We start from the raw sequence: 105,567 nt of genomic DNA, 5'->3' as shown, positions 1-105,567 counted from the left end.
TACGTCAAAATGATTGATGAATAACAAATCAATATTGAGATGCATATGAATTTTAAATGATAAATGGTTTGCTTGAATGTAAAAGGATTGAAAAGTTACATTAATGATATACAATTTTATTATGATGATCTTAAAACCACGCATGTTAAAACAGTTTAGAGACGTTGATCCCATGAGAACTTGTCTTACATTCATTTTAAGCACATTTTCTGTATATGGTTTGTAAAAAACAACTATCCTTGTTCTTTTGGTGTTTCTAGATCCCAAATTTTACTTAGAGACCTTAAAGTAGATTAATCTTTAAAAAGATGTCATTTTACTTTTCTATATACATTTATAGCTTTTTTTAATTTATTAATATTTATTATAAAAGAAAAATAGTTGCATTTTATTTTTCTTTCCATCAAAGGGTGTGAGGAGCTTAATACTTATCAGAAATAACTTTTAAGCTGTATATTTATTGATTATGATGCTATTTTGTTTCTCACATATTTTTTTACCTTTTAAACCAAAGACCGAATTATATTTATTTTTCAAACCTAAAAAATTTCTTTAGAATAATATTTTTCTACATTGTCTTAATCCTAACATATAATATTGTTTTAAGATCTGTGTTTTCTATATTTTTTTAATATTTAAAAATATCCTTTACTTTTTCATAAAGTTAAAGATAAAAGTACAATTGCGATCTTTCATATCATTTGCCTCTTCGTCACATTGGTTAAGTATTAAACTCAAAAGTGTAAAGAAAAAAAAAAGTGACTAAACTAGCTAAATGTTAGGATTTTTGGGATTTTGGAAGTATAGATATATGCTACATAGAAGAGCTCCGTATTTTATTTTCTTGATCTATTTTATATAGAGAGCAAATATTGTAACATATTAAATATTTATAATATTGTAATGATTTTTTAAATCTAAACAATAATTAAGTATATTTTAATTTTTATATAAAAAATATTTTTAAAATGAAAAGATTTTTTGAAAAACTAATTTAAATAAAAAAAAGATATTAAGTAATTTATCATATCGTTATTCAATTTGACATTCTTGATTTTATTTATTCTTTTATTATAATTGTCTTATTTGTCTAATGTGGATTTCATGATATTAACATTGGACTTTTGAGGATGCTAGAATAATGTTTTTCATCTATTTGCTTTTGTATTGGATATCATACTTTTTCAAGAGATATTGTCTTATTTTGTATTTTGATCTTTTTTTTTTTTGCATCATTTTCATTTGTAGTGAATTTCTCATTCATCAAATATGAAAAAAAAAAATTGTCTTTCAAATAAACTTTGAATACTTCTTGTTTGTATTTCTAACCACACAAAGTTTGTTTTCAAATATGACACTTTATAACCCTTTTATAAGGTTGCGAACTTTTTTTAAAATTAAACAACACTTTGAGTAATTTGAAGAAACATATTAGACATTAAAAATTAATTTATACTTAAATGAGTTTTAATGGTAAGTATTATTATGTCTTCTACAGCAAATTGTTCTTCATTTTTAATTTTTATTTTAAAAATATTTAATTTATTGAGTTCTATGAGAAATTCTCGACTATGAATTATATAATTTGTATAATCACTATTTACAATTCAATCTATTGTAAATGTATCGGTTGTAACATATTATATTGTAAGAAATAACATATCTTAGTTGACTTTTACATCTTCCTCGGTAATCTTGGAGTGATGCTTCCTCCACCACCTCATCTTCTTCCTACACCTCTCCAATTTTTTTTTAATTCTAAATTTACCTTTTTTACTTTTTACTTTTATCGATTTTACTTTTTATTTTTTAAAACTGTAATCTTAATTTTCTCTCACTTTCACTTTCCCTTTCACTCTCAGCAGCATGCCCCCACCCCCACCACTGTCACTTTCTCTCTTCCATTTCAGTTAACATGTTGGAAGTCTCACATCGACTAAAGATAAGATCAATTCATAGTTTATAAGTAGGTGCAAACCTTACCCTATAAGCTGGTTTTGTGGGGTTGAGTTAAACTATAAAATAAATATCCTCTTAGTTGAGTTTTCATTAAGGTTTTAAAAAATAAAAGGTAAAATTATTAAAAGTAAAAATAAAAAAGATAAATTTGGAATTTAAAAAAAATTAAGAAGGTGGAGGGAGAAGATGAGGGTGGTGGAGGGAGCATCACTGGTCTTATCTTTTTATGGATGATTTTAAAGTCATGATCTTCGTGAGGAAATGAAACTGGATACCATTGTCATGGGAAAAAGAAAATAGAAGTAGCAAATGTTTCATCTGTCATTACAGAAAACTGTTTTGGTGGTTTCTCATTGTTTTTCATTTTGAGGTGCTTAGATAAAAGCTGCAAAATCAGGGAGAAGATGTACGTCTGCTTCACAACTTAAAGTTATAATCTTATTTTTTTTGTTTTATTTTGCCGGGCCAAGGGAACCTTTTATGATCTCTCCTGCATTACTTAATTACCACAAAATCTGTACTACCAGCGTATTCATTCGTACCATTTCACCACCAGTATATTTTTGTAACACATTTTAATAATTCAAATTTATTAAAATTATAAAATTAAAAGGTAATTATCAAATAAGAATTGAAACTCGTTGGAATTTTTAACTAACAAGAAATATTGTATTAAAAATGCTGAAAAGCATTAAAAAATCCTGAATAAATATATGTTGCTAGCATTTTTTTCTTTTAACGAAATTTTTGGTTCGTTTTGTAACATACTAATATTGTGGCTATTTTTTCCTGTTATCTCATATTTATGACTAAGCCGACTGGATAGTAATGGGCTTGGCAGAAATCAATTTGGACCAATTATTGATTGGATATCTCTTTCTTCACTCCTTTAATTTCAACCTACAAACCCTAAGTTTGAAATTTTCAAATTTATTATCTGACAGTTTCGGTTCCAGATTGTGTAGCACATCAATATTCTTTCTAAGATGAATATGTGCTCAAAGTCTCCAACTTAGATTAAGAGCATGATTCCTCTACTTATACTTGAGGTGCTAACTCTTCCTACTTGCATGCTTCTAATTCTTAAGGAAAGCAATGATGTAAGCTTCATAGATTAGATTTTTTTTTAGCAAACCCCATTCATTAGTTTAATGGGTGAATAACGCAATAGTTATATAATAATGAATATAAAATAAATTTTAATACCATTTTAATATTCAGAATTAAACATTATTAGGAGTTCAAGTTAGAAATGTCAATTACATAAAAATGAATAAGATGATGAATAGAAAGTAAAAGTATACATAAACTGACTTTTAATGTTTTGAGATGAAATTAATGTTCTGTTTTTTACATGAACTTGTTCATAACTTATTGATACTCAATCTCTTGATATCTCTTATAAAAAAAATCTCACAAATTTTAAAGTCAATTATTCATCTTAATAATACTTGAAAGAGAACTTATGAGTTAAAATTATATAGAAGTGACTCAGATAATGGACTCATAAATTATTTAAAAAAATTAGACTAAATATTATTGTACCGTAGAGATCGAACGGCTCTGGAGGATAAGGAACGGCTAAACAACTTAAAGACGAATAGACACCTAGACTTCGACATATAAGACCGGATGACTCCATTAGTACCAATTAGGCTCAACTCAATAAATAGTTTTCTCAGCAAAGATTAAGGTAAGTAGTGTTTAAGAATAATGTGAGATAAGATTGGCCAAGATTAAAGTTTCACTAATCTCAACCTCATTTGTAGACGATCACATTTATTATGTATTTAAGACTATTGCTCTGATCCGTACGAACTATTTGCTAACTTAAACATAGGAGAACCGTTGACAGGTACCACTCTGGATGCTTAAAGCAAAAACAAAAACAGAATAAAGATTTGACTCCCTGAACAGTTTTAAAGAAAAAATTATAAAAATATTTGAAATTAATTGACCTTATACCGGAAATAATTATCATGACTTTTATATGAATTTATTCACAATTTATTATTCATTCATTCATTGATATGGAATCTCTTCATGTCAGTATAACGAATACAAATTATTCTTACTTATATATATTATTGTGATTGTTTTGTCTTATATAGTCATCCCAAAATGTAGGAAATTTCCATGTACGAGTAACTTGTCCTGTTGTCCACAATAATTAAATGAGATTGAATTTTAATTTGTGTGTGAATTTAGAAGTCTTTGATGGTTTGGTGATTAGCAGTGTTCCAGAAATAGTACAAGGGAAAAGTCAAGGAGTGACTACAGCAATTAGAAAAAGATGAAAGAAATGATAATCATGTAATTGGATTAGTTAGAATTTGGAGGATGCCTTGTTTCTGTCTGTCTTTCCTTAGCATAGACTCAACACCTAACGTTTATCACTCTTTTTTTTCTTTGCATGGAAGGTCATGGAGGTCGTGCCTCTATATTATATTTGAAGAACGAAACCCAGAAACCAAAGCAATTCAAGTTCCTTCTCTCATGCACTTTGGATAAGCTTTTTATTCAGCTATTCATTAACACTAAACAACAATGTCACTTCTTACCTCGTGACAGATATCACCTAGCAGAATTTGAATTAAAATACTACGGCAAGATTATACTATATATGCATAGTGCAAATTAGAAATTCTTTTGAATAGTACCATTCATAAAGAGTATTAGATAAAAAGGTAAATTATCAAAAGTCTTGCAGCATAAAATGTATTTGATACTTACCAACTAACATGTATAACCAAAAGAAGTACGGTAGGAAAATTTTAAATTATTAAATAAAATGGTTAGTTATGATATTTTAACACACTTTAATGGCTAGTTAGAATTTCTTATAATTATAAATTGTATGAGTAGAATTTATTATTTAATTATGATTTTGTAGTTTTTAATATATTTTAACCAATAAAAAGTACATTAGAAAAAATATTGTATTCCTGGTAATTTAAAAAATATTGTGCGAAAATATTTATGAATTATAAACTTTTCGTTTTTTTCATTTATTATTTTAAGAGGTGCATTTACAGCACATTCCGTTGTTTGATAAAATTATTAATAAATTATTACGAGGGAGGATATTAATAAAAAAAGTTGAAGAATTGGATAGTTCTATCTTTAAAATAAATTTCAATAAACTACATATATTAATAAAAAAATGAATTTAAGTTTAATTAATATTCACAGAATTAGTTTATAAAAAAACTATTTTAAGACGGGAGATATTTTCACTTTAAATTAAATATTTATGAATGGTTTAATAATAATTTGACAACATATAATATAATATGGTAGGTTAAAAAAAATATTGAGATAAACTTAATATTATACTAGGAAGGAAGTTTAAATCTAACATATTATCACAATACTAAATTTCGAGGAGAAGAATACCTACTTATTTATATATATATATATATATATATATATATATATATATATATATATATATATATATATATATATATATATATATATATATATTAAGTTAAAGTGTACCGGATTTTAATAGACAGAAATACTTTTATATATTATGGATTCTAAGTTTTAAGGTCAAGGGTATTTAAATAATTTTCATTCTCAAAACTAAAAAAAATATATAAGAAACCTTCTAATGCTTACTCAGCCTTCTCTCATCACTCATTCCTCTCAACCTTTTTTCTTTCATTTCTCTCACCTTAACCTTCTCTATGTTATCTCTACAATAGCCTTAACTGAAAAAGTCATAAACACTCACTTAATCCTAATTCACCTTCCTCAGTTATCCAATTTGTTTCTCTCTTATCTCCATTCTCTTTGTCACCAATGCATAGTAACCCGCGACACCACAATTTATTGGTATATTCGTTCATTTGTTTTCCACTTTAATAACAAAATAATTGACGATGTTGATGTTGATTTTTTATTGGAGGGTTGCGTTATATATTTTTAATATATGTGAAATTTTTAAAATATATTTTTTTAAAAATTGGGCATATCATGCATGTAATATGTTTTAAGCATATTGAAGAGTTTTATAATTTGGTTTTCTTTTACCCTTTATCTATTTTTTTTTGGTAATCTTTTTATTCATGGATGGATGGATAAGTTGTGTTTATATGCTTAGCTAAACAATTATAATCAATATAAACGTGATTTAACAATTTATATATAGTATCATTTTTGTATATCTATCTTTTTGTTGTTTAAATGCGTAATAAAAAGAAGCTTATTATATGTTGTATGAATTCTTGATGATATAATATTTTTCTTTACAATATAACTTATAATTGTCAATTAATAGAGCATAATTTTATTGGGTTATTTATTTTTTTCCTAATCTTTTATGAAAAAATATGTTTAATTTCTAAATTAAATTATAAAGCATTTTATTCATACATTTTATAAAAGTTACATAAAACATAATGATCAACTACATATAAAAGTTATATTTTAATTCATTAACAAACTATATATATGAAAATTATATTTTCATTTATTATAGAACTTTGTTTGTTAAATGAAAATCCATTTACATCTCATTTGTTTGAAAGAATATTTTATATTAATTTTCATAAAGTATAAGATAAAATACTCTATAATTTAACTTAAAACAAAATGCAACTATTTATAGTAATTTAGAAACAAAAATATATTTAACTCTTTTTATTTTAATGTTGGATTTGTTTTTTTAAACTTATAATGAATCATATTGTTTTTAGAAAATGCTTTTCTTGATTAAGGTGAAGTTTTGACATTGACATAGCTTAGGTTGGGAAGGTTTGCATACTCCATGAATTTAATTTTGAATAATTGTTTCAAAAAATATTATTATTTTCAAATTTAACTGTTTTAAATAAAGGAAGATGAAACTTTATAGATGCGTTAATGATAAATTAAAGGTTGAAATTGGAATTAATTTAATATATAATATCACAACTTTAAACAATTCACATTCTAACAGTGATAGTGCATGCATTTTGTTTTCTAAATTTATTTATTTGTGTATAATTGAGAAATAATAATTAAAATCATTTGAAATTTTAAAACAGTATACCAAACAATAACACATTTTTTCTAATAGAAAATGGACTGACCCATGTGAGGGTTGCTTCTTCCGTAGAAGACACGACCTAAAATAAACATTTTATTTAAAGTAAACGCCATCTATGGAAAACCAGGATTTCAAATTTTGGGAAGAAATTGATCAAGTTGGAACACAAAACAAGTTAACTTATGATTCTGACTGTAAATTAATAAGACAGCCATGAACACAAGAGTGTGGAGCAGAGCACAAGTGGCACGTGCCAGACCCGCAACTCACGATTGACCGGGTCATTCATCAAAGGCCCAGACCAAAACACAGGTCTTAGGTTTTAAGTTCTAGAATTAGGCATGTTGCATGCGTTTAATCACACGCGCCATTTCTTCAACTTATTGACTTATTATGATTACATTATTCTTTCCTTCTCCATCTACTCTCTACCGCTTGTGATAAATACCGTAACCACGCCATCACTTCCTTCAAACTTCCACCATATACAAAACAATTCCAACATACTTTTCTTCTCTTTTCTCCATTCGTTCTTCTTAAAAGTCTCTGCTTTTTTTTCTCTCCTTTCATTCGCAACTTCACTTCTCTTACATACTCTGATATGAAGCTCACAGCGCTCCTACTATTCACTTTTGCTTTGGTGTTAACCACCACCACCGCATCAGATCCTGATCCTCTTCAAGACCTCTGTGTCGCTGATCTTGCCTCAGGTACTCTTTTTCTATCAAAGATGCCAACTTTCATGCACACCTTCACTTTCCACTTAATAATTATATTTCATCCTTTTTTCTTAATCAATTCATTCTCCCAGACCTATCAACTCCTTTGGTTTTGCTTTTTGATCAAAAGTTCCTCACTTGATTAACTTTTCCCTTCCCCTCACCCGTTTCTACAATTCAACATTAAAATAAACTTCTCACCAACTCCCATTAATCATTTCGCATTTCTGTAGCATGATTGGTGCACTGAACTTTTGATTCGTGTATAATTTGATAGTGAGGTTTTTCTATTTTGTATAATAGACAGACAGAATTTGACTACACGAGAATTGTGATCTGCATAACATTTTTTTGTGTGTGTGTGTGCAATTGTGATTGTTACAGCTGTTAAAGTGAATGGATTCACCTGCAAAGATGCTGCGAAGGTAAATGCGACTGATTTCTTCTCAAACATATTAGCGAAAGCAGGTGCGACAAACAACACCTATGGGTCCTTGGTGACTGCAGCCAATGTTCAGAAAATCCCAGGACTGAACACCCTTGGTGTATCTATGTCACGAATTGACTATGCTCCAGGTGGGATCAACCCTCCTCACACGCACCCACGTGCCACCGAGATTGTGTTTGTGATGGAAGGAACACTCGATGTGGGATTCATAACCACAGCCAATGTGCTCATATCAAAGACCATCACCAAGGGTGAGACTTTTGTGTTCCCAAAAGGCTTAGTTCATTTCCAAAAGAACAATGCGAAGGAACCTGCTTCGGTCATTGCAGCCTTCAACAGTCAATTGCCTGGCACACAGTCCATTGCTCTCACCCTCTTTACAGCCACACCACCTGTTCCAGACAATGTCTTGACCAATGCCTTCCAGATTGGTACCAAGGAGGTTGAGAAAATCAAGACCAGGCTTGCACCATAGAAATAATTTATGTTTGAATCTGCTTCTGTTATCTCTGTCATTGCTCTTCCACGCTTCTTCTGTCTTCTCCTTGTTGCTTTACGATTCATGTTTGATGGAAAATCATAAAGGATTTAGAATGTGAGTGAATGGGGTATATTCATTTCTTTGATAATTGCAATTTGAAATATCATCGCACGCTTCTTATTTTCTTAATAAAATCTTTCATTAGTGGTAATGTTTCTGCCGTTGACTTCGTAATAGTTATGTTATGAATATGTGCTCCACAACCTTGCCTACTGTTCTCCCGTGAAAGTGTGAAATCTGAATTTATTCATATTTTCCTCTCACTTCGTTTCTTCACTACGAACCAAAGTAAAAGTAAAAGAATAAAATACGAAAGGGACAAAAACTTAATAAAAAGTAAACAGATTAAACTAATAAGTTCAAATGTGTTTTTTTTATGTAAGACAAAATTGAAATTTTGTTCATAAACTTGATATAATTTTCTTATTAAACTTATAAAATTTATGGATATTATATTATTCTAGTAATTCAATTGTGTTAAACTTTTCACATTAAAAATATTAATTTTTTTTTAAAGTTTAAAAATGAAACTATATCAAATTTTGGAACTAAATTTTAATTTTAAGTAAAAAATTAAAAACTAAAAATATATTTAAACCAAACTAATAATAAAAAGGAAAACTTATAATTAACCTATATGATTTGAAATCACATAGACTTCTTGTTCTTACCAATTTTTTTATACTAGTACTGCAATAATTTTATACTACAACACTTAATGACACATTCATTCTTTCTTCACACCTTTTTGTCTTTATTATGTAAAAAATTGTGCAAGCATAAGCGATGTCATTTTAGTACAGATACTGTTAATTTAAGTTACTATATTGTCACCAATCCAAATGCGATATTCAAATTGATGAGTGTCTTTTTTTTTTTTGGAAAATAAAATGTGATATACTGTTAAAGAACCGTTACATAATATGTTTGAAAAAACAGCAAAAGCTGGTCACTAAGTATGGGAGAAGTTTAATTATATACTTTAACAAGGTCATCGGCATACATATGGAAGGTGCAAATTACAAAATCAATTAACTAATGTTGCACTATCAACCCATATTCATTTCGCAGATTACCTCGTGCAACCAATTTAACCTATCTCCAAATATAATATCAAATTTCTGAAAAAATGGTCTTGTTGCTCAAGAGCCATATTCTAGTGTAAGGACCACTCTTAATATTTTTTATAACAAAAAGATGCAACTTTTAATAATATACGAAAAATTTTGAATCTCTAAAATGAAACTCAGTTTAGTATTTTTACCTGCTATCTTCGGATTTGGTAAATGACCAAACTCGTATTTAATTTGAATTCAAAATTTAAAGTCCACGAAACAAGTAACTTGTTATTTATTAATTTGGTCAATCTATTAATAAACTTTATCAATTCTATAACTGGACATTTTCTATAAAATGCTCAATATATAAATATTGATAATTTTAATCTATATATATATAATGATAACTTTTGAAACAAATGACACAAATTCAACGGATAATAAAAAGATTTTACTATTGCATGAACTTGAGGGGACCTTACAGTGATTTGTGTTTCAATTAATAATAAGACTATATGAAATGAAATAAATAAATAATAAAACTGAAAAAGGAAACTTATTTTTTCACCATAACATTTCCTCCTAACTCTTAAAATAAGAACTTCTTTTGTTCTCGTAAATATGAATAAGCTGAGTGGGATTCAAACTCAAATATCTGAATAATTTGGAATAAATTCTCTTAATGATGCGGAATGTTCCTAGTTAGCTTTTATTTATGTTTCATTCTGTTGAAAATGAGGCATAATTGCTGTAATGAGAGCACTTGAGGAGAGAGCGTGAATCGTTAGTTATACATATCTACATTATCACCTTACAAGAAGGTAGGTACATAAAAACAAGAGTTAAATATTGAACAAGGAATGCAAATTTCTTGCACCCTTCACTTTCGGATGTACAAAAAATATGGTTTGATTTAATTATTTCCAAAATTTTAAGTGTTGGATTTATAAGCTGCGGCAAGTTCAACAGATAAGATGAAAGATGAATTGCCTGCTTCCCTTATATAACGTACTTCTCCATTCATCAGCTTTAGCAGCTTTCTGCTAATCAGCATGCTGATACCTTCCTCAGATTCATCACCATCACGTCCAAACATTTGGTTCAGCAGTGTTTCTGGAACCCCAAAACCATCATGTGTTATGCTGCAAAAAATAACAAAACCAAACACAGGGATTAACAAATTACATATCTATATAATCTCAATATAGCATAACAAGTTTATTTTCCTTGAGAAGTCCTGTTACATGAATCCAATTCAGGGTGAGCGTGACCTGAGTTGGACCTGTATGAACATAGAAGTGTAGGGATAATCTAAGTGTGAGTCTAAGTTTCACATTGGATATAAACATAGAAGTGTTGAGAATAATCTAAGTATGAGTTTAAGTTTCATATTGGATAGAAATGACAAAGTTAAATATCATATAAAAAAAATCCATAAACTTAATGTGTTGAGATTTTGGATTAAAAGTGGTGTTAATCTTTTATGTGAGTTGGACTCAAGTCACTATAATCTCTTCCTAATAATTACCTTAAAAAAACAAAACAAAACCATAAGTGGTTAATTACCTGAGCTCCAAATTAGCAAGATGAACTAGTTTCCCTAACTGCTGTTTTGCTAATGAGGCTGCCACAACAACCTGACCTCCAGTTGGTGTGAAATTGATGGAAACCAATAAAAAGTCGGCTAAGACCTGCTGGAGCCTGAGACCATCACCGTATAAGGTTTCTGTTGTGATCTGCTCTTCAACATCATTGACCACTCGGACACCTTTTGCATTACCTTTTGTCATGGCTTGACTTAAGGAGGCAACTAACACTTCATGCAGAGTAAATTCAAGCATCTCCAAATCCAGATACCTGTTGAAGAAGCAGGAAACAAATGAGCATAAAATAAACTGAGTCAAACTTATGCAGGACAGAAGGGATGACTAGTAAGACTGAAGTCTATGCTTCTACTGTAAAAGCACAATATTTAGCAATATCATACCCATCAATGATGCTGTCAAGATCTGAGTCATCCAGGACTTTGCTAAGTTGGCGTTGACACCGAGTACCCGTTTGCAGAAATTGTATTTGTTCAGGTCCCAACTGAGTACCTTCTAACAATTTCCGGGTGAAAACAATCCCGTATAAAGGACTCCGAATTTGCCTTTTCAAATAAGTTAAAGCTTTCAGTCTTTTGGATGCAGTTTGTTCAGATAGGTGCTGAATGTGTAATGCTTGTTGAAGCTCTGGACTAGCTAGTTGCAAGAAGCAGAAGACTCCAGTAACTACACCCTCTGCATCCAACTTCTTACTCACAGAAAGCAGACATTCTACGTGTTTCCCATCACGAGTAATGAAACTAAAAGGAATCTTCTCCGTTTCCAAACCAGCCATGGCTTTGTTAAGTACAATGCTGAAGTTAACAACAGCTTCCTGATTCCTTAGACGACAACAAGCTATATGTGTACCAAAAACCTCCCCTAAAAGCATTTTATCCATCACCTCCTCTCGCTTCCATCCAGTTAACTTTGTCATAGCTGAATTCCATTCAGAACACCACCCAAATTCATCTGTGCCAAATATTGGAGGGATCAATGGGTTTGGGTTCTGCACAATTGCCTTGTAGTCGCCTTCAATTCGGGTGAATTTGTCCATCACTGTCTTCTGAGCAGTTATATCTTGGGCCACAAAACAAACCCCCACAACATTATCTTGAAGATCCCTGCTTGCACAAGCATTGACCACCAAGCTGATAGGACCAGAATCAATCTTCAAATCGTGTGTTTTTATCTCAAATTGCACACTTTTCTCTTCCTCACCTGATCACGTTGTAACATGTTAAATTATAGGAAGTTCAGATCAAAATTACGTTTAACTTCGTAGCCAAGACTAATTAATAATTCTTCCATAATGCAATATTCATGAATGACTTTAGGGAACATGGCAACCTAACATGTAAATACTCACTCTTTCAAAATGCTAAGACCTAAAACAAATAGGAGAACTTGTATGATAATAAGACGAGAAAAGAAAAAGACATACCCTGCAGTGCCATGTCCAACATCTTCTTGACTCTATCTACTGAAAAATCTTCAACAAGAGTGAGTAAATGCTTCCCAATAGCTTGTTCAACTGGAAGACATGTCAACTCAGCAATTTTTGTATTCCACCCGTTGACCATTCCATTGACATCAACAGCCAAAATTGGTACTGTTGCTGTTTCAATTAACCTTACCATCTCACTAGTCACTGCTTCCAGTTCTTGCATCCCTTCAATTTTCAAATCGCCTAATGTTGTATTGATAGCATATGTGCTTATCTCCATACTCTCGTTGTCTTTGAATGCATTTCTCAGTATTAGTTGCAATGAATGAATGACGTCCATTTCATAATCCTTCCAGGGCAAACTCCTTGTCCTCACAACTTCAAGGAAAGCCTTGAATGAAGATCTTGGATGCATCCTGCTACCATCATCCCTTTCACCAGGCTCATGCTTTGCACCACCCCATCGAATTTCTGCGGCTGTGTGAGATCGGAACCAGAAAACTATGTCTTTGGAAGATATTCTGACAGCTGCCATTCCACAAGTTATATCACCAAGAGTAGCAGCCCCTGGGAAGCCTGCATCAGACAAGCTATCTGTACTCAAACCTGTGGAATCCCTGTGACATTCAGAGAGCCACAAAGCTATCTCTCTTATCTGGGATTCACTTGGTGTTACCCCTAATCTCCATACCTTGTTTTTATACAACAGTGCTGCACCATCGCACTTAACAAGGTCCATAATGTTAGGACTCTGTGATACAATACCTAGGGGTGCATCTCGCATCAGCATATCACACAAGAGTGTTTGAGTCCTCAGGATATTCTTCTCAATAATCTGATACTCTATCTCAAGTTCTTTGTTCACATGGATGGCAAATACCTGAGCCAGGAATTCGCAAGCATACCTGAGAGGGAAAGGAACAAACCTGGGAGTGGAGTGATGGCAAACTACTAAACCCCATAATCTCTTTCTCTTCTGTGGCTGAACAGCATCAGAACTATCCCCATCTTCATCATTGTCATTGACCACAACGGCCATAACCAAGGAAGCACTAGAATTCATATTTTGCATGTATTGCAAGTGACAACTGTGAGCAGCCCTCAAGGTTGATCCACACAGAGTTAATTCAAATGGAATTTTTTTGTCTTGAAGCACCTTCACATGCTTTGCACGACAATCAACTATCATACGCACCTTGTTCTTCATAAACAAAAAACGTGTAGCCTGAGGAATATCAGTTGCTGGGTAGTGCAATCCCAGATACGGCTCTAGGTCTGGCCTTTTCACTTCAGCAATCACTTCCCCGTGATCATCCTCATGAAATTTATAAGCCATCACTCTATCATAACCTGTTAGTTCAAAAACCTCTCGAACCATTGTGTCACACAGAGTGTCCATGTTCCCACTAGGCAACGATTGCAATCTAGTTATTGCTTTTGCTGCAAATTTATAGGACTGCAGGGCACCTGCTGCAGTCATGGGAACTTCATGAGGCTTGACTGGCTCAAAATCAATGATCACACTGCCGGTAACACGATGGATAATTGCATAAAAGGGCTTCCCAGAGGACTTGCAATGAACTAGAATGGGGTTAAGAAGTGAAACCTCCCCAAATCCCAGTGCCTTCTGAATAGAAGTAGAACTCGGGGAAGTGAAAATAGTTCTGATGTCAGTGCCAATTCCCAGAGCAGGGTGGTCACCAACACTGGGGACAGCCTGGCTAACCATGGTGAGCATTTCAGGTGCATTCTCACTGTAAGCAATGACCCTAAATGTTTTCTCATCTAACGCTAGCAAGCACCCAAATGGTTGGATAAGCTTGCTTTTCTGTAACTGATGGAGGTAAGCAGTTGTTACTTCATCAGACCTTGGTTGATGATCACCACTGGCAGTGCCTGTGCCAGGGGACAATCTCACTGAATTGGAGTAGTTAAAAGAACTACCGGATTCCTCGAAAGTTGCATGCAGTTTTGCGTCTAAAGTTGTCTGAGCAAGAACCCTAGCACTGCGTCTTGATGATCTTGATCTGCCAGAATTATTGCTGGACGATTGACTAGGCCTTGAGGAGGACATTGTCACTTCAACTGCACTTGAAATAAACCACAAGCACAGAATCACTAAGTTAATATCTCGCAAGGAAGAATGGAATCTGCTTGATTGCTCTAAAAGAGATGCAAAGCTACTATGGACCTTGTCAAATGACATCATCCTTACTCACTATCACAATTCAAGAAGAGAAAGTGAATTTTTAGAAACTATAACATTGACAAACTTTGAAAGGCATATCATATTGCTTAACTACTATATATCCAAAGTTCAAATAATAACAGTATTATTTGTTTTTATCCTTAGCACTCTTCCGCTGCTATCTGATGCTCACGGTAAGAGGCCATAAATTCTCCAAAGAATTTCACTGGTATAAACTCAACTAAACACACTCCACTCAGCAAAACATAACTTTATTTCATTTTTAGCAAATTTCTGTTTATTTTTTTCCACTTTAATTTGCAGGAACAGTGAATGGTACGGTGTCTTAATTGACCCGGAAACGACAGAAGAAACATCTAGAGTACGGTAAAAAAGAATTTTCCTTTCCAGGAAGGAGTACATACACCAGAAACGTTAAAAAAAAGGAAGAAGCAAATTTAGGAGAATAAGGAATAATAACCAACGTATCCAGAAGAAGCAACAATCATGAACTGAATAGAAAGAAAATGCAGAAGAAGAAACCCACCTTGCAAGGAAAAATCTGATTCCAACCAATGAGCAGAGAGAAGGTCTGAATAGAAGCAGAAAGCAACTGGGGAATATAAATCCCCGATAGCTACTTACTGTTTAGCTGCATCTGTAGATGAACAAGAAGAAGAAGAAGAAAATCTTAACCACCGACCTTTGGGACACAAGTGGAAAGTGGGAACCCCTCCAAGCTCACAGAACTCGGCAGTTAGAACTGAGACACAGTAGATAATGCCATGCCATAGTAAAAATAACAATTTAAGACTACTCTCTCTCTTTCTCTCTCTCTCTCTCTCTCTCTCTCTCTCTCTTTCTGGTGCTTACTTATATTTAATATTATCATGCAATCATATAGCTTATTATAATATTACTGCTATAAAATAAAATAATGGATTGGTTTCTAAGTAAGGGACGGGTGATGATGATTGCATCTATAAATAGAAATAAGCAACTTTTGCTGCTCTTATCACGATCTGCTTAATCACCTACAACTCTGACTTTCCTTTTTGTTTGATTGTTGGATACAAATTTATGAGAAGAAAATACCCAAAAACCTTATTTTGTTTGTATAACTAATTAAGCAAGCTTCCTTCTAATAAAGGTTAATTACGCTACTAGATGGAAACTATTTTCTGGGTCACTCATTTTTTTCATTGGATAGCGTAGCAACCCCATCCGTAGAAGAGGAAACATACATAGCGAATAGCAACAAGAAAAAGAGTTATGGGTGTCACGTGCAGCTCCCGAAGCTTATGCCTTTGAACAACTTTTAACTACAAAAAAGGTAAGAATACCACAAGCAGCCACATTTCCACTGCATCTGCTGACTCAGACCAACGATAATCAAATGATGGAAAGTACAGGCATGTGTAAGTTATTTACAACACCTTTATACTTGTTAAGGTTTGATTCTTTTTTACTTAATTGTTATTATTATGACGGCTGAGAAATGAAAGCGTACGTGTACCTTTCGAAACCAAGTCAACATAATAATAACAAGATACTATTTTAATTTTATTAAATGAATAATACTTTATAAGACAAAATTTGTATACATTCTCAAGAAATGATCATGCTTGAAACACACCTATTTTAGTAATATATATATATATATATATACTCAAATTAGGTTTATTAGAGGATTAACAAGAATTGATCTGTATTTTAGTGATATGATATGCTGAAATTAAGGATGGTAAATTGACAGAAGCATCTGTGTAGTGGAGGTTTGGCCTTATCAGTAAAGTGGATCTTTATTGGAAGATGGTTGATTCAATGATAGCGTAATGTGCACGTAGGGTTGCTGTCATGAGGTGGTACTTGCGATTTCCAAGCTACAGCGTTGGAAGTTAGAAAGGTTTCTAATCAACTACACACAACACGACCAATGGCTTTTCATTTGAACCCATCATGGATAAACTACAGTTTTTATTATGTCTATATTTAAAAGTAGGTCAATTGATATTTTATTTGTTACTTTTTTATAATATTCAAACTTATATCATTTTAAGATACTTTCATTAAAAAAAAGTTTATGATATATAATTTTAAAAATAATCCTTAAGAAAATTAGCTTAGTTCTTTAATAAAACTTTAAAATTGTAACCTAGTTTTTTTTTTTGAAAGAAACATCTGTTTGATAGCATACAGACATCTATTTAAAATTGTAACCTATTTAATTAGTTCTCTTTGCTTGCTATTCCCTACTCCACCATGGTCCTCACCCTACCCACATGCAAACTCAACATCTGCTTTATTGATTTATTAGTTCGTCTTTCAAATCATCCACTAATTCTTGAGCTTTCCCCACACCCCTCCAAGAGTTTATTTTCTCAGAAGCCCACAAGTGCAGTGCTGAGGAGATGAGTTATTGATGGTAGAGCTGTTGTTATATCTACTATGGTTGAAGCTTTAAAGCTCTTATTGTTCTAAGCTTCCTATATATGTTAATTACATAGCAACGTCGACATAAATGTTGGTGCCATTGACATTAATATATGACACATTGTTGGTTGCATCGACATTGTGAGGTCGGGAAAAACATCAATGCTAACAAATAATTAACTTCATCACGTTTATCAATTACAACTAGTTTTGGTGGTGCAGTATGTTATGTGGCTTATAATTTGAATCGAAAGAACATTATTCATATTCAGACCACCTTGTTCCGGTATCAATTTGGTTTCCATCACTATATTATTTAAGGAAAAGGTAAATAGCACAAAAACATTTCGCAGAAACAAACCAAACAGATAATCAAGTTAATTGCTCTTGCTGTTACGGTAGTGTGACCATTCACCACTGCAGTTATCTTCTCTTTGATAACAATGGTATTTGATTCAGAACATTTTGCCTCCCAGAATTCCAGATATTCTTTTTCTTTTCCAAAAAACATGTTCCTTTAACGAGGTGATGTGCTGAGCTCGGTTAATCTGTTTCCAGAATTGTGTTCCAGCCTTGCGACCATTTATTGGAATAACACGCTTTTGCTTTTGGGATTCCTCTGTTTGTAACCAAAAGCAAAAGCTTTAGGGATAAAAGAATCTCATAAGTAGAAATTCTCTATTGTTTGGATAAGGATACCATATTTCTTATCTATTAGTCAAAACCTGCAAGTTTGCCTGAGAATCAGAACTATGTGATATTACAGCATAACTGGTTTTCTTTGGCAGATGAACTCAACTTATGATAACATTTAACCTTACTTAGTACGAGAATATTTAAGCAAACTAACATTTCCCATTCAAAAATAGATTGTGCCAGAACTAAATTAACCAGATACCCCACAATAATCATGCAACATGAAACTATGCATGCATAATAGAGTAATCGTATGACACGGGATGTTGATATTTTTATTTTACCATTTGTTACAAAATTAGCAAATCATCAATCACAAGTCATTTTTTTCAGGTAAGACACCTTGTAGGCAGTTCACAACCTTTCTTTGTCCTTGTCAAATATTGTAAAGCATCAATTTCTCCTTCATCCATTGCACAACTGATTCTTTAAGAAAATAAAAATCTGAACAATAAAAGCTAGACAAACAAATTTCAATACGAGCGCAGTAGTGAGGCGAACATCCATCCCTCCTTCCCCAAATAAATAAATAACGAGTACATTACAGGGCATCAGCCTCTGAATTAGTGATGAGAATGAAATAGATTGCCAGAAAAAATAGTGATTAAATGCCACCAACAAACACAAGAAAGAGAGATCAACAAAGAAAACTAACTTTTTCTTCTTCTTTATCTTGGTTTTCTTGTTTTCTATCTCATGTAGAATGTTAAAAACTAAAATATAAGTCATATAAGGAATTTAGCCTTGCTATGGGTCAAAGATACAAGTCGCAGCCAAGACGAAGGTGTACCAACATGATTTCCACTACCAAGTTTGGGACCATAAGTAGACCTAGATCACACATCTAACACAATAACTCAACAGCTGGACCATAGCAAAATGTGTACCTCGAACTCAGGTTTCGTACAGAAGCCACTGGATCAAAACCACAACGCATTACCAACCCTCACTTTCAATTTCTTTAGTCAATATGGAAACAGCACGGTGCTACACAAACAAAACCACAAAAAGTAAAGGGTTTCCCTCCTGCATCATGAAAAATCCCATAGAGACTGCTATAACTTTGCTTTTGGCTGGGAATAAATTGAAGCAAAGAATTTTTCTGGCAAGAACGAAATTTTCTTGAGATGAAGTAACAAAATAAAATATTAAATATGATATGGAGATGTTGAAAAAACCTTCGTAACATTGAAAGTAATTTGAAACAACAATATAAATGTTAATTGAACCCATTAATTATAAATGTTCTGAACTCCCTTGAAATTGGACTTTAAGCATCCAAATGAAAAGAAGAGAGCATAAAATTGTCGAATGTAGAAAAGATCTTGAAGAGAAAGATTGAAATGCATACTGATTATGCATATTGCTTATCATGGAAATCAACCGATGCCAGCAGCCTAGCAAGAATAAGTGACAAACATATGAAGCCTATTAAAATACTTCATCATCGACAAACATATGCAGACCAATCTATTATCTTACAAAATTTTCCCGACTTCAAATACAAAATGACTTTTAAATTTGTTCTCCGAAATTTTCCAGATATATGCAGACTCAAGAATGGGAACCATTGTCATTTCCAAATCTCATCAAATACATATGAGGACATGAGTTATAAAAAAATCAGAACAAACTGATTTTCAAAACAATTTATCTCAGGTTGCAATGCCAAAAAAATTCCATAAATTGCAACCACTCAAGACCTCTAACAAGCTGAACCAAAAATTTGCACGCACGAGAAAACCAATCAAAAAGTGCTGACGGCTAGAAAGAGATTATGCACATAACAGCCTTCAAAAAATTTCAGTATTGATATGTACACCACTTCTCCAAATTGGGACAAGTAGAAACCCCCAGAATATCAAAGAATCCAAATTTCACCAACCTCTCCAACAGCAGCACTTGATCAAGCAACCATCCATTCTCCAATCCATATTAACCCGTTCCAACTCTTGAATCCATAAGCATTGAATTGCAGCAAGTTTCCTGTCTATAAGTTCTTACACCACATTTCTCTAAATGAACAAGAATGCAAATGAGGGTCTGACATTACACAGTTCCAGCCTCTCAAGTAACATCTCTACCACTTTTATTGATAATCCAATTACCTCCCTTACGAGCCATCATAATGTCACAATTTCATCATTTTACTTACACCACTTCATATTGAGCAGATTATCCTAAAACCCAATCGAACGCAAGGAATCTAAAATAGTAACTAATCCAAATGAGGGTTGCATTCTTTGGAATAGAAATCATTCTTATCCATCAAAGTTCTCAACATGGCCTGAGTGAAATTAGGGTCATTGGGATCACTCGTGGGAGACTCATTAGGTGATTCCAACACTTTGGGCCGCGAAAAACAAAACCCACACCCATTCCCTCTCCTTCTTCCTCCACTATCACCGTCGACGACAATCACCTTACCTTCTTCGTTCCCCTGACGCGATTTCGCAAGAAGACTCTTTCTGCTTCTGACTCTGCGTATTTGCTTCTTCGCTTTCGCGAATTGATGCACAACCACCTTCCCAAAATCACTAACCCTTCGTCTTCTGCGAAGTTGACTCTTCCCCATTTCGGAATCGTCGTCACTGCCTCCTTCGTAACCGCGACGATCGGCGTCCGAGAACGAAACCCCCTCCTCCTCGGAACAACCAGACATCAATTCCAACCGCGCTTGTTTCTGGGTGGCAGCGAATTAGGTCACGCAAATTAGGACTCTCAACTATCATCAAAGTTGAATTTGGGTAATAATAATATTGAATAATGAACAGTTAAGAGGAGAGAGAAATATGGTGCGAAATTGGGCAAAACAAACGAATGAATGCCTAATAGTAAGAAAGAAAAAAGTGGAAACTGGTTCATTTGATTTGGATTTTAATTTCAACCTTATGTGTATGCATATATACTATGTATGATGTTTGTCCTAAGCTGCCTCATTTGATTTGAGTGAGCGAACTCCTTCCTTAATCTTTACGACTCGAAGTCCTTGATCTTGATCTTGTAATCCAGAACAGAGTCCACGTGGGCGATGTTAGGTTTAGGTAATCCCAACAGTAGCAGCTTTGTCTTTGAGTTTAGTATCTTTGGCTTCATTTTTATAATGATACTCTGTTCTGTCTGTATCACATAATTGATTTTGGGACCAAATAACCCTTTTTTTCTCAACAGATTATCATCCACACAACACATCCATCTTGCTTTTTCATAAAACTATGACAAATCAATCAAAATGAAGTTGTGAAGTAAAATCTGTGGTGGCCATCTAACAAAGGGACGGCTTTATCCAGGGTTGTGCTCAGATCTTTTGAAACTCGTGAAAAATAAATTATATTTCAGTTATATCCTAACGTAATTTATTAACTTTCATTTTGTTTTTTATTTTATTCTAAAGAATTTAATTAAGTTTTTAAAATAGGCCTAGTTTATCATGCTTAGTCTTGAATCAATTTCAAATTAAATCTTTAATGTTATGTTTTAAAAGTTTATTTTAATGACTGTAAAATTTTAAATTTTTATGACCATAAATAATATCATGCCTGTCAAGTGTGACTCAATTTAAAAGCTTCAAAATTCAAACAGATGTAACTTATGGTTCACTGGAAGTCTTGTCAATAACTAACACCAAGAGAGTTGACCACATACAAAATACAATTCATTATATAATATAAAATTTAGCTAAACATACTCTTAAATCAAAATTCATTTTATATCAATGATCAATTCTTTAATATCAAATTAAACACGTAAAACTTATTTAAAATTGTGTTAATTATTACACAATTTCACATCAATCAACCATAGAAATAATAATATTTTTTTTTTATATTTTCGTCTAAAGAGGATATGGTGTGAAACTAAGATTTTTCAAAATTTACAATTTGAAATGTTTATTTTTATTTTTATATTTTATTTACTGGTTAAAAATAATAATTTAGAGAACATTATTTCTGTTTTTTATAAATTATTCTGATTGAGGAAAATTGGAATATATTTTCCTAAAGAGTGAATTTTTTTAATTTAATGCAGAAAACATGTCACGACATTCAATTATATATATATATATATATATATATATATATATATATATATATATATATATATATATATATATATATATATATATATATATATATATAGTTTTTATTAGTTTATATTATATAATTTTATAAATTTATGAAATATTGTTGTTCTCTTTAGGTATACATTTTTATATTTTTATTTATTAAATCTACAACCTGTAATTTGTAATTTGTAACCTGTAACTTATAACTTATAACCTGCAATTTATAACTTATAACTTTAACTTGAAACTTGTAACCTGTAACCTAAAACATGTAACCTGTAACCTCCAACACGCAACTTACAATCTGCAACATATAACCTATAACCTGTAGTCTACAACCTATAACCTGTAATTTGTAACGTGTAATCTGCAACATGTAACTTGTAACTCGTAACCTATAACTTGTAACATGTAACCTGCAACATACAACTTGCAACTTGTAATTAGTAACTTGTAACTCGTAACTTGTAACCTGCAACCTGCAACCTACAACCTCCAACCCGTAACCTGTAACTTGTAGCTTGCAATCTGTAACTTCCAACTTGCAACCTGTAACTTCCAACTTGCAACCTGCATCCTGCAACCATTAACCTACAACCTGTAACCTGCAACTTCTAACCTGCAACTTGTAACCTGCAATCCGCAACCTACAACCTGCAATCAGCAACCTACAACCTGCAATCAGCAACCTACAACCTGCAACCTGTAACCTGCAACTTGCAACCTCCAACATGTAACCTGCAACCTATAACCTGTAATCTGTAACATCCAACCTACAACTTGTAACCTGCAACTAGTAACTTGCAACCTGCAATATGCAACCTACAACCTACAACCTGGAACTTGTAACCTGGAACCTGGAACCTGTAACCTGCAACCTGCAACCTATAACATGTAACTTGTAACCTACAAAATGAAACCTGTAACAAATAACCTATAACGTTTAACTTGTAACCTGTAACATTTAACGTTTAACATTTAACTTGTAAGGTTTAACCTTAACGTTTAACATTTAACTTGTAAGGTTTAACCTTTAACGTTTAACATATAAATTCTAACCTTTAACCATTAACCTTTAACCTGTAACCTAAACTGTAACCTTTATCCTTTAACCTGTAACCTGCAACCTGCAATTTGCAACCTACAACATGCAACCTGCAGCCTATAACCTGCAGTCTGTAACCTGTAACCTATAACTTGTAACTATAACCTGTAACATGTAACTTGTAACTTGTAACTTGTAACTTGTAACTTGTAACTCGTAACCTGCTACTTGTAATTATAACTTGCAACTTGTAACTAGTAACCTGTAACCTGCAACCTATAATATGCAACCTATAAACCTGCAACCTACAATCTATTATCTGCAACCTGTTACCCCTAACCTGCAACTTGAAACCCGCAACCTTTAACCTGTAACTTTCAACCTGCAACCTAGAACTTGAAATCTGCAATCTATAACCTATAACATATAACCTATAACCTATAACTTGTAACGTTTAACTTCTAATGTTTAACCTTTAACGTTTAACGTTTAAATTGTAACCTTTAACATGTAACCTGTAACATGCAACCTTTAGCCTACAACTTGCAACTTGTAACTGCAACCTGCCACCTGCAAATTGCAACCTGCAACCTGTAGCCTGCAACCTGTAATCTGCAACCTATAACTTATAACCTACAACCTACAACCTACAACCCTTTAACTTATAACATGTAACTTGCAACATGCAACCTATAACTTGTAACATGTAACCTGCAACTTGCAACTTGCAACTTGTAATGTGTAACCTGCAACTTGTAACCTACAACCTAACATGCAACATGTAACTTATAACTTACAACTTATAACTTGTAACCTGCAACCTGTAACCTGCAACCTGCAGCCTACAACCTGTAACTTGCAATATGTAACTGTAACTTGCTTAACCTGTAACTTGCTTACAACCTGCAACCTACAACTTGTAATTTGTAACCTGTAACTCGCAACTTGTAACCTACAACCTACAACCTACAACTTGTAACTAGTAACTTGTAATTGGTAATCTATAACATGTAACCTGTAACATAATATGTAACCTGCAACCTGCAACCTGCAACCTACAACCTACAACTTGCAACCTGCAACATACAACCTGCAACCTGCAACCTGCAACTTGCAACATGCAACCTGCAACCTGTAAATTAATTATTTTAAATTATTTCTTTAAATACGACGTTTTAAATTCCTTCTTAACCTTTTTTACTTTGGTTTACTTTTTGTTTTCTTGATGTATTAGCTTTGGTGTTTGTATGGGTACATATTAGTTAATTAAATTTATTTTTAGACTTTTAGGATTCAATGTTCCTCGACATCTTTATATATGTGATTTACCACATTAATTACGTATGCCAAGTACGAATAATGTCTAATCGATATTCGTTCGATGTATGTCAAAAATTATATGTTAATATGATTTATTTTTCATCTCTATTTATATATATATATATATATATATATATATATATATATATATATATATATATATATATATATATATGCTTTTAAATTGATATACATATGTAAAATTAATATGATATAAGTTCTTGTACTTTTAATACCACTTTAGGTATTTAATTACATTTTAAATTGTTTATCTGTTATAAATTTTAATTGTATAGAATAAACATTTACCTTTTAGAATTCACAAGCTAAATTACCTTGTATATTAAAAATTATAAAAATTGAATCCTTTAACTAGAAATAACCTTACAGTTTAAAAACATTTAAAAATAAATTAATTAAAAAATTAAAATTGACGTAAATTGGATCCAATAATTACAAAAATTCATAATTTAATTTTTATAATTTTAAATGTAAATATTTATAATTAATAAATAAAAGAAAGCATAAAATTGTACACACATAAAAATATAAAATCCTACACCTCGGTAAATTTTCTCTGCACTTGTATATATAGAAAAAAATCATTTTAATCTTTTTGAACTGTGTAATTCAAAAGTTAAAAATGATTTTAGAATTACATAATTCAGAAATAAAAGATGAGTTTAAAATGTTGGAGAAAATTAAAACTAAATCAATTTTAAATTACATAATTTAAATTTTATTTTTTTAATCATCTAATTCGAAAGTCTTATTTTTAGAAAAAAATACTTCTAAATTACATAATATAAAACTTACTTTTAACTTTTAAATTTTTGAATTACATCATTCCAATGTCATTGAATTACATCATTCCAATGTCATTTATGGGAGTGAACAAAGTTGCCTTCATTCATAAATATAGACTCTTTTATAGCCAATTTATTATTTACTTGTCCAATTTATTCGTTTGAGTGTTGCTCCCTCACCACGACAAGCTCCTTGTTCCTCCTCAAATTCTTTTATTTTCAAAACTATGCTTATGTTAAAAGTTAAAACTTTTTTTTACTTTTACCATGAATTTTTAACTTATTTCTCAAAATCTAATTTTATCTTATTCATATTCCGTGAACGCAACAGCTACACCTCACTTCTATGTCAACTCAATCTTCTTCAACCTACTTGTATCCACGTCAAATATGAATTTTTAATTATCTTTTGTTGATGAAGTATAAAACTATCATGTATTCTATTATACCTAATACTTATTATTGAATTTTAGTTAATTAATCTTTTAAATTTGAATGATGAAAATCCATATCTGTCGCGGATACAAGTAGGTAGAAGAAGATTGAATTGACATGGGGGTGGGGGTGCAGCTGCTACGTTCGGAGAATATGAATAAGGTAAAATTAGGGTTTGGAAAATAAATTAAAAATTCGTGGTAAAAATAAAAAAGTTTTAACTTTTAACCTAACAATAGTTTTGAAAATAAAAGAATTTGAAGAGGTGCATGGAGCATGCTCTGGTGAGGAGGGAACAACACTCTATTCCTTTTTGTCAACTGCCCTAACCATAGGCCCATCCACTAAAACAACCATATCCCCTGATATTACCATAAAAGCTAAAAAAATATATGAAAATTATTCTTTATTATATACAAAAGAATTAATTAAGTATTTAATCCCTAAATTTTTATGTGAAATTAAAATTTGTTTTTATTAATAATTTTGATATATTTTAATTTTAAAATTTTAAAAATTAAGTAAATATCTTCTTTTTAATCTAATAATGATAAATCTTATTAATATATTAAACACTTTTTATATTAATATATGAATTGTTTAACCATTTTATATATTTTTATTTCAATATTTACTAAAACATACATAAAAAGAATTTTAATATAATTGAATTAAAAATATTATAATATTTATTTTTTAAATTTAAAAATAAAAATGTATTAAAGTTTCAATATAAAAAAGAATTTCAAATTTGCATCAACTAAAAACATACGTCATCCTAAAAATAACAATTTTGACAAAACTCGTAAAGTTTGTGGTGAGTACATGGTCACTTAACGTTAAAAAATGAGAAATTTCATTGGACAATTGTATATATTATTTAAATATTTATTAGAGATATGAAGATGTTTTCTTCATTTTTGAAATTATCATTACCTAATACTAGTACCCATATAAGCATATGCGTAATTTCTAAAAAACTTCAGAAAAAAGCATAAAAACCAAAAAAAAAATGAACAATTATTTAATGAAGTTAACAAATATACTTTCTTTTATTGGTTCCAATAATTCCCACGACGAAAATAAAAATATTTCTTTGAGCTTAAATGGTAAGCTGACGCATTCCTATTCAAGGAACTATGAGATGAAAATGGGTACATCTTATGGTCCAAAATCAGACTATTATACGTGCCAAGCACATGTCAAAAAAACCTAGTAGATTAGTCCTTTCAAATTGTGCCTCAAATCTAATTACATTTTCTTTTGGTACAACAAAGAATAATTACTCTAACTTCCATATGCGTTTTGCTGGCTGTGTGTAATGTCTCACAAAAATGGGTTTTGATGAATTCTGAAATAACTTGATCAACATTCAATTCGAACAGCACCACTCTCTGACTTAATGAACTTGGGCTTCCTTACAACTTGTTCTAAGCACTGAATAACATCTCCAACTTGGAAATCATACCAATTGCTAATTACTAGTCCACACTCACTTCCCTTTTTCACAGTATCCACATCCTGCTTCTCCCGCTTAAGAGACGTACAATGTCCTTCAAACACCACTTCTCCACTCCTCAGAAGCCTCATGGTTGCTGATCTTGTCACAAAACCATCAATAACACGACAACCAGCTATCTTCACATCAGGACCCTTCGACTTGCTCCCTTTGATTTCAAATATGTTAAGCACTTCTGCCTGTCCAGCCACCTGGGTTTCAGAAGTTCCAGGGGCCTTCTCTATTATCAAATTGCCTATGTCCTCCAAAAGGTGGTAAATTACACGGTGCAGGATTATCTATAACAACCATACAGAAGTCAACTTGAAGTCAAAGGTTTGTGTTAGAATCTCTAGCATGGCATAAGTTTACAAGTTAATAATACCTTGATACTGGCACGAGTTGCTGCCTGACTTAGAGCAGTAGGAGGACTTTTGACATTGAATCCAACTATGCAAGCACCGCAAGCTTGTGCTAAGTCCACATCAGATTGAGAAAGTGGCCCGACGCCAACATGGACAACATTCACCAAAACCTAGAAATTAAATTAGAGACTTTCAACAAGAAACTTAAAATTTCATGATAACTGCAGTATTTTGTTGGTTGATACAAAGCTGATTCAAGCATGAATGTCACAAAAAGAAATCAGCATGTATGCCAGACCTGGTAATAATTAAAAGCAAATCATTTCCAATTTCCAAACTATATTGTGAAGGATCAACTGGAACTAATTAACAGTTATTAAATATATTTTTAAAACTGATTACTCCACTGAATACCCTTTCATATGTCATTTTCATCATACCACCAAACAAACATTATTATATGGGTTAAATGATGGCATTCATATAACTAATATATCAAGAATCAATCATATTTTGTCGTAAACCAGGCATTTTCCCCAAAATTCCTTATCAGCTATAAACGTGTCCATGAACGATTTCACTTTGTCTCACACACCACTAGCCACTCAAGCAATTGTAGTTTCAAAAAAGGATAAAACATAAAGTCACATTACCTACTGACAAGCTTAAATTGTTAGGATTAAGAAAAACCAAACAGGAAGAAGGTCCAAACTAGTTAGTAAAGAAAAGGCTTTGATACTGTTGAATATAGTGAAAAACTATATTTAGATTAATCTCCCTTTGTGTAAAATACACACATAGGGTTCTCTATTTATAATAGAAGAAATATGGGCTAAGCCCAAAATACAAATGAGAAATAATAACAAACTAACTAAAAGATAAAAGATATAATATATCTAACACTCCCCCTCAAGCTGGAGCATACAAATTGTATGAACTAAGCTTGAAATAGATGAACTCAGTGTTGAACTAGATGATTTGTCTTCAAGAGTGTGAGGCAAACATAGATGGACTAACAGCAGCTTGTGAAACTTCAACTTCAAAAGTGGATGAAGGAGAGCCGTGTGGACAATGATAAACTGCAAGGACTGATTCCCAATCGATGATGGATGAGTGACGGGATCAACAGTAGTAGCTGAAAGCTAAGAGCTACAAAACTGCAGGGACTACACTAAATCCTCATCAATGATGGATGGGTGACGGGATCAACAGTAGTAGCTGAAATCTACAAAACTGCAGGGACTACACCCATATTTATGTGACTTGCAGTGTCTTGGAAACGTACACCCCCTTAGTGTGAAGGTGGAAATGTGAAAGATCACAGTTGCTGAACCACTAAAACAAAACAAAATATTAAGCTACAATGCTGAAACAAAGACATCAAGATATGTTGGAGGTCCAAGATTCTTTGCTGGACAACTCCCAAGTGGTGATACTCAGCCGTGTATCACAAGAAGATCGGGCTAAACTCTAGCATCGAACAACGGCAAACAGTGCTAACTCTAGCACCAAACAGCAGCAAACAGTGCTAACTCTAGCACTGAAAAGTGGCAAACAGTGTCGAACAGCGGCAAACTAAACGGCGCCGGACAGTAGAAACGGCACCTGGACAGCGATCAATAGTGGCTGGACAGTGGTCAAACGGCGCGGACAGCGGGAAACGGCGCCTGGACAGCGGGAAACGGCGCGTGGACAGCAGCAAACGGCGCGGGGACAGCGGCGATGGTCTGGTTGGCGAGACCGACTCCGATCATCAAGTTGGGCAGCCATGGAGAGGGAGAAACCCTAAAAAATTCAAAGTACTCCGATTGATGCAACGACCACAGATCCAGAAAGAGGGCGAAGAGGCGATCACGGCAGTGCTGATCGGCGGCGGAAAGCTCCGGCGACGCGCCGGCACGCGCGCCGGCAGCGGCGGCAGCGGTGACTCTTGCGGCGGCGCGTGAAGGCGCGTGAGAGGTCTGTTCGCCGCGATCTTCATACCACGGTGGTCGCCCGGTCGAGACGATTCCGATGGTGTGGTCGCCGGTCGATTCTGGAACTCCGGCGGCGGCGGCGGTGGCCGGAGGCGGCGACGGACTGGCCGGAAAGAAGCGGCGGCGACGGTGGAGAGATCTGACTGCACGGTGCTGACTGTGGCACAGATTTAAGAGAAAAAAGAAAGAGAGAAGGGTTGCCCACTGAAATTTTAGGGGCTGCCGGCGGCCATGGCGGCCAGCCGCCGGCAGACAGCAGAGACACCAGAAGAAGATCAGAGAACCTGCTCTGATACCATGTTGAATATAGTGAAAAACTATATTTAGATTAATCTCCCTTTGTGTAAAATACACACGTAGGGTTCTCTATTTATAATAGAAGAAATATGGGCTAAGCCCAAAATACAAATGAGAAATAATAACAAACTAACTAAAAGATAAAAGATATAATATATCTAACAGATACCAAAAGGGTCAAAGCTGAAACTCACATCTCTAGCACTAGCATGATAAAAACATAAACTGTTTTCTCTGCCCTCACTCTGCCTGTGGATAAAAGGTGAAAAGCTTGCATCTATAAACACTAGCATGTATGAGCAAAAGAAAAGTTTACTATAGGACTATAATCTTCACAAACCTGAGCACTGTTTAAAGTTTTCAAAGCATCAGTGACAGCTTGAACAGTTCCCTGAACATCTGCTTTTACTATCACTGGCATTTCAACCCTCACTGGAACCTCCATGGAATCATCTGAAGTAGTTGGTTTGTCCTGTATCATCTTATCCCTTAGCCTGTTCTCCTCATATTTCTTTTGCCTACCAGAACTAAGCATTCTAGCTCGCTCCTCAGAATGAACAACAATAACATCATCACCAGCCATTGGCAACCCTCTAAGCCCTTCAATCTCAACAGGCATAGCAGGCATTGCTCGTTGAGTTAACTTCCCTGCCATATCTTTAATAGCCCTTATTCTTCCCCATTGTGAGCCTACGACAACATGCTGACCACAAACTAGAGTCCCTGCCTTTACTATAGTAGTTACCAATGGACCACGTCCCTTGTCAAGTCTTGCTTCCACCACATATGCTTGAGCAGGCCCATCAATTCGTGCTTTAAGATCCATCATATCCGCCTGAAGTAGTAAGGCTTCCTCTAGGTTATCCAGTCCAATTTTTTCAGTTGCTGAAACTTCAACAACCTGAACATCCCCACCCATCTCCTCCAGCAGCAAGCCCTCTGAAGCAAGCTGTAGTTTAACTTTTTCAGGATTTGCACCTGGTTTATCACATTTATTAATTGCAACTACAATTGGTACATTAGCTGCCTTTGCATGGGACATAGCTTCAAGTGTTTGAGGCATGACACCATCATCTGCAGCAACAACCAGCACCACTATATCTGTAACTGCTGCACCCCTTGCCCGCATCGCACTAAATGCAGCATGACCAGGAGTATCAAGAAATGTGATTGATGCTCCTGATGGCATGACCACAACAAAAGCACCTAGATGTTGAGTTATGCCACCAGCCTCCCTGGCTGCCACTGATGTTTGACGCAAGGCATCAAGAAGAGATGTTTTACCATGATCAACATGACCCATCACAGTTACAACTGCAGAACGAGGTAAAATTTCAGTACCTTCAGCAGAATGTAGCCTCTTAACATTGATGCCAGCCTCCTGCAGCAGCAAGGAACTAATTAAGTGAATAGATTACACAAAAAGAGAAAAATGAATGTTCATCATGTGACAAATTGAGGCGGGGAAAGGAGGGTGAAGGCATGCAATACCCATAATGGATGTGAAAAAATAAAATATTGTATGAATACCTTAATATAATGGCTCAACCATGGTTTTAAGTAAATTTTTTGTTCAAATCTACCATATTTTAGGCCTGGTCTTTCCGGTTACTTTTCTTCCCTTTATTTTTCTATGCATGCCGAAACCTTTGGACGGAAGGGAAGGTGCACAAAACAGCCCAATACCAACTAATTTCAGGAAAAGCTTCATAAAGCTCCACTTAACTCCATCAAAACTTCACCAATGATATTTTAGATTTGATTCAAAATTCAAATCACTAAAACACTACAAAAGCTAACTCCAAATCTCATATACTTTGAGCTAAAACATAAGTCAAACAAGAGCTACTTTGAATTTATTCTAAATGAGTTATGACAGGGATAGACAAACAAGTATTGGGATCAAAAGAAGATAGTAGGTACTAGTTCCTAATATTCACTGGTTAAAAGTCATTTGCCACTAAGAAGGAGAAAATACCATTGCGGCAAGTTCAGCAACATCCATGCTGAGAAGCTCAAACTCTGATTCAACCTTTTCACCAACATTCGTGAGGATATCCTGCAAAGAAGATACTGATTTTCCAGTGCGCTTTGCCAGTTCAACAAGGGTCATGCCTTCAAATATTTCTATTGTTTTATCAGGATTTGATTTGTTAGCTGAGACATTAGGAAGGGCATAAGGAGCTTTAACAGGTGGATAGTTTCTACCATCCCTTTTCACATATTTCACCCTCTTCGGGGTCTTCACACCTAATGGTTCATCACTTCTTGCCCAGATAGGAGAACTAGCATGGAAGCACCTACAAATGTAATCAAAACACCTTATATCGGTGCCTTTTCCTTTTCATTTAAGAAACTTTTGCAGAAGAGTCAACTACTAAATCTCCAAACACTTCAGGATTTCAACTAATATCACTCCTTTATTTCAAGTAAAATGAAATAAGTTTTAGCCTAAGCATTTACATCTACAGGTGAAGATGATTGACAAAAATCTGGATTATTTTATGATACGATTGATAGCATATTACTAAAAATGCAATCAAAGCCCATCTAGATCCCTCTTAAAAGTCACCTGTTAATGCTAGTCACGTGATTTTCTTAAAAAAAAGGGATTGAGAACATAACAAGTAAAAGTTTTGCTCCAGAATTGACTAATCAAAGATCAACGAAGTATTTTTTTCCTCTACTGCTAATTATGTTACGTCAAATCTCACAACCCAATATAAGTAAGTAAATTTCACCCATCTATGTTCAATTTCAAAAACATCACAATTAATAAAATTATTTCCCATTGTTGAAACACCTATATAGGATGGTGGTAACACATTGGAATAAACCCATCTTATCACCAATGCAGTACTACCTATCTACTCGTACAATAGTTCTTATAAACTTAGGCTTCTTAAATGTTCCCTCACATAGTTGGCTTTCTGCTAGATCATATGTTCACATATTTGGAAGTTGAACTCACTGCTATTCCAATCACTATGCATAGGCCCGTTTTGTTATCATCCTCATATCACCTAACTGGTAACGCTATCAATGGTTTGCTTTGAAAAATGAAAATTGATTACTATTTTACCGTATTCCACATTCTTTAGTCTCACTGCCAAAACCAGCCACTCCCTGAGATTGGTTGATGAAATCTGCATCATGTAGGTAAGGGAATTAGTGATTAGCAGAGTATGTACAATATAAGAGCAAGAAAAATAATATTAAAAGGACACATCATGTCAATTACCTGTCACGCATTTTACTGATGCATAAACAGATTGTGCAGCAAAGGGGGATGCAAAACTTGATCCTGTCACGTGCCTAAATGCCGATGCAGTCAAAGCTCTAGTAAAATTCATATATATTTTCTGCATTCAGGTAACAAAAATGAACATTATCAGAAACTGAATGAGCTACATAGCATAGTAACTTGTACAGGAAAAGTTCAATCAGTTGTAAACTGGTTAATTATCACATTTAATACAAATTATCGATAAAAAAAGATATTGCATATGCAAATAAAAGTCGACCCACCTTCTTTCCAAGCTCGCGCCACGCCATTCATATGCATATAACTGCAAAAATAGGCCTAATGCAAATTATTTACAAAATAATGGACAGGGGAAGCTGTGGAAGTAATCAAAAGCACATCAATGGTGAATTTATTTGTCCAAATATAACCACAAAAATAAGAGCAGTTAAGAAAGATTGTACAAGACGTCTCTACGCCTCTCGCCTTCCAGCCCAAAAGAGTTAGGATAATGATTAGGGAAGACAAATAATATTAAAATAAATGCATAAACGGGTCAAAAACCACCATACATTATAGATTTTTTTAAGTAACTAAAAAACTCAGTTTCTATATAAGATTTAGCAAATCAATTTGACAATGGCATTCAAGGAAACCAAGATCACCACTACACTTTTCTAAATGACAAATAATGTTGACACAGGCAGCAGTCAAATTGCATTTAATCAATTTCACCGATATAATATTACCCTTTTGAGTGTCAATTTGTAATTTAACATATTTTACTACCCTCTTTGCAACACCACAGTTGTCAGACATGAGTAGAAGAATAAATGGGAAATCATTGCCACATTTATGTTCATCTGTTGTGACTTGTAAAGGGCAAACTCACTCGTCCCAGAAGAAGCTGGAGCTTGGGGTGAGAGCTCAACAGCTAAACAACAAATCCAAAACCAAGGGTAACAACCAAGTGGATGACCAGAATGCTTGTGGGATGGACCAAAATAAAAATTTGACCCATTAGGAAAAATATTTCAAACAAGGAAAAAAAAAATCCACCTTTGACGCATTTAATAATGGAGGGATTCAAGGATACCCAGTTAACCAATCAAACAATTTTACCAAAGGTAAATCCAATTAACCAATCCACCCATTACCTATCATGTCATTTTTCAACTTTTTCTTGTTCTTATTCTTGCTAAAGCTTGTGTGATCTAGTTTCAACTTAAATTGAGAAAATAGCACTTGGAGAAATATATATGGAGAAAAGTAGCCGTGATATAATGCAATATGACGGAAGCAAAGATAAAACAAATTAAGGGAGGGAACATGATTAAAGCATAGAGTGCAATAGCTAGGGTGAGAACGCGAGTGCAAACCTACAACAGCAACGTAAGGTTAATGAAATAAAGAGGGAAGATAAGAGTAGCGAAGAATTAGCTTATTGATAAGATGAAGAAAGAGAATTAGAACCTTTGAGAAAAGCGATTGGTATAATTAACAAAAACCACGATTCTCCAGTGAGGTGATGCTAAAGAACGACAACGGCCACTACCACCGCCATAGGCCACTCTTTCTGAAAAACCACTTACTTGAAAATTATGAATTTGATCAAGGGTGGCTGTAATACATTATAAGCCCGTACGGAAAATGGCACAAAGGCCCAACTAGCTTCGCCCCACCACGAAGCCCATATATGAAAAATTATGGCAAGCATCCCACAATTAGTAACTGGACTCTAATAATGACAGAAAAATACTAAAACACCCTTCATCGCTACACATTAGTACATCACTGCTATTGCTACCCACAACCGTAAAAAATTGTTTAAAATTTTTATTTTTTAATTTAATAGTTTAATTAATATTTCTTTAAATAAAATTATTAATGGTATAATACTTTTTAAAAGTTATTTAAATTCTTTTGTGGGATCAAGTTATAAGGTTTTAAAACTGGTGTTAATGTTCTTATTTTATTATTAATATACTTATTTTTGTCATGAAATAGATACAATCATATTTATTTACTTTTAGAAAAAAAATACTTGAACTATATCCATTTTTTTAATAAATATCCAACAACATTTTAGATTAATTTAAAAATAGTTTTTTAAAAACTTAACTTTTATATAGTTTCCTTATAATTAGAACATTTAAAATTAATATAGAATAAAAGAAACATCAATACGAGAGCAATGATTCTGTAAATAACACATATTAATAATTAACATAGTAAAAGCTCTTAAAAAGACAATGCATGGAATTTGGACTTAACAGTTGGTGTACAAGATTTGTGATGAATACTTTTTGGCAAAAAAATATAATTGGACCATTGTAAAGGAGTGTGTCAGTGAACACAGCAGCTAGCTCTTATTGTAGGTACTCTATGCCTTTTTTTGTACCATTCCAAACACAATTAATCATATCAATTATTTCTTAGCAGTCACAGAAAGAAATAACCTGATTTTACATTTGGCTAATTTCAAGTTATGGTGTAATCAACATGTTCTGTTACTGTACTTCCTTCCCGAAACATAGAACTTTCCACATTGTTATCGTTAGTTAAGATATACATGTATCAAAAAGCAGAAGGAAAACAAAATTTCTTCACTTCACGCTACTCAAAACAACATCAATATTTTAATTTCAAAAATGATGAAAAATACAACAAAAGAAGTTAGTCAATAATTGGTGATGGAATCTCATACTGGATAGTGCTAACATCTTACACATTTTAATATTCAGATGTTCTGTATTCTAACATCTTACACTTTTTTTTTTACTTAAATTTGATGTGTTATATAACGCTTCTCAGCTGACTTCATATAAATTTACTGTATAAAACAGAAACACATTCCTACGAGCCATTATAACATTATAGAAGTATGCTAGCAGAAAAGAATGATAACAGACAGAAAAATGTTGGTAATTAACAGAAAGAGAGTTTTCTGTGAAGAGGGATGGTCCTCCTTGATCTGCAAACGTGAGAGGGATGAGAGAGAACGGGAAGACCCCATTGAGTGGAGAGAACTATAGCGGGATATATGTTTTCCATGTTCATGCTGTCGACAACCTCAGTGTATAGTCTTACAATTCTGCTTGAAAACAATACCACTGCTAAGGAAAGCTTCCTACACCGTGACAACCTAAGACCACGCAATCTTCCATTCACAGACTTCACCCAACAACGTCTTCCATCCCTCATCATCTTTTCACTCGAACTTGTCAGCTTTTCATAGCCACATCTCGTGCGTTTGCTAGCCAAATATTGCCAACCCAACTTCACCATTGTGGCGTAATCAATCAACAGGAACAGATGATCGAGAGATAAAGATAACAGTTTTATATATATGAATCCTTGAACTCAAACATAAAGTGATGGAATGGCTTGAACTAGCCATACCTTATATAATACATGAATGTGGCTTCGTGATTCACCACACTTATTCTTTTCCATGAGGTTGAGGCAGATAGAGACAATGTTACCTCATTTTAAAACTTGTTCACACATGGCTACAAAAACGTTGCCACTTCAGAGTCTGAAAGTTGTTCTTCCGTGTTCCGAGTTAAATATATATTTGTAGCTAGTAATCCAAATTAGTTGGTGGTTGGAGGAATATTTGATGCATGTGCAATGATTGATGTGCCCGTTAAAAATATAACCTAAAACCTAATCATTTGCTTAACTGTGGAATGTATGTGGCTGTGATATTTAGTTGCTAACTATATATTTAATCATTTTTACCTTTTCTTGATAAATTTTCCCCAAGATCATGCTCTCATTTGTCCTTCTAAGAATATATGTTAGGGCCTGGCGAGTGTATGAGAGAAGGAGATATAGGAGGGAGAAGGGCGACGAACGTATTACCAGGGACGAACGTTCGGAGCAAGATGTGAGGACGAGCGTCCCAACTATGGGCGAGGACGAGCAGAGCATGGACGAACGTCCGGAGCAAGGAGCAAGGACGAGCGTCCCAACGAGGGGCGAGGACGAACGTCCGGAGCAAGGAGCAAGGAGCAAGGACGAGCGTCCCAACGAGGGGCGAGGACGAACGTTCTAACATGGACGAGCGTCCCAACGATGAGCAAGGACGGGCGTCCTAAATAATGACGTGCGTCCGCAGCGAAGAGGAGCGACAGCGCTCGCCTTAATGGCAAGCGGAAGATCAGGCGGGCATTCAAGAGGCAATCAGCGGAGTTAATTAGTAATAAATACAGTAAATAAAGACAGAATCAGAATGATTCTTTCCAAATAATTACTAGTTATTCCTTACCTTTTCTGGAAGGAGTAATTAATATTATTTATAGAGGGCACCTAGAGCTTAGGAGGGATATCTTGGAGTATTCTGAATATTGTAAGAGAGGTTATGCTCTCGTGTGACTGAAGGAGAACCTGCTCCCAGTCATTAGTTGTGTTCGTAATTTCCAGAGTTTCAATAATAAAGAGTTTTATTCACTTAAGTTTCATTCCGTTCACTGTGTGAGGCAAATTACGTGGTCAGGCACGTAACAATTGGTCCGACCTGCCGGATCTCAATTAAGGGAAACAAAGCATCATGGAAGGAAGGATGAACGCGGTGGAAGGGAGGATGGAGTCCATGGAAATATCCATGGGAGGGCTGGAAGCTGCAGTACAGGAACTGGTGAAGGTGATAGGGGAGCGAGGTCGACGGTACGATGGAAACCTTGATGGTAGCCAAGGATCAGTCAATGGAAGAAGAAATGATGAGGACGAGAGGGAAGGCGGAGGCTCGGAGGGGGGACCCCGAGAGGAGCAGCCGTTTTGGAGACGGAGGGTCGAGTTACCCATGTTCGAAGGCAATGATCCTATGAATTGGATCTATAGAGCCGAAAAATTTTTCGAACTACAAGGAGTACCCGAGGACGAAAAATTGCGGCTGGCATTCATCAGCATGGAAGGCATTGCAGGGCATTGGTTCCGGTTTTGGAGGGAGAAGGCCAGAAACCGTTCGTGGGCAGGCTTAAAAGAAGCATTGGTTGTACGGTTTGGAGGCAGAAACGGAGGGACAGTTTTTGAGAGGTTGGCATCCTGCAAACAGTCAGGGTCCGTGGGAGAGTATATTCAGGAATTCGAAGTACTGGTGGGCCAAGCGGAAAGGATACCCGAAGCTCAGCTGATGGGATATTTCATGGCTGGTCTGCAGGAGGGGATCCGCAACCAACTTCGGTTGCTCGAAGCGAAGGATTTAATGGACACCATGAGACTAGCAAGGGACGTGGAAGCTTTCCAAGCAGGCACGCGGATAGGCGGGGAAATCATCAGAAAAGGGCAGGCGTGGGGAAAACCGAGTGCGGCATTGATAAAAACGGACCCCAACCGTTACAATCAAACTCGGTCGGTACCTGTTGAGGGAGGACGTACGGGAGGCAAGGAAGGAGTCCCAAGGAGAGAAGGTGAACGCACGTTCACGAACACGCAAGGCAGGAACGTACGGGATTTGCCGTACGCCGAGTACGTCAAATGGAGGGAGGAAGGGAGGTGTTTCAGGTGTGGAGGACCTTTCGGCCCAGGGCATAGGTGCCCAGAAAGGAGTTTAAGAATGCTGATCTTAGCAGAGGACGAGGAACCAGGAGGAGAGGAGGAAGAGGAAGTCGAACTCGATCACATGGAGTTATCTGCCTTCTCGGCAGGCGGGCTCACCCAGCCCCAGACGATGAAGCTACATGGACAGCTCGGGACGAAGCAGGTTCTGATTCTGATTGACAGTGGCGCCAGTCACAATTTCATAAGCAAGAAGTTGGTGGAAGATTTAGCATTAACCGTAGTGAGTACACCACCCTATAAGGTGAGTTTGGGGGACGGACAAAGAAGGGAGACGAGTGGATGTTGTGAGGCAGTAACGATCCACATGGGGAAGGTTGTGATCAATGAACGATTCCACCTATTCGAGCTGGGTGGGGTGGATGTGATATTGGGAGTCGAATGGCTGGCCAAGTTGGGAGAAGTCACAATTAATTGGGGGCAGCTGACCATGGCGTTCGTTCAGGAGGGTCGCAAACTGACAATTAAAGGAGATCCAACTCTAACGCGGAGGCTAGTGGAACCTGCAGCGTTGCGCAAGATGGGAGAGGTAGAGGTCTGGTTGCTATTGTGGGAGCTTGGGGTAACAGGAAAGAATGAGGGTCAAAAACCGAACGATCAGACCGAAGAGACGTTCGGTCCAGAATTAACAAGAAAGCAAGCGAGCGACATGAGGCGAGTACTGGAACGACACAGGAACGTATTCCAGGAGCCAAACGGCCTACCACCAGATAGGGGGATGGTGCATCAAATTCCCTTAAAAGAAGGGACGGACCCAGTGAATGTAAGGCCTTACCGATATCCCCATGTGATGAAAGGCGAGATTGAGAAGCAGGTAGCAGAAATGTTGAAGGCGGGCGTTATAAGGTCGAGCAACAGCCCTTATTCGAGTCCGGTGATTTTGGTCAAGAAGAAGGATGGCAGCTGGAGATTCTGTGTGGATTACAGGGCCTTAAACCGAGCTACTGTCCCTGATAAATTTCCTATTCCCCTAATAGAAGAATTGTTAGACGAATTGAGAGGGGCCTGCTATTTTTCAAAGGTGGATTTGAAGTCCGGCTATCACCAGATACGGATGGGAGGAGGCGACATAGAGAAAACGGCTTTCCGGACACACCAAGGTCACTATGAGTTCATGGTGATGCCGTTCGGTCTAACCAACGCACCGGCCACTTTCCAGAGTGCCATGAACAGCCTGTTGCAACCGTATCTACGGAAGTTCGTCTTGGTATTTTTTGATGATATACTGGTATACAGCCGTTCATGGGAGGAGCACTTAGTGCACGTGGACACAGTGCTAGGTGAGCTGGTGACAAACCGCTGGGTAGCCAACAAGAAGAAATGTGAGTTCGGTAGAACTCAAATAGGGTATCTTGGGCACCGGATCTCAGCAAGAGGTGTAGAAATGGATGAGGACAAAATACGGGCCATACTGGAGTGGGAGCAACCAAAGACGGTGAAGGCCTTGAGGGGATTTTTGGGGCTGACAGGTTATTACAGAAGGTTTGTGAAGGATTATGGGAAGATCGCCAAACCCCTGACCGACCTTCTAAAAAAGGGGCAGTTCGCCTGGACGGAGCAGGCCGAGGAGGCCATGTCCAGATTAAAGAAGGTAATGACGTCCGCTCCGGTGCTGATCCTACCTGACTTTGAGCAGCCTTTTCACATTGAATGTGACGCTTCTGGACGTGGGATAGGGGCGGTCCTCATGCAAGGGAAGCAGCCCATAGCTTTCTTTAGCAAAGCATTATCCGAGGGATCCCTAAGGAAGTCAATATACGAGAAGGAATTAATGGCATTAGTGTTAGCCATACAACACTGGAGACCCTACCTTTTGGGACAGAAGTTTGTGGTGCACACGGACCAGAGAAGTCTGAAGTACCTGTTGGAACAGCGCATCACCACTCAGAATCAGCAGAATTGGCTGGCCAAGCTCCTGGGGTACGACTTTGAAATTGTGTACAAATCAGGGGTCACCAACAAGGTCGCGGACGCCCTATCAAGGAGGGAGGAGGAGAATCTGCCAGAGGAAAAGGAATTGAAAGTGCTTGCTCGTCCCTACTGGCAGGATTTCGAGGATGTCTTGAGGGAAGTCGAGGAGGATGAAGAGTTAAGGAAGGTGATCGAGGATTTGAGAAAAGACCCGAATTCCCACCCTTCGTTCACACTGGAAAACGAGCGTTTGCATTATAAAGGGAGGCTCGTACTGTCAGCACGTTCGGCCTGGGTGCCTAAGTTGATAGCGGAATTCCATACCACTCAAACCGGAGGCCATTCAGGGGTTTACCGAACGTACCGTAAGGTGGCACAATCCCTGTACTGGGTAGGAATGAAGAAAGCCGTGACCGAGTTCGTTGCCAGCTGCCTGGTATGTCAACAACATAAGTATTTGACATCATCTCCACAAGGGCTGCTACAACCGCTACCAATCCCCAACGCAGTTTGGGAGGAGATAAGTATGGATTTTATTGTCAAATTGCCCAAGTCCAAAGGGTACGATGCAGTATTAGTGGTAGTGGACCGTCTCAGCAAATACGGCCACTTCATCCCTTTAAAACACCCGTATTCTGCACGCACCATAGCCGAGGTCTTTGTGAAGGAAATCGTCAGGTTGCACGGGGTACCTTTATCTATAGTCAGTGACCGGGATCCACTGTTCCTGAGTAATTTCTGGAAGGAGCTGTTCAAATTGCAAGGCACTCAACTAAAGATGAGCACAGCATACCATCCTGAAACCGATGGGCAGACGGAGGTGGTCAACAGGGTCTTGGAGGGATATTTGAGGTGTTTTTGTTCCGAACAACCCAAGGGCTGGAGCGTCGTATTACCGTGGGCAGAATACTGGTCCAACACCAGCTATCAGGCGTCAGCCAAATGCACCCCTTTTGAAACAGTCTATGGAAGGCCGCCTCCTTCACTGCATCGGTTCGTTCCAGGGGAGACTTTAGTGGAAGCAGTCAATCAGGAATTACAGACCAGAGACGAAGCACTCCATCAACTCAAGTTTCATCTGGCCAGGGCACAAGAGGTAATGGTGCGACAGGCTGATAAGGCACGGAGGCCGTCCCAAGTTGGTGTGGGGGACTGGGTCTATCTGAAGATTCGTCCTCACAAGCAGACTTCGATGTCGCCCACCGTACACTCTAAGTTAGCCGCTCGTTATTTTGGACCATTCCTGGTCATCCAGCAGGTGGGGGCAGTCGCCTTTAAGCTACAATTACCCGAGTCTGCACGAATACACCCCGTGTTCCATGTGTCGCAGCTGAAGAAGGCAGTCGGGGATCATCCGGTCGAACCGGAGCTACCAAAAGACTTAGAGATGGAGGCACCATCTCCACGACCGGTCAGAGTGCTGGACAAGAGGCAAGTGCACCAGGGGGAGGACGACCGACAGGAAGTCCTGGTCGAATGGCAAGATGGAGGACCTGACGGGGCTACATGGGAAGATGCCCTCGCCATCCACGACCAATATCCTGACTTCAACCTTGGGGACAAGGTTGATCTTCATGGGGTGGGTAATGTTAGGGCCTGGCGAGTGTATGAGAGAAGGAGATATAGGAGGGAGAAGGGCGACGAACGTATTACCAGGGACGAACGTTCGGAGCAAGATGTGAGGACGAGCGTCCCAACTATGGGCGAGGACGAGCAGAGCATGGACGAACGTCCGGAGCAAGGAGCAAGGACGAGCGTCCCAACGAGGGGCGAGGACGAACGTCCGGAGCAAGGAGCAAGGACGAGCGTCCCAACGAGGGGCGAGGACGAACGTTCTAACATGGACGAGCGTCCCAACGATGAGCAAGGACGGGCGTCCTAAATAATGACGTGCGTCCGCAGCGAAGAGGAGCGACAGCGCTCGCCTTAATGGCAAGCGGAAGATCAGGCGGGCATTCAAGAGGCAATCAGCGGAGTTAATTAGTAATAAATACAGTAAATAAAGACAGAATCAGAATGATTCTTTCCAAATAATTACTAGTTATTCCTTACCTTTTCTGGAAGGAGTAATTAATATTATTTATAGAGGGCACCTAGAGCTTAGGAGGGATATCTTGGAGTATTCTGAATATTGTAAGAGAGGTTATGCTCTCGTGTGACTGAAGGAGAACCTGCTCCCAGTCATTAGTTGTGTTCGTAATTTCCAGAGTTTCAATAATAAAGAGTTTTATTCACTTAAGTTTCATTCCGTTCACTGTGTGAGGCAAATTACGTGGTCAGGCACGTAACAATATATCTACCAGTTTAGTCCAAGTTCCAAATCTTGTTCTTTGACTAACTTAACCACCCTTCTTCTTCTTAATTATTTCTTTTCCAGAACTTTGGAAGGGTTAAGCTGTACCCCGCCACCATTCTGCGAACCTAATACCTAGCTATTCTTTTTTAGACATGCAACCAAATATATTTTTAATACCCAGTCGTTGTACCAATTAAAGCATTCGTTGAAATGTTTTATTTATAAATTTTTTATACGTCCCTATTATTATATATTTTAAAATTAAATAATTTTTTACAGCGTAAAGATAACAGAACAAAGCAATATTTTTAGTCAGTATTCAAATTTCTGTGATTTCTTACTAGCCTTTCTACCCACACAACATATTTTCCATTTTGATGCATTTAAACAATGCAATATTTTCATATTTTTATCCTGAGATTTATATATTTTTTTATCGTATGATTATCCGATAGCAGGGTTGAGTCACCAATAAAATCAATCGATCATTAAATAAATTGCTCGGTCATGCGTCACAATACATTAATCTTAATATTCACCAATTTATAATAATAAAATATGATTATCCACAGGTTGTATTAGATCAATATTAAGAAACAATATATTTTAAAAACTATAAAATTTGAAATAATGAGATAAATTATGTACAATTACTATTATATTAATTACCAACAATTAAATATTGAACTAACTTTAATATTAAGTATCTTCTATAAGTTGGACGAACAATTTTACCCAACACTTAAATTTCTGAACAACGTTCTTCCAATAACATCATGCAACTCAAACCGTTTGATCTGGACCACGTCATCAAAAACACATTTTTAATTCTACTCCTGAGAAAGCAAACAAATAAGTCTTGCCTCATTGGTCGAAAGAGTGAGTAGAAACATGAGAGAGAGACATTCATAAATCAGAAGTCATAGGCCATAAACCTAATTATTTTACCTAACTCGTGAGAACACGACCGATTGGACTTTGAAAATGGTTCGGTTTCACCAGACCCATGTGTAAAAGTAACCCACGAACATATGCTATTCCTTGCATAGTAATAGGGTATTTGAAACTGTGTCACGAGTCTAAAGTAGATTTCTGTGCTATATCTGTGATCTACATCTGCTAGTGACTTTATGACACGGAAATAATCATTTTCTGGAGATTTTCCTTTTGATATGGCCCACCATTCAACTTCACAGTAGTATAATCACAGATTCAATCAATTTAAACTGATAATAAAATAAAGAAAAGAAAAGGTAAATACACTTAAAGCAAAGACAGAAAAAAATAATAATATTTGGTTGACGTGATTTTTATTAGTATGTGACTATCTGAATTTTTTTTTTACTTTCTTAATATAAAGTTAATTTTTTTAATAAATAATGTGACAATTATTAAATAAGATCAAGCATATGTTTAATCATATTATTAATAGAACTAAAACAAGATTAAAAAAAATAAAAATATTTTATTATAACATATCTTTATTATATTAAAAATAAAATATGTCTATCCATTTAAAAAATGTAAGTGGGTATGATAAAAAGAAATAAATAAAAATAAATGTATTTGATGTTAAAAAAATTCAATAAAACAAAAAGATTTTCATCACAATTTGAATTCAAAAACACATATTCTCGGAAAAATTTTATAATTTTTAAATAACTTTATTTTTTTATTATGTTTGTTAAATATTATGAGCATTTGTTGTATTGAAAAATAATTATAAAAATAAAGAATTATAAATAATGAATATTATTTTAGTGCAATTATAATATTTCAAAATTAATTAATATTGTATTGATTCATTTTGTTATGTTAATACAATTAATTAATAAAATTTAATATAGTTGATTGAACAGAATATAAGTGTATTTTTGTAAATTATATATGCATTTCATTTTTACAAATAAATAAATGTCGTATGTTATTTATAACTACTAACAAGGATATTGGATTTTGTAATAGTGTTTATTGGGTGTGCACATTTTTTTTATAGTTCTTTTACTTTTTGTATTCTTATATTTTTGGGTTAAATATGTTTTTAATCCCTAAACTATTGGTTTTCGTCCCTCTTTTAAAGTAAGGTACAATTTAGTCCTCATTCTTTTCGAAACGTTCGTTTTAGTTCTCGAAAACTAAACACTGTTTAAAAATTTAGTCCTCATTTAGCAACAAATGAGGACTAAAACCAAAATTTCGAGGACTAAAACGAACGTTTCGAAAAGAATGAGGACCAAATTGTACCTTACTTTGAAAGAGGGACGAAAACCAGAAACGACCAATAGTTTAGGGACTAAAAACATATTTAACCCTATATTTCTCAATCAAATTTTAGTTTATATAGTATAAGACGCGCTTTGCTGAAATGTATAAATAATAATTTCTAATATTAGTCTAATATATTTGATTTCATTGTTTTTCACAGTGTTGAATTATTTTCTTGAAGATAAGGAAACTAAATGGTTTCATAAAATTTTAAATTTAACTGTTTAGAATAATGTCTTCAATGAGTAGGTCATTTAAATGTTTTGATCAAATATAATTATGCTACAAAAAAAAAATAATTCATAGAGTTGCTAATTAATTTATTTTTGATCAATTATTTTAATAAATTTTACAATAGATTTACAAAATTTTTGAATCAATTACATGGGTGTGACAATTAGAAGAAATGGACACAAATGGGTCAAAGCCCAAGTTGTTCGTAAAATTTCAGCCGTAATGCAATTTTCTTAGTTAGGAAAACTCAGACTAAGTTCAAGAATGATAAATGTATATGACAATTGAAAGTTACAAGTTAAATTGCTTAAATTTGAGATGTTATGATTGATGTAAATTATCAACTATACATTAAGTCCGGAAATGTTTGATGTGAACTCGATTATTTTCCTTTTTTTTTTTTAATGATTAAAATCTGGGAAAATATTATGATTGTTATAATTTTTTCATGAAAATTTAGTTGTCGTATTGTTATAATTTTGTCATGAAAAAATACTATGTATATGCATGATTTAAATGTCAATTTATTTTTGAATTTAATATGGTTTTGTTAGATTGAGATGCCAAATGATTGTAAAATTGCATAAAATATTTTCATGCTATAAAAAAAATCATTAATGTGTGGTATTAAAGTTTAGTGTCATATGTAATCGTTGACAAAATGAGATAGCTATAATACATTGATGTATATAGAGGTCAGAGAAAATACATTATAAAATTAAATATAAATAATTTTTATAATTTTATTATATATATTTATTTTAATTTAAGAAATATTAACTTTTAAAAAACAATAAAATTTAATTTAATTTTAAAAAAACAATAATTTAAAGGAAAAATTAGTAAAATAATTTTTTTAATTTAAAAAGTTATTTGAAAGAAAAAAAATACAAAAAGGATAAATTCTTTATATAATTTATATAATAGTATAGATTTTTTTTTTTGTTATAAAACCAATTATTTCCAACAAACGCTAAAAGAATCTAAAATATTTCAAGTGGAAGCTAGCAGGTTTGTTACATTTAGATAAAAAAAAATCTTATATTTCTTTTAAAAAATTAGAAATATTTTATTTTATACTTAGTTTTTATAATATATATATATATATATATATATATATATATATATATATATATATATATATATATATATATATATATATATATATATATATATATATATATATATATATGGGGTTTGCTAACGCACGCCTGTTTTTCAGTTTGTACATTTTAGCCATGTGTACCGGGTTTTAGTAGACAAAAATATCCTTATATATCTCATGGATTCTAAGTTTTAAGGTTAAGGGTATTTTAATAATTTTCATTCTCAAAACTAAAAAAAAAAAGAAACCCCCCAAATCCTTACTCACCTCTCTCATTCCTCTCAACCCTTTCTCTTTCCTCTTTCTCACTCCAATCTTTTCTATGTCATCCCTACTGTAGCCCCAATTGAAAAAATCAATACAAAAAAAAAATGATTTTATAATGAGTTTTCATCTTATAATTTTTGTCTTATCTAATTTTATCCAATTTTCACAAGCATAAAGGAATTGGTAATTGACCTGGAAAAAATCAGAAATACTCGCTATTAAACAATTTCTTACAAAAAGTTTTTATTTTATAATTTTTGTCTTATCTAATTTTATGTAATTTTCACAAGCATAATGACATCAAAGGAGTTGGTAATTGGCCTGGAAAAAAATCAGTAACACTCAGTTGTTAAACAATTCCTTACAAAAAATGACTTTATAATGAGTTTTCATTTTATAATTTTTGTCGTATATAATTTTATATCTAATTTTCACAAGCATAATGACATCCGAAATAATTGGTAATTGGCCTGGAGGGTTTTTTTAGAGATGATGATTCAACAAATACAAATACAGATGATGAAATTAGAGAGGTTAGTGAAGATGGTGAAATTGAATAGATCTTGAATGAACCTTTGCCTTGAAGGTGAATATGTCAATGACTCAACTCTTTAGAAAGGAAAATTTTTTAAAGGCATGTGTTTCTGATTTTTTTCAATTGGGGCTACAGTAGGATGACAGAGAAAAGGTTGGAGTGAGAGAGATGAAAGAGAAAAGATTGAGAGGAATGAGAGAGGTGAGTAAGGGTTTGGTGGGTTTCTTTTTTTTTTAAGTTTTGAGAATGAAAATTATTAAAATACCCTTAATCTTAAAACTTGAAATCCATAATATATAAGGGTATTTTTGTCTACTAAAATTCGATACACATTGCTAAAATGTATCAACTGAAAACAGACGTACGCGCCTTAGTAAACCCCTATATATATATATATATATATATATATATATATATATATATATATATATATATATATATATATATATATATATATATATATATGATGTCTAATTCAAAAGATTTTAAGTCTTGGATGAATTATTATTTATCAATTCTATTATCTTTCTAGTTTTGAAATTTACACGAGTTTTTCGAAAAATAATAATTATTTAATAAAATATATAAATAAGATTGTAATTTTTATATACTACTCAATAATCATATTTAAAATAATATATAAAAATTATTATAATCTTTTTAGTTAAATGAAAATTTTGTATTTTTTAAAGGATTTAAATTGTTAAACTTTAATGCGAAAAAAAATTATTTACATAAGAAACTTTAACACATTTTGATGTTCATGTCATGTCACGTGTCAAGAAAATAAATATAAAATAAGAAAATTTATAATATTAAATAACTAAAACAACCTTTTATACTCTAAGACCCATGAAAAAAAATATTTATAGTAGTAAATTTTAGCATTTTATTAGTAATAATAATTTTAATGGATAGAAAAATATAAATTTTGGATATAAAATTATAGTAATTTTATAAGGAGAGGTTAAAATTTTTGATAACTTATTTAGTATTTTTTTTAAGAAAATCGAATAGTAAAAAGTGAATAGTAAATAGTAAAAAGTGAATAGTGAATAGTAAAAAAAAAATTCTTAGCATGGAAGAAATTAAGATTCCTTGGCATGAAAGAAATTAGGATTCCTTAGCATGGATAGAATTAGGATCAGATTTAACCAAATTAATGATTAAAATATTATTTTTAAATAATATTAAAATAATAAATAATATTAAAAAATTAATGAATAGTAAATTTTTTTACTTATAAATAGTCATGGGAGGAAATGGTATTCTACACCAAGAAAATAGGAATCAAGTGAGAGCTTGAGAAATAGAGAAGAAAGAGTTAGGAAGAAATTTTTAGTTGCAGAAAGAGTAGAGGTTCTGAAGAGTTTTCGGGAAACAGCTTCTAGTAGGAAAATAATTCTGGAGAAGAGGTAAGGGGAGCTAACTTTTCTATGCTTTTATAATATGATTTAGTATTGTTTTTATTACTATTCATGTCTTGAAATTCTGTGTGAATAGTGTTAATGTTTGCTGTATATCTATCTATGTGGAATTTCGGTGTTAATATTATATGTTGCTGTTTTGAATCTGTAAATAAGAAATTTGTTAAAAACTAGTTGAGGAACACTTTGGCTAAGGAAAGACTTGGTACTTAAGTTGTCCATTGTGACGCACCTCTCTTTCCTGGAAGTCTAGTCGACAAGTTTTTAACTTAAATCCTATTGAACAGATTATGTACTGTTAATTTATTTTGTGATATATTCAGTTTGTATGATTTCTAAAATGATTGAATTTTATTGCATTTGAATTATGCATCTAAACATGGTTGTGAACTATAATAATGTATGTGAGTATGAATTGGACATCTCAGGGAGAGATGACTGGAAGTGATTGTGTGGGGTGTTGTTGTTGTTCTGTATAACTGTAGTGAACTTAGGATCGGTATGTCTATCCCTACACTCAAAGCATTGTTCATGCTGACATAGAGAAGAACATTGTCAGTGGTGAGAGTAGAGGGAGGTCCTCGTCTATAGCCGTTGATGGCAGAGATAGGCAGGTGGGATTTACCTTGTTAGTGTTGGAGAAAGACCAGCAGAACTATGCAAGTGCACAGACTACTGTTAGTTCGACAGTTATACAAATCCGGATGAGTCGTGTGAGTGTGTGAGTTGTATGAGTATGCTTTAATTGTTCCTTTACATGTTTCTATTCATGATGACCTGAATTAACTGTACTATATGTATAACATGCTTTTTATATTTAGCTCACCCTTTCATTGTTTGTGTTGTGTGCTGTTTGGGTATGTTTCTTTGGCGATGATCATCCACTTGGATGGGAGCAGATATTGTCGAGGAGATTCCTTTGGAACAAGAGCTGGAGGATTCTGATGTTGCGGTGTAGTCTACTTAGGAATTTCCTATTTGAACGCTTGTAGTGTTCAATAATTTTAAACTGTTTAAGTTTAAAATTTCATCTTTTATTTGGATGACTGTAATTTCGCACTTAATTACACGTCATAATCTGACTGTTCTCTTTATTTGGATGTTGACTTTCTTATTATATAAGTTGTTATATAATTGGGATGTTACATATACACTTGTTGTAAGACCCATAAAAATAAAAATATATATATATATATATATATATATATATATATATATATATATATATATATATATATATATATATATATAGTAGTAAATTTTAGCATTTTATTAGTAATAATAATTTTAGTGGATAGAAAAATGTAAATTTTGGATATAAAATTATAGTAATTTTATAAGGAGAAGTTAAAATTTTTGATAACTTATTTAGTATTTTTTTTAAGAAAATCGAATAGTAAAAATTGAATAGTGAATAGTAAATAGTAAATAGTAAAAAAAAAATAATAATAAAAATAAATTTTCAGCATTAAGATTCCTTAGCATGGAAGAAATTAGTAGGTAGAAACTAAGATCAGATTTGGTGAGTAAATGATTAAAATATTATTTTTTAAATAATATTAAAATAATAAATAATATTAAAATATTAATGAATAGTAAATTTTTTTTACCTATAAATAGCCATAGGAGGGAAGGGTATTTGGCACCAAAAAAAAAAAGAGGAATCAAGTGAGAGCTTGAGAAATAGAGAAGAAAGAGTTAGGGAGAAATTTTTAGTTGCAAGAAGAGTAGAGGTTCTGAAGAATTTCAGGGAAACAAATTCGGAGTAGGAGATTAAGTCTGGAATAGAGGTAAGGGGAGCTAATCCTTCTTGTATATGATTTTTATCCATGTTATGATAATGAATATGAGTTATGAGTATGTTAAAATTTTGGTAATGGTAGTTATCTATTCACTTATATAAATTTAGTTTTCATGATTATAATTTTCTTATTTTCGAGTTAGTATGGTAAAACTTTTCTTTTAATTATTTTGACCGTTGGATTTAACTAAAATTTTAATATATGAATCCTAAGACCTATTTCTTCACTTTGACCGTTTGGATTTGTAATTAGAAGTCTGTACTTAGAGAAATAAATCCTGCATGTTTGAGTAAATTAATTACCCCTGTAAATCTGTTACTTAGTCACCTCGGTAAAATATATATTATGACTCATTTGACCATTAGATCAACTTGAAAATTTTATATATGATTCCTAAGATATATTAATACACTTTGACCGATCGGATTTTTAATTGAAAGTCTATGGTTGGAGAAAATAAGTTTTAAGTTTTGAAAAATCTGATGAACACTATATTTCTGTTCTTAAGTTATCATGGTAAAAATTTTATATATATTTCATTTACCGTTAGATTGAGCCCAAAATTTAGTATGTAATTCATAAGACATATTAAGTCATTTTGACCGTTCAGATTTGAAATTAAATGTCTGTGATTAGGGAAATTAGTTCCGCATTTTGAGTATAACCAAAAACCACTTAAAATTCTGCACCTGAGTTACCTCGGTAAAACCTCAATATCTATCTAGTTAACCGTTGGATCAACCTGAAATTTTAATATGTAATTTATAACAAATAGTGAATTATTGTGACCATTCAGATTTGAAATCGGAGTTACAGATTTATAGATATTAATTTCGTATCTTCTCAGGGATCTCAATATTGCTTAATTTCTATTTTTTGATATCTATATTAACTTTCGGTGTTAATATTATATGCTATTGTTTTAAATCTGTAAATAAGAAATTTGTTAAAAACTAGTTGAGGAACGCTTTGGCTAAGGAAAGATTTGGTACTTAAGTTGTCCATTGTGACGCACCTCTCTTTCCTGGAAGTATACTCGACGAGTTTTTAACTTAAATCCTATTGAACAGATTATGTACTGTTAAATTATTGTGTAATATATCTTGTTGGAATATATTCAGTTTGTATGATTTCTGAAATAATTGGACTTTATTAGATTTGAATTTATGCATCTGAATATGATTGTGAATTATAATGATGTGATTTATGTGGAGAGTATGTGAATGTATGCGATATAGTCAATTTGTATGACTTTTGGGATGGATGGACGTGATGCATATTGGTGTATGCATTCTGATTTGGTGTTCGATGCATATTGGTGTATGCATGATGCATATTGGTGTATGCATTCTGATTTGGTGTTTGATGCATATTGGTGTATGCATTGATGCATATTGGTGTATGCATTCTGATTTGGTGTTTGATATATATTGATGCATGCAATGTGGTTTAGTGTGTAACTCATATTTGTTTATGTAATTTGATCTGGTATAGTGAGCATAGTATGGTTTGATATCGAGGTATGTTTATTGTATTGAATTGTTAGCTCACCCTTACATGTGTGTGCATGTGAATGCGATGATCGTATAATGCGTGATATTATACGGGAGCAGATGAAGGAATGTCGGCTGAAGCAATACCAATGAAGAAAGAGATCGAAGATAAGTTAGAAGGATTCAAGTTATACTTAGGAGTTTATAGTTGAAATCTGAGTTTAAAATATGTATATCAACTGTGAATTTTTAAGTGTGAGATTACGGGATGTTACCGTAAATGTAATAATATGAATTATCCAATGTGAGATATTGGGATGTTACATTAATGGTATCAGAGCAGTTCGTCCTTAGGATGACCTCTGTGTTGTGGGTCTTCCGTGTCTTCTCTGTGAAGAATTGAGTCTAAATGGTATAATTTACCATTTCCTCCAAATCTAGGTAGTAGAGTATTGTGTCTAACTACTCATGACTTTTACCATAGATGATTTTCCTTTCTTAATTCTGAGGGTTTGAGGAAAGATATTAGAATTAGTTAAAGCCTTGATAGGGAAATATAATACTAGAGTTTAAGTTTCAAAGGATGAGTGAAGATGTTGGTGTTTAGAAGTAAAATTTTTAGAAGTTTCTAGAACAAAAATTAATAGATCAGATATCTTACGTTTCACAAAAAGGAGTTGAGTTCAAAGGCTAGATTTAGAGAAGCTTTGGATAAGCATGAATGTAGCAAGGTTTGAGAAATCAGTTTGGTTTAGTATATCAATAACGTTAAAAGTCAGAAGAGAAGGAAGTGTTGATGAGAAACGGAATGACATTGTGTGAGATTGGTAACATGGATTGATGTATCAGTGATGATTGGAATCTGAAGAAAGAAAATGGTGGAAGATTTGAAGAGAAAGTTTAAAAAAAAAAAAAAAAGGATAGAAATACTGAAGTAGATTAAGAATAAATCAAATATTAGACGAAGAAGAGTAGATGAGAAGTTATATAAGGAATAAAGAGGATTGAGAGAAAGTTTAATAGGAGGAGAAATTTATAAGTTAAGAGGACACGAGATCTTTTATTGGAAGGATTTTAAGCTAAATGGATGATTAAAAGGAGATGGTTAGATTTTTTTAGTAAATGTATTAGAGATAAGATTTGAGAGTATGTGATTGTGGTATGAGGAGTAGTGGAGAAAATCCAGGTACGAAAATTTTGGCTTTCGACTTATGCAAATATTTGGTATTTTTATGATAGGATTAAAATGTCATGATTTATGGTTGTAAATTTTATTGATTTTGGAATATTAAAGTTAGTAGAGGTAGTGTAGGTTGAATTGATATTATTATGAACATGACAAGATAAGGAAGAAGAAGAGTTTGGAAATAGATAAAAAGGAGGGTTGCAATGTGATTAGGGAATTTGGAATAATTAAGAAGTTGTAGGTTGTGATTGGAGAAATTTCATCAGGTATAGTTATATGGTAGTATTCAAACCTCAATAGTGATGTAAAGGATGGGTAAAGATTTATATGTCGCACCTTGATCTCTATCCAGTGATGTGTATGAGTGAACTTGTTTATACTTACTTTTAGTTCGCATAAGATAAAAATTTGAGATTTGGTTAACACTAAATATCCTTGGGATATGGTTTTGATCTCGGGGAGCACATTATAATTGAGGTTGCGTTGTGGTTGATTGCCTGATAATCTCTATAGACGAGTGGTAGGAAGTAACATGGTGGTTAAATGGTTGGGAAGGTGTACTTGCCTGAAAAAGTTCTTGAATAGAGTGGTAGAAAGGGATACTTGGCACAATGGTTTTGTGCTATGACATCTTTTGATGACCCATTAATTCTTTATATCTATGGGAGTTATTTCAAGTATTAGAGGATTAATTAGTGTAACCATTAAGCTATATTTTAATGTTATAGGATGGATTTAACTTATGTGGCATACGTAGTTTATTTAAATGGGTAGGTGCAGTACTGATAAGGAAGCTAGTTAGTTTTAAATTCGGCCTTATTGATATAAGTGGTTTCATAAATTATAACATTGTTGATTGAGTGATCTGTTGAGTCTTATCAAAGATACGCAGTTGTTAGGTACTGGGTTACGGATAACATTAAGTTTGTGGATTCATATTAGGTTAGGATGTGGGAAGGTATTTTGAGGACACAATTTATATTCCTAAGATTTAGAGTTTATAAGTTAATTCTTGAAGAATGTTTTAACTTAGGCTAGTAATGGTTGCTAGGAAAATAATTAAATAAAGGTTGAGGTAATTTGGAGTATAATCATGAAAGAAGCTTGATTATTCTAGTTTTGTTAAGTATTTCAGAAGTGTTTATCAGGTGAAGAAAATAGTGGTTCAACATTTAGTGTGAGTTAAATAAAGGATGAGGACAAGTATTTTAGGGATATCTGACCAATGCAAGTGAAGGATAGATATTGTAGTCTAGAGTATGATCGAAAGGATGGTTTGGTCATGTTTCAATATGTTTTTAGAAGTTTATGGTCTTAAAGAATTGTGAGTTGATTGTTGAACATTAAGTGTAGTTAAGGGTGAAGGCAATATTACCAAGAATCAGATAAGTCCATCAAGGACGAGTGAAGGAAATGATGCATGATATTAAGTGTGGAAGGGTTCCTATGAATGTTATAAAGCATACTCAATATAGGTATTAGTTTTGGACAAGTTCTTGTTAAGTGGGTATAGAAAAGAAAACATAAGGATGAATTATTTAGTAATAGTGTTTTGGACTCCGTGTAATCATCAGAGTAATTAGAAATTTTACGGAAAATAGAAGTATAGGGTAAGGTGGAGCAATCTAGTAAAATTTTTGGTAAACATAAGTGGCTTTTGGAGGCGTACAATTTCTAGGAGTAGAAACTGTGTTGAGAAAATATAATGGAAAATTGTTACGGAAAAAGAACGATTCTTAGAGTTTTACATGGTCATGGAAGTCTTAAATAAGGATCTATAAGGAGAATCACTTTCTAGTTATAGTAGGAATGAAAAGTTTTCTCGAATCTTATGACTATAGTTTATGAGTGATCTTGGCACAAGTGAAGAAACGGACAAGCAATTTGGAGAGAGCCCCACCTATTTTCATACATCCAAGGGATTTTAAGAATTCAGGGGCTGCCAATTGTCAACTAAAGACAAAAACAAAATCCTGAAGTTAAGGGGAAAATCTAATCTAAAACCAAGAGTAGTTCATTATAGGTTAGAGTAAAAAGTTGGAAGTTGAAAGTTTTGAGCTATAAGTGATGATTTGGCATAAGTTATTACTATGAGTGGTTAGGTTACATAAATCTGGTATGGAAGTTAATGGTTGATTATTTTTGTTTTAGGTGATGAGATTTTAAATTAAAAGGTTTTTGTAAAAGGAGGAGATTTTGGGTCTATTATTAAGTCAATTATGACTTAGGAATCTCAGTAGGTAGAAGTCGTATGTTGATTTTAGGAGAAAACCGTTAGAGTAATATCTTCTTATTAGTAAGTTCAACCACGAGTGTGGGAGAAGCTCTTCACACGAGGAAATTTCTCTTAAGCACATCAGTCAACATTCATTTAGTTTTAATGCTACTTAACTAAGAAAGTGTGTGTTAGATCTTTCTCACATTTTAGAAGTAGATGCGACTACAAAAAAAAAAAAAGAAGATGTCTCATTAAGAGGGCAACCCCTAAGTATAGAAAACCATCGAATAGAATGACTTAGAGGAAAGATCATCTACTTAGTCAAAGTAGTTTGGGAAAGAAGAGTAAATGAATTTACAAGGAAATTAGAAGATAAGGTGAAATAATCATAACCTTATTTTATGTCCAATTTTCGAGGACGAAAATTTTTGTTGTTGGGGAGAATGTAAGACCCATAAAAATAAAAATATATATATATATATATAGTAGTAAATTTTAGCATTTTATTAGTAATAATAATTTTAGTGGATAGAAAAATGTAAATTTTGGATATAAAATTATAGTAATTTTATAAGGAGAAGTTAAAATTTTTGATAACTTATTTAGTATTTTTTTTAAGAAAATCGAATAGTAAAAATTGAATAGTGAATAGTAAATAGTAAATAGTAAAAAAAAAAAATAATAAAAATAAATTTTCAGCATTAAGATTCCTTAGCATGGAAGAAATTAGTAGGTAGAAACTAAGATCAGATTTGGTGAGTAAATGATTAAAATATTATTTTTTAAATAATATTAAAATAATAAATAATATTAAAATATTAATGAATAGTAAATTTTTTTTACCTATAAATAGCCATAGGAGGGAAGGGTATTTGGCACCAAAAAAAAAAAGAGGAATCAAGTGAGAGCTTGAGAAATAGAGAAGAAAGAGTTAGGGAGAAATTTTTAGTTGCAAGAAGAGTAGAGGTTCTGAAGAATTTCAGGGAAACAAATTCGGAGTAGGAGATTAAGTCTGGAATAGAGGTAAGGGGAGTTAATCCTTCTTGTATATGATTTTTATCCATGTTATGATAATGAATATGAGTTATGAGTATGTTAAAATTTTGGTAATGGTAGTTATCTATTCACTTATATAAATTTAGTTTTCATGATTATAATTTTCTTATTTTCGAGTTAGTATGGTAAAACTTTTCTTTTAATTATTTTGACCGTTGGATTTAACTAAAATTTTAATATATGAATCCTAAGACCTATTTCTTCACTTTGACCGTTTGGATTTGTAATTAGAAGTCTGTACTTAGAGAAATAAATCCTGCATGTTTGAGTAAATTAATTACCCCTGTAAATCTGTTACTTAGTCACCTCGGTAAAATATATATTATGACTCATTTGACCATTAGATCAACTTGAAAATTTTATATATGATTCCTAAGATATATTAATACACTTTGACCGATCGGATTTTTAATTGAAAGTCTATGGTTGGAGAAAATAAGTTTTAAGTTTTGAAAAATCTGATGAACACTATATTTCTGTTCTTAAGTTATCATGGTAAAAATTTTATATATATTTCATTTACCGTTAGATTGAGCCCAAAATTTAGTATGTAATTCATAAGACATATTAAGTCATTTTGACCGTTCAGATTTGAAATTAAATGTCTGTGATTAGGGAAATTAGTTCCGCATTTTGAGTATAACCAAAAACCACTTAAAATTCTGCACCTGAGTTACCTCGGTAAAACCTCAATATCTATCTAGTTAACCGTTGGATCAACCTGAAATTTTAATATGTAATTTATAACAAATAGTGAATTATTGTGACCATTCAGATTTGAAATCGGAGTTACAGATTTATAGATATTAATTTCGTATCTTCTCAGGGATCTCAATATTGCTTAATTTCTATTTTTTGATATTTATATTAACTTTCGGTGTTAATATTATATGCTATTGTTTTAAATCTGTAAATAAGAAATTTGTTAAAAACTAGTTGAGGAACGCTTTGGCTAAGGAAAGATTTGGTACTTAAGTTGTCCATTGTGACGCACCTCTCTTTCCTGGAAGTATACTCGACGAGTTTTTAACTTAAATCCTATTGAACAGATTATGTACTGTTAAATTATTGTGTAATATATCTTGTTGGAATATATTCAGTTTGTATGATTTCTGAAATAATTGGACTTTATTAGATTTGAATTTATGCATCTGAATATGATTGTGAATTATAATGATGTGATTTATGTGGAGAGTATGTGAATGTATGCGATATAGTCAATTTGTATGACTTTTGGGATGGATGGACGTGATGCATATTGGTGTATGCATTCTGATTTGCTGTTCGATGCATATTGGTGTATGCATGATGCATATTGGTGTATGCATTCTGATTTGGTGTTTGATGCATATTGGTGTATGCATTGATGCATATTGGTGTATGCATTCTGATTTGGTGTTTGATATATATTGATGCATGCAATGTGGTTTAGTGTGTAACTCATATTTGTTTATGTAATTTGATCTGGTATAGTGAGCATAGTATGGTTTGATATCGAGGTATGTTTATTGTATTGAATTGTTAGCTCACCCTTACATGTGTGTGCATGTGAATGCGATGATCGTATAATGCGTGATATTATACGGGAGCAGATGAAGGAATGTCGGCTGAAGCAATACCAATGAAGAAAGAGATCGAAGATAAGTTAGAAGGATTCAAGTTATACTTAGGAGTTTATAGTTGAAATCTGAGTTTAAAATATGTATATCAACTGTGAATTTTTAAGTGTGAGATTACGGGATGTTACCGTAAATGTAATAATATGAATTATCCAATGTGAGATATTGGGATGTTACACTTGTTACAAAAAATGATAATAAGGTAAAATTTCTAATATCTTATTTTCTTAATATATATATTTAAAAAATTAGAAATACTCTTATTACATAATTATACGTCGATATACATTTAAAAGTTACAAACGTTCTTATTACGTAATTATAATATTGCAAAATTAGTAGAAAAATTTATTTTATGACTTTTATACAGTTTTTATAATTTTAATATGTATGCGAGTATTAATTTTAATACATCTTTGTTAAAATATGAATATTAAATCTAATTTAATTTTATATAAAAATTGCATTAAGTTATATACTACGAAATATCTCTCATAATCATAGAATCTTCAACAATATTTTGTTTTAATAATTAATTTTTTTATCATCTTAGAAAGAAAATTACAGTTATAGGGTGTTTTCACAAGTCTGTAATACTGTTTATTTGTTTTTGTTTCTTCATTTGTAGTTGCTTGCACGCTGTTTCATGCCAGTGTCTGACAGTACAATCTTACCCCTTAATATTTATTAAACGGCATCGGATCAGATCAGATTCAATTACAATCCCCAAATAAATTGCATGTGTTCCCTTTGCTTCACATCTATGTTACCGTTGCCAATGCAAATGCGTTGACATTTCTCAAAATTAGTTTAAACAATAAAACCAACCTTTTTAACAAAATACTAGCAATAATTTTGGATACATATGACATGCATACGTCAGGATTTAGAAACGGCACACATATTGAAATAATAAAGTAGATCAATCTGATTGACATGCATGCCTAGGATTTTTTTTCCATGTAAATTTGTTTGTTGTAAGATTATAAATAGATATTTGATAAACTAGTTTCTAAAATGATTTTTTTACAGGTATCAGATTATACATTTAAAAATAGGTCTATCCATGAGTTTCCTTCCTCCTAAAGTTGGTGATGTTATAATTGTATCAGATAGTTGAAAATGTATTTGCCTGTGACGAAAAAGCTTTACTTGGTGTTGTAGGTTTTAACTACTGACATTGAGTAAATAATTGTTGTGTAATAAATCAGGTCGTTGTGTATTTATTTGCAGAAGACCGAAAAGCTTCATTTACGGATGTACCTTTTAATTATGGACAGTGAGTAAACAGAACCATAAAGAATTGGAACATAGTTTTAGGTGAGTGCCTGCAATGCCTCGATTTCACCTTATCGTTTTATTTTTGTTATATTCAATAACTCATTAATATAACAGTGACAGTAGCAACTACCAAACAGAGAGTTCCCCGTGAGTCTAGAATTCTTGATCAAACATAACAAGAAAGAAGCTCCTTACCATTGGCAACTGGAATATAATGATAACATACCGAAAAGGAAAACCATCCACATAAAAAACTTTCTGCTGAGTTCTCACTGTTCAAATGGAAAGTATGAATCCACAAACTTAACAGATAAAGTACATAAGAACCTATGATTGTGCTGGAAAAAAGAAGGAAAGAAGATATGAATGACAGAAGAAAACAGACAGAAACACCGTTTTGAGACCAGTAACAAAGAATAAACAATATGTGCAATATATCTATTTCCTTGTCCCAATTTCCAACATGTCTTTGTAAGTACACGATAAAAGACTACACGTAGTAACTGATGAATCATGAAATGAAAACATTTTTTTGTGTTTTTTTCTCAGTTGTGATGAGTGGATGAATAATGGTGCTACTACCAGAAACAAGAGGAAGAGTCGATTTTGCGGTTGTGGGCATTGAGAAGGCGTGAAAACCTTCTCCTGCGGTAATAGAAGCCGCATTTGATTCTGATCCTTGAAAACACCAACCTCCTAAGTTTCTTAGCAGATCGCAGCCTTAGCCACAGAATCTTCTTGACACGAACCAAAGAGCCTTTCACTCTCTCTTTCAGACTCTTCTTTCGACAGAACTGATAGCTTCTCAAGAACAGTTGCCTCTTCTCCATCATAGTATAGCTGTGCTCGGCGTCAGGGTAGTAATGCCCGAAAGACTCACTCCGAAATAACGGGTTCAGACTAACACTACCCATCAGCGCGTTCTCACCACCTTTCCTCTGATTATCACGAACCAGTATCATGGTGGCACCAAAAGTTAAAACAGAAAAGACAGCTAGAACAAAACAATTCTAAAATTTAGCGCCATTAAATAGCAGAGAGAATGAATGGTTTGGTTTTCTAGTGACCAAAGATAGAGAAGAATGGAAAAGGGCTATGAACTGTAGAGATTCCACGCACCTTATCGTTGCTTGCAACGCGAGCCAAGCCGTGTGCCGCCGCAATAGATAAAGCTAAAGGCACCTCCTTTTTTTTTTTACTCCCTTACCATGTTATTATTGGTTGGTTTCGTAGAACTCTTTCTTCTTCAAAAAGCCTAATACTTTAACACGTGGATCCTTCTATACGTTCTTGTTTTTTTTAATGGACGGTCACGTGTCTTCTGCCCGCATTCGCCACTTTTTTATTACCTTTTTTCATTGCATATTCTGTCGCTTTCACCAGAAGATTGAAATACAAGGCAATGCCATTTTCTCGTTACACATCATTATGAAAATTGAAGAATACAGTGATCAAACATGAAAATACTACGTGATATAGAATCCTACAAAAATAACAATAATCGAGTCATGAAATTAATCTTATTTTTTTTAACATTTTCATATATCATAGATTTTGTCGCTCTTTCTTGCTTTATTTCACTATGCTATAAAATACGTGAGTGGCGATTAAGGAAGTCACGGTCTTATCCTATGATTATCCAGTGAGGGAGAAGCATAGTTGAATTTGGACGTTTTCCGATTTTTAAATTCGAAACACATTTTTTATTAGTTAGAAGAAATTTAATAACACGTACTTAACAAAAAAACATATATAACACGAAATTTCCCAGAAAGGGGTAAAAGGTTCGTATGTAGGTCAATGGTGAGGGTTGTCCCTTGACGTGTAACAGTAAATGCAAGGAAGAATAGAAATCTTTGCAGACAAGTGACAACAATGGTACACAGTACCTAGCGGAATTCGAATAAACAAATGGTGTAGATGATAAAATTTGGTTGGGTTTATGAATTAGAAATATGAGGAATTCATGCAGCATAAGCAATTGAGGTAGCATTGTTACACCTTTTCAAAGAATTAGGTTAAATTAAGAAATAAATCATCATGATATACGCAACCTGCGCAGGATATAACAGTGTTTGTGGTTGTTGAAAGTGTTAGATAAGAAAGTTTGAGTTCAGCTCTTTCGGTTTCTTACCAATCTACATAAGCTGCAACTACATTTAATTTGGCATCTTTCGGCATTATCTACGTGGATCTGCATTCTGTACCTTGTTCCAAATTAGTGGAAAACATCGTTTATCTTTGGATCTTGCTTGTAATTCTGTCACACATTTGTCTCGATCTCCGTATAATGAAGTTTTCAATATAAGGATTATACTACTTAGATAAACTTTTAATTTGGTACGAGTGCTACATCTTTTGAAGAAAATCAATTCAACTTGAGAAAAAACCTTCATAAAAGCTCATACCATTTTCAATTTAAAATCTTAAATAAACAGGTTTATATTTTTTTTCCCAATTAATTTTCTTATTTCTAATAAAGATGAAACTTACATTCACACTTAAATTTCCTATAAGATTCCATAACTGAATGATATGCTTACAATGAGTCCATTCAAATAAGAACAAGTTTAATTCTTCCACATATACCCTCTATCATTTTTGTTAGATATAGTCTTATTAAGTGATTAATTTTGTACGTTACATATTCCAAAAATTATTAAATAATAATAATATAATTATTACGCAATTTTTTACTTCATTTTCCCATTAACTAAATGCATATTTTTGAAATATTAAATTTTTAAAATATTTATAATATAATCTATACTTTAAAAATATTATATGTTGTGAAGTTACAAATTTTAGCACAAAAAAAATTCAAATTTGTGATTAAGGTAACCCCAACCCAATCAATGGCAAACTTTCTTGATTGAGAAATTTATTCACACTTCCATGATTTTTTTTCATATACTCCCATAGGGTGTGATGTTAGAAATTTAAGTTTGAGTCCATGTCATATTGATAGAAATAAAAAGTTCATCACCATGTAAGAAAAAAAAATCATAAATAGGTTAAGATTTTGGGTTTGATCAAGTAAACTCCATATTGAGTGATTCAGACAAATTTTTGTTTAGATAATGTAAAAGTTAAAATTTTGAGTGTTGTGTTTTTTATTAGACAATCTATAAATAATTTTTTAATGTTGTTCAATAAATGCACAATAGAAAAGTAAATTATGGTTGTTGTGTTGTAGATGAAATAATATGGAATTATTATTATTCTTTAACATATTTATTTTATTGTTCGGTAAAATAAGAATGAAAAGAATTATATGAAACGAAATACGTTTTTTATTATTCTTCAAAAAAAAAATTATTGCTCAGTTAAATACGTTTTGTTATGAGATAAAAAATAAAAAGTTGAAATTGTATTTCTGAAAAATAACTTACCCAATCTTGTAATTCTTATCTAATTTGTTTGTCTGGTAATTCTTTTAGAAATTACATCATATATAATGATAAATTTAATCCAAACTAATGGAGGATTATTGTGAAAAAATTACAAATTGTACAAATGGTAAATAACAATGAAAAAATAATTTCAGATTATTTAATTTGAAACACAGCACACAGATTTTTAATATCCAAAATGCACCGTCCAAAATATTGGATAACACTGAAGAATATTTCAAATTGTATTGGAAACTTTCTAAATCAATCTATCCATAATCTTCCCAAAATGACATGAAGAAATAATTGACATTTCTCTCGCCCTATCGAATTGTGTGGATTGAGTCTTACAAAAACCCACATACATTCATTGTCGCAATATATATATATTAGAAGAATACAAAAGCATTAGCAACATCTGTTGTCATGATAAACAATTGCAAGCTGGAGCAAGACTCTAACACTTGACTTATTTTGAATACATATGTTCTTCAATGGTGCAATAAAAGCATGTCAGCAGTAACATATTTTAAGAAAATAAAAGCAGCAAACTGCCATTAATTTGCATTTCAAACTTTGCAATAGTGAAATGCAAATCAAACAAGGCTTATTACCATTATTATACTTGCAGTTTACGTAAAATGACATGAGCACCATATCGGGGTTGAAGAGTAAGCACTGAAACAGGAGCATGAGCATAAGCTGGAGAAAGTTCAAATGTGAAATGTTGTAAAATCATTGACAAAGCCATCTTTGCCTCCAACATGGAAAAGTTTTGTCCAATGCACACTCTAGGACCCCATCCAAATGGAAAAAATGAAACTCTGCCATCAGTGGCCTTTAGAACTCCTTCAGAAAATCTTTCCGGATTGAAATTATCGGCATCATCACCCCAAAGTTCAGGATTATGGTGAACCATAATTGTTGGTAAGGAAACTTGCACTCCTGCAGGTAATGATAGGTTTCCAAGTTTCACGTCTTCGTCAACATTTCTATTAAGGCCAATTACTGGTGAGTACAGCCTAAGAACTTCATTCAAAATCATTGTGACCTGTTAACAAAAAAGTATTATGCTAATGTATCAAAGACATAATCATTGACATCAAGATAATAATAACACAAACCATTTGGTAAGTTTCACTTTAGAAGAGTCAAAGTCTGATACAGCACTTACAATCTTAAGGTGACTTAGCACAAGAAAATCGGGTTTTTGTTTTCCAAATACTTGTAAAACTTCCTCCCTTGCACGTGCTTGCCAATCAGGGTGCATACTTAAGATCACCATGGTCCAAACAAGTAAAGTTGAAGTGGTTTCTTGCCCTGCAAAGTAGAATAGCTTGCATTCCTCGATTACCTCTTCAATACTCATTCCAATAGTCTTACTGTTTCCATGTTCTTCAATTTCCTTGTGATTTGACTCCAAAAGTAAACATAACAAGTCATTCTCAGTAGTTTCACCCACCTCTAGTGCTTTCTCTTTGTTGTTAATCAAATCTTTAAGTGAAGCTTTTATTTCTCTGTTAATTTCCTTCATCCTCCTATGCATAGCAGTTGGTATAAATCTGCAAATAAGCAGAATGAGCCTCTCTCTTTTCAATATCAGTTAGCCTTCTATTATTTGTTTGGTTAACATAAAGCACAGTTTGGTTGTCTTCAGAGAAAAAAATTCTACTGCATAATGCAAATGAGACGTTACATTTAATCTTCCTAGCACAACATTGATGAATGAATAGACATTGAATATAGCGAATAGATCCTCAATGAGAAATGTTGCTTGCTAATACTTTTATTTCAAATGATAAATATATGTTAGTCAAAGTTTCCTGCATAAATATATGGTAGGTTAATTCATTTGAAAATTATTTAAGTGTTCATAGCTTTAGTTTATTCAACACTCAAGTATGCAAGTTAGTCTTACCTCCATCCAGGGATGTAATCTTTCATCATACTTTGCGCTGCAAGTTGTGCTTGCTCTTTTAGAAGTTCAAATATTCTTCTTCCTTCTTCATAACTACTTCCAAATGCAGCTCGAGCAATAATATCACTGGTTAAATTTTGAAGGAAAGGCCATAGATCTATTTCACATGATCCGTCTGAAGACATCTCCTCCCACTTGATAATTAGATCATTGCAACTGTTGAAGAATATTGGTAACATATTCTGTGATGTAAGAATGAAATGGCAAGGATTTCAAATTCACCTATCAGACTGGGCACTTAAGCATTCAAACTTCATGTCATGTTACTTTAAATTCTGACTTCACATCAAGCCTTTGGCATCAAGGCTTTGGCTCCTTAAAATAAGTTATAACTCAAACCAAGTTCTTTTACTTGCGTAAGGATGTGTTGCAGGTTAAAAACTCTGGTAATTTTATTGTTCCAGTGCAAACACACCAAAAAGCAAATAATTCATCTGCATACATTAACTTCCAAGCACTGGTTGTTATAAATAATAAGCTTGCTTAGTTTTCAAATAACTATATCGAAACTCGTGTATCTACCAAAATTTTGAGTAGTTGACACAGTATAAAAAGGGTTAATACATGAAAAAATAAATTCATATCTAACCTTCAACTTTTCCATATTGAATGCAGGACTAACTATTCTTCTGTGCTTGTGCCATTTTTCTCCCTCATAATTTAGAAGACCAGTAGCTACTAACTTGACTAGCGGATTCGTGTCAGGCTTTGGAAAAGCATAGATCTTGTTAAGTACATCTTTGATTAACTCAGGCTCTGTGATGATTACCCTTGGTTTTCGTCCAAACCAAATAAAAGGATTCTTCCCTAAGTAGTATCCATACATATCATCATCAAATAATACTTTTTTTATTCAAACAAGTTGTTAACATGTGATTTACTTGGGTCACATTAACATTAATAATGTCATAAGTGATGTAAAAAAAATAGATTTACCATGTTTGATGACACTCTGCAGATGATAAGAAAAGACACGTGGCGCTATATCATGAGAGAGTTTCATGGTTTTGGATGTGACTTCCTTTTGCATCTTCATCATCTGCTTCAAATCTCCATTGAAAAGCCTGTAGGGGTTTCCTTGAAGGCCTTGATCTCTCATGAGTCTCTCTAGTCTCTTTGGCCTTAGCCATAACCAATTCAGTACCCTCCATGCGCATGTTAGAGTAAGAAGCACTATGAGAACTATGCAGGCAGATGCACTTGTACTTGTACTCCATGATTCTTCCATTGTTATATCTGGTAATAAAGAAAACCTATGAGGTTCTGGTTTATAGAAGGGAGAAGTTTGGCACTCACCAAAACACCTAAAATGTTTTACACATGGTTTTGAAAAGAATCGTCGTACATGGACACTAAAACTTTTCAGTCTGTCCCTATTCAACACTAATAGAATTAAAATTATATTTTTATTTTAAATGAAAAATAGTTTTTGATAGGTATTGAATAGAAATAGAAAAATTGAAAGCTGTCCATATATAATTTTTCTTTTGAAAAATAGCATACTCTTTAACGATTAGATTAAAAAAGAATGGTAGATGAGAATAAGAGATAAACTATATATATTATTTCTTTTTAATATATAGAAATATTTGTTAACTTGTATCTATTTATTTTATAAATAAAATAAATTAGTAAATTATAATTACAACTTTCTTACAATATAAAACTTATTGATTTCTTCTAACAAATAAGTATATATAAGTTCTAAATTTTCATATATATGAGGAATAAAATAAATTTTTCTCTCTATTATTCCTTTAAATCTAATTAATTAATAATATTAATCATTTTGAAAATTAAGGACAAATAGTTAAATAATTCTGCAATGACGGAGTGAGTTATTTTTTATCAAACTTTTATTCTTAATGTGAATTTTTAATTAATTACTCGTGCATAATTTAGTTTGAATATTTTCACTTTTCATAAAACAGGTTGGCCGAAATGATAAGATGTTGCAACATGGTGCAGGAAGTAATAGCCTCTATTTAATTCTCAATTGTTAAAGAGGCAACGGTTCCCATATTTTTAAGTCCAAGTCAATCGAATAATCATTACACAAAATCACAGATTTCTGTCGACAGCATTCTCGTATCCTTAATCCAAGTCCATTCAAATAGAATCATTCCACTCAATCACAGAATGATTTCTGTCGACAACTTTCAATTGTAAATTTGTTCAATGCATTCTCGTATCCTTAATCTTGACATTACCGTAACTTTGTCAAACATATAAGCTTTAAAAATAAACAAAAAATAAATACAGAATTGACAAATTAGAGGTATGTCACATAGTAGAATAGTTTAACATTCAAAGCAATTTTCCAGGAGCAAAAAGTTATTAAAACATGAAGTAAAAAATATGACGAGTTAGCCGACCAAATTATTAAAAACATAACGTGACCAAGGATGGTTAAGACGAAGCTTCACATGAATAAAATGCTCTGCATTTTCAACCCAGAAATGGTAGAAAGGTAACTGAGATTCTGAGAAAACCTTCATCATCAGTAATATCTAGTATCAAACTCAAAATAAATATAAAAGGATTCCATAAACGTAAATAATGACAACAACATTACTATTAAGCATAAAAAACAAGAACCAATATCTTATGGTGTATGGGAGAAAAGAATCAATTAATTCTAAATCAATATTTTAGTATTTTTCATGTTTAAACTCTTAGGCACGTCAAGAAGTTCCGTATCTACAATTTACACACAGGACACAACCATTGGAGACAATTACAGTATTAAGACCGAGATCAACATCAAGGACTGCTTTGCTTAAGAGCGAGGCCGACTAGTTTACAGAAATGTATGTTCGCACATGATCTGCTTAATTCCTTTCCCAGAATTTAAGAAACCACAATCAGTTCTTTCCAAGCACAGAAAATATGTCGGATGCCCCTCTAATCTCCTCCAGCGATAACATGTTCCCCCTCAAACCTACCTCTGAATACTCGCCATGATCACCTACCACCAGCTTGATCAACAGCAGGAACTTCTTCAGGGTAACTGGATACATCCAAGTCAATAACGGTTAAGTCATATGGTTCCGGAGTAGAATTGGACAAATCCACAAGCAAGGAAGATTTCGTTGCAACAGAATTTGAATCATCAGGCAACGAATTTGAGGGACTGCTACTGGTAGAAGAAGACAAACTTGAGAGCTGTATGTCATCCAACTTGTTTCCAAACATATTCCTATTTCTTCTCACTGAATCCATCTCAGGCCCAATTGGAACAAAAGTTCGCGACCTGTACTTCTTAGTTCCCTCCTCACCTTCGCTGTGATTATAGAGAACATATTCGTGATACGTTGGTGCAAACTGCCACAAGTTTGATTAGTATCAAATTATCCGCAGAGAAAATATGAAAGCAAAGGAGATTCATAAATTTCAATAATAATATGGGGAACTAGAAATGCATTGTGGCATAACGGTTGCAAAGCCAGGCATAAGCCTGAAGCAAATGCCATGTTAACAGTGTTACAGACAGAGCATACAAAGCAAGACTCACCTGGTGCACTGTATCATGGTAAAAATCATTTAACTTCAAAGCATGCCCAAGGCTAGCAGTCAAACCATGGGATCCACCTATATTAGCACCGGCATATTCTTTGTATGGGAATGCATAAAAGTGCCCTACAGCAGCAACAAGCATCTCAACACAAATGATAAAATTTTGGAGCAGGGCAGCTTCATCGGCATCCTCAATGAATCCAGACTTTGCAGCAAGGAAGAATAACACACCCTAAGAAATGAAAATAAATAAATGTCACCTTGCTGCAACCCTCAACAGTAAAAAGAAAATATCCCTAGAACGAAACAACACCAAACTAACACTTAGTCATCTTTAAATTCTAAATAATTCCCACAGGACAGCAAGCTGTATATATATATATATATATAAGCAAAGGTGTTATAAATCCAGGGTATATCCAATGTCTGTTCAATAAAGATATATGACTTTATATCCCAAGATTTAAGACGCAAAATACTTATTTTCCTTCTTTTAAAGTGATGGAGGATTTATCTCCAAACAAGTTACAGCTCATCCCAAGATCAAACAGGACATCCTCATTTTACTTTACACTCATCCTTTCTGAAGGTCACAAGAAAACAGAAATACAATTTCTACTCTTCACAATGTACCCAAAAAACGACACTCTTTTTTCTGTTCTTCCTATACTAAAATATAACCAGCAACAAGATACAGTCAAAATTAAGAGAAAACAATGAACCATAAATATGAATGAGATGTAAAATCACCTGCCAATAAGTCAGGAATACAACAGATTTTATTATAATAAACTTTGGAACTGGATTAAATGGTTGAAGTAGATCCTTGCATGCCACATAAAACAAAGCAAGCACATAGAGAGCCATTGTATATGAGATCATATAAATGATCGTAAGATACAAGTATGACTGCTTTGGGCTGAAATTTCCATCTTTATACTTCCCATTTGCATAAAGTACGAGTGTAACAACAACTAAAATGGGCTTCAATATCACAAACTGCAGACATCCTTGCTTGCATTTTCGAATGAAACGCCTGAAATATAAGTTTTAGAAGTGAGAAATGAATGTATATTATCATGCTACCATATTATAAGCTTCTACTAAAATCCAATCCAATGCCTCTCTGGGATGTCTAAGTTATTTTTCAATAAATAATCCCCAAAAATAATTCTGCATATCGTGTGGCAAATGATCATTCTAGAACTTACAAGTTACAAAATAGGTAATAAAAAAACTCCATAGAAAATTCAAGGTATAGTTTTCAAGGAATATATAACTAACAATATTCTTGTACAAAAGCTTTTAGTCCAAAAATATGAATCAGATATAAACCCACCCATCCAGCGGTATAGGAGGAAAGCAACAAGTCATCAAGCAGAATGATGGCTTCAGAACTCGACCACTCAAACTTATTACAACAGCTCCAGGACCACCAACCCATGCCAGGCACAATGACAGAAAATTATAAATGACCCAAGCTTCATAGCTGAAACGGTAGACAAGAGAAATCAATCATGAAATTGCACCAGTCTAATAAACATAGGTTGGCAAAATTAAGTATAATTTTAGGACAACAAAAAAATTGCAAAGTGCACTTAAATTTCCAAACTAAAATGTAGTAGGCAAGTACGCTAAATAGTACAAAGCAGAGTGCATGGAGATGCGAGCAAGGAGAAGGAATTGCCTTCTTACTATTGTGCTTGCATATGAAAGCACTCTGCAGCAGCTATACCACCTTACTTACATCAACAATGGAATGATGTAACTTTTCTTAAACATTGGAAGCTACTCGGTACTGTAAAAATAAAAGGCTGTATTATCCCACCAGGTCCACTATATGAATCACACAAGGTTATTTGATTCGGTTAAAGACTAAATTTCAAAGATATTATTTACCATAACATAGGTCTTAACAACTTCTCCCAATATCCTTAAGAGTCTATCTCTCTTTCTCCTTCCGCAAGACCAATCAATTCTCATCATCGTTGGATCCAATTGTCTTCTTCATATGTTTACACTACCTTAACCAGTGCAACATTAGTATCTACTAGCATGTAATTACTTTATATCACGTGTTTTCTTGTTTGATCACAAGTTCATTTTAAAATTCTCACTTCTACTACTCTCACCCTTATTCTTAATATCCCTTTGAAATCCAACATTCATTGTCATTAACAGAATATAGCTGGAGAGCAATATGATAAAGCTTGCCTTTGAGCTTAGTAGGTACTTTGCAATTACAAATAACACACCCATTTTAGTCATCGTGCTGGAAGTTATTGTCTAAAGGTAAAAATTTAAGCAAAACATTCACATGTTTTCATATATGCTCTGAGGAAAAATCAATCTTGTTGAAGAATTACCCAAATGTTTTACTCCTAGGAATTTGAGCCTATTTAGAGTAGGGTACCATAGCAGATAGTTCTGAATAGAAAGACAATAAATAACTACTTCTAAGGCCTCCTATGTCACAGTCAGTGTAGAATAACAATATGCAATTCATGTACCACAGGTAACCATTAATCACAACCAAAACATAAAAAAAAAAGGAATTCAGACTAAACATCAGCAAGAATCAAGAAAATAGAGAAAGAAAGAAAGATGAACTTACACTTCCCGGATAGAATTAAAATAAATTGAACTCCCAGGTATTACAAGGGACAAGAATGACATTAGTGCATAAACCTGTAAAAGAAAATTAAACTAATAAATGTTTAAAATTAATCATAAAAAGAAATTTTATATAACTCAGAATGATGGTATTCCCAGTGAAATTTCAAGAGAGCAATGAAACGAAAATGAAGATGAAAGTAAAGAACCAAGTAAATGTCAAGAAATATACAGATAAAAACATGTGGTGGTAGGTAACTGCAATTACAAAGAAACAGAAAAATTCGGTCTTCAGGCATATCAAACTAAGCAACTAACACTGTGTCTGGAGGAGTTTCCATGCTCCCTCACCTAGCTTTCAGAAGTGACAAATGGGATTGTGCAAAAAAAATTATATATATACCACGTTCGGTCGTTATTTCCTGGAATCAAGTTTGCGCATAAAGTCAAGGGTGAAAATGTAGCCTTTGAGTTGAGCAGCAAATTTCCCTATAGAATTGCTTTAGAGAGAAATTGTTTCCGAACACAGATCACTTCACTTACATGCTAAAACTCATTTTTTACCAAAAAAAAATTATACAAAATCAAGGCCTTTAGCATCAAATTTGCAAACCCACTCCTCGCTGAAACACACTAAATATAGTTGGCACAGAACAAATAGTTAAACAATTAGGTCAACCAGTTACCAAGCTGTAGTTAAGAAAATCCAGTCCCGGAAACAAAAACTCTCTGCATTAAGACGATGAATAAAGAACAGCACACAATATGATAACCCAATTAACATTTCCGCCCCAAGATTTCCAGTGAAGAAGTTCAAAGGTTTTTGTATGAAGTGAAACGGTTAGTCCAATTACGAAAAGCGACTAAATATTGACAGTGAGAAGAAACCCTAGTTGAAACCATCAGATGAATGAATTGATGAGGTGGTTGAGGTGAAATGAAAAAGTAACTCACCGGAACCATGAAAACAATCCGAACGATGAAGCGCTGATAAGTGGGCTCAGTGTAATTGAGAAGGTGTCGGTAAATGTGAAGAACGGCCAAAGCGATAGCTGCAACGGTGCAAAAGAAAGCGACGACGTAGAGGAACAAAGGCACCAGAACCCCCATTCCGGGTTCCCTTCAAGCTTCGGAAAGCGAAAACCCTAACGACAATCGAAGATTGAAGGAATTGGAGAAAAGGCAACGAGGGAGGATCCGCTAAGTTTAAAGCGAATAATTGGAGAAGAAGATGAATGCTTCACTGTCACCAATAATGGCGACTGCTGGCTTTCCAAGGAAAATCAAAATTGGAAACTCGTCATAACAGCTATGCAAATACAATGCTTTTTTGTTTTTAACTTGGAGAATTAATTGCGTTTTTAAGTTTCATTTAACTATCGTAATTGTGTTTTCAAATACGATAAATCAATCATTTAACTGTCTTACGTTTTACTTATGTGATGGAACTATATTATTTTGGTCCGTATTTAATCATCTCAATTGATTTACTTAGAAATGTTATAATTTTAATTTTTTATGTAAAATTTGTTGACGTATTATTCGCCACTAATACACGGAGCGTGCATCACACGCCGTTGTCACGAGATTCTCCCTTAGACCCTTCCTTCCAACACGCTATGAGAAAATTCATTGTCTATGACAAACCTTGTTTCGGTTGATAATTATTTTATATTTTATCAAAATAATCTTTATTTTATTTAATAAATTTGATTTTAGAAAATACATTGATTAACGGTTGACTAAATTATTTTCTTAAATAGATTTTAAAAAGATAAATATGTTTCTGTTATTCATGTATTACGTAAAATTGAAAACAATTTTCTATCAAAACTTTTTACATTATTTGGTTTATATTTTTAAAATTATTGATTTTTATTTTAATATTGTTAAAGTTTATTCTATTTGACAAACCGTATTTCAATTCAAGACTAGAGACGTTGATACGTGTGGTGACACATATTTGACATATGTTATTTATTTTATTTAATAAATTTGATTTTAGAAAATACATTGATTAACGGTTGACTAAATTATTTTCTTAAGTAGATTTTAAAAAGATAAATATATTTCTGTTATTCATGTATTACGTAAAACTGAAAACAATTTTCTATCAAAACTTTTAACATTATTTGGTTTATATTTTTAAAATTATTGATTTTTATTTTTATTTTAATATTGTTAAAGTTTATTCTATTTGACAAACCGTATTTCAATTCAAGATTAGAGACGTTGATACGTGTGGTGACACATATTTGACATATGTTATTTATTTTATTTTTTAATGAAAAAAAATTAAAAAGAAAACAGTACCGTTTAAAAATGATACGTTTAAATTAGGGAATTTTGATGCTGAATTGGGATTTTGTTTAACATATAAGATAAATTTTTAAGTTGTTAAAATATAGGGATTAAAACCAATGTTTTAAAAAATACAAGAATCAATTGGTATGAAAGTTTTGATAAAAAAATATTTCCAATTTTACATAATACTCCCCAGACAAAAAGCATATTTATTCATATTTTAAAATTATAATTTTAAGTTTTAGTATTTATTATATATGTGAAATATTCAGCTTGATTGTTTATACATATGAAAATATGAAATCTAACAATTGATTTACTATACTATTGCAAAAATACAGACTTTGGAGAAAAGCAGATGATATGATTTTATTGCACTGATAAAGTAAAATCGACATTACACTTAATGTCGTTATTTTAGGTAAAAGATAATAACGCAATTTTTCATAGAAATAACACAAGTAGTGTGAAACTGTGTCAATCGTTGATATTTCGAGTTTGATGTGGTATCGGAAACTTGCAATGCTTTACAAGACTATGTGAAATAAAATTAAGCAAATATTTTATTAAGATTCCCATTTAAATTAAAACTATTTGATTTTTTTATTTGCTCGCATCTAACATTAATTCAAATATCTAAACATTAAATTAAATATGCACTAATTCGTTTTACTTACGGATAGTTTCCGCTTTATGCTGACCAGTGGAAATACAATTACTTTTGTTTTTATGTCCCTTTCTGTAACAAAAATAATGAATATCACAAAAAATGTGATATAACTATTGTTATAATAAAAAATTTATCAAAACATAAAAATACTATATTTTTTATTGATTGTCGTCAAGGGTAATTTATTGTAGATAGTAAAAACTACAAAATCGGTGAAAAAGGATAAAATAGAGCAAAAATAAATAGGTGAAAAAAGTGTCACATTTGTTGTTGTCTTGTCATATTAATTTTAGGAGGTTTACTCCTTACACCATATTTTTTTTTTAAATTTTAAAATTATTCTTTATGTTAAAATATCCTACATCTTTAAAAAAATTTCTTCAACGGATATCGACATGTGTTAAAAAAAAAATACTTCAACGGATATCGACATCTGTTGAAGAAAAAATACTTCAACGGATATGTCACATCCGTTAATGAATGTGGTTACACTGTTCAATTTTTTTTTTAGTTTTTTTTATTAATTTAATATTTTGTATAATTTATTATATTTTAAATTAACATATAAATATTATTTTATTTTATTTTAAATTTATTACATAATTATATATAAATTAAATTTATTTAATTTAATTAAATAATTATTATTAATTTAATTTATATATTATTATTTAATTAATTATTATAATATTTTCATATTATTAATTAAACTGTGTCACCTCTGTAAGTTTTTTTTAAGTTTATTTATTTATTATATTTTAAATTAATATATAAATATTATTTTATTTTATTTAAAATTTATTACATAATTATATATAAATTAATTTTATTTTATTTAATAAAATAATTATTATTAATTTAATTATATATTATTATTTAATTAATTATTATAATATTTTCATATTATTAATTAAAGGGATGTGCCACATCCGAATGTGACGACATAAGTAAAGTTTCTTTTTTTTAGTTTATTAATTTATTATATTTTAAATTAATATATAAATATTATTTTATTTTAATTTAAATCTATTACATAATTATATATAAATTAACTTCATTTTATTTAATAAAATAATTAATATGTATTATTATTTAATTAATTATTATGATATTTTTTATATAATTAGTTAAACGGATGTATCACATCCGTTAGCGGACATGATTACATTCGTTAAGTTTTTTTTTTTTTTAGTTTTTAGTTTATATCAAAGGTGAAACGGATGTTGACATCTGTTGAAGGTGAAACGGATGTTGACATCGGTTAAAGGTGAAACAGATGTCGACATCCGTTTATTGAAAGGACAAATTAGGTATGAGGTGGTGCAGGAAGTATTTGATGGTAGTGCAGGAAGTATTTGATGGTAGCATGGAGCAACACTCTATTTTTATTGGTTTAGACACTTGCGTATTTAATTATGTGTGTCCATTTACAAAATTGAAGGGCTTAATGCATGAATGGACAAGCTTTTCTAATGGGGTGTTGCTCCCTTCACCACCACACCTTTCTCCCTCCACCTCCCATTTACTATTTTGTCCTTAAGTAAAATTTTTTTTAGGGTTATTTTTTAATTTTATCCATTCACAACCTATTCCACTAATAACTTATTCCAGTCTTTCGTATATGAGTAAAATATTTTTCTTTTATTTTAACATTATATTTCTTCTTCTCTTTCTTTTGTCGGTGTGAGATACTACAAGTTGTAAAGGTTGATGGTGGTGGAAAGAATTATCAAGCAGTCTCCCTCTCGTGGTGCAGTGTCGCTCTCGTGGTGCAATGTGTGGAGTGGTGCAGTGCGTGTGTTACTTCCTCAAGGTGCGTATTCGAATAAACCTTCAAATAAAACCCTAAAATAAAAAACGTAACCTTTAAACAGAGGTGACATCCTTTAACGGATGTCAAAATCCTTCAATGGATGTCAAAATCCTTCAACGGATGTCAACATCCTTCAACGGATGTCAACATCCTTCAACGGATGTCAACATCCTTCAACAGATGTCAACATCCGTTTAAGGAAAAAACGGATGTCAACATTCGTTTAAGGAAAAAACGGATTTTGTTTTTTCCTTAAACGGATGTTGACATCCGTTGAAGGATGTCACCTGCGTTTTTAATTTTAGGGTTTGTTTTATTAGTTTATTCTTTATTTTAGAAATATTTTAATAATTTAATTTAAATGTTTTGATTTATTATTTTTGAATATATTTTTAGTGTATTTTAATAATGTAAGGAAAATGAAGAAGAAAGAAACAGATGAGGAGAAGTGAAACTAAGAAGACAAATGGAGTTGTAGAGTAAAACTGAAGACAAATTGTTAAACGGAATTGAGAGATGGAAAGATTGAGTGCAGGGAGTAAAGTAAGAGAACTAGGTTTGAAATAAATTAAAATAGTATAAGTAAAAAATTTTAATTTGAGGATATAATTGGAATTAAAAAAAATTGGGGAGGTGGAGGGAGAAAGATGTGGTGGTGGAGGGAGCAACACCCTTTCTAATGATTATATTCTAATCTAATAACCTTACTTCACCTTCTTATGTTTGTGGGGAACAAATTTTTTAAACGTTTACCTATCGTTCTTTAAGCAACATGCATTGTCGTACTTAACTTTACCTTGCTAATAAAAAAAATACTTTCTTCTTTCTCATACCACAAAAATTTACTTTGTAATATTATTAACTTTTGAATCACATAGATATTTAGAAAAAAATAAAAGCAGAACAAATTTAATGTTTCCAAAACTAAATTTGATTAATCACGGTATGCTACAAAAAGATAAAAAGTTTTGAATACCAATTTGTCCGGTGTCATTCCTTAAGTACGAGAATGACAATGAGATCCTACAACCTAATATATATACACACACACACTCGATTTCTTATCCAATAAATCTTTTAAATTAAAAAAAAATACTTTAAATATAATCCTAAGAATAGTATTTTAACTAATTTGAAGTTAGAAAAAAACATGTTCTTACTCTCGTATCTATAGCTTTTAAGAACAGTTCAACTCTAATCCAAAATATATAATGTTTTTCTTTCATGTTAATTTAAGCTTATAAGAATTAAATGAAGTGAAGTGAAAAAAAAAATTCGCAATGAGTTTAAAACGGTAATACGAGATTTAACCAATATCTACTTTTGTACTTATTTCAGATAAATTGTCTCACTTTTTATTTATTTTATGTTTAAATTTAATTTAGACAGACTTAATTTTTTGACTTACTTACGATATTGGCATTTGAAATTATATTTAAAAATAAACAAATTTTTTACTCAATTGATTGTGGTGAATTGGATTTAACATAATAATGTAAAAAATTCAACTAAACCCAATTCAATATTTTTACCTTGTGTTTGGGTTGAAGAATGAATTTAGAGAGTAAAGGTGAGTGAATTTGAAAGGATAGTTTAAATTAAAAAAGAAGTATAAGAAAAAAGAAAAAAATTATAAAAATTCGTAAATAAATTAATTAATGTGGAGGATAAAAAATGATTTTAATAAATGATTTTTAATTTATTTATTAATTTTAATATAAAATGTACGTTAACAAAAAAATAAATTTATTAATTTAATTATTCTTTTATTTATAATAATAATAAAATATTAAATGTTTAATTTAATTTTAATTGATTATTTTTAATATAATATAAGATTTTTTTATAAATAAAAATTAATATAAAATATACCAAACTCAATTTCTTAGTATACCCGCGAAAATCTAATATATATATATATATATATATATATATTTTTTTTTTTCCCATGATATTGTGCCTTTTTTTTGAAAAAAATATATCATTCTTTGTTTTTTCTTTGGGAGCAAACTATTTTTTGCATTTGGATTGGACGATAGATATGAAAAAGTGAAAATGAGAGAATCTGAGAGAAAAAAATTTGTTCTTTTAGATTAAAAGAAAAATGTTTTAGTATTGTTATTATTTATATTATTTATTATTTTATTATTATTAATCGGGATACTTAATATAATTAATATTTTAGTATTGTTATTATATTATGGGTAGACTTTTTCCGATTTTCTCTCAGGAAAGTTTCCAAAATAATATCACGTTCTATTTTACATCGTTTTTTCATCTTTAATCTTAAATAAACGCTCTCTTATTTTCCGTGATTGGAAACAAACATCTTCTTACATATTAAAAAAAACATTTCAAATATACAGACATATTAAATAAAATAATGTATTGATACTTGTACTAAGATGCTTTTCAGTATTCAAAGTTTTTAAATACAATCAAATTTAACTTAACTCGTGAAAATCACAACATATACTTCATATGTAATTAAGTGTTTTTACTAAATCCGCATAAGTATTTTTGAGAAAAGAAAAATCTTAGAACTCTAATTAAATATACTGACTCAGTAAACATTTCCACTAACACGTGCTTATGGAGTGGTTAATAAAGGAACATTCTTTTGAATTGTTTTCTGAACAATTATTTCTTCAGAATAAAAAATAATATTTACATACCTATGAGAAAGTTTAAATTAAAAAATATAAAAGATTGAATAAAATATGTTTAAGAAGGAAAATTTTGAAAGAATGAGAGGATAAGGGAATTTTGAAAATGTAAAAATATCTAATAATGGAGAGTGTATATATCTGGAGGAAGCAGAGCAAGGTGGAGGTTGGAAAGGCCATACATTCATTCCCAAACGACGTGGCCTCTCACCACTGCCCTTATCATCTTCCTCACTCACTCTATCTCTTCCTCTCCAAAAATGGCTTCTCTCGTAGGCGTTTCTTCCATTTACCAAACGCCTGCTCTCGAACACTACCAGAGGCCAAACTCTACTTCCACTTCCTCCGTTAGGTTGCAATGTTTGGACTCCAAGTCTCACTTCAACAACCTCCTCCGAGCCCACCGCCACTCCCCTGGGCCCACCTTCAAAACGGGCCTCAAGCCCACTCCCACTTTCCTCCCCTCCGCCATCGCCACGCCCAATTCCTCCCTCCTCAGCGAAGAAGCCTTCAAAGGACTCGGCCGCCACTTCGACCAAACCGACCACCAATTCGAACACTCCTCCGATTCTCTCCCCTCCGAACCCTCCAACCCCGACGAACTCGACATTTCCAAGCTCGACTTGCCCTCGCGCCTCGTTGATTCCCTCAAGAGCCGCGGGATTACTCACCTTTTCCCCATTCAGGTTCGTTTCTTTTCCTATCCTTTTACCTGTTAGGGTTACACTAGCGGTTTGTCATCAACATTTAGCTTCATTTTGTGCGTGATTAGAGAGCGGTATTAGTACCTGCACTACAAGGTAGAGATATCATTGCTCGAGCGAAGACCGGTACTGGAAAGACACTAGCGTTTGGAATTCCAGTTATTAAAGGCCTCACTGAAGATGAAGATGAGCCTTCTCTCAGGTAATCATTGTTCATGTGTTGCACTCTGCTTCTTTTAACTATGAGTATTGGTTTTATTAATTTGCTGCTCCCGTGCTCTGCAGACTGGGTCTGTGTCAACTTTTCATTTTAGTCATTATAACAACGAACTCTACGTTTTAGTCCCTACACAAGCAAATTTTATATGTTTTAGATCCTGTTGTTAGTTTTGTGGCGCCACAAAATGGAGGCACATGGGCTAAAAATGTATAAAAAAAGTTGGTGTATGGACTCAATGGTTGGATTTTTAGATACAGGGGCTAAAATAAAAAGTTAATGTAGGCATAGGGATCAAATGATTGAATAAACCTATAAATTATACATGATGGTTTTTGTCGTGGCCATATTGATGCGGTTGTTTCTCTGTTGCAGAAGGTCTGGTAGGCTTCCCAGAGTTTTGGTGCTGGCCCCTACGAGGGAGTTGGCGAAGCAAGTGGAGAAGGAGATAAAGGAATCTGCTCCTTATCTCAACACTGTTTGTGTTTATGGTGGTGTTTCTTATGTTACTCAGCAGAGTGCTCTTTCACGAGGTGTAGACGTGGTGGTCGGCACCCCAGGGAGAATTATTGACTTGATTAATGGGAAGAGCCTTAAGCTGAATGAGGTTCAGTATTTGGTGCTTGATGAAGCAGATCAGATGCTTGCTGTTGGGTTTGAGGAGGATGTGGAAGTGATTTTAGAGAATCTCCCTTCTCAGAGGCAGAGCATGCTTTTCTCTGCCACCATGCCTGCTTGGGTGAAGAAGTTGGCGAGAAAATATTTGAACAACCCACTCACAATTGATTTGGTGAATTTTTGTTACTTTTGTCTTACACTCTAATAACCTGTCTCTGTCTCTCTCTTTCTCACACACAAACACACATGCACTAGTCTATTGATGACTCTGTTTATAGAGTGCGGTGTAAACAGATAGTACAGCATATGATTGTACCAAAAATATATTATATGTACAAAGATTTTGTTGTGAAGAGCATTACGTACATATGTAATCTTGGCCTGTATATATGCATATGCTGTTCCATGCAAGCTGGTTTGAAATTTAGTGTTAAGGTCGTTGTCTAATGCTGTCTGGAGTTGACTTAAATATTTATAGAGTGTGGTTTAGATGCTCATATAACTAAATTTGACAAAATAGATGATTACCATATTCATCTTGTCGAACTTACATTGCTTACAAGCATACGCCATTGTTCATAATATCCTAAAGTGAGTGGTGATGTGGTGAAATTTCTGTCATTTGTCTTGGCGCGCACTATGCTATGATTTGGAGACAAAAAGGAAATATTCATGTGTGGACTACATTATAATCTATATGCATCTGCTCTCTGATCTTCAAATTCATTCTGTTTAGCATTAACATTAGCCTTGGTCTTAATTACTTTTAGTTTTCGTGGTCCTATTTTCAAATGATTCAGGCATAATTGTGCATACTAGTGTTTAAGTTGTTGTATGATGCGAGTTGAATCTTAATTACAATGCATTATAATGTGAAGATCATATATTATGATTATAATAATGCCTTTTCTTTTCTTTGAAACAGGTTGGCGATGAAGAAGAAAAGCTCGCTGAAGGGATAAAACTTTATGCTATATCAGCTACTGCCACTTCTAAGCGGACAATTCTCTCTGACCTCGTAACTGTAAGTTATCTGTTAAAGTTTTCTACCTTACATTGATGTTCATATTCTCTTCAGTTTGCATTGTGAGAGTTTTGTTTAGTCATCATATTGAGTTATATAACTAGTTAACAGTTTAAGTAACAAACAGATATAATCTAATAAGATCAAATGTTTTGTTGAATATTTAATGCAATGCGTATTTAAACAGATAGTCTACCAAATTTTCTTAACTCTATAATCTACAAATTGATAATTTTCGTTATCTGTTTGTTTTGAAAATCATCAAATCCATTACTTCCTACCAAGTTATCTAATTTCTGGATTTTATGCACTCAAAACAAACTTATTAAATCAGTTAATTTTTCTATTTCTGATGGTTTACAATCTACTATTTCTCCAGGAATTTTTTGGGGGCAGGAGTCAATAATTTTTCTTACTGTTCCTTGTCTTTCAGGTTTATGCAAAGGGTGGGAAGACTATTGTATTTACACAGACAAAAAAAGATGCTGATGAAGTATCATTGGCATTAACAAATAGTATAACGTCTGAAGCACTGCATGGCGATATATCTCAGCATCAGAGAGAAAGAACATTGAATGGTTTTCGGCAAGGAAAATTCACAGTGCTTGTTGCTACTGATGTTGCAGCTCGTGGACTTGATATTCCAAATGTTGATTTGGTGAGTCCAAAGATTGCTTCCCAGTGTGCATTTTAACCATCTGATCTCCCTCATGGACTTATTATTTATTAGCTTAGAGTTAATGCTGACGAGTCTGTGGATTAATAAAGCAAATCACTTGAGTAATTTTATGCTGGCACTTAGGTTATTCAATAGCGGATTCGTGATCTAGTTATAATTTTTTTGGAATTTAGGGTTAAATAGTTTGGGATGTCTTAACCCTAGATTGGACTAGAAATTTATTGCCTATTCTGATGTGTGATTTGTCTAGTCTTATTGGGTGCTTGCCATGGTAAAATTAAGGTCTCCCATTTTGTTAAAATGATTACATTTGGCTTTTTCTTCAGTCTTTTCCACTGTTCACCGTCTCATCCGAATAAGGATTTAGAATTTTATATTTGATAAACTGTGGACATAAAATGTTTTTATTTTAATATTTTTGTTTAACTATTTCTTCACAATTGAATCTGTTCAGAGAAGTTTAAAATCTCTATTTGAATTGGAGGTTTCTATTTTAATGTCTTGGCTTGCTCTAAAACGTTATATCTTCTCAACGTATTGAAAAGCTTATTGGTGCTACCTGTTTCATTCAGATTATCCATTATGAGCTCCCCAATGATCCTGAGACTTTCGTACACCGCTCTGGTCGTACTGGTCGTGCTGGAAAACAAGGTACTGCCATTCTGTTGTACACCAGTAGCCAGAGGAGAACAGTTAGATCCCTTGAACGTGATGTAGGCTGCAAGTTTGAATTTGTTAGTCCGCCGGCTATGGAAGAGGTCTTGGGGTCATCTGCCGAACAGGTTGTTGCCACACTTGGTGGAGTTCATCCGGAATCTATTCAGTTTTTCACCCCAACTGCACAAAAACTGATCGAAGAACAAGGAACAACTGCCCTTGCAGCTGCCCTTGCACAACTTAGTGGATTTTCCCGACCTCCATCATCCCGGTCTCTTATCACCCACGAACAGGTGTTGTGAATCTTATATTTCCCTTGTTATCCAGTCTATCAAGTAACCACTTTCTAAATGTTGCCTTCATATTTAAGTAACGTATTACTTGCAATTGAACCAGGGTTTTTATTTTAACAATTGCTCGGAAAGACTATCCAAATGACAATAATACTAATCCATGATCCAAATCAGTGTATCTTTACCTTTAAAATATTTAAAAATAGTGTCTTCAGGGTCATTCCCTAGTTCATGGAGGTTACAAAGCATGGCCTGTGCCCTGTGGATATTTCATTTGCTTTATTACGTGTTCGATTATTATCTAAATAAGGACATACCACCTGGAACAAACACTATCGGATGCTTGATGTTTTATGTTGATTTTTAACTGCTTTTTCTTAAACTGTTTTGTATTTCAGGGATGGACTACGTTGCAACTAATTCGGGATTCGGAAAATAGTAGATATTTTTCTGCAAGATCAGTCACTGGGTTTCTTTCTGATGTTTTTTCATCAGCTGCTGATGAAGTTGGAAAAATCCATATAATTGCAGATGAAAGGGTTTGTATCCGAGTTATTTTCTCGTTTTTATTTTTTATACTTTCTACTTGGAACTTCAATCCTATTGGGAACGCAACCACAGTTCAAACGATTTGACATTGTGCCCACACAGGTTCAAGGAGCCGTTTTTGATCTTCCCGAGGAGATTGCTAAAGAGTTGCTTACTAAGGACATACCACCTGGAAACACCATTTCCAAGATCACCAAGGTATATTACAATATTTGAATTGTAATTCTTTGTTGTCTCTACTGTTCTCTTCTTCGTATACTGGCGCTAAAATTATTGTACAAATTATATAAACGCATTGCATCTTACTTTGTATTGGCAGCTACCTCCTTTGCAAGATGATGGGCCTCCAAGTGATTTCTATGGGAAGTTCGCTGACAGAGAACGAGGTAACCGAAGAGGATCTACTTCTAGGGGAGGTTTTACTTCTAGGGGAGGAAATTTTGCTTCTAGGGACCGGAGAGGTTTTAAGACCTCAAGGGGATGGGATGGGGAAGACTCTGATGATGACGACTTCAGTGATCGATCTAGTAGGAGAGGTGGTAGAAATTTTAAAACTGGTGGCAATAGCTGGTCTCGAGCAGGAGGTAAAAGCGGTGGGGATGATTGGCTAATTGGAGGTAGACGATCAAGCAGGCCTTCATCATCAGACAGGTTATAATAGGCATTCAATGATCAAATAGTTCTTTAAATTTTTTGTTTAGAATTTTCATCCTGTGCGAATTACAATACCCTCTCGTGTGATATTTATTTAGTCTCTGTGTCACTGATATGGCATGAATGTGCATTGCAGATTTGGAGGGGCCTGTTTCAATTGTGGGGAATCTGGGCATCGTGCATCAGATTGTCCAAAATCTTCAAACCGGCGAAGCTTTTTTTAAGTTCCCACATTTTTTTGGGGCGCCGCTTTGACCAAGATAGATATGAACTTCTGCCACTGTTATTGGCCTGATGGGTTCCGGAAAATCGAAGCATGCTTACCGAAAGAGTTACAGAACCAATATTAATTTGCATCTCACGTGTTGGCGTGATCTCCTTAGGGAACTCTTTTTTGTGTCTATGAAATGTAGTATTTGTTTGGGCTAAGAATAGTGCTTTATCTTCTTTTTGGGTTGGGTTTAAGGGATTAGTTGTATGGTCCTGTATTCTTCTCAACTTGTTATTTAATATCTTTTTGAACCTTCCGGGTTTAGGAACAGACTGGAAAAATGAATGAAAGATGAAATCCTACAGGTTTATGCATCTTTTATTATCATAAGGTAAAATTTGAATTAATCATCTTTTATTATCATAAGATAAAAGTGAACATACATGAGTATGTTTTCATTAATATGAATTAAAATGCCATTATAAATAGTTACAGCTCTTAGTAGTTAGTATTTTTTTCTCATAAATAAAAGACATGTTCTAATCAAACAACAAACTGTTTATTAAGTAATGTTAGTTGCTTTTTTACTAAATAATGTTTTGGAAAAAAAAATTTAAAAACAAAGACACACACACACAAATTTAATTAAGATGCATTTATATTGTAAGTTTTTTCTTACTAATTATCGGATAATAATTTCTTCAAAATTATGTGACCTTTATATTAATTGATAGTATAAAAATCTTATACTAAGAATAAATAAAAAAATTTGTTTTGTTTACAATACACATATTTGAATTAACATAAACATAAAATAACTCTCATGTGATTTTAAAACCATTTGAATATGTATTATATGCTCACAATTTTATAAAAAGAAAACTGACTATAAAGGTTTCTTAAAAAATATTATAACATAAAAAAATATACATATTTTTTTTAAGGATAAAATCACAGTATTCCAATTAATAAGCATTAAAAAACAAAGATATAATTTTCACAATAAGTACTTAACATATAAAAAGAATAACGGTATGTGTATATTGTGTATAGAAATGTGTTCTGTCTTGCTTGCTAGAATAATTATGTTAAACAGTTATATCCCTTTTTAGTAGGTTATAAGTGTTATATCTCATTTAGTTTTCTACAATTTTAAACTTTGTTCCTTTTGTGTAAAGAAAGAGTTGGAACATCTCAAATATTTTTTTATTTTATATATATTTTTATTGCTGATAAATAAAACAGTTTGAAAATATTCACTATAATCAATTCGCTAAAGCCGTATAAATGTATTTAATAATAATTTGAAGCGGGACAGGGACAGCACGACCTCTGATTGATCAACTCAGTATCAGATCGGTACCTTTTGCTCCTTTTCTCCATTTACATCATCTTTTTCCGAGTCTTCAATTTCATTTTCTTCTTACCATCTTCTTCGATTTCTTTATTACTTGAGATTGTTCTTGCATCTTAGCTGTGGGAAACTAAAATTTAGGTTTTGCATACGAAAACATCCACCCTTTTTGTTTGCATTAATCAATTTATTTAGTTTTATACAATGACAATTCACATTGAACAGGAAAGCGACCAGCCTTGGTGAAAATCAAAAAAAGAAAATGGCAGAACTGAGTTTGGGAATTCTAATTGACATTGTTGATGAAGAATGGATGAGAGACACTCTCCCTGATGATGGTATGTAGCTTTTATTTTCCTTCCCTCCCTCTGGCAAGGATCTTTTTGTTCATCTTAATATCCACTTGGGTATGTGATGGGCCCATACCTTTCTTGCTGTTATTACAGATCTTCCACTGCCCCCAACACTGGTTGTAAGGACAGATGATACTGAGGACTCAAGTATGTCTCTTCGTTGACAACTTCAGTAATATTTTGTGGACTATCAATTTCTTCAGTTTGGTTCGGAAAAACAGTTTTGATTGATGTTGCATTATCTAAAACTACGTTGATATACTGGTCTTCGTGAATTCAGACAAATGTTCATATGTTGGAGTTGGAGTTGGATTCGCAATGAATTGATTTTGAATTAAAAATCGACCCAGTCACACACTGAGTAGGTTTTTTTTTTTTTTTTTAAAGATACCCTCGTTTGTTCATTAAAATTTAATTAGTAACCTCAGAAGATACCAAATTATATCAAACTGGTGTGCTGAAAAGATTTTCTTTTTGAAGAAAATCACACATTTGTGCATTGACATGTAACAGCATCCTTAGAAGAAGATACAAAAATATGAAATTGGTTTGCGAAATATATTATCGTTAATGGGTTTGTTAAGAATTCATTGTTGGCAAGATGACTCTCTATTGAAGGGTTGTATCTAATTTTCTTGACTATTATAACAGTGTACTTTGCTATGTGTCACAGATCAGGAGACTCAACAAGTTAACGTGGATGCTTGGCACGATCTTGCCTTGGGTCAAGAATAGAAGTTTCATTTACTTTTATGTTATGCTTTGTAGTTAGTGAGTACAGATGATGCTTCCTGTTTAATGAATTCAAAGTTTATAAACATGTTAAGGTAAGGAATTGTTAAAAGTTTATAAACCTGATATGGTATTACTGAATTGTGTCATTGCTGAATACTATTTGTTTTACTGTCATGAAAGCACTCTTGGATTTTTGCTGGTTTAAGCAACTTTAGGGCATCCCCGAGCCTAAGGGTTATTGGTACGCTCAGAAGTCTATTAAATTAGTAAATGATTTATAATAGAAATATAAAGTTTTTTAAGATATGGTGGCGGACGTTGCGTCATTGGTTTGGTTTAGTGTTACGAAGTTGGAGTGGTGTGAAAGAGATTATAGATGCTAAACTCAGTGAAATCATCATGCAAAAAAAAATATATAATGGTGGTGGTAGTGTTTGTTTGTAATTACTTTCTGATAAATAAATAATCGCTTATTTTAAAACAATTTTTTAAGAAATGACAAATATAAGTCGTCACAAGTTGGTCTTGGTGGTTATAGTAACTCTATTCACGATTTGCTTGCTCATGTGAGGATGCCAAAGGTGAAATTTATTCAATAAAAGAAAAATATTATATTTGTAAGCAATTATGTGTAATTTTATTCAGATCATCACTTTTGTAGTTCAATCTTTCATTATTATCTTACCAAACTTTGGTTTCTTATAGATATCAGATTTGACGGATGTATTAGAGCTCAAAACCGGCTCTAAATAGATGCTAGTGTGCTAACTTGTCTTAACTTTAATTTAAAAATATGTATTGAATAACTTTAGAAGATCGTATTAAGTTTCATGCAATAAAATAGTAGGAAGCAACCGTTGAGGTTAAGATTCTAGAAAGACCAGCTCTTCCGCAATGGAGGGTCAACCAAGATATCATATTGATTCATAAATAAAAAATCGTCTCTCAGATACCCAGTCAGAAATTACCACATTAAAGGGGAAAAGTCAGAACAAATGACAGGTGGGTAAAAAAATATAAATAAATGCATATAGAATGCAGGGGATGGGTACAGTTGTATATAAAATCTATGAACTGTTACTACCCATTGAACCAGAGAGGTTAACATTCAACTTGTAAATTATAAAACAGCAAAATTAAAATTCAGTCAACAAAAACGAAAAGAAAACTCACATGTCCCAATCACAGCAATATGAGACAACATCGCAGCTCGTTACCATTTTCTACAAAAATTGAGGTAAAAGGGAAACGCAGCTGCTCGGTACAATTTACCTTTGGAATTTAGGCTTGTTACAAACTAATATACTAGATTTCCTTCATCTGTAAACGATTTCTTTACAAAACATGAATTATAAATGAATTTTCCAAGCGGTGGTATACCGATCATATAAAGGGATGATTTGCCGGAACTGTAGTTGTTGTAGGAACTGCAGCTATACTTGGAGTAGAAGTCTCCGAAACCTCTGCTGCTACTGGAGGTGGGAGAACCTCTGGGACTGCTGGATTTCCGGTAGACGTTTCTGCTTGACCAGTTTCACCATTAACATTCGGACCTCCGTCACTAGCTGGTCCAGTGGTAGGAACCCCATCAGCTACGGTCGTTTCACCTGATTCTGGTTGAGGTGGAGCAGCTACATGAGCTGGCGTGGACTCTGAGGTAGACTCTGACGGAGGTGGCTCACTAACTGATGCTGGTGTGGATTCAGGCTGCTGAGTAGCACTCTCTGGTGCAGCTGTGGTTGTAGGAGGTGCTTCCAGTGCCAATAGCTTGTCTGGGGGTTGTTGGGAGTTCTGCGCAGAAGAAGCTGGTTTTTTCTGGATGGAAATAGAAGCATTAAGAGACATCATCCCCGGAGGCAGGATTTCAATAGGTGCTTTCTTCCCAGCATCTGCCAAACTTGTGAGCTTAGGCTCCTCAAGAGAAGCTAAAAACGCAGCTGCAGCATCTGTCTTCTGAGATGGGGTAGGTTCAATCTCTCTCTGTAATGCTTGGTTCCAAGCCTGCACTAAGTTCTTCAAAGTTGGCCGTCCATGTGCCTGAAAATACCAAGGTCAGACTATAGTACTAAATTGAGGGATCAGGTGATGTAAGTAATAAATCATACATGAGCATGAAGCACAGCCTCTGCCAGCATTCCTGTATCTTGCCATGCTTTCTCCATCAGAGCATTGTCACCCAAAACAGCAGCAGCAAATGCTGCTTCCCTTCCCAAGCCAAGCGTAACTAAATTGTTAACCAAACCCTGCAGTGCAAGAACATATTCATAAGTTTATGAATAAAACAACATTAAGACTAAAAAACCGAAGCAGACAAGTTATTCCAAAGAAAGAGGAATGTATGCCATCTCAAATAGTCATTTTAGCATAGATAGAAGATGTTAAGTTCAAAAAAAGAAAGGGAAATTTTGAACACCAATGGAACAAATGCTAGTCCTTTTGTTTTTCATCAAACAATGAGCTGACTAGAAACCAAAAGTAGTTGAGAAGGTCATGGCCAGAAAGTAGAGAACAATGAGTAGTAGCTAAATTGACATGCACTCCTAACAAATTCCATTTTGTGTATGAATCATATTTTGATTTTGGTGAATCACTGATCTTATTATCTATTCGCTACAAGAAACAAACACAGCAAAAATAATCTTTTTTGGTAAGAACCAATATAAATATTTCAATGTCTAACCTGTACAAAAAATAATCGCAGTCCAACTTTAATGTATTTGAACACTAAATATACCCAAAACGGTGGTAAAAATGGATAGTAAACTATATGTATTTTGAGGGGCAGATCTTATAAATCAGATAGCCAAAGCAATATGTAAAAAACCACTTTTCCTTTCACATATTTTTTACATCCTAACCCCCACCCCCCATTCGCTGATTTCATGATATATTCCATCATTGTTTGTTTTTTTTTATAAAATCCAGTTCTCATTCAATTTCTTTAAGTAATCATAAACTTCTCTATCTCTCTCGCACAAACACATGTTAACATGCACACACTTCTATAAGAATAAATAATTAACTGACTGACCATATTTGGCACAAAAGAATACAAGACCGTGCTACGAATGCCTTGTCATATTCAAATCACGTCTAACTATCAGTAGTATGTATGTAGAAGAACAGGCATACACATTATCACTACAACATCTAACAGTTATCTTAAAAAATCATTGAGGAACATAGCTAGGCACAAACACAAAATTAATCCAGCCACATTTAATTATAAAAGTAAGCACCCAATCAATGTAATGCAATTTACTTCCAGAAAGAGAGTGCATTATTAAGAAAGACTGCCTACACTTAGACGAGTCAACTCTCCATGATTTGCAAGACGTAATGCTAACCCTCTCAACTCATGACCTTCTAAAGCACCTTTCACCGAACCTGCTGCAGCTAACCTCTTAAGAGCCTCACGTGCAATATCACTCTGTGCAGTAGCGTCTGCGGCATCAATAAGATCCAAGAACTCTTTTGCAAATTTCACAATACCCTGAACACCTTCAACCATATCTTTTTTTTTATCTGATATTTTCTCTTGTTTTTTATCTGATAAATTAAGAATGTCATTCAAACCAAGACCAGGAGTATCATCTTGTCCTATATCCCGGCTGTTACTCATGGTAAGAAGACAATGAAGAGCTCTTTTCAAATCATTGCTCTTCATCGCCAAATCAAACTCCAACCTGCAGAACATAAATATCAATATGTTTCTGGTCGAACCATACCTTGCCATAAGGAGTACACAAAAATCAATAAAATTAAAACTGCAGCCTCTTGTCTCTAAGCATATAGCTATACCTCTTTGATATTCCAGGCAAATGAAGTGCTTCAGTAGCATAGCCCATTCCTAGCATAAATTGGGCTAAATCATCGTGGTGTTCTCTTCCAAGTCTACTTGCCCTGTTTCAAAAAGTATAATGAGATATACAGATATATCTGAATTATTAATAAGCAATGATAATGGAGAAAGAGGGACATAAAGAAATCAAAATACCATTTTACTGCACTAACAGCATCTCCATAAGCTGCAAGGCATCGGCAGCGAATTCCAGGATGACTCAAGGATAAGGCATGAGCACACATGTACCTACCACAACCCAGAAATCAATAACATCCTTCTTGAAATCAGTATCCGATACAAAGGAATAACCTTAAATTAGACATCTATAAGACATGCACGTGTTAACTAGGTCACTTAAAAACTAACCAGAGGCCAGAGCCAAGACAAAAAAAAACGTCAACTTTATTGGAATCAGTTGGCTGCTCTAAATAGAAAGGCATAGTATTCCACTAAACACATTTAATAAGTGCATAAATACATGTCTTTAATAATACAACTCCAACTTTCTCCTTAATACATTTTATTCCTGATCACATCATTTCTTGTGTGGCTTCTCATTCACCATGGCATTCTCTAACAAGTACATAACATTATAACTAGGTGTTGACTTCTCAAGGTGATTAAACAACATTAAAACCGTCCTGAGTTTTGGACATTTATTTTTCGGTGTATTTTCATCTAATTGGAAAGGGCATAAGTATACAAATGGCTTGTAACTAGTGGAAATTTAAAAGGGTGGATTTCATAGGAATTCAGTGTAATTTTGTTACACTTTGAGGAAGATAGATAGGCATACTTTATCCTAATGTGAAAGCCACTGCATTAAAGTGATTAATGCATTAAAGGGAAAAGCATAACTGAAAACTCCACAAAAAACAGATCACACTAACTGCACATATGTACAACACGTTTGCACAAATTAAATGTTACAAAGGTCTCACGTCGATTATGGAGGGGCAGAGGTTTTGGTGCTGATTGTAAGTAAACAGTTATAACACTCAGGGTTGTATTAAAATCATTGAAATCATTAAAATAGTAACTATTAAACTATAATAAAGAGAGAGACATTGAGCTGAAATCGTGTTTTTAAGACAACTCAAATGCTTTCATTTATATTGAGAAAATAGAAACAATACAATAGAGGGTGTTCGATATTCTCTAATAATAAAGATATGATGCCAGAATAAATAGAAATGTTCCTAATTATACATATATAATCTAGATAATCTTAATTGCATGAGGATCTGCTCTTTATTTCTATAGTTATTATAGCAACTAGTGGACAAAATAAACTGCAGAGCTAATGAAAGATTAGAAATTTAGGATAAAAGAAAATAGTTTAATTTCTGAGGGAACTTGTGTTTTTCTTATGCATATAAATACAGCCCGTTGAGTGCAAATCACTTAATCAATTCATTATTTCCCTAGCCCATTTCCAATTTTAAACATACATGGGTAGCTGCAAAGTCCTAACTACCTGTCAATTAGCCAAAGAACTCCATCCCTGACACCTACAACTACAAGAGGCCCAACCGGACGTTTCTGCTCCATTGGAAAACGGGTAACTGCCACAGCCACACCCCCACCACCAACTGCCACCTCACCTGTCTTTCTCTCTTCTGTGGCCGACCAAGAGTCATCACCATCAACTCTAGATTGTTTTGGTACTGTTAAGAAAGGTGGCACTGAAGGAGCATGCTGAAATGAAGCCAACCGAACCACCTACAGCCGGAACAACAAATACCTTTACGTTTTTGTGAGAGAAAACAAAAGATAATTAATAGCAAATCCAAGATTTACATCACACCAAAATGCTAACAGAAGAAGGTTTAAAGGATCAGCAGACATTCTCATTACACATTCCCATCTAAAATATTCATGTCAATTTCTTCCAGCGACCCATATCAATCATATCCAGAAACAAAATATTAAATCGGAGGAAAGACAAAGAGGGCCCTGAATGTTTGCAATCATTTTCAGAGATGACAAAAAGTTGAAGCTTTTGTAACCTGCAACATTGGCGGCCTCAATGCTATTCTTTCTTCCTTAGCAGACTGAGGACCTTCTACAGTAATTAGAGCTAACTCTCCGTGCTCTGCAACAGCTTTTGCCTGTGCTTCTTTCATTTTCTGCTCTTCTTTCATCTTCTTAGTTTCAATGTCAATTTGAGCAACCCCAGCATCCACAAAAACGATTCTGAAAACCAAAACGTATTAGTAAAGGTAAAATGAATATGAATTATGGCCATTGCAGATATGAATCAAAAACCATTTTAAAATCTTCTCCTAAATAATTTATTAGCCATGGATAGTTGTACATCGAAATTTTTTTCTTTAACATGTTTACGACAGTCATCATTGCTTAAACTTTAAATATCACTAGAAAGATTTTCAAATGAATACAATCCATTCCACATTGCAAGAGAAACACAAAACATTGTCAGGAAAACAAATAAATAAATTGGTTTGTCTTATCTTTAATTACTATTATTATTGTTTCTTAGAGGAGGGGGTGAAGGATAAGGATGAAAAGAAGAGAAGTGTTTGGGCATCAAGTGTGTCATACCTTTACCTTTTAGTATTCATAATGAAGAACCGATTGGATAAAACACAGTTAAACATCCATGCATGTTCTTTTTCATTGATGATATAGTTTTGGTACATGCTAATTGAGGTGTAATGAATATAGTGAAAAATTATATATGGGATTAATTTCTCTTGTGTAGAAAATACTCATAAGGTATTGTATTTATAATAAAGGAAATATTGGCTAAGCCAAAAATAAAAATAAAGAATAATAACAAATTAACTAAAATAAAGATAAGATATCTAAGATATCTAATAATCTAATATATCTAACATTTTCTCTCAAGCTGGTAAATACAAATCGCATGTACTAAGCTTGTTACAAATATAATCAATTATCGGTCCCCGTAAAACCTTAGTGAAATTATCTGCTATCTGATCACTAGAGTTAATGAACTCAATCTTGATGTCGCCAGATACAATCTTCTCTCGAATGAAATGACAATCAATCTCAATATGTTTGATCCTCTCATGAAAGACAAGATTAAAACTAATATGAAAAACAACATGATTGTCACATATAAGTGTTATTCAAGTAACATTTCCAAATTATAACTCTCTAAGAAATTGCTTAAGCCAAACAAGTTCAAAGGTGGCTGAGGTCATAGCTCTATATTCTGGTTATACACTAGATCTTGCCACAACACTTTGTTTCTTGCTTTTCCAAGAGATCAAGTTACGACCAATGGAGATTCAATATCCGAATATAGATTTTCTATCAGAAGGAGATCTTGCCCAATTAACATCTGAATAACAAACAACTCTTGTATGGTTATTTCCATATAACAACCCTTTTTCCAGAAGCTCCTTTAATGTACTTTAATATACATATGATTGTATTTCAATGATCTTCACATAGGGAATTAAGAAATTGGCTTACCACACTGACTATAAAGGAAATGTCAGGACGAGTAACTGTAAGATAATTCAATTTTCCAATTAGTCTTCTATACAACTTGGGATCTAACATAGGCTCCCGTGATTTGGTAGAATTTAGTATTAGGATCCATGGGTGTGTCAACAGATTTTGAACTCATCAACCCAGTTTCCTCCAAAATATCCAATGTATACTTCCTTTGAGATATAACAATACCATCATTGGATTGTGTCATCTCAATACCCAAGAAATATCTGAGTTTGCCAAGATTTTTGGCTTAAAAATGGTGGCAAATTTTGTAGGATGAGGTAGACTTAAAGTCCACTTCTTAACATGGTATTAGAATCAAGTTAGAGCCTATCCTAACAAGATTTGTTGTTTGTTGAGCATATTTTTCTACCCGCTGTTAAACCGCTAACGGATCACCCACCACCCACTAATGTCTAGTCTCACGCTCGAGATGTATATACCTCGACGTGAGGGAGGTCTGTTGGAAGTCCAACATTGACTAGAGATAAGGACAATTTATAATATATATATAAGTGGGTGCAAATCTTACCTCACAAGCCAGTTTTGTAGGGTTGTGTTAGGCTTAAAGTTCACTTAAAATTAGCTTGTAAGGTCAGGTTTGTACCCACTTATATACTCTGAATTGACATTATTTTTAGTTGATGTGGGACTTCCAACATATCCCCTTATGCCGAGGTATATACATCTCAAGCATAAGACTAGAAATTAATGGGTGGTCTGATAGCACCTTATAATGGGTGGAACAATATACCTAACAAACAACAAATCTCGCTAAGATAGACTTTAACAATGACTCTGGTACCATATTAATTATATTTAAAAACTATGTATAAAATTAATCTCCCTTGTGTAGAAAATACACATACACATGGGGTACTGTATTCATAATAAAGGAAATATGGACTAAGTCCAAAATACAAATAAAGAATAATAACAAAGTAACTAAAGATAAAATATCTATCTATAAGATATTTAATAATCTAATATATCTAACAAGGTGAAATTCTTTAAACGACCACAGGGTGATTATATTTATAAAAAATATAGCATATATAGAATTTATGATCAATCCACAAAGAAGTGATGATAATCAAACAGGAAGAATTGGCCATAAAGAAGTACCAAAATCTGAGAGCTTCATTGACTAGGGTGTCTATTAAAGCGCAAAAGGCTTGATACTAGTGCCACACAATCATAAAATATCCAAACAGGAGGGATGAAGTTGAGAAGTGCCTCAGGGTATCTCTGATTATAAGGGCTTATAAAACAAAGGAACCTTTTATAAAAACACAACTAAACCAGTTGTGTTAAACTGCACTAAATGGGAATCAGGTTAGAATGTTGTTTTTGTTGGAATGAGTCCCATTTAGGAAATCCAAACAAATAAATCCTGTAGGGAAAGTTTTACCAGTATTGATGTTTAGACTAGTCTAGCTAATATTCTGTTAATCATTAAGGGTGTTTTTGAAACTCCGTTGGGTCAGATTCAAAGCCAAATCACTGCAGAAGGAGTCATCGAAGGTCCATGGGAAAGTGGGAATTGGAAAAGCAAACACACTCTAAGGCATTTTCCAAAACAGTATACATATTCATGAACATTTCCTAAATCATGATTCTCCCTTTTCTGTCTTTGGTTATGATGAGTAGATAATACTTAGACCAACAGGGAGATAGACAAATTGACCATGTAAAATACAGTCTGTCATTTCCACTTTCTAAACAACTAATGTAAACCTACAAAAATTAATGAAGCAGTAAACAAAGAAATTATAAAAAGGACCAAAATATAAAGACTTACTCGATAGTAGTCGGGGTAGCCACAAACAGTTGCCTCCTGTGCCAAACAGCACTGGTAGCATATGGGATTGCAACATCTCCCAAATATCTATATTGAGGGCGCAAAGAAGATATGACTATGTATTGCTGGTATCCAAATGCACAGTACTCAACGGTTTGGTCCCAAGCAGTCCATTCTGGCTGAGGAAGAAGGTCCCCCACTGGCTGGAATGTCTCCCAACTAAATCACAAACAAAATTATGATAGCAATGTCAATGTCAAGAAAACTTGTGCACTTGTAGTTGTAACGTCACTCGATACTACTTCACTCAACTCCCTCATCGATCAAAATCCTCGGTAAAGCCCTTAGGAAACCACCCTAAAAGATTAGATAATTAAGGGGGATAAACCAAACACTTAAATACTCCACCAAGCATCCCATACTACATAATGTGGGACTTGGGCACCCCATTATACCTTAGTCCCTACCACCCTGAAATTCCACTTAAAAACTTTATCCAATGTTCTTGTGGGTCTCCCGCCCTTTTTCAGAGAATTAAAACCATACAATCTACTCTTCGAGTGGCTCTTAATGTGTCCTAATCACTATAACCAAATTTCTATCATGTTTTCCTCAATAGGTGCTTAGCATTTCTCATCATTTGCAGCATTCACTACAATATATTATTTCAAATAAAAAATATTTCTTTACTGTACAACACTTATAAGTTTCACCTGTATAGCTGGAAGTTTTGAGGTGCTGCTGCGGTTGGAGGTCTATTTGAAGAAAATCCATCATCATAAGTAGTAAAAGAAGAAAGACCACTGCTTCCATAACCTGATAAGGGCATAGACTGAATTGTTGAAATAGCGGTGGCAGCAATAGGACTGACTCTCCTAGATGTTCGATAGGCAACACCAAGCAGTACTCCTCCACGCAAACCAATGACCTAAAGGGATACATGAGTCAGAAACAGGCACCATAACTTTAAAATTATGGTTCCTTCTTCCATTGAAACTTTCTATGAAGAATAAAGTGCATAAAAGGTCATAATATCTTCACAGGGAAAATCAAGCAAACTTCTCATCATTGACAGAAGAGAAAAGGACTTATCTAGAAGACTTGAAAAACTTAAAACTTTATTAATTACATACTGCTTCCATTGACACTTTTTATGAAGAATAAAGTGCATAAAAGGTCGAAATATCTTCACAAGGAAAATCAAGCAAACTTCTCATCATTGACAGAAGAGAAAAGGATTTATCTAGAAGACTTAAAAAACTTAAAACTTTATTCATTTACATACTGCAGCCAATATCACAAAGTAGGTGAACCTTCAACACAACATTTTTACATGAAAGGTGTAAATACAAAAAAGTTTTACCGGAGAATCATTTTATAAGTTTCTATACATAATTTATCAGTGAACATTAATCTATCTAAGAGTGCACAACCCCCTTCCCCTTTTTCACATACACATCTGAAAAAACAATAGAAGGTTATCTGTAGAGGCTATCAATTAAAATAAACGTAACCTGAGATAAATAATGTTTCAATTATTGTCATTCATTCACTATAAAAATTTGCAGAACTTTTATTCATATGAACAGACATTATTCAATAGTAGGTTATTGTGACAACCTTTAAGTTTTTAGAAGGAAAATTTAATACTGAGAAAGAATCTTACTGGTTCATTGCGTGCGCCAACAGACCTCATTAGTATATTTGATGTACCATCATCTAACAAGATGCGGACTTGAACAGAAGCTGTGGAAGCAGCAGCTGCTGCTGCTGCTGCTGCTTGTGCCGCAGCAGCTTCTTTGGCTCTTTTTGATGAACTACCCTTGGGCATTATAGGAATTCTAGGAGGTAATGCTGATTCCAATATAGCAAATCTGTCACGACAAGTATCCCATGCCAGAAGCCTTGCACTTCCAGAGTCAACAATTGACCAATCACTAACCTTGTAGACAGAGAAATAAGGAATATCTGGCCAAACAATTGCTAGATACCTGTAAACATATGAGGTGGTAAGCACACTCCAACTTCACAAAATAAATTATAAAATTAGGAAACATAGTCATAGAAAAACCGAGGCAAACAACTACACAGTAAAGACAGCATTTATTGACTTATCACTGATATATATATATATATATATATATATATATATATATATATATATATATATATATATATATGGAATACCAAAAGTGAGAATTTTATCCATCTTATATTCTTTAGAAAAAATCAAAGCCACTATATTATATTGCAGAACAAAATACTAATTAATTTTTAATTACAAAAATTTAGAAAAATAAAAAAATAGAGCAGTGCCAAAAGTCTGTCAGAGGCAACTTACTTTCCTGAACTGCTGACGGAAAGAACTGAGTACGAATCATGTGGAACAGGAGTACTAATGTGCTTTTTCCCCTGCTTGACAGATAATGGTTCAAAAAAGTCTCCCTTGGGTCTTCCTGTTTCTGACAAGGAGCTGTTATTTCCAAGAGATGGATTTGCAGAGTTGTTTAACTGAAAATTTAATAGCTTCAATTCCCTTTCAATTACAAATACGGCAGAATGCTCTCTACTGTCTGCTGGTGTTGGTAGAGGAGCAACAGGTGGAAGAGATCTAGCATCAAACTCACAGATAATAACACCAATGTTGGTTCCTGTAGCAACTAGATGTGGCTGCAAATGATGTGTAACCATACAATACACCTGCCACAAAAATCAGACGAAAGATTGAGTTTGACTAGACTAAACACAAAGAATGGGAAATTCGGGAGAGAGTAATGAGGGCTTGAAATTCGGTTTCCTCTTGGTTAAAGAGGATGTTTTGCCCAGGGGTATGATAAGCATATTCTACAACATACAGAACTGATCACAGGATTGAAGTAAAGCTTTCCACAGATTTTGTTACACTTGATTTTTATCTGTCCTTGCCACCATTCAAAATTGTTGTTCTCAAAATCTTTTAATGCTTTGATATATATTCATATCATTCTAAGTGGGATACCTTAACAACAAATACCATGCCAATTCAGAAATTAGAATAAAAATAGGCGATGAATGTAACCAACTAATCAAACAACATACCCTCAATTTCTTATTAGGAGAAAGGGCTTGTGGAGGAATAACTGTGGTCAATTCACACAATGGCCTCGTGAGAGCAGAATAAGTGGGATGTTCGATTGCCCTAACAAAAGTTTAAATTAAAATTCTTAATATGTATAATGAATATAGTGTATCATCACATTATCAAATAAAAATAATTAAGAAACTTAAAGACACCAAAGAAGAAAGAAAACTACGTACCATATGTGAGAATCCTTGACACAGGTTAGAATATCAAGGTTTGGAGCTCGAGGATGGCACCAAGAAGCCACACTATGGCAAGCCAATTTGGGAACTGGCTTTATCCGTCGCAGCTCCTGAGGGTCAAAGATATTCTTATGCTAAGTCTTTCTAGTTACCAGGAGAATGTTCACAAAATTTAAAATATCCAGGTATTAGCAACACTACCACACCTTAAAGGACACAGTGTCCCATATGGCTAATGTCTTATCTGCACCAATTGTGATTAGCTGTGGAGCACCTCCCATTACCCTAGACAACTCAACTGCCACAACCCCGCCATCATGTGCCTAGATGCATTAAGAGGTTTCATTAACCAATGAAATCTACATGTAATCAGCATGGATCATACAGAAAAGAATAATAAGGTATAAAAAGAGAAGGGAAAAAAGCTCCACATAAATTCAGAAGATAAAAAAGAACATTTTATTTGCCTCAATGTAAGTTTGCATTTTGCCCAGTGCACAGATTTTAGATGTTCCTTTCTTTTATGATTTTTTTATTTATCTTATACTTCATTTAAATTGCATTCTCACCTTCCAATGTGGAATGACATTTCTTGAACAACAAAGAGGAAATTGTAACTGTAACTAATCCACAACTAACACTGACTTATTTTTTCACCAATTATTAAACTGACAAAGAGGAGTTAAAATGACGAAAAGGACTGTACTTTTAAACTCAGCTTGGGTACAAGTTCACGTGAATCCTGTCCGTGGTCAGCACTCCAAATTATGAGCAATCCATCACTAGCGCCCGAAACCAGAAGAGCCTGAAAGCCAACAGACATTCACCCTCAACTCCCAATTGAAATCTCATACAAAATACAAAAGCAACTTCCAATAATAAATACAACATATAGAGGTAACCAGTCATGTAAAACCTGCACATGCATTTAACATATTAACTAGCAATTGTAATTTCCCAATAAAATATCTTAATGGACATGGTGCATCCCCAAAATGCAACTTCTGTAATAGTGTTGGAAATGCAAATCCAAACGTACACAACATAAATATAAATGTAACCCAAAGAGATTAAAAAATGGATAAAGAGAGACCTTCATAGCAAGGCAGCATTAGCATCCAATAATCTTGAACTATCCCCCAAAGAAACACCCACCTCAAATCCTTGAGTGTGCAATCAAATAAAAATATGTACAAATAAACTAATAGGAGAATCTTGAGCCAGAAATCTCTTATTGGACTCCAATAGGAATGAAACAAGAAGGCTGGATGCTGATTGGGTTCGTGGGTAAAGTAGATGAGAGCGTGGAAGAAGGAGGAGGGTGATGCAGCTAGAGGAAGGAAGTGGTCAGAGAAGTGAGATAAGTGGATGTGAAGATTTGTTTTTAGAGGTTAAGAAAATAAAAATAAGTTAATATTTTAAATTGAGATAAATGAAAATAAAAATATAAAGCCGGGTCATTGTGGAATCTATTCTAAGTTCTTCAGTGTTGCATTATTTTGTTAGAGATCTTAAATCTTCTATGGCATCGTAAAGACTAACTTGAACTCTAAACTTAGCTCTTTCCTGGAGATGCTCTATAATGCTCTCTCTTTAAAGTGGTGTCTTGTATTAGACCTCACCATCCTCTTCCTAGACATTAATGTTAAATGCTATGATGCCATAACAGCTTAGAAACTAAAAGCCAACTCCTCTTGACCCATGAGATGGCTTTAGAAACTAACAGCTTAGAAACCAAAACAGCTTTTGTTCTAGCATTTGTGCTTTTCTTTTAATTTTTAAGGGAGTTTTCTGTCAGATGTTATACACTGACTGAATAACTCCTTTCGGTGGGAACTTTTCTTTGTTTTCATTTCTTTGTCAAGGCCTTATCAGAAATTAAATAAAACAAAAGAACGAATTCATAAATGTTCCCTTCAAATGAGATAATCTCTTTTGAAGTAGTACTCAAGACAGCCTAAAATTACTAAGTTTGAAATTTTTGGCAAAATATACAACAATAATGAGTCCATTCAAATCTATGATTTTTCTGAAAAGTAATGTTACTCTTTATAACCATGCTTGGTAAGGTAGCCATTAGAAATGTTATTAACACAAGTCTGATCCAATGGCTACTAACGCAGGATATAGGAAAAGGATAAGGGTGTTAGAGCAACAATAATCTGTTAGAAGATATGTGAGGGATGACAGAGATTCCTAACTAAGTTCCCAAATATTAATGCAAGTAAAATTCGACAAAGTAGAATAAGTTATTCTTCAATAAGGAATCAAGACTTACCTCGCCAGAAGCAGCCATGAAGGACATCAAACAAGAGATCGATCCTTTATGACCTCCAGTGTACCTTCGCACAAGCTGAAAGGAACAAACACATAGCATAATATGGTAATATTAATATTGAGAAGACTCATACAGATTATTATTAATATTTCATATGCCCACCTTCCATGTCATCATTGAGAGAACTCTAATGACACCATCCGATGAACCAAAAGCAACAAGAGGACCATCACCAACACCAGTTCTATAAAGGAACTCCATGCTGCAACAGCATGTGAAATTGCAAAATTGGAACTCATACAGTGTGCACAAGTACTGCAAAGTATAATATGCAAACAAGATATGTATTCATTACAATTAATTAATTTATGTCAAGATGCAGAATTATGTCACACAACATGTGCTGACAAATTCCTATCGAGGATTGAGAAAATAGGTAATGCAGTTGTTTGATACATTTAGATGAAAAGGAGAAGATTTTTCATACTAAGGACTTTAATTTGTGCAAAATAGAATTATAATACCAAAAGAAAAGGTGGCAAAAAATTATTGTCTAGGAAGAGAAATCACCTTTTGGAATCTGGCGATTTATCCATGCATATGCCCACCAATGCATCCCTATACTTATATGCATGTCTTAATGATTGTTTTGGTGAAATGAATATAATTGGTAGTGGGTAAGGCAACAATCTCACAGTAGAGACCAATTAAGGAGCAATAAATTTTAATTTAAAGTAAAATATTTTACCCAAAAATAAATGACCATATCTTTATAAATGATTCAATTTAAGGAACCCAACAGAATGCAACTATTTTCCTTCCATGATTGAGTGCTGTATAAGGTTGTGGCATGAGCCAGGAAAGAATGCTGCTAAGAAATAAGTATTTGCAAAGTTTGATACAACATAAAATTGTTGCAGAAGTTGAAGAGCATCAAATTATATCAATGACAACTTCCCAGTCATAGAAGGAACTAGAAAAATAATGACCCAGATATTCATAACACAATCTAGCACCATCTATAGGACAGGAAGCTCAAAATATTGCCTTAAAAGATAGTGTAAGAAAATTTTGTATCAATGACAGTGCAAGCTGAAGAATATTGAATAATGTAATAAAATTTTACCACAGAAGGGACTTGTTATCAAGCTCTTGCTTTGGTACATCACGGCTACGCATGGTCACCAAGTCCAAAAATATAGCTTTGTTTAAACAACATATGACAAGAAAATGTCTCCCTCTTGTTGATGGGGCAGGAGAGCTAAAAGCTGAAGTGTGGACAGCTGTTGGAGCCTCAGCAGCCGCAGAACGATTATGCCAAAGTTGCCAAAAGCGTACATCATCATCATAAAAATTCACCTGCTTAACACTTTGAGGCGGTAAAGGATCACGGTAAGTAAATGATCCACAAAATAAAAGCTAGAAAAATAAATGCAAATACAAGGCAAAGGCATGGTACCTTCCTCCCCGAATGGCTTCGGTAGGCTTCCCTTTAGACTCTATCAAACAAAAAACACATCATTAAAGTTCTGTTACCGGATCTTCACAGAAATGTGGACTGCTAATAGTGATTCACAAACAGTTTATCATGCTCTTTTTCATTTTGTATAAAATGAAATTCACTGTTTAGTTGTTAAAATTTCCTGGAGTCTAATAATGGTAATTAGCCAAGCTACAAATTCAACCACACGGTTACATCTCCAAAACTAACCAAACGCTAAGTGCAACATAAGCAGAAATGTAAGCAATTCTCACTGAGAGAAAAGGAAACTACGGTGAAACTAACCAAGAACAGTATCATGGCTGGAGACTATAAGCATCATAGCAATCAGACCCAAAGAAAATTTACCTAATTGAAGGTTTTCACTACTGTGAACGTAACAATCTAGCAACAATGTATACTTAGTTAATTCCTTAAAAAAATGAAAAGTACGATATCAATGCCAAAAATCAACAAATTCATGTCATCAATCGTCACTGAAGACCAGTATAGCACAGTACCATTTACGGATCACAAGACTTACATCTAAAACCTCCAACAGAAGCAAATGCAGCAGGTCTATGTAATAGAACAACTTAACAGCTCATTCATTGATAAAATATTAAAGAGAATTGAACCTATTTCTCCCTCGGCCAGCTTCTCCAACTTGGCGCCGACCAAACGCCGCTCGTCCACTCCACCAGCTTTCAACTCATACACCACCTGAATGATGCTTCCATTAAAACACAGCAAACAACATAAAGCATAAACAACGAACGGAAACGATAAACGGTGAATAGAACAAGGGTTCTGTACCTGGCGGTGCTCCCAGTTCCAAACCGAAACTCGATCTGAATCATCGGCCGTAACCATCCATGGATGCGTCGGATGCAATTGGATCTTAACGATTTTGTCGCTCGTAGGCCGAAACGCTTTCAGACGCAGCATCTTCTCCTGATTCGAAAGCTAAATGTAGTAAAAAGATAAATCAACGATGTCGGAAAGAAAATGGCTCTCGCCAAAACCGGATTCGCCTATCGGATTAGTTCAAATCTGTCCAGAATTTAAACTCCGATTAAATTTCGAAAATGTGCGTTCACTGAGCACCCGTTAATAGAAAGGAGTTAGAGAATTCCTCAGTGGTCAACAACCATGCCCCTTTCCACTCTTATTTTCCGAGTGGCCGCACGTGGAAGAGCAAACCTATGAAGTGATATTTTCACTGGTTGATTGCCTCGGAAGCTCGAAGTTGGATTCCATGAATTGTCTTCCAGAAAATTGCGATGGTACAAAGAAGAAAGACGAAGATCTCGGCTCCGGTGCTTGTTCGTTGCTCTGTAATGTCTAAGCCTTCAAATTTTTCCTTGTCTTTTATTTTTTTAAATAAATATTTTGAGTCTTTCTCATTTTTTATTTTATCTTTCATTTTCTTTTCAGTCCTTCGAACTGGGTGGGTTGTTCTTTCTTTCTTTTTTACTGAAATACACTTTAAATTCATGTTTTATACTCTCTTTTTCCAGGTATTATGGTCATTTCTGCCATATATATTACTTCTTTGGCATATTTTTGTCATTTAAACAGTCAACAATTTGATGAACTTAAAAGTAAACATTTACAATATACTCATACAATTTTTAAAGGACTTTGTTTGTTTCAAATCCTCCTAAATCTCCCAGAAGAATTAAATCATGTTTTCCAATTTCGATCCAATGTGATTTATTCAGAGGAACGATGCTTCCATCTATCTTGAGTTTGAACAGATGATTCCATCAATAAATAAGCAGGGTGGTTGTTTTGTTGCTAAGTTTGAAGTGATGTTATTAAGCACAATTTTATTAATTTCTTTCTTCAAAGGTGTGATTTCAATCAAAACTTTTCTATGTTGCTTAATTTAAAGTGATTCTAATTTAATTAAAAATGAAATTCATGTTTTAACTCGTGATTTGTAAGTCTGTGAGTAAGGCCATTTTTTACTTTTGTTTTTTAAAATATCTTGAACTGGTTTTATATTGAATGAATAAATGAAGTACATTTTTATTTTTAACTTTTTGTTTTTTAAACTTATAACCTAGCTTCATTATTAAGTAGTGAAGAAACAAGGAAATAAAAGAGAAAGTTAGTAAAGAAAAAAATTGTGAAAGTTTAAGATTAATTTGATTAATATAATAAATTAAAAGAAATATAACATGATATGTTTGATAAATTAACTAAATCTATTGATATAAATTAATTTTAATTAAATATTAAATTATACTGTTACTATTACTTATAGTATCATATAATTTTGGATTAAATATGTTTTTTGTCCCTTAAGTATCACAAGATTTTGGGTTTAGTCCATACTCGAAACTTTGATAGATTTTTGGTCTTCATAGTTTTAAAACTCTTACTAGTCCTTAAAATTGGACGGCGTTAACTTTTAGCAGATGTGGCAAACGGCGAGGCCACGTCTTATGCCAGCTTGCCTCTTCACTCTCTGTCACGTTACTTGTGCTTGAGAACTTCGTTCGTCTTCTCCGGCAAAGCCTAGCCTCCATCGGACCAGCCATCATGTCGGACCTTCCGCTCAGTCCAAGGCATCGCCAACGACACCAATCGCCACCAGGAATGTTGCCGACCGCGGCGTCGATTTGTCCCTCCTTGCCTTTTCTCCGCGCGCGAGAGAGAAGCTCTCTCGTTCCTCCGCCAATCACCGCTTGAGAGAGCCTAGCCTCCGCGAGCCACAAACCAGGATGGTCACCGCCGACGCCGTCCTCGACAACCGGTCAGAGTATCAAGTCATTGTGATGAGCATTTCTATTGAGTTTTTTCGCCCCTTTTTCACCTTTAAATAATTTTTATTTTTCAGGACATATTAAATGCTTTAAGAATTCCCCATGCACTCGTTCTTGAAAGAAGTTTTGACAGACCAAATTTGAAGTATGAAGTAATTGGCAGGACAAAGGAACCACTAAAG

General features: G+C 33.5%; 9 protein-coding genes and 1 pseudogene across 14 annotated transcripts; 3 read left to right on the top strand and 7 right to left on the bottom strand.

Annotated features, from left to right (window-relative positions):
• The first annotated feature begins 7,411 nt into the window (after positions 1-7,411).
• LOC124834099 (rhicadhesin receptor-like) lies at positions 7,412-8,853 on the top strand (annotated as a pseudogene). The gene is made up of 2 exons (XR_015779956.1): positions 7,412-7,704; positions 8,098-8,853. The product of XR_015779956.1 is annotated as a rhicadhesin receptor-like (transcript).
• A 1,678-nt stretch (positions 8,854-10,531) lies between these two features.
• On the bottom strand, positions 10,532-15,994 carry LOC124834097 (phytochrome A-2-like). Its single transcript, XM_047308702.2, has 5 exons — positions 15,526-15,994; positions 12,788-14,875; positions 11,748-12,564; positions 11,327-11,617; positions 10,532-10,902 (listed from the first exon to the last, which is right to left on the bottom strand). Exons 2-5 carry the CDS (start codon positions 14,862-14,864, stop codon positions 10,692-10,694), a joined length of 3,396 nt encoding a protein of 1,131 aa, XP_047164658.2. The 5' UTR covers positions 14,865-14,875; positions 15,526-15,994; the 3' UTR covers positions 10,532-10,691.
• A 2,750-nt stretch (positions 15,995-18,744) lies between these two features.
• LOC148198146 (uncharacterized) lies at positions 18,745-21,193 on the bottom strand. Its single transcript, XM_088114990.1, has 2 exons — positions 20,996-21,193; positions 18,745-20,790 (listed from the first exon to the last, which is right to left on the bottom strand). The coding sequence occupies exons 1-2, from the start codon at positions 21,008-21,010 to the stop codon at positions 20,326-20,328; spliced, it is 480 nt and encodes a 159-aa protein (XP_087971116.1). The 5' UTR covers positions 21,011-21,193; the 3' UTR covers positions 18,745-20,325.
• Positions 21,194-26,810: 5,617 nt separating this feature from the next.
• On the bottom strand, positions 26,811-34,759 carry LOC124834100 (Translation initiation factor 2, small GTP-binding protein). Of its 2 annotated transcripts, none has more exons than XM_088116377.1 (8): positions 34,633-34,759; positions 33,444-33,484; positions 33,157-33,277; positions 32,998-33,061; positions 31,894-32,215; positions 30,256-31,296; positions 27,663-27,812; positions 26,811-27,576 (listed from the first exon to the last, which is right to left on the bottom strand). In XM_088116377.1, the coding sequence occupies exons 2-8, from the start codon at positions 33,468-33,470 to the stop codon at positions 27,145-27,147; spliced, it is 2,157 nt and encodes a 718-aa protein (XP_087972503.1). In that variant the 5' UTR covers positions 33,471-33,484; positions 34,633-34,759; the 3' UTR covers positions 26,811-27,144. The 2 variants fall into 2 exon arrangements, with proteins under 2 accessions (XP_087972503.1, XP_087972504.1); XM_088116378.1 differs by having other exon boundaries at positions 33,444-33,498; positions 34,633-34,739.
• Positions 34,760-59,639: 24,880 nt separating this feature from the next.
• On the bottom strand, positions 59,640-60,526 carry LOC124840842 (uncharacterized). Its single transcript, XM_047316965.2, has one exon. It carries the CDS (start codon positions 60,376-60,378, stop codon positions 59,995-59,997), a length of 384 nt encoding a protein of 127 aa, XP_047172921.1. The 5' UTR covers positions 60,379-60,526; the 3' UTR covers positions 59,640-59,994.
• Positions 60,527-63,155: 2,629 nt separating this feature from the next.
• On the bottom strand, positions 63,156-66,123 carry LOC124840843 (cytochrome P450 72A68-like). Its single transcript, XM_047316966.2, has 5 exons — positions 65,723-66,123; positions 65,376-65,593; positions 64,727-64,968; positions 63,983-64,370; positions 63,156-63,859 (listed from the first exon to the last, which is right to left on the bottom strand). The coding sequence occupies exons 1-5, from the start codon at positions 66,012-66,014 to the stop codon at positions 63,428-63,430; spliced, it is 1,572 nt and encodes a 523-aa protein (XP_047172922.1). The 5' UTR covers positions 66,015-66,123; the 3' UTR covers positions 63,156-63,427.
• Positions 66,124-67,391: 1,268 nt separating this feature from the next.
• LOC124840837 (uncharacterized) lies at positions 67,392-72,228 on the bottom strand. Its single transcript, XM_047316961.2, has 6 exons — positions 71,870-72,228; positions 70,917-70,990; positions 69,642-69,791; positions 69,053-69,338; positions 68,301-68,534; positions 67,392-68,110 (listed from the first exon to the last, which is right to left on the bottom strand). The coding sequence occupies exons 1-6, from the start codon at positions 72,023-72,025 to the stop codon at positions 67,751-67,753; spliced, it is 1,260 nt and encodes a 419-aa protein (XP_047172917.1). The 5' UTR covers positions 72,026-72,228; the 3' UTR covers positions 67,392-67,750.
• A 6,308-nt stretch (positions 72,229-78,536) lies between these two features.
• Positions 78,537-84,348, top strand: LOC124840826 (DEAD-box ATP-dependent RNA helicase 3, chloroplastic-like). Of its 2 annotated transcripts, none has more exons than XM_047316952.2 (10): positions 78,537-79,054; positions 79,141-79,274; positions 79,668-80,079; positions 80,833-80,931; positions 81,365-81,589; positions 82,183-82,560; positions 82,959-83,099; positions 83,212-83,307; positions 83,429-83,760; positions 83,900-84,348. In XM_047316952.2, the coding sequence occupies exons 1-10, from the start codon at positions 78,629-78,631 to the stop codon at positions 83,985-83,987; spliced, it is 2,331 nt and encodes a 776-aa protein (XP_047172908.1). In that variant the 5' UTR covers positions 78,537-78,628; the 3' UTR covers positions 83,988-84,348. The 2 variants fall into 2 exon arrangements, with proteins under 2 accessions (XP_047172908.1, XP_047172907.1); XM_047316951.2 differs by having other exon boundaries at positions 79,665-80,079.
• An 824-nt stretch (positions 84,349-85,172) lies between these two features.
• BNS (bonsai) lies at positions 85,173-86,621 on the top strand. Of its 3 annotated transcripts, XM_088091880.1 has the most exons (5): positions 85,173-85,333; positions 85,554-85,666; positions 85,775-85,828; positions 85,962-86,042; positions 86,355-86,621. In XM_088091880.1, exons 2-4 carry the CDS (start codon positions 85,591-85,593, stop codon positions 86,006-86,008), a joined length of 177 nt encoding a protein of 58 aa, XP_087948006.1. In that variant the 5' UTR covers positions 85,173-85,333; positions 85,554-85,590; the 3' UTR covers positions 86,009-86,042; positions 86,355-86,621. The 3 variants fall into 3 exon arrangements, with proteins under 3 accessions (XP_087948006.1, XP_047172919.1, XP_047172920.1); XM_047316963.2 differs by lacking the exon at positions 85,962-86,042 and having other exon boundaries at positions 85,175-85,333; XM_047316964.2 differs by lacking the exons at positions 85,173-85,333; positions 85,962-86,042 and adding an exon at positions 85,343-85,469.
• An 882-nt stretch (positions 86,622-87,503) lies between these two features.
• LOC124840838 (Transducin/WD40 repeat-like superfamily protein) lies at positions 87,504-103,986 on the bottom strand. Its single transcript, XM_047316962.2, has 21 exons — positions 103,428-103,986; positions 103,250-103,334; positions 102,591-102,630; positions 102,258-102,500; positions 101,294-101,393; positions 101,132-101,206; positions 99,560-99,658; positions 99,060-99,176; positions 98,848-98,963; positions 98,629-98,728; positions 97,892-98,250; positions 97,217-97,541; positions 96,264-96,478; positions 95,551-95,769; positions 92,270-92,456; positions 91,738-91,982; positions 90,414-90,506; positions 90,218-90,319; positions 89,718-90,102; positions 88,522-88,659; positions 87,504-88,453 (listed from the first exon to the last, which is right to left on the bottom strand). The coding sequence occupies exons 1-21, from the start codon at positions 103,557-103,559 to the stop codon at positions 87,800-87,802; spliced, it is 4,029 nt and encodes a 1,342-aa protein (XP_047172918.1). The 5' UTR covers positions 103,560-103,986; the 3' UTR covers positions 87,504-87,799.
• Positions 103,987-105,567: the final 1,581 nt, after the last annotated feature.

The sequence above is a fragment of the Vigna umbellata genome, chromosome 5 (assembly GCF_029865625.1).
Source record: "Vigna umbellata cultivar VRB3 chromosome 5, Vumbellata_1.0, whole genome shotgun sequence".
In the NCBI taxonomy this organism is placed as follows: domain Eukaryota; kingdom Viridiplantae; phylum Streptophyta; class Magnoliopsida; order Fabales; family Fabaceae; genus Vigna; species Vigna umbellata.
This window is presented reverse-complemented; position numbering and strand designations above follow the sequence as displayed.

Bases quoted from the DNA above. Each gene is read 5' to 3' on its own strand.
- LOC124834097 (XM_047308702.2), bottom strand. From the start codon at position 14,864: ATGTCCTCCTCAAGGCCTAGTCAATCGTCCAGCAATAATTCTGGCAGA. The intron at 12,565-12,787 runs GTATGTCTTTTT...CAACGTGATCAG, and splicing joins GTTGGACATGGCACTGCAGG to GTGAGGAAGAGAAAAGTGTG. The intron at 11,618-11,747 runs GTATGATATTGC...CTTCTTCAACAG, and splicing joins CTTGACAGCATCATTGATGG to GTATCTGGATTTGGAGATGC.
- LOC124834100 (XM_088116377.1), bottom strand. From the start codon at position 33,470: ATGGCGTGGCGCGAGCTTGGAAAGAAG. The intron at 33,278-33,443 runs GTGGGTCGACTT...ACCTGAATGCAG, and splicing joins GGCGCGAGCTTGGAAAGAAG to AAAATATATATGAATTTTAC. The intron at 27,813-30,255 runs GTTTGTGAAGAT...TTTAATTTCTAG, and splicing joins AAACTTTAAACAGTGCTCAG to GTTTTGGTGAATGTTGTCCA.
- LOC124840842 (XM_047316965.2), bottom strand. From the start codon at position 60,378: ATGATACTGGTTCGTGATAATCAGAGGAAAGGTGGTGAGAACGCGCTG.
- LOC124840843 (XM_047316966.2), bottom strand. From the start codon at position 66,014: ATGGAAGAATCATGGAGTACAAGTACAAGTGCATCTGCCTGCATAGTT. The intron at 65,594-65,722 runs GTAAATCTATTT...GATACTACTTAG, and splicing joins GCAGAGTGTCATCAAACATG to GGAAGAATCCTTTTATTTGG. The intron at 64,969-65,375 runs GTTAGATATGAA...CTTACATCACAG, and splicing joins TCAATATGGAAAAGTTGAAG to AATATGTTACCAATATTCTT.
- LOC124840837 (XM_047316961.2), bottom strand. From the start codon at position 72,025: ATGGGGGTTCTGGTGCCTTTGTTCCTCTACGTCGTCGCTTTCTTTTGC. The intron at 70,991-71,869 runs GTGAGTTACTTT...TTTCTTTTACAG, and splicing joins GGATTGTTTTCATGGTTCCG to GTTTATGCACTAATGTCATT. The intron at 69,792-70,916 runs GTAAGTTCATCT...CTACCGTTTCAG, and splicing joins TTTAATTCTATCCGGGAAGT to CTATGAAGCTTGGGTCATTT.
- LOC124840826 (XM_047316951.2), top strand. From the start codon at position 78,629: ATGGCTTCTCTCGTAGGCGTTTCTTCCATTTACCAAACGCCTGCTCTC. The intron at 79,055-79,140 runs GTTCGTTTCTTT...GTGCGTGATTAG, and splicing joins CTCACCTTTTCCCCATTCAG to AGAGCGGTATTAGTACCTGC. The intron at 83,100-83,211 runs GTTTGTATCCGA...GTGCCCACACAG, and splicing joins ATATAATTGCAGATGAAAGG to GTTCAAGGAGCCGTTTTTGA.
- BNS (XM_047316963.2), top strand. From the start codon at position 85,591: ATGGCAGAACTGAGTTTGGGAATTCTAATTGACATTGTTGATGAAGAA. The intron at 85,667-85,774 runs GTATGTAGCTTT...CTGTTATTACAG, and splicing joins AGACACTCTCCCTGATGATG to ATCTTCCACTGCCCCCAACA. The intron at 85,829-86,354 runs GTATGTCTCTTC...TATGTGTCACAG, and splicing joins AGATGATACTGAGGACTCAA to ATCAGGAGACTCAACAAGTT.
- LOC124840838 (XM_047316962.2), bottom strand. From the start codon at position 103,559: ATGCTGCGTCTGAAAGCGTTTCGGCCTACGAGCGACAAAATCGTTAAG. The intron at 102,501-102,590 runs GTACCATGCCTT...ACCGCCTCAAAG, and splicing joins GAAGCCATTCGGGGAGGAAG to TGTTAAGCAGGTGAATTTTT. The intron at 88,660-89,717 runs GTAGGCAGTCTT...CTTGCACTGCAG, and splicing joins GAGAGTTGACTCGTCTAAGT to GGTTTGGTTAACAATTTAGT.